The sequence below is a fragment of the Strix uralensis genome, chromosome Z (assembly GCF_047716275.1).
Source record: "Strix uralensis isolate ZFMK-TIS-50842 chromosome Z, bStrUra1, whole genome shotgun sequence".
In the NCBI taxonomy this organism is placed as follows: domain Eukaryota; kingdom Metazoa; phylum Chordata; class Aves; order Strigiformes; family Strigidae; genus Strix; species Strix uralensis.
The window spans coordinates 63,593,069-63,737,247 of NC_134012.1; the positions used below are offsets into that span (position 1 = coordinate 63,593,069).

General features: G+C 41.4%; 1 protein-coding gene and 1 long non-coding RNA gene across 9 annotated transcripts; both read left to right on the forward strand.

The window, feature by feature from the left end:
- The first annotated feature begins 16,412 nt into the window (after window positions 1-16,412).
- On the forward strand, window positions 16,413-98,191 carry LNPEP (leucyl and cystinyl aminopeptidase). 7 transcript variants are annotated; one of them, XM_074856114.1, is made up of 20 exons: window positions 16,413-16,894; window positions 51,753-51,884; window positions 55,701-55,807; window positions 58,630-59,489; window positions 63,244-63,382; window positions 69,057-69,188; window positions 71,697-71,817; window positions 72,494-72,648; window positions 72,970-73,083; window positions 75,131-75,262; window positions 79,150-79,281; window positions 83,864-84,024; window positions 87,617-87,705; window positions 89,556-89,736; window positions 90,452-90,608; window positions 92,019-92,203; window positions 92,864-93,025; window positions 93,846-93,986; window positions 94,976-95,057; window positions 96,022-98,191. In XM_074856114.1, the coding sequence occupies exons 4-20, from the start codon at window positions 58,630-58,632 to the stop codon at window positions 96,151-96,153; spliced, it is 3,075 nt and encodes a 1,024-aa protein (XP_074712215.1). In that variant the 5' UTR covers window positions 16,413-16,894; window positions 51,753-51,884; window positions 55,701-55,807; the 3' UTR covers window positions 96,154-98,191. The 7 variants fall into 7 exon arrangements, with proteins under 7 accessions (XP_074712215.1, XP_074712214.1, XP_074712219.1 ...); XM_074856115.1 differs by lacking the exon at window positions 16,413-16,894 and adding an exon at window positions 56,162-56,521 and having other exon boundaries at window positions 51,757-51,884; window positions 58,649-59,489; XM_074856116.1 differs by lacking the exon at window positions 16,413-16,894 and adding an exon at window positions 56,162-56,425 and having other exon boundaries at window positions 51,757-51,884; window positions 58,649-59,489.
- LOC141937863 (uncharacterized) lies at window positions 28,466-34,657 on the forward strand. 2 transcript variants are annotated; one of them, XR_012627100.1, is made up of 2 exons: window positions 28,466-29,531; window positions 31,213-34,657. It is a non-coding gene; the product is annotated as an uncharacterized LOC141937863 (long non-coding RNA). The 2 variants fall into 2 exon arrangements; XR_012627101.1 differs by having other exon boundaries at window positions 31,216-34,657.
- Window positions 98,192-144,179: the final 45,988 nt, after the last annotated feature.

Consider the following 144,179-nt stretch of genomic DNA (forward strand, 5'->3'; position numbering starts at 1 on the left):
CTCTCCCATTCTTCCCTTTACCATCCATCCCAATTATCCATTATTATCCATCCTAAGCCTCTACAGGATTTTGGTTTCATTCAGGCAGGATGATTTTAGAAACATTTGTGGTTTGGATCAAGATGTTTTAGAGGTCTTGAATGTTGCAGGATGAGAAACCCATTTCCATTCCAGTTTTACTCAGAAGTATTCCAGATGTAATTACAACCCAGTAAAGGATCTAGTTCAGAGTCCTTAGATGCAGCAAATTGTCTGAGAGTTGTCTAATAGTACCTGCTGACCCATTAAAATGCATCAACTACAGTTCAGTTGAAACAACTGATCATTTTGTGTATCTACTGTCAAATATCCATTGTGTTTCACAAAAAGTTCAAAATGATTAGAGGTGGTATTTAGCAGCAACATTTGCATTTACATAAAAATTACTACATTGGTAATTGCAATAATTTGGTTTAAGGACACTAGATATCTGTCCATAAACTAAAATCCTATTAAAGAGCTGTTCTGTTACACAGTAGCAGTCATTCATGTTTTTATCCATTTCCATAGAATCATAGTACAGCAGAAGTTGGGAAGGATCTCAAAAGCTCATCTAGTCCAACCTTTCATGGGAAAGGGAGCCTAAATGAGATTATATAGCACCCTCTCCAATCATTTCTTGAAAACCTCCAATGATGGGGATTCTACCATGTCCCTGAAGAGGTTGTTCTAGGAGTTTTCAGGGCTGTATAGTGGGGAAGCTTTAGCCAAGCCAGGAGGCAGACAGGTACCTCATTGCAGCAATATCAACTATAGCCTGCTGCTGCACCATGGTAACCAAGCAGCCAGAGGACTTCTATGGCAGCAGCAGCTGGAGAGCACATCCAGAATGGGACATGGGACCTGCCAGTGCCTAGTGTGCAGTTGGGTGGGTGGGCAGAGTCCAGGTGCCCCAATTCCAGCACTGGCTCCCAGAGTGGCTCCGTCTCTGCCTGGGTCCCAGTTCACAGGCTCTCAGTAGCTCCTGGAGCCTTGCAGAGGACAGGTGTGTGCCCATGAGGAGGTGCCTCCCCGTGCTTGGATACCTGAGTCCTGTGCATCATTAGTGTGCTCCACTTGTTTTTCCCCCTCTTTCAGGTCTTGTTGAGTGTTCCCTTGACTCAGACAACTCTGTCAGCTCCTATCTGCAGAATGAAAACTGCTCCTATATCAAGACATTAATGCTAGCAGTTTTGCAGACAGATGGAAGCAAGAAAACAATTTCTGAGCCTCTTTCTGACACCAGGAGGAGAGAGACAAAAACAGCCAAGGTGGGGTAGAGGCATAGCCTACTTCCTCTTTGAAAGTAGATGAGCTCTTGTTTGAAGCTGCTGAGGCCTTCGACCTGAATGGAAGAATCCCCCACCTCCAGCCTCACACCTGACTGGTTTAAAATAATACACTGGACAGTTTGGTTTTATCATCTAAATCAGTGAGATTGGCAAGCTGTAGCTTATCAGTTCAGAGGAATGGCCTGACCATGGAACTGCACCACTGTCACAGAATGAAGCAAGTATAATACAGTTTAATGTTTCTTTCCTTAGGTCTGGTATTTTCCTGTTGCTTATCAACTACCACAAGGTCAAGGCCCTGAGGGCACTAGTAAGCCTTAATTGTCCTAAGTGGCCTCCCATGGGAACCTCACTCATGCACCCTCTGTCCAGACACCCCCATTTAAGCTCAACCCTGAGCACCCTGTCCTGCCCTGAGTTATAGAGAAGGTATGCCTGTCTCGAGTCCTGTTGCCTGCTGTTCCTGATTGGATGTGCTGGATGGACCCTGAACTTGACCCCTTGGCTTGCTATGTCTGGGGCTGTCAATGCACCCACCAAAACTGCCCTTCTCAGGTGTTATGGAACTGCCCTTTGCAGAGGAGGGTGCTGTCTGTGCTGTGGTCATCCTTGGATTCCAGTTTGTTGCCCCTTGTAGAGCAGCCCTTGTTCTTGTTACTCCCTGATGCTCAACTGCTCCTTCCTTGCCATTTATACTTTATATTTTACATTTCTGTTGCTCTCTCTCTGTTATATCCCACTGTTGACCATAAGAGTCTAAGAATGTGGTGCTTTTCAGTGGCTGTTTTTCTAGCAAAGTCCTGGAGCAGAGTTTCACATGACTCTAAGCATTTTGGGAATGTGGATAAATAGCAAGGTAGAGTGTAGGATAAGATTTTTTTTAACAAGCCTTTCTGTCCATGCAGGATATTCAATGTGTTGCTGGATAGCCTTTTTTGGAGATAGGTATTTTGCAAAAAAGCTCAGGCTTTTACTACTTGTTAAAAGTATTAAAACGTGGGAAGGGGACAGCTCTGTTTTCCTTTCTCTTTTTCTTTCTCTGGGCTTGGGACTCTGGATAAAGGTGTAGAGCAGTCCAAACAATATATAGAAGGGGTACGTGCTAAAAGACAGTAGCCCTGTGTTGTGTACTGCAGTATTTTTACACACCAGCAAGTTTCTGGGGATCTTTCAGCTGCCCCAGTTCTTTAGCACTGAAAGAACTGTAGAATCAGTGAATGTTCTTTTTCATTACTTTTTTTTTTTCCCTTTTCTTGGCAAAGTCCATGCAAACCATCATGGGTGGTACTCCAAAGGCCTTTCTGTCCAACCAAGAGGTATTCATTAAATTGTCATTGTGTCCCAGAGCACTCTCAATGCCTTTATTTGTGGCCAAGGAGCATCTGAGTGCCTTTCTACTTGACCCAGATGTCTCAATGGCCTATCTTTGGAGCCAGTGTCCTTAAATGACCTTTCTGTGTGCCATGGGGAGCTCTGAGGGCTTTCCAGTGCATCCCAGAGACCCTGGAGTGCCTTTCTGTGCTCCAGGGTCCTCCTTGTGCTTTTCTGTGTGCACCAGGCAACACCAAGTGCTTCCAGGTGACCCCCGAGAGGGCTCTGAGTATTTCTGTATGGTCCAGGGGCCTCAGATATCATTTTGGCAAGGCCACAGAGTCTTCTGGCAAGCTTTCTGTGTGTGCCTGTGTGTCCCTAAGGGTGAAACCACAGCAGTAAGTTGGCTATTAGAGGGAACAGGGGAATCCCAGTCAGGGCTGTATGTGCATGCATGTGCATGTGTGTGTGTGCGTGGGAGAGGGTCTGTACCAGCAACTGGAGTGGCATAGCTGATTGGGGTTGGGGAGGGCTCATATGTCCATGTGCCAGCAACTGGGGTGACTGGGAACTGGAGGCCAGCTACTGAGCAGAGTGAGTGCAGCAAGAATCAACTAAAGAATAAAAAGGGTTGAGTACTTTCAAAAGAGGATGGAGTTGCTGGACACTGTGGTTTCCTTTCCACCAGGAATATCAAGGAATAAGAGCCTGGGGGTAGGGCATCCCAGACACTTGGGTTCCCTCCAGTGCTAGGTGGGCAGCAGGGTCTGGTGGTGGTGCCAATGTTTTGGCATTTAGATTTGAACTTTTCCAGCTGGTGGCAAAAGGAGGAGTAATGGGAAATTAAGATGAAGGAAGGAAAGGAGAAATGCAGCTGGAGAGACAAACTGAAGTGACCACAAGCAGGCTAAACACAGTTTCTGTTTTCCTTGTTGCTGTTGTTGAAATAACCAAAATGTTAGAATGCGGTAACAAGAAAACTCAATATGAAGAAAAATCTCGAATATGGTGAACATTAAGTTAACAAATAAAAATCGCAATAGTCCCCACTATAATTGCAGTGGGCTTGTTTAATGAGTCGTTCCCCTAACAGCAGAAAACTTTGTTTTGCACATGAACAGCCTCCTTCTTCAGCCGCTGGGTGGCACACGGCTGTAAATTGAAGAAACGCAGACTGTGAAGAAAGGACGCACACAGAAGCAGCCAACGGTTCCACGTTGAAAAAACGCAGTAGCTCTGCTGATCCAGAATAATATTACAACGTCCATTTTAGGAAGGCTTTGGGTTTTGGAGAATGTTGAGAAAATGAAGGTAACCAGAGCTATGTCTAAGAACTCCACAAACCAGTTTGGAGCTTGTCGGGGGGTGTGGCAAAGGGCTCTGTCCTGCCGGCAGTGGATGCTGTGTTCGCTGTTCTGTGTGTTCCAGCTCAGAGTAACTGAGCCACCCGGGCATCCACCAATTTGCTTCCAATGTCGCAAAATGCAACCCAATGGGGACTTTTTCAAGATTCCCCCTTTGGAGGCAGTGGTACCCATGATCTTGACCTCCATTCAAATACAATGTCCGGACAACCAAACAAACATCTATCCACTGCACAGGATGTCTCCTGTGACTAATGTGGATAGGCAAACAAGTTTAAAGAATGCCTTTCAAAAGAGAGAGAAAAAAAATCAGGGGTCTTACTGGTGTCCCAAGTCAGTCCAGGGATCTGTGGTTCCTTCTCAGGAAAAGTTCCCAACGCTGGCATGAAGGTCCCAGAGACTCCCTGGATCTGCGGCAAACACAGCAGAGGGTCCCTGTTCGGGCACCCAAATGTTACCATAAAAGCTGGCAGAGGAACTCTTTAAGACTTGTTTTGGAGTTTTAAAAAGCAGGCATTCTTTATTGCAGCTATGGGTGCACACACAAATAGTTTCGCAAAGGTGAGCGCACCCCAGATCTATAAGTGGCAGCTAATATACAGTGAGATTATATATATTTATAACTTTTCTGAGAAATAAATTACATATGCATTAGATTCCCTGGAACTAATTACAATATCTGCATCCTAATTACGCATGCACTTTCTTGCTGGGTGGTGGTCTTGAGGGGTCCCTGGTGGTCATTGGTAGCCTTCCTCACCATGTCTGCTGGTTGACCTCAGGTCTGTTTAGGAAGTGTTGTGCAGCTGTATTGTGTCTTGAGCTGGTTTGTATTAATTTGTCCTGACCTTGTTCCTGTTATGTTCAAGAATAGGCCCCAACTGTCTCATTTATTACTGTCTTATCTTCAAACCCTTTTCTTCTTCACAAAAGCACCAACCTTCAGCTGTGTCTGTACATTCCAGAAGCTACATGGACATTGACCTACTTTATTCCCTGTAAAAAAAAAATATTTAACAGGATGAAAAGCAAGATGAAGAGGGGAAAAAGAATTGTTAGCAAGATGTTTTGACTTACAGTCTCATTAAATTTTTGTCTTTCAATTTTGGGACATGAGTGGATGATAAAAGGAAAGAAGGTGAGGCAAAGTTTGGATATTTATCTAATAATTTGGTAACAATTTAGTCTAATTTCTGTGTTAGTCAGGTCTTTATCTATATAGTATGGTATAAGCTAGTGTCCTCCAGATGTATCACTGTAGACAATGTTTCCTACAATGTATGTGTAACCCTTTACAATTTACACAGAAGGAGATTTAATCTTCTGATAACTGTGTTTGTGTTCTGGCTTTGCTTTGGAAGACATATGCAGCTCACAAACCAGACATGCATCTGATCAAAAAATCACTGCGTCACACAAGTTTTATGGAAGATGAAAGGTATGTTTCTACACGTCTCTGTGTACATGTCTATATCTATTGCTCCTCCATTTGGCAATGGTATTCATTCAGAATCAGAGGGTTTCCTATTGGCAATGACCAGTCACTGCCATTGGATAATTTTTCTCCATTTTTTGTAGTTGCTTTGTTCCATGATATACTCCATGTTTTCCTCATGTTATGTAAATTTGCAGGAAATATCTGTAGAGTGATGTATTTGGAGATGGTGAACTCAATTTCAAAAGAAAATACTTTTACTGAAAATAATACACCTATACCCGTCTACATTGAAGTCTTACAGAGAACAGATCAAGCCAGAGATCAAGTTACAAGGATGTAATGAGCTACTGCTGAATCATCTGGTACAGAATAAATGATTATGTGCAGACACGTAGTCTGATAAATAAAATATATTAAGTGACTACACCTTAAATGTAGGTTGTTACACTGTGGTATCATTTCTGTTTGCCTGGTTTTACTACCGGTGACATTTTCCCATTCACCTTCTCCCCAGTAAACTAATCAGGATTTTTTGTTTAATGTGTCAGGACTGAAAGGAGAGAACTTTGAATGACAACTTATCTGAAAATTAGAAACAATACTGGAGCTTATGTAAGAACGAATTTAGGAATCTTACAAGTTATCTTCCCCCTGCAGAAAAAAACAAGAGCAAGTTTTATACTGTTCAGTTACTAGTAATCAGGGCACTTCCCTAGGGCCTGGTTACTCAGATTACAGTCCTTGTTTTACTTGACTCAGAGGTGACAAATGCAACTAGATGACACAACCTCAGGACTGCAGAATCACACCATTTGTCTCACTAGTGACCTTAGCAATTCATCTATGAGGGAGAGATTTTGACCTTAAAACAGTCTCAGCCACAATACATACTGCATATAAGACTGTGAGGATTAGTGTGTTAATTAAAACACAAAGGCCTAAAATCAAGTCTTTGCTATCTTCAAGTTCACACTAACATTTGAGGACAATCATATAGTTGACCTTTACTGTTGCTAAGTAAGATCTTGGCAGATCAGCCAATTGTTTAGATCTCTTTTCTGTGGATTTTACAGGCACACACCAAGCCAGAGGACATAGTCAATGCAAGTTATACAATTCTCAGTCTCCAGTCATCCTGCTCTCCATTTTCTGTCTGTAGTGATAAGACTGGAAAGAAGGACAGAGTAGACAGCCTGATGTGGACAGCACAAGAAATCATTAGGTCTTAGTAAAGATAGGTGAGGATTGCCTTCTTCAAGGCTGAGTTAAATATCAAATGCAAGCATATCCTAAGACACCTGCATTTTAGATGACTACTGTAACTGTCAAGTAATTGGTTAGATTAAGCTCCCTTTAGATTCAACTAGGAATTCCATGCCTGAAGTGAAAAATCTTTTCCAACTAACCTTTTATTGGCAACAGTACATTTCTGGGAGAAAAATGCAGTTTGGCAAGTAATATTTTTCCAAAAATGTATAGTTTACTGTAAAAACTCTCAACTGTTTCTAGTAATTGCATGTGTTTTCCTGTAAGTTTTTATTACTTATCACTATCAGCATTTCCAAGCATAAATGCACGCAAGACCTATGTCAAGGTGCCTCCAATTTCCTCATAACTGAAGTTTATATGTGTTCTGTAGCTTAAATGCATTGTCCATAAGATGACAAAATATACTAAACAATAACTAGATCTCAAAGGTAGTTAGGCAAGTAACAGAATTTCAATATTATCAGGTACATGACAGGTTAAGTTTGTTCTGAGAATATTATGTTTCTGGCCTGTGATTCATTGGTTGACATTTGAAGGGAGATTTAAAATAAACCTGATGTGATATCATCTCATCTTGCTGGTGTAAACACAGGTGTTAATGTTTTCTTAATCTTTTCTTTGCTAGCATCTTACCATAACTGAATGAACAGAAAAGTTCTTTTCATTAGTTTGGCAACTATTTTTTGTGAGATGGTATTTTCTGATGCTTATAGGAACAGCAATTGAAGCAAAGATAAATAAAGTGCATTCAAATCTCAAACTAATCTACATTTTGTAAAACCATCAAAACATACATAGATAGTTTAGACTTTCCTATGTGTCTAAGTACTTTTCATCTTTCTACCTGATTTCTTTTTCACTTGAATTTCTAAGAAACAATCCTCTTTTGAAGGGGAATCTGGATGCAAGAAGACTGCAGTGTCTTCTGAGTAATTTAGCCCAAGCACTTAATGCAGCTCAGGTGTCACATTAGTGCTATAGAGCTGATTGTCTTGAGGAGGCAGTATGCTCCCACTGCTTCCCAGCCCCAGCCTGACTTGGTTTTGATCAGCTCAGATTTCTCTGCATGTAAATGCTGTGTGGGCGTGCCCAGAAGCCTTTGCCATAGAAAGCCTGTGTGAGGCAATGCTGTTATTAGATACCAGTATCCTTTGGACACATGCTCATCTCACACAATTTTTTGTTAAAATACCGAAGTGACACCTTGTCTGCTGCCTATGGAGATTTTTTTCTTATAGTAGCCTTCTCATATTAATGTGACTGGTTTTATTTGTAGTTTGTCTTCTCATTTGGCAGTCTTAAAGCATTACCTATGCTTGAAACATACTGCTGTTATCAGTACTAAATGATCTGAGGCAGCTGTTGAATGCCAGCTGACTACCCCTGACATTGTTATGTGGTGATAATATTACATATTCTTAGTATTATGTCACCTCACAGCACACTGATGTTCAAAATACATACTCCACATTCAAGCCAGACACACTACCAAGCATTGCCCTGTTCCAATACTGTGTGCATCTAGTAGTATCCATTAAGTGTTTTCTAAGATTCCCTCCAGACATGAAAAGTACTTTGAAAGTTTCAGCTACAGTATAGTTTTATCAGCCTTCTTTTACCCTATACTCTGTTCTTTTTCTTCAAGACAGTGTCATTTTCAATGTGAGCCAAGGTAGCACTGGTGAGTACTAAAGTTCTCATGAGTACAAACAGGCTGCTGCACACGTAACCAAAGTCATGTGAATTCCTCGGAAACAGAACAACAAGACTCTTAGATGTTATTTACAACCTTAGATTTTATTTTCAATAGATACGCACTTCCTAAGACTGTTGACATAACTATAACATTCCTGGCATCACGCTATTTGGTCATTGTTGTTGCTGATGTGTCACTGAAGAAGACTAGAGATTAGTGTAGAAAGTTCAAAGCTGTATGCTTCAGGTGAGCTGTTTTCCATTCTCAGTTCTCAGGAGCTTGGTCCAAGGTTTCTGAACTATCCCTTAGGTTCTTTGCCTAGGTTTCTTACACTAATGAGGATAATGTGGGTGGAGAGAGTAGGATGGAAAGAATGGCATTTTAATTATTATGGGGACTGATAAGTGCCAGCCATGTTGTGGGTATTATGGGAAGCTAGCTAGGATGTTGCAACAGCAGGCTAGTAATTGCATATGCATACTTGCAGTTGGTATTCTGGAGAATGATAATTTTTTCCTTTTTTTTTTCTTTCTGGAAGCTGAGTTGGAAACGTACTGTTGCAGTGGGGTATCCTAGATCACCAAACCATGACAATTAAAATTACTGTGAAATGCAGAGCTCAGTCTGTCCTCTACCTAGCTGGCAACTGTCATATGTGCTGGAAAGATTTTATTGCATCATAATGGTGATGATTCTACACTTTGATAGAAATCACCAGTGCGATAACTGAACATATTCTTGCAATTAGTGTACAGGTATGTGTGTATAATTTCCATGGTTTCATTACCAGGGAAGATAGCAATTTTTTAATTTCTCCATATCAGTCTATAGGAAAACTAGTTTTCAGTCTAGAAATTACAGAGTTAAATCCTCAGACTTTGTAACTCATTGTAAAACTACTAAAGTCCAGTAGAGCTATGTCAGTCTACTCATTCATATCAGCAGTGTGGCCCATTAACACAATATATAGTATACAGAGAGTCTTGAAAATTGGAGGCTATCTAAAAAATTTTCAAAAACTCGTGCATTTAAAACACTGTGTAAAGGAATAAAATATACAGAACCAGTTAACTCTGAGCCCTTGGGACTGACATTTTATGTTATGTTACTGATTTTCAAATAAGTTATATACTTTATATATATACTTTCTTTTTGAGTCCTGTGACAATATCTTGTTTCACTGTATGACTCAGTCTTGAAGGAACTACTAGAGTGAAAGGTGCCAAGAAAAAAAAAAAAGGGAACACCAGCCATTTTATATGAGCATGAGATCTTCAGATAAATCCCTTCAGGAAAGCTGAACCACAAAATTACTTTTTTTTTAGTGCAAGGGCTTGTCAATTCTTGAAAGCTGTTCCAGATTAAATTTCATTTTTTTGGTGCTTTTTGTGCATTATTAGTGCTTTAATAACTGGTAATTATTCCCTGCCTTTGGAGCCAGAGGTGTGGGGATGACGAATTTCTAATCCACACCAACTTTTACTGTCTAACAGTGGTAGCCCTCCACACTAACTTTTGCTGTCTGACTGGTAAACCATGTTCACATCTATTTCATCCACTGGTTAAAAGTTATTCTGGCCAAGTGGCATGCTGATTTTTAAATCCATGTTTTTGTATATCACCCAGAACTATCTTTTCCAATTGCCACCAGCTTCAAAGTTCACTTGTATGTGTGAACATGTATCTTATTCATGACTATTTATGGCACTGTTTTGTGACTCAGACTGCATTTACTTTCTCTGCAGAAATTTTGTAATTATACCGCTACTCTAATAACAAGAATCACATGAAATCAGTGTTTCTTGAATGTGGCTGTGAAACAAATGTATGGACAGAGACTTTCCAATAGACAGGATAGAGACTGTAATTTTAGTACCAGTAACAAATCCATAACTAGTTTCTCACAATACAAGCATATCTAGCCTCAAGCAGCAGACCACAAGCCCCATTAAGTCAAATTTGTTGCTCAGATTGGATAACAGAAATAAAAAGGGGCTAAAAGCATTCCCAAATAGGGAAAATAAGAGGGGTTATATTAATCTCTGAAATTGTTTTCACTTTTTGTTTAAAAACATAGCACAATAACTATAGTGTTTGATTAGAAACAATGATATGTCTCTTCAACATATAATATTGTCAGGTTTTTTGTTACCTGTCTTTCTCAAAAATTTGTTTTTAAAGGAACACTGCCAACATGTGATGAATGGACACTCAGTGAAATAAATAAAACACCAGAAAATTCCACAGGCAAGTGGAAGGAACTCTAGCTGCTGAATATATACTTAAATTGGAGCTCAAAACATTGGCAAGACTTTATGCTTTCTTGTTGCCCTGAGAAGCTGCAAGTTTAAAAGATGTCACAGACATGTGCATGTTGTTTATCATATGCCATGACCTCTATCCTGTTACATATCTTAACTGATTGAAGGCTATATTTTCACAGCAAGTAAAAGCTCTACAGCCTTCTACATAATTTAAGACCGTGACAAAACATCACTAAAGAACCTTGTTTTGCTATGGAAGTATTATTCCCACTGTTCTCTTACAATTTTTTTTATAATCCTCTTCAGATGATTGCAAGGGGTTTTGCACTCATGAGAGCCTTGTGCAACTGAAATCAAACTAGGGATGTCACCACTAAACATTTCAGAGAAGTATGTGCAATAATATGCATGTGTTCTGTAGCAGCACCCTGACCATTCTACTATGCATTATGCTTGATCCTGTTGTACGAAAGATCAAGAACACATCAACCAGTATAGTACCCCATGGTAGCCTGTGCTCTGTGAACATGCCTACCAGAAGCCCACTTATTTTGGATGATTCAGCAGACTCCTATTTCTTAATTCAATACTTCCATGATTCACATCACTTAACTTTGTGATACTAGCACAAAAATGAATGAATACATGACATTAAGAGCCCTGGTGCCAGCTTTGCACTGCTTCTGATTAGTGGCTGATAATTTCAATTCATAGTTCTTTTGCAGTTTTCCAGTTTGCAAAAGGAGAAAATAATACTAATCAGTTGCCTAATGGGGTACACAGAGATGAGCTGTGAGCATGGATAGCTTCTTAAAATCCATAATGTTATTATGGCTATAAAAAATAGGATACTTAGGCATCCTTTTTATAACTTATACATTAAGCACAGTAGTTGACGTTCTCAAAATTCATGACCATTGCTGTGGCTTTACTGCTGTTCATGTCATTTAATGTTGACTTCAATATGAAAAAAGTCCTGCCAGCATTGAGTGTTTTTAAAATGCTCCGTGTGGATTTATTCTGACCAGATATCCTGCTTTATAAAACTTCTGCCTTAGTGCATCAGTTTACTGCCATTTTCCCCAATATTCAAGAACAGTTCTTTTCAGTGCTATCAAGCTTCAATTAGTGGTAGATAAGAGGAACTGACTGCTTTCTGAGCTGAGATGAGCTGAGAATGGAATCGCTGGAAAGAGAGAGCCAAATCCATACATGTAGTGATATAGGGGTATTTTGGAAAATGGACAATAATCATAACATAGAATAAAATGACTAACAAGGCTAAAAGCCAGGAGACTGTATGTTTAACTAAAGAATTACTGAGCTATGAAAATGGAGACTGAGGCCCAAGGACGGGAGGAACAAAAATCATGGCAACAAAAGATAAAGGACAATTTATTACCTAAATGACTGAGGCCAAAGGATGTGCAACATTTCTTAGATAAGGGGGCTAACAAGCAGGACAACCAGAAGCAACTGGTTTTATGGTCTGGCAATGTTGTAATCGGGGAAAGGTGAAAAGTTGACAGTGAGGAAGACTGCCAGCCTTCCTCCAGAAGACCCCCCGAAGATGACCACCAGGAGGCAATACGGAGGCGCAAAGATGACATAAATATTCCAGAACTGCTGACACAAGCCTTTTGAACTAAACCCCACCTTAGTTATGTATGTTTGTATTGTGTAACGCTATGAATATGTATAAGATACATGCATTTAAAATGTAACCTAAGAAGCTTGTGTGTGCACGATAGGTGGAGCAATCCCCCGTGCACCCAGCGCTGCAATAAAGAATGCCTCCTTTCTAAAACTTTAAACTAAGTCTTAGAGAATGTATTTCAACCGGCTTTTTCAGTATCAGTAGAAAGCTGAAGAACTGAGCTCTAAAGGAGAGATTGCTGTAGACAGCTCACCCCTGGAAAGCGAAGAGAATCTTCCATCTCTTCTTTGGCTCTCACTCTGAGCTGAGGTTGCTTAGCTGCATGTGCATGATCCCTCCTTTTACAGATGTTATCCAGATCCTTTGCAGATTCTGATAAAACTCTGTAACCCAGAATTAAATTATTCACTGCATTGCTGAATTACTTTTCTGCCAGATTAGGCAGTTGAAGAGTTGAATCTGCCTGCAGAGGAATTTAACAAGTATCAGAGTTGGTGCAAGGTAAGTAGTGAGAGGATGAGGCAAGTGTAGGCAGAGAGAAAGAGCTGAGCGGGGAAAAGGACGTTGCCATTTTGTCAAGTGGCAAGCTGTTAGACCTGCCTAAATCATCATGCTTAATTGTATTCTAATATGTCACCTAAGGAAAAAGCAACTTTGGAATCATGCCCTGTAGCATTCTGACCACAAAAGCTGGCAAGTTACTTCTGTGCTATCTGGGATATACATGATAATTTCTAGCTAGTACATGCTTTAAAAAAACCACAAACAAACAAACAAATACACCCAAACAAAAATTAGATGTGAGCTTTTACAGTCTAGAGGTGAGAAAAAAACATACTAGAAATATTCCAAGGAAAAGAGAAAATTAGATTAATTTAATTTCAGGATCTGAAAGTTTTTAGAGTAGTTAATTTATTTTTATGACTTAAACAAAAACAGCAAAGCAGGAAGAGCATTTACAGACAAAATGTCTATACTACAATAAAATGTTCTAATGTTCTAAGCCTGTCATGAGTCTTCCTCTATAGAATAAATCTGAGCCTATATTTTTATATGTAAGGTAGCACTGTAACCCATCTAGATGCTCATGTGCCACTGGTCATTTATTTCTATGTGGCTATTGAGAATGGGCCTGCAATTGGCATCCTGCCAAATCCTTGTTCTAGGCCATAGAGAATAAAAAAATTGCTGGATTCTAAGAAAATACACAGTTAAACTAAGTAAATAATTTAGTGAGCAATGGAGCTACATGAGACATGGTTGTCTCTGCATATCTTAAGTCTTTGCAAATTCTTGATAGAAACTTTTCTTGCATTAGCACCCCTAAATGCTCCCTCTCTTATGTACCTCTACATGCACAGTTATAAGTGTTCCTATGCAAAGATTCTCTGACATATAGTTTACATTGGAAATTTTTTCTTATTGAGGCACTTAGAGTACCTATCCTCTTGGATCTGTTCTCGTCTAACTGGTAGAAATTTTATTGCCATTGAGATGTTTTCCTTAAGATAAATGCAAGTAGTCTTGAAGCTTCTGAAAGAGACACAGGGAGAGGCAAGGTAACAGTGTAAACAATACTCTCTATTCAAAAAGGAATATAGATCTAGGAAATGTTGATGAAAGGTAGGTTATGTGACACTATAAAATACATAGCAATAACTCTTCTGTGGAAGCAGCTGCTTCTCCTAGGTATGGATACACCTGTAGAAATAGATAGATACATCAATTGACAGATAAGGATATTTATTTTGTTAACGCAGTGCTATGGATTGCTTGGGATAATAGTCTGAACAGACAGTGGTTACCAACAGCTGTAGTTCCTGCTGGCAGGGGATGAGGGTGTCAGATTTATGCAGAGTAATGTGCACAGAAATGAAACAATTTTACCTTTAAATACAAAACCTTACATTAAGGAGGAAATTAACACATTAATCAGTAGTATTCACTACTTCAGTCAAGGAATAAAAAGAACTTCCCCATTCCCTATCTCTGCTCAAGCTTTAGGCACAGGTATTTATTGGGGACATTTTTTCATCTCCTTTTAAGGTCATTGGCCAAATGGTTCACTAGTCCCACACCTGATTCTGAGCTACCTCTGACATGTTTTAGCAAGATTGATGGAGTACCGCCCTTGTTTTCAAACCCATGGAGTCCTGGCAATTTCTCAACTACAAAGCTCTACATCCTATTGCAGTGTAGCTTCTTATGTGCAGATCTGGCTGAAAACAATTGAAGACTTTCCACTGTGTGAAAGACACCCAAGTGTCTACCTGACATTTGTAAAATTCATGTGGCCAAATCTCTGTTCCTCTCAGCAGAAAAGTAAATAAGAACAAAGAAGGTCTGAGTCATGTTTCCTGCTATTTAAAAGCTTAAATACCTCAAGCATTCTTTAAGGAAAGCAGGTCTTGAAAGATGTGAAAGAGGCAGGGTCGCTAGCAATCATAGTTTACCCCATGGAAGAGACTCAGCTAAGATATTGCTGAAAGGAGGCTGCCAGACAAAGGTGAAATACAAGTCATTGCAGATGCTTTAAGGATATATTTAAGTCTTTGAGCAATTAAAGACATGTTTTATTCTGTATCTTAAAAAAAAAAAAAAAAAGACACTGTGGTAATAGTTGACTCAAGGCCTGAAAAAGGAACCATTTTAACATTCTTCACTTTTGTCAATCAAACGTAACACTAAACTATAACTAAAAACTGTATTTTATAGTGAAAAGGATCTGTACCCTTTGGACACTGATTTTTCTTATCATATTGTTGAAATTTTAGCTTTTTAACAACTCCAGCAAAGCTCGAGCTTCAATTCTGTTCAGCTGTATTCTAAATGATGTTATTCAAAATTACACTGAAACCCTTATTCTTCAGATATTGGACAGATGCAAATAGGTGCTACTGTGTAATGACCTCTATACATAACTTAATCTGTATGAACAGTTCCCATTTTATTCTCTTAAAAGTTGATTTAATAGGAAAATCCAGGTATGGAAATATATGCACATGTAATGGAGCATGCTCTTATTTTAGCTTTTCTGCTTCACAGAGATGTATCATGCTCATTAAAGATTGCGGATTGGTGAAAATGAAGAGTGGTGAAAACAAATGATGAGAAGCTCAAAAAAAGTTACTCAGGCCTCTGCAGTCACTGCATGACACTGTGTAGGATCTCTGCACTGCAGAGTCAGATACATGGTTATTAATGCTTTTTTAATGTAATTAAATATAGGCTAGGCAGGGTCAGTGCTTAGAAAAGAAAGCTCTCAGGACATACTGTGCTATTAAAATAAATGCTTTGCTGATTTAATAATATAATTCTTTTGAAGATGGGCTGTTGTCATATGTTGAAGACTGTCTAAGAACACATTGGTGAATAAATGATCATTAAAACTCATATAGTTTTATATGTGCCCAACATCAGGATTAGTATTAAACTCCAGGGACTTAGTGGGAAACATAAGTACCACCTAGTTTATGCTACAGAGTTGTCAGTGTAACTGTGTGAAACACACTAAGGTGTGGAAAAAGTGCACTTCCAGGTTTATGAAACAGTGAGAACAGGTACAGGACTGGGAATAGGGCCTGAGCTCTTGTGGATCTCAGGTCCTCATCCCCTCCGTTCCTTCTTCCCTCAAAGAACGGTTAAACTTAAGATTTCTTCCTTTTTTTGGCAAAGGAAATATAGGGCCTTTGGATTTTGAGTTCTTCAGGATTAATCAATGTCTATTTTCTTCTTTTCCAACAATCAGTGGTTAAAAAATGCCTTTATTAAAGAAAAAAAAAGTTAGTCACGTGATAGCAGAAGTGTAGTGGTCAGGGAGGAGGCGGCGGCAGGTAAGGCAGTAATAAGGCTAAAAATAAAAAGGTTAAGCGCGACGAACGTAGCACGGCTGTGAGTTGCAGGCAAAGCAGGCCTGGCCCGGCTCGGCTGCATTGCTATGGCCGTTAGGCGCCTGCGGAGCTTCTGTACAGCGGACCGGGGCGCCCCAGAGCCACAAGGAGGCCTGCGGGGCAGCGCCCGGATCCCACTACGGCCGGGTCAATTCCGACTCTGCAGCTACAGGGCGGCGGCCGGCATTCGTCTGACACGCCCAAAGTAACCCAGACGAGTAGAGTAGGCGACCGACATCCCGACACTATTTCCCCCCAGGGTTCGGAGAGCCGCGCAGGGTGCTGCGGCCGCTCGCGCATCTCCTCCGGCCTCCCTCGGCGGGGAGGCGGGTCTGTGTGAGGAGTAGGCGGTGCAGCGTGGCCCCGCCGGGGTTGAGAGGGAAGCAGGACAGAAGGTGGTTGGTGCGGGCTAGCTGCCCTCAAAAAGCTGCTAAGCAGAGACCCGCCGACTAAGCCTGCTGTGCCCCTGGCCGGTGGAGGAGTGGTGCAGGGTTCGTGGGCAGTGACAGCGGCGTGAGGGGCTGCAGTGGCCCGGCAGATCCCGAGGCAGCGCCCGTCCTGAGAGCATGCGGCGGCAGGAAGAGGAGTGAAGAGTCGTGGCTGCGCCCCTGCGTCGTCTTCTCCCCCCTCGCTAGGGCTTCGCTCTCGCGGGCTGAGCGCGGACTCCCGGAGGAAAATGGAGCCGTTTCCCGGTGGTGAGTACCGCGACAGGACCGTGCTACCGACGAGCACACCCCGAGCTGGCGGCGGAGCCCGGGATGGGACGTGCGGCCTCCCCGCGGCAGGCTTGGCCTGCCATGCCTCCTGGCAGAGGTGCTCCCGGGTCGGCCCCCACGCCACAGGGCCCAGACGCAGCTAGGGCTCCTAGCGGAAGCTACTTGCCCAGGGGAGGCTTCTTACCCGTGCCGCCCCCATGGTCCACAGCTTGGAAACTACCTCAGATCTTGTTTTATTTGGGTGAATTAAAACCGTAAGTCTTTAACTTGGAAGGTGAGAGGAGGCTCCGTCTCCTTTTTGGTACTGTTGTACTTTTTATTGCCCGGCCGTAATCTCACGGTGGCAGATCACGGACAATACGAAGCCGGGGCAACTTCTACACCAAGGTGTGCTCTCGCTCCGAGGAAGGAGCCTTATATGCGTCTGAAGTGCCAAAGCCATCATGACTCTGATGGGAAGGAGGAACCAGTTCCTCTGTTTATGCCATTTGCCTGTTCGAGCCACTCTCAACAGTGTCTCCTCCCAGCGAGGGAAAGGAGAAATAAAAATACAGGAGGATCTAGGGGTTTTGAAACAATGTTTCAGTGTGTTTCTGGAAGCCAGAAAGCTTTCAGAACTGTCCGTGCATTGTCAGAAATGCTTGAAATAACCGTGTGGTTGCAGCTGTGAGATAAGCATACAGGAGCGTTTGTTGACATTGTGATACAGCACTGTGTGTGAATCCCGTGCTTGTGACTGAAATGAAGCCATGTCAAGTCCGTGTTACTACTGCCTGCATCTGTATTAGTAAGACATTCTAACCGTCCAGGACAGAGGAGGAAATGAAGCTCTCAGATCAAACTGAGACTAAAGTATGTTTGGTTAGACTCAAGACCGTAGCCAAATAAGGAATTGGGACAAGACACTGTGTAAACAAACAGCCTTCCTGTTGAAAATGCAGAGCTTTTATTACAGGGGGGGATTTGGTCTGTTAAATGACAGTACTGGGTAGCCTAACTAAAGCAGGGGTAGAGCTTGCTGCATTATATTTTTAACTCCTCAGTGACCTGCCAAATCATAGTACAAAATTGCCAAGTTCAGAAAAACCTCATGCAGTAAAAAGTAAATTTTCTTTTTCACTTGAGAAATATATTGTCATTGCTTTGTGTCTCCCTTTTCTCAAATACATTAAAATTTCCCTATCCTTTATACGCTGCTGTTTAGAATCTCAAGATTATGAGCTCTGGGCATATTTTTTTGGTTTAAGTAGCAAGATGGACCTTTTCCTTCTTTGTTTTTTTTAAAAAGATTACAGTTCTATGGAGGGTTTTTTCTGTCATGTTAAAGTTAGTTTGTACAAACAGTAGAAGATCTTTCAACTACAACTTATTACAATCACAGGATTGATTCCTACATGCATGGTAAAAAGACCTTGTCTTTAATAGTAATGCAGTTTTGGGAAGAATTTTTTTTTAAAGTAATCTTGTTAAGTCCAGTCCCGTTGAGAGACAGCCATCATGTTGCTATCCCTTTAAAAGTCTGTTTGACATAATACTGTTACTGCATTGTGCAACAAAAATGAAAAAAAAAAAATCTCTTTATCTATACAACTGGAAGAAATGGCAGTGTGGGGCTGAGCTCAAAGGTACTATGTGCTACTACTGAGAAGCAATGTTCATGCATAGAGCTTCCTAATTTTGTTCCCTGAAGTGAAAAGCCTGGAGATGATGGTGAGACTGTTTGGAAGAAAATTTGGAGCTGAAGCTGATCAATAAATTCCCTCCATAAAGCTGGCTCTTCTTTAAGGGACACTAAAGAGAATGTGCAAATGTTAGAGCAGAGATGCTGCTCGTCATGTTGATGATGTTGGGGCATGTTTGGTTCTCAGTAGCAGCTGATAAAATCTGAAGTGAAGAGGATGCTTACTATTGGGTTTTTGAATAGAGTTTTCATTTCCATGGCTGGTGGTCTGGAAGTTTTTGTAGACATCAAATGTTTCAAATAAACTGTGCTTCCTGGCAATTGAAAGGTTTTTTTGTGTTGTCTTACACAGTAGTAATGAGTTCTTTTTGTGAGTCTCTATGTTGATTTCCTGTGCAAAGTGCTGTGTAAATTCAGAGGAAAAGATTGCTAATGCAGGAAGCTTACAATATTATATTTGTAGCTCTTCAGTTCTTTGGGGCTTTTACCCTTGTAAAACAGAGGGAACAGACTGAATCTTAAGATTTTTTCCAAAAGCATTTCAGTTGGATTCAGGATGCCAATGCTCATTTGTCAAACTGGTAAGAAGTCAATTTCTTGTTTTACTTTATGGATGTAGAGCTGTGTCAGAGTGGATATGTATTAAAATAGTCTTTAAGGCAACAAATGCACTGAAGTGGATACGGAAGATCGCTGTTTTTCTAATTCAATACTTGGTGTTTTTTTTTCTTTTCTTTAAATAAAAGCAAAAGCACAGCCATAATTCATTTCAGAAGTCAAAGAAACCCTTATCCTTTCCTTTAAATGCTTGTGGGTGTGCTGAACTTTTTAGTGTTTGAATAGTTTCTCCAGTGGAAATACTCAGATAACCTAAATAAAGGTATTTAAGATTTCTTTTTTTGACTTCACCCTCACTCCTGTACCAGAAACTTAGGTCCAGTCCTCTTTGGAGAGATCACTGCTATGCCTTCCCTTCTGCCCAGGAGTTTAGCGTGAGATCCATAGCTCCAGAAGAACAGTTAATTGCAGATCTATTTTTAGGATATGAGTTAATTATACAATCATAGAATATCTCGAGTTGGAAGGGACCTGTAAAGATCATCAAGTCGAACTCCCTGCTCCTTGCAGGACTACCTAAAACTAAACCTTGAACTCTTGACAAGCTTGATGCCATGACCGCTTCCCTGGGGAGCCTGTTTCAGTGACTGACCACCCTCTCAGTGAAGAACCTTTTCCTAATGTCTAATCTAACTTCCACTGAAATGTTATAAATGTAGTTAATTCATAAATGTTTTAGCAATGGTTACTGGTAAGATTTAATTTTTTGAGACAAATTCCTCTATTTTACATGACTATTCTTAATTTGAGACCTTTCCAGAAATATGAATAATCAAAGTGTTATTAAAAGTGCATGGAAGACTTCCTTGTTGTTGCACTTTTTTTTTTTTCCTAAGTTGGATGACCTCAAATTCCTCTGAATTGGGAATTGCAGATTAATGAGCAGAATTTATTAGTTCTGACTAGTCATTTGTTACCTAAACAGTTTCACTTAAACCAAAAGTAGTGAAATACTGACTAAAGGAGATATGTCATGTAATTTGCGACATCTCTTTTGGACAATATTACAAAATATTTTAGATTCTATGGGGTTTTTGAAAGATCATGTCACCATTTCCTGTTAATACATTAAACATGGAACTTTTCCATTTGAGATGAAAGGAAAAGGTAAAAGTAAGCTATTACAGTGTTTCTCACTTAAGAGAGGTGATGTGTAAAAACAACAGAAGGGATAACTTGTGATGATCTACTGAAATGCAAATAACTCACTTTCACTGACATTCTTGAATTATTTTTATCTTTTTTTACACATCAAATGGACACTTTGAAATTAATTACGTAACTAAACTGATGAACAAAATAAAAAGGCCCTCATAGGAAGGAGTAGGTTTTTTTGTAGAAAGTAGAAATAAACCAAGTTAGGTAATGTCATTTATAAAATGAAAAATGCCATTTGCAAAGTCTAGTTATTTCAGCTAGTTCCTGTCAATTCCAAAATGTTTTCTTTCTTTATGTTAGTTTTGTTCAGTATATAAATGTGTGGGAGGTTGCAGGAGCATATTCTGTGTGCATAGCCTAAGTCTATTGGGGGCAACAGGCATACCCTTAACTGTCAATACTGTTGTGTCATGGAGCAGAAGGGTTCCTGTTTGTTTAAACAGTAGTATTCAGTCCTAACCAACAGATTTGAGTAATCTGTTTTGGTGAGTTTAGATTAAAAAAAAATCTAAGAGGTCTGTTCTCAGTGTCTCTTCCCCCCTCCATGTTTTACATATCCCAGAATTTTACTTTGTCAAATATTACTGACAGGAAAAAAAATGCCAATTGCATCTGATTCTAAATGTGAGTTTTATGTTGCTCAACTGCATGTTCCTGGGTAGTATTTTTCCACCAAGCCATGCTGTAGCATCTGGATCTTGTGTTCCTGTGTCAACTAAGCTAACAGGACAGTGTTTTCTCAATGAGTTTGGTATGTGTTTTCTTACTGCATTTCTGTGAACTCCCTATATAGCAATAGATGTTGAGAAATTAATTCAGTAATTTGGATGCAGTCTGTGTAGCTGAGAGAGTGATCATCCCTCTCTGGGCTCGATTCATGTATATACACTTACATTCTTCCTTTTGCTGGCACTTCATTGTACAAGCTGGGATCTGATGTATTCTCATCAGATCTGGAACAGAGGTACTTGCATTTTGATGATCAGAATAATGAGGGAAATAGGTGAACATACAAAGAGAGAAAGAACTTAATCTGTTTGAAATGTTTTGTTTTGGCAAGACCAATCACTGTGCATTGGAAAATCTTTTTCTCTGTTAAAACAATGTCTGAAGAGCAGAGTATAGATGTTCACTGTGGGTTGTTTGCTAGTATTTTTCCGCTAAGGAGATGGTATTCCACTTACAGAATGAATGAAGACACTGAGTATCTGCATGATATCTCACGGGTCAAAAATGTTAAAACCTTATGTTGATCTCAGTATCCACCTGTAAAAGTATTCCAGGACTGTCTTGTCTTTTTTGGGAAGATGATGCAAAGCCCAGTCTGTGACACCTGTGAAGCTGTGTGCACATGTGCTAGATAAAGCTGCATAATGACTGCCATAGAAGATGTTGAAAACTGATAAAACCCTCTTCTGTTTGTTTAACTAATCAGAATGTTTTTTCATATTTGATTGGTATAATAATTACCTATGAAGAAGCTGAATTTACCTTTATTTCATGCATATGTCTGATTTCAGTAGTAAATTCTGCTGTATTCAGATAATTCAAGTTTTTCTTCTTTGCTCAGTGATTAGAGTAAAGGAAGTTCATTGAGTTTCCAGATCTGCTGGGCAATACTTTTTTTCACCAAGTACAAAAGCAAAGATTGTGTAGAAGAGCAAAAACTTTAAGGTTTTTCTATGAGTGAAAGCAGTATTATTCCTTTGTCTATCAGAAATTTGTATGCATGGCAGCTACTGCTTAGACTTCTGTCCAACGCCACCTTAAAATAACATCAAATTAACCTTTAAAACATACCAGCATTTTTTGTGAGCTGAGTTTTAATTGTCTGTGTTTTCAAGAGTACATATATACCTTCTAATAGTTGTGTTCTGACTATTTTTGATACTGCTTTAAATAGTGGAAGTATTAACCTTAAATTATAAGAATCACAAAAAGATTGTGTACCATCTAGCCAGGAAGAAAGGGAGAGAACAGATGGAGACTCTTGAAGGAAATGGGGAGGAAGGAGGGGAGGAAACAGCTCTACAAAACTCATCCAGTTGATCAAAGAGACAGGAATTTCAAGGTAATATGGTGTGTCGGGTTCTGCTCACTTTGCCTCCATGAGGCACAGCTGATGTTTTATTCCATCATGAGTGTTGTCTCCCAAAAGATGTTCAAACAAGATCTCAGTGCCCAGTTCTTCTATTGGATTATTCAGAGTGTATAGTAATGTGCTGCAGCAGTGATCTTCTTTACTACAGCTAGTGAAGAGTGAGAGGGAGGAATCCTGATTCCACTGAAATGTGAGACACTTTTGATGTTTTGCTTGTTCATGTGGAGATAAGGTGGTTTTTGGATTTGGGATAGGTTTTTTTTTTTCCCCACCAAAGCTGTTTGGAGGAGTCTTTTCACTGTGCTTTAATAAGCACAACTGAGTGCAGAGAGCTTTTCTTGTGTTGTAATCACTCTTTGACATTGAAGGAAGCAATTCTGCAAACAATGGAGTTCTTGTGTAAGAATACTTCTGTCAGTGCCATTGACCTCTATGGAGGACCAGCTGTTTTTAAAATTCTAACTTACCTACTCTTCAGGGCGTAAGACTTCTTTTTATTTAAGCCTGTCTTTTGTATAAAATCTGACATTTTCTTCTGCAGTAATAATGAATTGTTAACACATCAATAGAACCACTTGTAACTGTTTTTCATGCATGTAAATCAGTCTTTCTGGAAACACCCAAGCTTGTATTTGTGGGAGTCCAAAAAGTTCAGGATACTTCAGAAGCCTCATTCTTCTGAGCTGTAAACCATTATAAAAGAAAGACAAAGAACAGGTTTTCAGAAAAGGGAACTGTGAATACAGCATGTGTAAGCTGTCAGTTTTATTATCCAAATTCGTGCCTTTTATCATTGCAGGAGATACTAATGAGGCCTCAGTGTCTCTTTTGGCACAGCTTGGTATACGTAAGTGTGAATACTTGTATGTGAAGTATTATTTTACAAAACACTGAAAAATAATTAAAGGCACCATTGCACAATATGCACTTTATCAATTAAAACCATAAATGAGAAGAAAATAAGAACTAATAATATTTAAAAGCATGCAACCTGTTAAACTTTGAACAAATAAAAAACAGATTAAATCTTCCTTTATGTCTGTCTTCTGTGATTATAATACTGTGACAGTGGTCTGCGTGGCAGTAGTAGGAAGGCTGTTTTGTCCTGCATTATGTACACTGATTAGGCTAGCAAGCTCCATCACACCAACTGACTTGTTAGCAACTCTGTTGATTGATTTGGAAAAAGTTCAGGCTAGTGCTATGCTGAGGGCTGGCACCTGAAGTAGAAGAGGCTATAGTAAATGTTAAAATGTGGGAGGGTTAATATCCTTTATGCTTTCTTTGTGATTGTTCCTCCCTACCCCTCCATGTATACAGTGGAAAGCCCTTCATGTGGAGTATCTAAAAGAGCAACATATAGATTCTAAATCTTGTCTTTGCCAAACACTGGCACTTTTTGCAGAAAGAATAGGCCATACTGTGGTAACTTTTCATCTGTGAAAATTATGATTGTGGGATTAAGATCAACGAAGGCAAAAAAACCTCAGATGCGGAGCAGAATGGAACTGTTATTATGAGGGCCTGTATCATTGGCAGGGCTGTGATCTACCGAAATTCTTCTAAATAAAAATTGGTAATTGATATGCTTTGTCTAGAGAGGAACCAAAGGTTGTCTTTTTTTATATCTATTGTATCTTTTCCTGTCATTCTGCTATTTTCTTTCTTTTTCTGGTAGCAGCATATATGTTCTGAAATATATATATATTCTAATACCAGCGACATGGCCAAGGATATGCACATTGCTGGGCAAAGCAACCCAGCGTACTCACAAGATCAAAATAGCTGCCTGTATGCACAGCTTGTTGATTGAAGCTCCCTCTGGTATTTCTGCAGAAACCTTTCACAAACCCTGTGGGGGATGTTCATCTGCTGTGTAGATCAGTCTGGCCCTCTGAAGTCTGTAGCTCTCCCACCTGCTTTTTGCATGGTGAGAATGAGTGAAAGAGATAACCCCAGGGTACCTTCTGAAAAGTGTATGGTACACAGTGGTGGTGGTTGTAATGAATTCAAAGCTGATATATGATACCTGGTTAGGATTTGGGAGCAATTCAGATCTCAGTATTTCTTGCACTACCATCCTGGCACACTGCCACTTTTTTCTCTGTCAAAAGTCCTTTATATAATGAGACTCACGGAAATTTAGGGAGATGTGTTGTTGCTCTGTTAAGACCATATAAAATTTACTGCGTTGAGAGTCATAGGTGATAACTTTTAGCCGTTATTGCTTTTGTGAGCTGAAATACCAGTTATGAAGAAATGAACATGCAATACTTGGTTGTGACCTACAAATGGTTTTGTATAGTATCACTGGAGTTGTCAAGTGTGTATTAAGTAACAGTAGTAATGTGGAAGGGACATTGGCTTGTTTTTTTAGAAACTGCTCAAGATAAGAGTGTGTGGTAGTTCAAATTTATTGCTTTAAAAAGGACGAAGCAAGCACCAGGTTTTATGCAGTCTGTCAGATTGCATGCCTGACAGTCTGTTCTAGAGACTAGAACAGTCAGTTTTAGAGAACCTTGCAAAGTTATCTAAAAGTTTTTCCTCAGAACAACTGATACTGGCAGAGAAATCCTTTGTAACTTCAGCTGTGATGAGCCTAGAATTTACCAGCCATTAAATTGATGGACAGATATAGTGAAGAAGACAGTTAGCAGTCCTGAATATGGGAGTTCAGTAGCTCAAGAAATTTGAGGCAACTTCCTGTGTGCCTCCAAGACTCAGGGCCTTTTCATTAGACTCCCGTGGTTAAACATCTTCTGTCATTTTAATTGCAAAACATACCCTTGATCAAGTTGGAAACAGGAAACTAAAACCCTATATTCTAGAATTAAAAGTTCAGAGCCCTCTTTCCCATCCAGTGTTTTGTTCAACCAATGGCTGGAACACTAGCTTAATGTTGTTGGGACTTGTAGAAGGTTTTCTCTCTCAGTAGTGCCCAAAGAGCAAAGTGTCATTTAAAACAGCCGCCTCCTCTTCCCTTCCCTCTGCTTCCCCACCTTTTCACTGTGGAAACATAACTTGTACCAGATTGAAATCTGAAAATACTTGGTGAGATGTGAATGGACATGATATACCTGTGTTGGATATCAAAATCCAGACTAAGCTTGTGTTGGTTAGCCTTAAAGTCTCTAGTTATCTCCATTGAGCTCCAGAGAAATAGTAATTTAAAAAGTAATTTAAATTTTTTGCCAGTTGAGTAGGTGGAGTGTTCAGTAAATGAACCACACTCTTTTTTCTCCTTCCATGATGTTTTATTTTTGTTGATATGAAAGTAAAGATTTGAAAAGACATATCAGTAATAGTCTATCTACTTGTAAATTTAATTAGTAAATGTGGAAATGTTATTGATCCATGTGGCTCTTCAGCCTGAGGTCCTACCAAAGAAAATGCAGTTGTTCTTTCCTTAAAAATCAGGAAGAGACTTTCACAAAATCTTTTAGAAGGACTAATAAACTAATAAGCAGTGACTTATATGAGATTACACTCTTAGCTCCTGTTTCTTATGGCAACTTAAGAGACGATCTTAAAACACATAATCATGTATTGTTTTAATTATCATGATACAGCCCAATTGGCAGAATTTTACTCCAGTGTATGTGCAGAAGCTTGCTATTGCAATATTTGATCTCACATTCATTAAAAAAGCCCCCACAAACAAACAGCAAAAGTAGACCTTCCAGTACAGGCTGAAGGAGAGGAAGTAGAGTAGAGAGTGACCTTGGGAGGCTTGGAACTCATCTTCCCTTTCTTATTTTGGACTTGAAAGCAGCGCTTGTCCTCCTTTGCAATACAAGTAAAACTATTCATTTTCAAGTCAAGATGGTACAAAACCTGTGAAAATAGTGGGTTTTTTTTCCAAACCAACATCTGTTTTGTGCGTTTTGTGGCATTGGTCACTAGGATGTATGTCAAATCATGGACAGACTTCATGCCTGCCTTCCTGCCTTTTGATAAGAGCTTACAGTAAAATTTTGCAGAGTCATCATATATGTTTGCATGTAAGTAATGACACTGCAAAAAGCAACACAGCCTGTCTTGATTTTTACTCCAAACCAAATGGAAGTGCCATTATCTGTATCAGTGAAGGACAGTGATGTTCTAGCCAACACAGAAAAACTCTAGTTCAGTGAGGTGGTTGTTTTATGTAAGGCTTTTTTGGGATTGTTCTGTTTGGGGATTGTTCTGTCTGAGTCGGTGTGTGCCATTCTCTGGTTTTTTTGTACTTAAGTAGTAATAAGAGGACTAGAAGGTGCTGATGTAGGATCTTTATCAACAGGAAGCACAAGTGGGTTTATTGTTTGTTTCTTTTTTAAATGATTGCATTCAGTATATAAAAGTATATATGCATATATGCCCGTGTTTTTTATCTATTAAAAATGTAAATATGTAACCTTGCAGCATCATGGAAATTAGGGACATGCTGTTAACCTACCTATTGCTTCTCTTCTGTCTCTAAAAAGCAGGCAAGGCCATGAACGATACACAGATTTTCATAGCAATACTTCCTATTTCCAAATATATCTTGTCTGTGCTTTCTCCTATTGGATTATTTCCTTCTGTCTTCTGAATTCAATAATTTAAGAGAGAAAGTGGTGACATCTATGTGTCTTGTAGCAGCCTAACTTATTTTTTTCAGAAATGTTTTTCTCATGTAAATGTTCTAAAAATATGATTTAACACATTTATAATAACTGCAAGCATGAAATTCAGAGATTTGTTGTTTCCTAGAAGTGTCTCTATATTGCTCCTGTACACTGGCTATACCAGTAAATAAAAATTCTGCTCAAATTTTCTTGCTGTGGTTTAACCCAAGGGCGAAGGACCTGGAGAACAAATCCTATGAAGAGAGATTGAGGGAGCTAGGACTGTTCAGTTTGAGGAAGAGAAGGCTGAGGGGAGACCTCATCACTCTCTACAACTACCTGAAAGGACATTGTAGAGAGGTTGGTGCTGGTCTCTTCTCACAGGTAATTAGTGACAGAACAAGAGGGAGTGGCTTGAAACTGCCACAGGGGAGGTTTAGACTGGACATTAGGAAAAAATTTTTCACAGAAAGAGTGGTCAGACGGTGGAATAGGCTGCCCAGGGAGGTGGTGGAGTCACCATCCCTGGATATGTTTAAGGGTTGTTTAGATGGGATGCTGGGGGATATGGCGTAGGGGAGAACTTGTGGAATAGGTCTGATGGTTGGACTCGATGATCCCAAGGGTCTTTTCCAACCTGAATGATTCTATGATTCTGTGATTCTATGAACCCTGTTAGGCAGCGAAGCCCCATGAAGCCACTTGCTCACTCCCACCCAGTGAGATAGGTGAGAGAATTCAAAAAAGTAATTGAAAAAACCAATTGGAAAAATTGGTAAAAGTGAGAAAACTTGTGGATTGAGATAAAGACTGTTTAAGAGGTAAAACAAAAGCTGTGTGTACACAAGCAAGGCAAAACATATTGTCCTTAGGACTGCACTAGCCTGTTCTTTTGCAAAATTCTTAAAATGACAAAGGGTCATAATGACATGGTCATAATGATGGAGAGGTTTCCATTAGGTCTGAAGCTATGTAATGCCAGTAAAGAGGGACAGTTTCCTAGGACCACTAGGAAACATATTGAGGAATATATATAATCCTCAGACAGGTATGAATTTAACTGCACAGCTCTCAGGGGTCATCAGGAGAAGTAAACCAAAATCAGTGCATTGCTTTGGCAAGGTCTAAAACTCTGCAATTCTTTCCTTTCAAATTAAAACAATTCAAATCCCAAATGGTGAAAGCAGAAAAAAACATCAGTTGCAATTTTGAAAGATGGAAACTGAAGTTTGTACTTCATTTTTTTTTGGGGTGGTGGGCTGGGTGGAGTGGGAGGTGTTGTTTGTTTGTTTTTTTTTTTTTTTTAATTTCAGGGCTCTTTTGCAAAATGTTATGGTATAACTACTGGATGCTCATGGTCACGTTTCCCAACACAAGAGAAGCTTATACTAAATTGACTTGCAGGGCGACTTCATCAGATATTCACAAATCAAAGGTGACATTTGCAAACCAAGTCTGCTCATCTGATACTGGATTCCTGCGGGTCTGTCTCATATTACTGTTTTCAGGAGGTACTTGTGTATCTATTTCAATGTTAAGTTTGCACTATAACTAAACTAGTAATTTTTTGTTGTTTTATGAGCTGCTATAACAAGTGCTCTTGATTGTAGGTATTAATTCCTGTGGAGCCAACTAAAATACTTGTAACAGAGTATGGAATACATGTAAACCACTATTATGAGTGAGTAAAATCCCTAAGCTTTTCTGAAATTATTCAAGCTCACTCTAATGTTCAGTTCTCAATGATTCCTTTGTTTCCTGCTTCTCTGCATAGTGATTGAAAATCACATACAGCTTGAAAATTCAGAACAGTGCACCTAATGTTTCCCTAGATGTTTCCACTCAAAGCAAATATTTACATCTGTAAGTTGGCATACACTTCTAATGAACCCATGCAATCTCATACACAGGTCTAATTTTGATCATTTTCCTGTCTGGGTAAAAACCATAATTCTTAGAAAATTCTATTGGTTCATGATTTTCCTTCCACAAGTGGAAGATGTGGGCATGACCCTGCATTCAAATGAAGCAGTAATAGAAGAGCCACAGAGCTGGGAAATCTGTCAGGTTTTTGCTAGCCTTCTATAAGGGAAATGTGGGTTTGTTTGTTGGATCCTGCTTGTGTGGAGAGGGATGCTTGAGCTACAGCCACTGAACCATTAGTTGTACCTGTGGAAACGTCATAGAAACTGAGGACTTCAGCCACCTTGCTGTATGTGCGTATATTTGGAACCTCTAACTGCATCTTTTTGCATGTACAACTAAGAGTGCTGGGAACTGCAATTTGTTGGCAGATTGGATTTTCTAAGATTATGTGTAACTTTTGGAGTGGTGGATTCCAAGGTTTTTCTCAGGTGTTCGGTGCTTCACTTGATTTTTGTTATGGAGACTTCCGTTCCCTCTGCCATCCCTGTGCCCCAGCTCCAAGGTGATAGGTGAAATCATGGTGAAATGAAGGCAATATGCTGTCAGGTAGGACTTCTGATTTTCCTTGAGTTCCACTGCTTAGTTTTCTCCTTGTTTCTAAGCTGATTGAAGGTTACAAATGTTTGCTTTCTTACTGTGGATAAATGCTGATTTTAGATTACACAAATGCCTTTGTGTACTCTCCTTTAGTAATAACAAATAATTCTTCTGTATAGAATTGAATTATTTTCTTGCTCAGAAGGAATTTGAAATGCATAGAACAATTAGGGAGACATAGTAGAAAAGAAGGAAACCTTTAGTCGGAATCTTAGCATAACTAACATGTTTGCTGAACAAGCTTCTTAGAAAAGTTAAGATGAGCTTCTTTATTCCCTCCATGCCCACTCCCCCAACAGGTAATATATTTTTTATGGACAAGTTGGAGACATCCCAAAGCATAACAGTGCAGGAAGAATTCTGCATTATAGAAGAGCTAAATTGATATGAGAAGAAATAAAGATCATAAACCAAGCAGTACCTAGTTAGAACAAGCTGAAAAATTTTAAAATTAAAAGCCTGCCACTTTAAAAATCACTGCTTGTTGAAATCTGTAATTTTTACTGTATGATGTAACTGTTGATACTTATCCACAAGAAGAAATAGTGTAATGCAATATTGAGGATAGTGACCCTAATTACTGTTCCAGCAACATGCAATTTTGCAGCAAGAGTTCTGAAAATATGATTTTTAACTTATCCAGTGTTCCACTAATAAAGTGTAGTATCTTTCAAAAATCAGATTTCATAAGTAAGTTTTCAGTTTATTTTTTTTCCTGTAAATGTGTGCACTCAGAGATTTGAGCATGTCTTGAATTTAAGAAGTTATTCTTGTCTCCTATAGGATCTATGCAGCATGTCACTGCGTAGAGTTTTTCTATCTGCTTCAGGGCCAGAAATCCCTTAAGATGACTAATTTGCTTTCATGCAGACTCTGAATCAATGTAACTTTTTGTTTGAGGTTCCCCCTCTCACTCCCTTTCCTCTCTGTGTGTGTGGGAAACCAGAAATGTTGGTTGCTTGCCTGACCTACCAAAACATGAGGTTTTGGTTAGGATTTTGCACAGGTTTTCCAATATATTGAGGGGGTTTGCATGTGATCATCAAGAGTCTGTGCCAATGCCCTTACACTCTTTCTGAAAGTGACTTTCTATGTTCCAGAGAGCTCTGTCTATGTACCGTGCATGAAAATAGCAACTGGGATTATTTACTGACTATGCTGTAAATCAGTTGTAAATCCATGGGCGATATTTAAGAAATCCTATATAACTCTGTTGGGTGGTATTTTAGAAGAACAACAAAGCTATTTTTAAAACTAATGTTTGTTATTTAAGTACTTTTCTTCCACTTTAAAGTTTTTTATTGCTTCCTTCAAAGTTTTGAGGCATTTATTTCTAAGCTATGACAAGACAAGACATACTGTGACAGAGAGGGAGAGCTGGCAGTTAGAGGGGGGAGGAATTATAAGTTAAGTGAATCCTATGTATTTGCTTGGAAACTGAAGTAAGGCAAGAGCTAGTTAAGAGTTTGTGATCATCCCAGGCTCCAGAATAAGGAACCACAAGTTAATTCCTCTGTTAACTGCTCCTGGAAATAGGTGTACAGTCCTTGTAGTGAATCTGTGGACATAGCATTCAGAGAAGTAGCAAGAACCTGCTTACATTTTTAATCATTTCGTCTTTTGCTGGCAGCAGCAGGAAGTCCAAGGGATGCCACTCTGAAAGGAACAGAGGAACAAAGACAAGGATGGAAAACAGACTGTCTCTGCATTATCTTGGACATAGGTGTCTGGGAAAGGATGGTGGAATGTGGTGAGAGGATGATGTATCTTTCTGTTAGAGATGAAAGTGGTGAGTTAGGAGAGGGAATAGGCAAAATTATGTTCACTATGTGCTGTTCCACCAGTTTTAATAGCTGAGAATATAGTATACCATCAGCAAATACCTTGAGAAAGTCTGCAAATTGAGCAATTTTCTTGATTAGGTCAGATTTATAAGACTTACACCTAATGTTAAAAATCCCTATGGTAAGCAATTAATTTATAGAATCATAGAATCATTTAGGTTGGAAAAGATGCTTAAGATTATTGAGTCCAACCATTAACCTAACACTACCAAGGTCACCACTAAACCATGTACCTAAGTGCCACATCTACACATCTTTTAAGTACCTGCAGGGATCATGACTAAACCACTTCCCTGGGCAGCCTGTTCCAATACTTGACAACCCTTTCAGTGAAGAAATTTTTCCTAATATCTGATCTAAACCACCCCTGGTGCAACTTGAGGCTGTTTCCTCTCATCCTCTCACTGTTACTGGGGAAGAGACTGACACCCACGTTGTTACAACCTCCTTCCAGATAGTTGTAGAGAGCAATAAGGTCTCCCCTCAGCCTCCTTTTCTCCAGACTAAACAACCCCAGTTCCCTCAGCTGCTCCTCACAGGACTTGTTCTCTAGACCCTTCACCAGCTTGGTTGCTCTTCTTTGGACATTCTCCAGCACCTCAATATCTTTCTTGTAGTCACAGACCCACAACACAACACAGTATCATGGTGCAGTCTCACCAGTGCCACATACAGCGGGACAATCACTTTCCTGCTGGCCACACTATTTCTGATACAAGCCAGGGTGCTCTTGGCCTTCTTGGCCACTTGGGCACACTGCTGGCTGTCAACAAACACCCCCAGGTCCTTTTCTGCTGGGCAGCTTTCCAGCTACTCTTCCCCAGGCCTATAGCATTGCATGGGGGTTGTTATGACCCATGTGCAGGACCCAGCACTTAGCCCTGTTGAAGCTCATACAATTGGCCTTGGTCTATCAGTCCAGCCTGTCCAGATCCCTCTGTAGAGCCTTCCTACCCTCAAGCAGATCAACACTCCCACTCAGCTTGGTGTTGTCTGCAAACTTACCGAGGGTGCGCTCTATCCCTACATCCAGATCATTAATAAAGATATTAAACAGAACTGGCCACAGTACTGAGCCCTGGGGAACACCACTTGTGACTGGCCGCCAACTGGATTTAACTTCATTCACCACAACTCTTTGAGGCCAGCCATCCAGCCGTTTTTTTTTTAACCAGCAAACAGTATACTCGTCCAAGCCATGAGCAGCCACTTTCTCCAGGAGAATGCTGTGCAAAATGGTGTCAAAGGCTTTACTGTAGTCCAGGTAAACAACATCCACAGCTTTTTCCTCATCTACTAAGCTGGTCACTTTGTCATAGAAGGAGATCAGGTTAGTCAGGCAGGACCTGCCTTTCATAAACCCATGTTGACTGGGCCTGATCACCTGGTTGTCCTGTACATGCCATTTGATGGGACCCAAGATGATCTGCTCCATAACCTTCCCCTGCACCGAGTGTTACATCCCACTCAGAGGAGGGACACAAGTGACTCAGATTCGCAAATTCCCAACAGAGCAGACAACAAATTTCCAAGTCCAAACATTTATTAACTACCCACAATGAACTAACTGAACACACAATAATTGGCTAAGTATATAGCAAGTTGTAGCAAGCAATACAATATGCTTTGCATTTCTTAATGGAAAAAGGAAAAGAGGGAGATAGAGGGAATGGGGAAATACAGATCACTGGTCTGGGTTTCTGCGTTGATCCCGCCAGCGAGGGTTCCAGGAGGCATCCATCTTTTTCACTTGCATCCGTCGTCTTCGCTTCACTGCACTCTCCAGGCCCCCCCTCCTTTCTTTCCCCCACCTTGATTTATACACACTTTCTTTGGGTCTGTCCCCTAGGTCGACCCACATACCTACGTATCCCATGTACAGGGAGGGGTAAGGTGTTTCGTGAGATGATGTAATTAGCATGATCATGTTAGCCTTCATTAGCATATTGAGGGGTGTTAACTTTAATATGCATTTCGTGGATAATGAACCAAAGGTCATTCACCGGACAGATGGCCCTTGAACTTTGGCCAGGAGCACCAGAGCAGAGCTGTCCTGTCTCCACAGGGCTTCCTCCTCCAGCTGCATCTTGTGTTATTCAGGCAGCATTATCAGCTTCAACTTCCAAACTATCCATCCTGTGATTCATAGTTTTGCCTTGCCAGTGTTTGAGGCATTCCTTCAATCAGCCTCAACTTTTGCTTTCTCAGGCTGTTTTTCTTAGTTTCTCACAGGCCTGGTTTCTCATCTCTCACACCAAGTCCCTCTTGTAGATGAGCATCACAATTGCTAACCTCCAGTCAGCTGGCACTTCCCCGGTTAGCCAGGACTGCTGATAGGTGATTAAAAGTGGCTTGGTGGGCACTTCCTCCAGCTCCCTCAGTAACTTCTGTGTGGATCTGACCACATAGGCTTGTGTGTGTCTAAGTAGTGTAGCAGATCGCTAACCCTTTCACCCTGGATTATGAAACCAGCAGAAGTTATGAAGCTCAGCTGAAGCCAGACCATACTTCACATGTCCATTATTGCCCATCAGCTGCCCCTGGACAATGCCTTTGTGCAGGGAGAAGGCTTTATTACACTGTATCCTCTGAAGACACAGTGCTGTGCAGTTTGCAACTACTTTATAGAAGTAATTGAGAAGAATTAACCTTCTTGTCATCTTTGTCACCCCTACCAGATCCTGGTAGTTAGCAGGACATGCTTCCCGTATCTTATATTTTGATAGTTTTCATTTTGTAACAAACCAGTAGAGAGAAAATTCAAATATAATTCTGTACTTAAAATGAGACTTTGTTTTAAAACTTTCTAACTTTTTTGACTCACTCTAGCATGAGAGCAAATTGTAATTAATTTAACGTGATATTTTTATAATTATATTTACATAACTTCAAAATATCTTTTATTTACAGAAGAATCTATCTTTATTTAATAATCATATAATTAGAAAACAGTTAAACACAGTCTTTTGTTCAGAAGACATTGTACTGATTTCTGTCCCTCACTGAAAAAAGGAGAATTCATTATTTCCAGGTGTCATCAGCTCCAACTTCACTGCACCTCCCAGTCTTCTCTAACTAACTTGGAAAATTCTTTCTTACTTAACTGTTTGTTTAGTTTTGTGGTGGGTTTTTCTGTTGTTCTCTAGAATGTGTAAATGAAATTTGTTCTAAAACTGGAAAGTCTTTGTCTTGATTGTGAACTGTCATACAATTAAATAACTTAACTCAGCATTTTGGCTCTGAATTTGTCCCTGTTACTTTAACTCCCTTAGATTTAGGCTAATTTACCTGTTGATAGATCACAAGGAAAAGAAATACCTCAAACCAGATTTAACCAAATAAGACTTTAATTTCTAGAAAGAACAACTGGAAAAAAAACATTAAATCTATATACTGACTTGAGTTTCATCATCTTGAACATACAGTAGTGGTTTTGTGAGTTGATGAGGTAGTAGCTCGAACCAAAGTGACTCTTTGTTGTAATTCCTATGAAAAGAAGGTGCTCTCTGATAAAATTTTTCCAGAAAAAGTTTTGTGACAATAGCTGAACGTGTAAGTTACACTTGTTTGGATGTTTTGGCCCTACGCCCATAGAGTAACTCAGACTCTCTGAGAGCTAGGTATTGGCATACAAATGACAAAGTTGTCTGTCAAGCCTCCAAATTGTGGCTTTTGTTTTTCAGCAACAAAGTAATTTCAGACTTCTGTTTGTTTGGGGGTTTTTTGGGTGTGTTTTTTGTTGTTTTTTTTTTTTTTTAATGACCCACTCTTTTCCCACATTTGATGTATTTGAACTGATAAATGCAGAAATTTTTATGAATGAGCCCTGGGTATTTTCTTGCAAGTTTTAAATTGAACAGCTACAAAAGCTGAAAAATAGGAAAGTCAGTAACAAGTAGTCTTCTGAGTATTTTTGTTGGTCTGCCTTAGGTGGAATTCACATGTCATGAAATTAGAAAAATGGCACTATGGAACAGGGAAAAAAGGTCAATGAACACAAGACACTGCATTACTGTTTCAGTAGAAATTACAAGGGCATTAAAAATATCTGCTGCACAGAGGAGTGTGTGTAAATGAGATGCTGTTTTTACTTGGGCTTCTGAGATTTAAAATAATTCATGTCAGAAAATATCATTGCTGAGCTATCAAATAACACTCATAACTTTTTTAAACCTCTCTTTTACAGAAGAGGAGGGGGAGCTATATCTTTATCAGAGCTGGTAACATATACCTGCTAGCTGATGCCTGCAAGCAGTTGATGATAATTGCTGTAAGGAGCCTCAGTCAAGAATGTACCAAAGGACGTAATTTTTGCAACTTGATGGGTACATCCTAGACAGGGCAGATAAACCAGCAGACACCTGTGGAAGCCCCTCAGAGACGCTTCCCCAAATTTTAGTACTCTTGTGCAATGTATTAACATATGCATTCGATTCTCTGGAAATATGTGTGTACTTCTCGGAAGTTACATGAATATTCATTTCTTTTATTGTATATATAAGTGTGGCCTTGTCTTTCAGCATGCACATTAGGTGGAATGATCAATCCCCCATGCATCCAATGCTGCAATAAAGAATACCTGCCTTCTAAAACTTCAGATTAAGTCTTGGAGGGTTCTTTTGAGTCTGAATTTACGGTAACATTTTGTTGACCCATATGGGACACTGCTTCTGAATCTCAACGGATCTGTGGGATCACAGGACCTCCAGCTGGCACCGAGGGATTCTGAGGGGAACCTCTGATCCCTGTACCGAAGAGCTCAGAGCAAATCCCCTGGTAAAATTAAAGGCATTCTTTCAGGATTTCTGGTTGCCTGCCTGTAAAATGTGGTGAAAGCCTCACAAGGTTGGGCCAGAGGGTACCCAAGGGGTTTGAGTCCCCTCCTGTATAAGTTCCACCAGATGAAACATTGGAGGACGCCTGATCTGAAATGTTGTGGGTTTGCGCCCCACCTGGTCTGAAATGTTGTGGGTATGAGCCCCACCTGGTCTGAAACTGGTGTAGGGGTTTAAGTCCCCTTTGGGAGAATTGTGGGTTTGAGTCCCACCCATTGGTTTTGGTAATTTTGAATTACATGCTTTGTTTATTGGATTACAATTTTTGGATTACATCCTTTGTTAACTAGATCATGGTTTCTGACTTTGTGCATTGAATTACAGGTTTTGGCTTTGTATATTAATAAGGTCTAACTAAGATGGTTGCAAAACACTCTAAAACTTAAAAAATAATTTTTAAAAAGTCTCCATTAGGGTGTATTTTAAGGAACTGGAAACAAATAGCAGGGTTCCCTTTGGATTAATATGCTAAACTGTGTATTGTAGTTCTGTGTTAGGTTGTTTCGTGTGTTGTTATTGTAGTATTTTGTTTCATGTGTTATTTTTGTGATGAGTTCTGTCCAATCACAGAATGGAGGAATTCTAAAGGCTGGTCCTTTAGACTGCTTGTTGAAACACTGGGAAGATCTGGGGGCAGAATCATTGACCCGAAAGAAACTGACTGAATATTGTAATCATTGATAGCCCTTATATACTTTAGATTATCAGGAGAAATGGCCTAAGAATGGAAGTATAAACTATAGTACTGTGTACAACTGTTGTTGTTTTGTAGACATGAAGGGAAAGCGAATGAGATGCCATGTGTGAATTTGTTCTTTGTATTATGGTCCAGATCGTTTTATACCAGCAAAAGAGCAAGACTGAAATCTAAATATAGGGGCAGGCAGATTGATGAATAAACACTGTCAACACTTGACTACTTCGTTCGTAGGTCAGTCAGCACCTGTTGAGGTTTGAACTCAGCTGGCAGCCAGACGCCACGAGGCCAGCCATTCACCTCCCTCCTCCCTGGTGAAATAGGGCAAGGACAAAAAGAAGAAAATTCGTAGGTTGAATAAAAAGAAAGAATTTACTAAATATAACAAGAGAACAAGAGTAACAACAGTGAGTCCAAAAGAAACGGGTAAAATGCAGCAGTGGCTACCGAGCGCGGTGACCGCCCCCCACAGCAACACGTGACCATACCAAAAAACCGAAAACGGCGTGTGCAAGAGAGAGCCTGCACCCACCTGTATACACTCGGCATGACGTCACATGATATGAAATACTCCAATGACTGATTGGGACCCGGCTCTCTAGCTGTGCTCCCTCTCAACCCAGGGAAAGTTAATTCTATCCTGGTCAAAACCAGGACAGCACCGGATATAAGAAGAAAGTCACAAAAGTAGAAGGCATGTCTGGAATGTCAACATATCAGCTAACAGAAAATGCTGCAGTCTTAGCAACCACATTTGCTTAAGCATAAACCTCCTCTGGGGGAAGAGGTTTCCTGAGAGGATGAAGAACAGGAGGAAATATGAGAAATAGAATCCCTCTGGGAAGGGATCAGTGTGTGATCTGCAAGAGAAAGGGACACTGGAAAAATGAATGCCCAAAGAGACAATTGGTTAATTGGATATCCCTATCTGCACCTGTTCCGGAGCCAGACTTGTTTATGATTGGTACGGAAGACTTGGATTGACAGGGACTGGGGATTAAGGAGTTAAAACTCTCCAGCCAAACCCCTGGTTTCAGTTAAACTGGGGCGTGAGACAGTTAAATTCCTAGTTGATACAGGGGCAACATATTCTGTACTAAATAGTTGTAAAAGGCCCATGAGCAAATTCACACACAGAATCACACACAGAATTGTCTAGGTTGGAAAAGACCTAGAAGATCATCCAGTCCAACCATTGACCTAACACTGACAGTTCCCAACTACAGCATATCTCTAAGCGCTAAGTCAACTTTACTCTTAAACACTTCCAGGGATGGGTACTCCACCACCTCCCTGGGCAGCCCATTCCAACGCCTAACAAGCCATTCTGTAAAGAAATGCTTCCTAATATCCAGTCTAAACTTTCCCTGGTGCAATTTGAGGCCATTACCTCTTGTCCTATCACTTGTTACTTGGTTAAGTAGGTTACTTGGTTAAGTAAGCTCTCTGCAACCTCCTTTCAGGTAGCTGTAGAGGGCAATGTCTCCCCTCAGCCTCCGCTTCTCTAGACTAAACAACCCCAGTTCCCTCGGCCGCTCCTCGTACGACATGTGCTCCAGACCGTTCACCAGCTTCGTTGCCCTTCTTTGGACACGCTCAAGTGATTCAATGTCCTTTTTGTAGTGAGGGGCCCAAAACTGAACACGGTAATCAAGGTGTGGGCTCACCAGTGCCGAGCACAGGGGCAGGATCACTTCCCTGTCCCTGCTGGCCACGCTATTTCTGATGCAAGCCAGGATGCCATTGGCCTTCTTGGCCACCTGGGCACACTGCTGGCTCATGTTCAGCCAGCTATCAATCAACACCCCCAGGTCCCTCTCTGACTGGCAGCTCTCCAGCCACTCCTCCCCAAGCCTGTAGTGCTGCTGGGGGTTGTTGTGGCCAAAGTGCAGTACTCAGCATTTGGCGTTATTGAAGCTCATACAGTTGGCCTTAGCCCATTGCTCCAGCCTGTCCAAATCCCTCTGCAGAGCCTCCCTACCCTCGAGCAGATCAACACTCCCACCCAACTTGGTGTCATCTGCAAACTTACTGACAGTGCATTCGATCCCCTCATCTAGATCATCAATAAAGATATTAAAGAGGAGTGGCCCCAAAACCGAGCCCTGGGAAACACCACTCGTGACAGGCCACCAACCGGATTTAACTCCATTCACCACAATTCTTTGGACCCGGCCATCCAGCCAGTTTTTTACCCAGCAAAAGGTGTGCCCATCCAAGACATGAGCAGCCAGTTTCAGCAGGAGAATGCTGTGGGAAACGGTGTCAAAGGCCTTACTGAAGTCAAGGTAGACAACATCCACAGCCTTTCCCTCATCCAATAAGCAGGTCACTCTGTCGTAGAAAGAGATCAGGTTTGTCAAGCAGGAACTGCCTTTTCATAAACCCATGCTGACTGAGCCTGATCCCCTGGTTGTCCATTATATGACTTTTAATGACACTCAACATGACCTGCTCCATGACCTTCCCTGGCACCAAGGTCAGACTGACAGGTCTGTAGTTTCCTGGATCCTCCTTCCTGCCTCTCTTGTAGATGGGTGTCACATTTGCCACCCTTCAGTCCAATGGGACCTCCCCAGTTAGGCATGATTTCAGGTAAATCATGGAAACCGGTTCGGTGAGCACATCTGCCAACTCTTTCAGCACCTTTGGGTGTAACCCATGTGGTCCCACAGACTTGTGTGCATCCGAGTGGTGTTAACAGGTCTCTGACCACTTCCTCTTTAATTGTGATGACCTCATTCTGCTTCCCCTCCCCATCTCCTAGCTCATGAGGCTGGGTGTCCAGGGAACAGCCAGTTCCACTGCTAAAGACTGAGGCAAAGTAGATGTTGAGCACCTCAGCCTTTTCCTCATCCTTAGTTACTATGTTTCCCTCTGCATCTAGTAGGGGAGGGAGATTTTCTCTAATCCTCCTCTTGCTGTTGATGAATTTATAGAAGGATTTTTTGTATCCTTAACAGCTGCAGCCAAGATGAGGTCTAGCTGCGCTTTGGCTCTCTTATGCCAGTGATTGGTGCCACAGGGCGGAAAGCAAATCAGCTGTTTTTTCAACCTTTGAAGTTTGGAATTGTGAACAGGGTGTTAACTCATCAATTTCTTTATATACCAGATTGCCCTATGCTGCTAGTAGGACAGGACATATTAAATAAACTGAATGCATAAATCACTTTTGAAAAAGGGAAAATCCAAATCCATATTTCTGAAAATAAAGCTTTGGATGCCCAAGTCTTTATGTTACAGAGGGAAGCTGTGTTATAGGAGGTACCTTTGGAAGCAGAATTCGCTGTGATTCCTATTGTATGGGCCGGAGAAGTCTCAGGAAAATCCAAAAGAGCAGAAACAGTAAGAATTGACCTTAAACCCCAGTAAGAATTAAACAGTATCCTCTGAAGCTGAAAGCTAGAAATGGATTGGTGCCAATAATTGAGAAATTCTTAAAGTACAATCTGTTAGTAGATTGTGAAACAAAATACAACACCCCCATTTTGCTGGTTAAAAAGGCCAATGGTAAGGAATACCAGTTGGTCCAGGACCTGAGAGCAATAAATCAGATAACCCAGGATATTCATCCTGTAGTGGCAAAACCATATACATTGTTATGAACCCTCACTGAGGAAAAGGATTGGTTCAGTCTCAGACTTGAAAGATGCCTTTTTCTGCATTCCCCTCGATACTAAAAGTCAGGAGCTCTTTGCTTTCAAGTGGAAAATCCAGAAACAGGGAGAAAACCACAATATACATGGACAGTTTTACCTCAAGGCTTTAAGAATAGCCCAACGGTCTTTGGAAATCAATCAGAAAAGGAATTAGAAATTTGGAGAGAAGAGAATCACCAAAGACCTGTATTACAGTATGTGGATGACATTTTGATTGCAGCAGAGACTGAGGAACAATATCTTGCTCTGACCTAAGCCTTTTGAATTTCCTGGGCATCAGCAGATACCAGGTATCAAAAGACAAGTCCCAAATTGCCCAAGAATTGGTTACATATTTGAGATTTGAAATCCTGAAACACCAGAGACAGCTAGGATCCAGCACAATTAAGCCATCTGCCACCTCCCTGAGCCCAAAACTGAGAGAATTACGGACAGTCTTGGGAATGGTGGGATGGTGCTGCCTATGGATCGTTAACTACGGATTACTGGTGAAACCTCTATATGAGATGTTAAAAGATTCCCACAATGAGTATCTTGATTAAACTGATAATGGCAGAACTACATTTAAGCAATTAAAGTGCTAGCAGTGACAGTGTTGCTAATCCAGGAAGCCCGCAAATTTACTCTGGGACAAAAGATTACTGTATGTGTTCCACACATGGTGGTTAATGTGTTAGAACAAAAAGGGGGGCATTGGCTGGCTCGCAGCCACGTGTTAAAATACCAAGTGAAGTGGTGTTGCTAGAACAGGACAATGTTCATCTTAAAACCACCTCAGTTGTTAACCCAGCTGTGTTTCTCTCGACTGACCAATTAGAAGGAGTGCCAGAGCACAATTGTTTGCAGACTATTGAAGAAGTCTACTCCAGTCAACCAGACCTCAAGGACACCCCATTAGCGAACCTGCATTGGAAGCTGTACACCAACGGAATCAGCTTTGTTCAAGATGGAAAGCGAATGTCTGGGTATGCCATAACCACCATTGACAAGGTAATGGATTCATTAGTTTTGTCTTCAAAGTGTCTGCCCAGAAAGCCAAATTAATAGCCCTGAAGAGAGCACTAGACCTGAGTGAAAGAAAAGGACCCAACATATGGACAGATTCCAAGTATGTCTTCGGGGGTAGTCCACACCCACAGGGCTATTTGAAAAGAAAGGAGGGTTGTTATTGGCACAAGGAACTGTGATTAAACATGCCCCCCAGCTCAAGAACTACTGGAAAGCATTCAAAAACCAAAGACAGTTATGCATTATAAAGCCCATCAGACGGGTAAAACCACACCAGAATTGGGTAATCAGTTGACAGATAAAGCTGCAAAGGAGGCTGCAGAAAAAGGCATCAGAGCCCTGGTAACTGAAAAGGAAATAATTTTGCCAGGCACACCACCCAAGTATAATAAAATGGGTGGTAAGCTGATAACTAAATTACAGGCCGAGGAGCAGGTGAATGGGTGGGCCATTATGCCCACCAGACAGATAGTTATTTCACCCTCATTGATGAGAGAAATTGCTAGGAAAGAACATAATAAAGTACATTGGGGAACAGAGAATTTGGTGAAACACCTTTAGAAAACAGTCAGGAGCAGAACTGTGACAGACATTGTTTGGTCCGTTACAGAGAAGTGTAAAATTTGTCTTAGAAATAACCTGAACACTAGTAATAAAGTAGTATTTGGTGTTACCAAAGGAAAAAATTCTCCTGGAGTTTATTGGCAAATAGATATTACTGAACTACCTAGACAAGGTGGGGTATATATATATTTTGGGTTTAGTTGATACCTTTACTAGGTGATCCAAGACTTTCCCCTGTCACACCAACAAAGAAAAAGAGGTAATTAAAGCTATTCTAAAAGAAATCCCACGATTTGGTACACCTTTGAGGATGTCATCAGATAATGGGCCTTGTTTTATTGCTGGAATTGTGAAACAGTTGAGCAAAGCTTTGTCTATAACTTAGCATTACCACACTACTTATAGACCACAATCCAGCAGTAGAGTGGAGCAAATGAATTATACTCTCAAACAGCAGCTTGGGAAAATTTGTCAGGAAACACCTATGACTTGGGTACAGGCTCTACCCTTAGTGTTGCTGAGAGTTAGAATCTGGCCCTGTGGAAAGGGTAATTGGAGTCCATACCAGGCTCCTCATGTGTCATGTGCCACTCATACCACAGAATCATCTAGGTTGGAAAAGACCTTGAAGATCATCCAGTCCAACCATTAACCTAACATAGACAGTTCCCAACTACACCATATCCCTAAGCGCTATGTCGACCCTACTCTTAAACACCTCCAGGGATGGGGACACCTCCCTGGGCAGCCAATTCCAACGCCTAACAAGCCATTCTGTAAAGAAATGCTTCATAATATCTAGTCTAAACCTTCCCTGGAGCAACGTGAGGCCATTTCCTCTTGTCCTATCACTTATTACTTCGTTAAAGAGACTCATCCCCAGCTCTCTGCAACATCCTGTCAGGTAGTTGTAGAGGGCGATGAGGTCTCCCCTCAGCCTCCTCTTCTCCAGACTAAACAACTCCAGTTCCCAGCCGTTCCTCGTACGATGTGCTCCAGACCGTTCACCAGCTTCATTGCCCTTCTCTGAACACAGTCCAGTAATTCAATGTCCTTTTTGTAGTGAGGGGCCCAAAACTGAACACAGTAATCGAGGTGGGCTCACCAGTGCCAAGTACACGGGTAAGATCACTTCCCTGTCCCTGCTGGCCACGCTATTTCTGATGCAAGCCAGTATGCCATTGGCCTTCTTGGCCACCTGGGCACACTGCTGGCTCATGTTCAGCCGGCTGTCAGTCAACACCCCTACGTCTCTCTCCGATTGACAGCTCTCCAGCCACTCCTCCCCAAGCCTGTAGTGCTGCTGGGGGTTGTTGTGGCCAAAGTGCAGCACCTGGCATTTGGCCTTATTGAAGCTCATACAGTTGGCCTTAGCCCATCACTCCAGCCTGTCCAGATCTCTCTGCAGAGCCTCCCTACCCTCGAGCAGATCAACACTCCCACCCAACTTGGTGTCATCTGCAAACTTACTGAGGGTGCACTCAATCCCCTCATCTAGATCATCGATAAAGATGTTAAACAGGAGTGGCCCCAAAACCGAGCCCTGGGGAACACCACTCGTGACTGGCCGCCAGCCGGATTTAACTCCATTCACCACAATTCTTTGGACCCGGCCATCCAGCCAGTTTTTTACCCAGCAAAAGGTGTGCCCATCCAAGACACGAGCAGCCAGTTTCAGCAGGAGAATGCTGTGGGAAACGGTGTCAAAGGCCTTACTGAAGTCAAGGTAGACAACATCCACAGCCTTTCCCTCATCCAATAAGCAGGTCACTCTGTCGTAGAAAGAGATCAGGTTTGTCAAGCAGGAACTGCCTTTTCATAAACCCATGCTGACTGAGCCTGATCCCCTGGTTGTCCATTATATGACTTTTAATGACACTCAAGATGACCTGCTCCATGACCTTCCCTGGCACCAAGGTCAGACTGACAGGTCTGTAGTTTCCTGGATCCTCCTTCCTGCCTCTCTTGTAGATGGGTGTCACATTTGCCACCCTTCAGTCCAATGGGACCTCCCCAGTTAGGCATGATTTCAGGTAAATCATGGAAACCGGTTCGGTGAGCACATCTGCCAACTCTTTCAGCACCCTTGGGTGTAACCCGTCTGGTCCCACAGACTTGTGTGCATCCGAGTGGTGTTAACAGGTCTCTGACCACTTCCTCTTTAATTGTGATGACCTCATTCTGCTTCCCCTCCCCATCTCCTAGCTCATGAGGCTGGGTGTCCAGGGAATAGCCAGTTCCACTGCTAAAGACTGAGGCAAAGTAGGCGTTAAGCACCTCAGCCTTTTCCTCATCCTTTGTTACTATGTTTCCCTCTGCATCCAGTAAAGGAGGGAGATTTTCCCTAATCCTCCTTTTGCTGTTGATGAATTTATAGAAACAGTTTTTATTATCTTTAACAGCTGTAGCCAGGTTGAGCTCTAGCTGCGCTTTGGCTCTCCTAATGTTCTCCCTGCATAACTTCACTACATCTTTATAGTCTTCATGAGAGACCTGCCCCCTCTTCCAAAGGTCATAGATTCGCCTTTTGTTCTTGAGATCCTACCAAAGGTCCCTGTTTAGCCAGGCTGGTCTCCTTCCCCGCCTGCTTGTTTTTCGTCACACAGGAACAGCCTGCTCCTGTGCCTTTAAGGCTTCTCTCTTGAAGTATGTCCAGCCTTCTTGGACTCCCATATCCTTCAGGGCAGCCTCCCAAGGGATTTTTTTAATCAGTCTTCTGAACAGGTGAAAGTTTGCCCTGTGGAAGTCTAAGGTGGCAGTTTCACTAACCCCTCTCTTTGTTTCTCCAAGGATCAATCATTCAATCATCTCATGATCACTGCACCCTAGACAGCCTCCAACCTTTACTTTCCCCACAAGCTCTTCCCCGTTCACAAGAAGTAGGTCCAGGAGGGCACCTTCCCTGGTCGGCTCACTCACCGCCTGTGTTGAGGAAGTTATCCTCCACACATTCCAGGAACCTCCTGGATTGTTCCCTCTCTGCTGTGTTGTGATCCCAGCAGATACCCGGGAGGTTAAAGTTCCCAAGAACAACAGCAAGTGACCATAAGATTTCTCCCAGCTGTTTATATAAGGCTTCATCCACCTCACTGCTTTGGTTGGGAGGTCTATAGCAGACTCCCACAGCAAGATCTGCTTTAATGGCCCTTAACCTAATCCAAACACTCAACCCCGTTATCACTATACTTGATTTCTGAGCTGTCATAGCATTCTCTAACATACAGGGCCACTCCACCGCCTCTCCTTCCCTGTCTATCCCTCCTGAAGAGCTTGTAGCCATCAATTGCAGCACTCCAGTTGTGTGAGGCATCCCACCATGTTTCTGTTATAGCTACTATGTCATAGTTCTCATGCTGCATCATGGCTTCAAGCTCCTCCTGTTTGTTGCTCTTGCTCGTACTGTGTGCATTGGTATGGATGCACTTGAGATGAGCTAATGAATCCAACACCTTTTTGTGAGTGTGGGCCCCATTCCCTACCAGATCCCATATCATGGGAAAACTAAATTTTAAAACTTATTTGACATATTTAGGGAATACCTTATAGAAGCTCCAGAAATATGTCACAATGAATAGACCTTTGGAACTTGACACACCAGCACATATTTTCCAGCCTGGAGATGGGGCCTACGTCCAGTCATGGAACACTAAACGTCTGACAGAAGAGTGTAAAGGACCGTTTCAGGTTTTGTTAACTACCTATACGGCAGTCAAGGTTTGGGGCAAAGGCCCTTGGATTCATTATTCAAGAATCAAGAAGGCTCCCACCCCATGGGTAGTGGAGTAGCAGTCTCCTCTTAAATTGAAATTAAGGAGATCATGATTGAGTTTTATGTTTGGTCTGTGACAATTACAATAGCCATGGATCAAGTCTGGCCAGAACCAAAATGGAATCAGAATCTTCATTTAATTTTAACACAACAAATTACTAGATACTACATAGAAGTGATTGTTGGGTCTGTACACATTTACCAGAACACTCTTTAGGAACACCAAAGTACATAGGGATTCTAATGTCTGATGATACCCCCTCACACAATAATATTACCATTACTCAAGGCCAGAGCTATAGACAGATTACAACAAGCGCAGACTTTCAGTGGGGCAGTGCTAAGATGACTACTCAACAAGAAATCCAAATAGAAGAACCACAAGTATCCTATAACTATACTTTCATACAGCGATGCCATCTAAATGATGTAACTCTATACTGTAAAAACAACAGTACTATAGATGTAGAACTAAACAACACGTGTAACAGTTATACGAAATATATAGATGGGAAATTTGATCTAGCCTTCTTAGACAGATTTAAACGAAACAAAACTAAACCCTCAATTGGATGGCCTGTACCCCGAACAGAAGGAGTAGGATGGTATTGGCTATATTGTAATTGAGCTCGGAAAATATTACCCCTAAGATGGAAAGGAATGTGCACCCTAGGAGCCCTAGTTGCAAATATGACAATAGTTAATAAGCTGCAGGAACAGAGTGGACGGGTGAGGACATTCATTAAACAAACCAGAAGGATTCACAATGCTATAGCAGACCACCCTTATGCATTACACAGTTTCGTTAGAAGGTTTCTCCCTTGGCTCGGAGTAAGTGAATTGGAAAAGACAATTGTAAATATATCCGCTATAATTGAGAACATAAAAACCAAAACTATGGCCACGATACAAGCATTGCAAATTGAAGTGTCCAGTTTATCTCAGGTACTACTACAAAATCAAATGGTCCTTGATTTACTGTTGCCTTCACAAGGGGGTGTCTGCACTGTGATTAACACAAGCTGTTGTCTATATGTAGATCAGAATGGTAGAATTCCCATGGATTTGGCAGCAATTTGGGAACAGACAAAGGTCCTGCATCAGGCTACCAAGGATGATACATCCTGGGGCTTTGAAGAATTGTGGCACAAACTTACCTTATGGCTACCAAATTGGGTATGGTTAAGAAATCTGTTTGTGGTGATAATAGTAGTGGTGTGCCTTTGTATCTTAGATTGCATTATGATTCAGTGTTGTAGTTGTTGTAGGCAAATCTGTATGAAAATAAGGTATGGGTATTGAGTACTGAGACCTTGGATTTGTGAGTCCAAAGTCTCAATAAAAGGGGGGAGTTGATACCCGCTAGCTGATGCCTGCAAGCAGTTGATGATAATTGCTGTAAGGAGCCTCAGTCAAGAATGCACCCAACGACATAATTTTTGCAACTGTGATGGGTACATCCTGGACAGGGCAGAGAAACCAGCAGACACCTGTGGAAACCCCTCAGAGACCCTTCCCCAAATTTTAGTACTCTTGTGCAATGTATTAACATATGCATTCGATTCTCTGGAAATATGTGTGTACTTCTCGGAAGTTACATGAATATTCATTTCTTTTATTGTATATATAAGTGTGGCCTTGTCTTTCAGCATGCACATTAGATGGAATAATCCCCGGTGCATCCAATGCTGCAATAAAGAATGCCTGCCTTCTAAAACTTCAGACTAAGTCTTAGAGGGTTCTTCTGAGACCGAATTTATGGTAACACATAAGACAGCTGTTGCTAATCACTTTTGCTGAAAAGTTTTGCTAAAAAGCTCCTTCTGACTCTACAGCTGGGACTGAAGGGATCTACTCTCTCTGCAGTCTAACCTACAGGTCATAATAAACCTTTAGGCCAAGGATTCCCTTGGAGAAATTTATATTTCTAAATTGAGTTAAAATAATAGCAAATGTCTTAAAAGGAATGATCTCATTCCTAAATAGATTAGAAAGTCTGTAAACCATGTGAAATAATCTTTTTTTAAAACTGGTCAGAATTTTTTGGGAAAATTTTGTACTCTTGGACACAAATTTACAGAATGCTGTTCACTGCGACCTGTCCAGAAGAGCTTATCAGCAAACAATGAATGAAGAATTTAAAATAATGTTCTTTCAAATATAAATACCTCTCAGATGGAACCATATAGCACTTAAACTGTTTATAAGCACAGGTCTAAGGAACTGCTCTTATTACCATTTTCTGCTAAATATATAAAATTGCCATCTTTTTTGCCCAATCTCTACTTTTTTTGGTTACTTATAAAGCAATCTGCAGCAACCACTGTGTACTGACTTTGGCTATCCTAATGCATACAGTTCATCAAGAAAAGATAAGACACTGGACCATAGCAATCAACAGTTTGATACAAATAGTAAATATAATCCTTAAAGGATGGTTGCTAGGTAGTGACAGGAAGCCTGCAGTTCTGGGAATAATTCCATGCTGAGCACAGAATATTGCTAGCAAATCAACTACGGAAACTTTCCAAGAGTGTATTTTGCATTACCGAATAAGTATTTCATTTCCGCTGCACTGATTTTTTTTTTCTTTTTTGAATGCTGAATGCTTTTTTCTTGAAGTAGTGTGAGTAATCAGCAAAATAGGCAGAAGGTATACTAAAGTAAGTTAGAGAGTTGTAGGACTTGGCTTCAGGTTCTCTGCATTTTTTTTTTTTTTTTGAGAATAGAATTGCATGTAAAGTCTCTCTGGATTGACCATCAGTTTTGGTTGTCTGTGACAGCAAGAAATGGACTGTGCAGCTGCACTGGCTCCAATCAGTACTGTATTCCTGCTGTTTAGTTCTCTGATTCAGCAGAGATGAAAGGAAATTCTGTTTCACAAGTAACTTTAGAGGTGGTCTCCTTTCAAGTGTGTCAAAAGGTGATGAAGCTACTATGTGCTCAAATGTTCAGGTGGATTGAGAGGCTCTATCCCATTCTTCTGGACCAGCTGTAAACGTTAGGATGATGGGCAGTTCTGCAGATGACTGGGTCCATTTATCTGTTTGCTCTGACTAACTGTTTAAAAGTTGGATCCTACTTCATATGTATGCTCCATGCTTAGAAAGCATGGCTTTCCTTTCATAGCTGCTGATGCTGCAGGAACAGGGAATTACAGTTTAAATCAAAGTAAAGGTTAGCTACCAGCACAGTTGCTTTTAGCCAGTTGATTTAAGTGTCTCTTCTATAATCCTTGGTTCAGATCATGAAGTGAAGATGGTTTGCCTAAGCAAGCAATCAGTCCTAAGGCTGGAGATGTGTGGAGACTTAATAGAACTACTGCTGGTTTGTCTAATGAGTTTTTTGCTACAGACTAATACACAGCTGAGTATTTGAGTGCACTTTACATGTACATACTTGCTAAGATCAATAATTTTATCTATGGGTTTCTTACAGAACTGAGGTTATTTCTGATTTGACCAGCAGGTTTTGAAATTGCAGTATCACAGAAAGCAACTCTGAAGCAGCATCCAAACATTCAGAAAGAGCCTGAAGAAGGCTTTAGGTAGGAGGAGCTTTGTTATTCTTAAGCACTTGTAGACTGAGCAGTTACTGACATATGCAGCCAGGAAGTATTCAATGGTAATTATTATTTGTATTCTTTGAGAATTTTGTGGGGAGAAACTTGGATGTCATCTAGTCATGAGATAATGCCATCTATGTATTCAAATCCTGTACCAAAGATCTTAAGATAACAGCGTATAAATAGGACATAATAGATAGATGGGGATTTGAATGATGACTAAATAAAAAGGGAAGGGGGAACATGAAAAACAAAAACCCCTTTGCCTTAGTATTAATGTATTTTGAGGACTTTATTCTTAAAATTTTGATATAAAATTGATATAAAATATTGTAGATTTTCTAAGTTCGCACTTCTGTTTCTTGATCTTTTTTGTCGTATTTGCAGAAGTGGTTAAGTGGGGTGGAGTGTAACAGCATTTGAGTCACTTATTTCTCTGCTGGATTTTTGAAACTCCTTTCTGATTTATTACATTATGCAGTTCATAACATAAACTAAGGTTTCTAGCCTTATTTTGTCTTTAAATTTACAAAAATATCAAGTTTCTTTCTAAGAAGATGTTAACAAAGTTTTAAGTGCATTTTCGAAGGCTACTAATTCAGATGTTTAGTTGTCATATAAATCTGTCCTTCTTTGCAAGCCAAGGCCATTTTATTCCTCATCTTTAAAAAAAAAAAAAAGGATAACAAGTTGTATTTATCTGTACAGGATATTCTTATTTCTGTTGATTTAAATTCAAATGTTTATTAGCAGTGGTAAAAATTGTAACTATTGTTGTTCAGAAATAGTGATTTTTAATTGGCAGTCTCCACCAAGGAAGTGATTACACTTTCTGAAATACTTCTCACTTTCTGGATTTCCAGTGTAGTATTTAGAATCTCAGTTTTCTTCAAAATGCCTCTGTATGCCAGTTTTAGCATCTGTGAAAATGAATCTGTGTTTTGGAACTCCCTTTGGGCTGCCTGTCTTCCTTCTTTCCTCACAGCCAAGGCAGAAACAATAATGGCAACAATAGTTTTGGCTGAGAATAAGATCAAGATTTGGAGCAAGACTCAAGCAATTAGTCCAACATGGGATCCACAGATAAGAGTGAAAATTCACCTCACTCTTCTGTGAAAACTTCTAATGTTTTGCAGTTTGGAGTTGTGGGGATTGATTCATTCCCTGTTAAGCAGAACTGGTAAACTGACATTAGTAGGAGAACCTGGGTGTATAGTTTTAATTTTTACACTTCCTTATACACATTTTAGATTTTTTAATGTGTAAAATTACATTTGTGTTTCTAGTCAAGTCTAGCTTTTGTCCCTGCCATGCATTAAGAATTTTTTTTTCTAATGATGGGCTTAGCGGTTTGTACATTTAAAATGTAGGCTTACTTTAAATTTAAAATAAAAACTAGTATTTGTTTATAGATTGGTTTAATCTTAACAAACCCATAAAATTTCTGAAAGCTTGCTGAATATTACTTATGCTATTTTCCTATAGCTTGTTTTCCTCCTTCTTGCATTCAGACTATACAATGCAAGTTCATTTGCCTTTTATTGGCTCTCACATTTCATGTTGTTCTTGTCTCTAGCTTGGAAGGACTGATGACATGAGATATGTGTGAGAAATTTCACTATGTAAACCTGAAATAGGTATATTTTTGATTTTGTCTCTCATAAATACAGATGAATGCTGTACTGTGAGTAACATGTTGATCCTTTTCTTAAAACAGCAGATTCTATAACAAGTACACCTATTACTCACAAAATTTCTAGTGCCATGTCTGCATTGGCAACTGCATAGATCATACTACCTCTTAAAGACACTGCAAGTGTAGCAGAAAAAGTTTATGCATTTATCTTGGCTATAATACGTTCTTTTAAATTGTGGCATGCTTCCATTTCTTTTTTTTTCAGATACGATGAGAAACTTATTTCACTAAGAAGAATATGAATTTTCAGTGTTAATGCAAACATTCTTCCCATCTAATGTTCAACTTTTTTTTTTTTTTCTTCTGCTAGGAACATGGTTATGCTGAATATACTGCTTTTGATATAAGACAGTGCAGTGACTTCATGTGTTGTTATTTCTGCAAGGTTTCTTCATTGGCTCTTCCATTTGACATAATGTTAATTACTGGCAAGGACTAAATAACATAGAGCAGTAGCATTTGTACAGTCTTTGTATCCATGTCTGTATGTCAGTGACCTCCTTTAACTCTCCTTTCCTTTCCTTTGTTACTAGTCCCAAAGTCCAAATAAAGGAGAGAAGATCAAATTCCATGTACTGTAACCAGTCTTGCTATTTTTTTAAGACAATACATCTGACCACTTGAAGTGTCCTTACCTGCCATACACAGTGTATTTGCAAGTGCTTGTAAGTGCTTCAAATATTTTCTTGGAGTTCTGTAAACAAATAGCTTTATGCTGTTTGCTAAACTTAAGAGTGTAAAACTAATTTTCCAATGCTTAAGGAACGGTGGAGCCTTTGCTTTTTTGACGTTAGACTGTGTGGCACAGTATTTGTTCCTGCTGGCATCTTTTCCTCAAACTCACTTTATTGTTGTGGTAGTGGTTCATTCATCTATTAGGAATCACATAATCTAAGTTTACTAACTGTGCCAAAATCTTACAAGTGTTTCACCACTACTTCTAGAAGAGGTGGCATATAGACAGGTACATGAACATAATATAGATCTTTAAAAGGAAAAAAACACCTTAGAGTTGAGTAAATGCAACCAGTCTTTAGTAGGAACAAAATCCATGTGGTTTGTCTATGGCATTTGCTGTTTGGTCAGCAGCTGCCTCTACTAAGAAAAGGCCAATCCTTTCAAAGTTGGACATACAAGTTAGGTATGTACAACAATATTATGGCCCTGAATAATTAACCCCATTGTTAAACACCTGTACTGTTCCTGAAATCATTGGACAGAATTATTCTTTGACATAATATCAATGAGTTACTTGGTAGCAAGTCAGGTAGCAAAAAGATACTTTGTTCATAGTTTTTGTGTGTTCTTGCCTGTTAGACCAGGTACAGAACACATCAACATATTAGTAGATGTCTATTTTGGGGCAGCAGTAACTCTGCACCCTCATGTTACTTAAGTGCAACTGAAATAGTTTCCATTCTGTGGGAATCAGTTTTCACTCCAACTCGTAGGCACACTTTATATAGGGCCATTTGGTCTGGCCTTGGGTTTTGCTACATGTGCTGGTCTATGACAACATACTACCCAATAGTTGTTTGGCTTCTAGGTTATTCCAGGATAACAGAAAGTGTCCTATGCTTATCTCTGCAGTAGGGGTTCAGTTGCTATAAAATGCCAGGTGTTACTGTAATTATTTTAACATTTCTTTCAGTTAAAATACTACTCATTTTTTAAAGATGGGAATGTGCTGAAGTTCAGTCTTAGAAAGTGATAACAGTCTGTCTGACATTACCAATAGGATTTGTTGAGTGGAAATTGTGCTGTTTTTTTAATTTTAACCTCTTAATTAGAATATGGAAAGTTGGAAAAAGAACAATTGCCTGCATATATTATAAAAAGGAATGAACTTGAGGAAAGGGTCACTTAGATTCACATAAGAATTTTGAGTGCTGAGATTTCAGTTCTGAGACCGAATATCCAGACATGAATCCTGATAGCAAAGACATTACTGATTTTGTTTTGCAAGGGGTATCAGTAGCGTTATGGGAAGATGCTGACTCTGAAAGAGAAAGAAAGAATGACTTTTTGTATTCTACAGAATATTTGTGATAGATTCCAAAACCAAAACATCCTAAGATATTTCATTGTCGCACCTACTAAGATTCATTACATGGTGTTACTTGAGGCTTTTAGTCTCCTTGTTAATGGGAACAGAGCTCTTCAGACAAAATAAATACTTGGAGCAAATGCTAGACAGTTTTACTGCAGCCCCTTATTGTTCCTGAATGAACTTGAGTATTGTAATAAAGTTGCTTTGTAAGCTGAAAGACTAATTTGTGAAAGGGTGTAGGGAGTGAAAGATATATGTCTTGTAGGAACCAGATAAGGGACCTCCTGTTTAGCTTGACCTGATTAATTACTCACCTTCGTGTACTTAAGTGATGCCACTTTTTACCACCTAGGTATGCTGTTCACATTAGCAAAGGATGCAGTATATACATGTCCTGGTTTAGCTAGGATAGGGTTAAGTTTCCCCAGCAGTGGGGGGGAAGCTCTAGCCGGGTTATTCAATACCATGCTGACGTCACATCCTGGTGCCCAAGCGCAGGAGCGCGGGAGAATCGGTGAACGCGGGTGTTATGCGATCTCTCTGCTCTCACTGCTGTATCAGTACATATTTTGCTCTGTTCATTGTTATTACTGTTATTGTTGTTGTTTGTTTTGTCGCTGTTGCACTGTTGTATTAAACCTCTCCTTAGCTCAGCCCCGGGGCTTTGTATTTCACTGCCTTTGTGGGGAGGGGCAGTGGCCGCGTGGTCTCAGACCCCAGCAGAGCCTAAACCACCACAATACATCAAGCTTATTGTACTGTTGGCTTGTCCTGTTTTAAACTGCATTTGAATTTCATGTCTACACATTCTGTCCTCTTTACAGAAAACAACAGAACAGGCTTGTTATCATTCCCTGAATATTATAATGGGGAGATATGTGGCAATAGGTTTTTGGGCATCTGTGTTGCAGGAGGCAGCTCTAAAGAAACTTTTTCAAAACAATTTTGAGAAAAAGTCTGCCTTGCTTCAGCTTTGCAATATTAGGAGGATTGGCTGTCTGGCTTGGTCTATCACATTTAGTTTTCAACCTCACATCTCTTCTTAGTTTCTAAGCTGTGAGTATTCACATCATTTGCTAGATGTGATAATAGATCACGTATTGAGGAAGATACTGAAAATCTCTGATTTTCAGATTACAAATTTGTAGAAGAATTGTGTAAAATCACTTTTACTTGGGTGTGTTTAAGATTTTAGCTGCTTAAACTTTAAGTTTTAGCGTCATTTCATCAGTGCTAATTAGGGAGCAACAAGTCTCAGCCCCATTACTTTTTTTCACCATCTTGTTCACTCTCACACTAAGCTTATGTTTAGTAAAGATTTAGATTTAAATTGCCATGCCAGATAACAGATAATTTTTGTAGTGCATTTTAGCAAGTCAGATCAGTACTTTCTTAATTGTGGACTAGTGTGACCACAAATGCCTCTAGTGCACCTGCAGCCACTGGCATGGCAGCGGTAATTCACCGGAACCATGCAGCTTCTTTACAGGTTAAAGTTCTCTAGTCTTGCAGTTATACTATTTTTCCTGCATCATATTTGAAATTTGAATTAATGTGCTTGAATATCTGAATGAATGTGCTTTTAGCATGTTTCATAATGGGAATGTTTGCCTCTTGACCATACTTGGTGTGAAAGATGTCTGAAATGTGATGGTTGCAGTCATGTTCCTCAGTCTGCTGCTTGTTCCTTATGGCTTGTTTCAGTTTAAGAATACCTTTTTTTTGCCCTTCCTATGGGCTTTTTAGCTCATATTGTAGCAGCCCATGGGTTAAAACTGAAAGGTCATAAGAGTTCACATGATTGATGACTTACTCTATCATGTTACAAATACCAGTGAACTAGCAGGAATCAAACAGTCCAGAGTTTATCTGAGTGTAAAAGCTTTAAACATGTTTGCCATAGTTCCTCTACAAAAAGTAGCCTGACTTCTACGCTTCTGTGAATGCGTAAGTGCAGTAACCTTTTGATACTTTGTCCATATGCTTTCCATTGGAGAATAGTAGTCTGGTGTTGCCCTTGATCTTCAGTAAAGTTCCGATCTGACAGATTTTCAACACTACAAAACAACCAAGACTTTGCTTTTGATTTTTTCAAATACTTCCATAGAAATTAGTTTTAACTGTTGTTTTCCTAGAAATTAATGTCTCTTAGGTATTAAAACTGTGAATTGCTTGAAACTAAGATCCTTTTTAGCTTTTCTATCTTAGTTTCAGTTTGAGACTTTTTGTATCATTTAATTCCTTTTGACTAAAAGTGTTATTAATGCCTGCATGCAACTTTGAAAATATTAAGATAGTTGGCTTTAGAAGAATTAGGTCTTTATTAGAGTAAGCTCTTCAGACAACAAACTGTTCTATGAGCAGCAGAGCTGATGAAGCCTACATTGTGCCAGATTTATGCTCTTTATCTTTCTCCTCCTTCCCTCTGCAGTGCCTCCCCTGTCTTCTACCTCTTTTGCTGGCCATGCAGCAGCACATGCCATGGCTGGGGTTGGAGCTGTGTGCTGATTGGCTGCTACCTTTTGGAGTGGTTAAGATGTGAGTCTTAATACCTGCCTTTTCTACATAGTTGATATTGATTTGGGTGTCTTCCAGCAGCAGCTGGTTGTTTTGGGGTGGGATTGCATTGGGATTTTAAGAAATTTGGTCTTCAGTCTGTTTTCAAATTTGATAGAAGCCAGCCAGCAGATTTGAAGAGCTGGTTACCTGAGGGAGTAATCAGCAAGAATCTCTGGTAAAAGTAGTTTAGTGAATTCTTGATAAACTATTCCTGGGTAGATGAATTGTAAAAGAACTTTTGTTGCACAATACTTCGTCTTTCCACTTTTTTTTCTCCACTAGTTTGTCTGTGTGTTTTCACATGTAACTTAGCTTTCTATCCTCTTTCTTTAGTCTGTGAGGCCTCCAATCAGATATGTGAGTACACCTGTAGAGACCATAGTGCTGGACTACTGAACTGCAACCACAGCCTGAAGGCCAGACCATGAGCAGTGTACTTGGAAATGCCATAAGGACAGAAACTTTTAGAAGCTGCTTTTTACAGGAGGTTGGATTATTTGACCTTGCTGAAGTCACTTCCAACCTCAGCAGCCTGTGACCCTATGATCCTATTCCTAGTCAGAGCAGCATGTTTACAGTGGGACAAAGGGTGAGCAGGTAGATCCAAATTCCAGCAAACTCCCTGCTTTCATCCATCTCCATATTGATTGTTCGGACTGACGAGTGTACCTTCCTCTTACTGACTTTTGTGGGGTAGGATTTTTTATTTTCTTTTTTCTTATTTTAAGGCCTTTGCAGAGACATGTTCAAGGTTGATCTTTTTAAAGTAATGCAGTAGTTTTTAGTTGGAGATGCAAGGTGCTGATTTATGAAGCTATTATTTGTTTTGAAGGTATCTGAATAGTCTAAGTCTGAAATAAATGGTAGGCAAGTATTGTTAGAGGTTTAATACATAGATATCACACAAAGAGAAAGGCATGGTAGAATGTGGGCTAGAATAAGAATTCTTGCTCTGTCCTTTTCAGTGGTAGGGCTACTGACACTGTAGTTTTCGGAGTTTGTGTCCTTGAAACAGAAAGTCTTAAATGTATCAATACATCTTAGAGTAAGTGTTAAGGAGTTTTGTATAGCTGGTTTTGAAAAGATTCTTGCCATCTTTTCTTTAAGATGTTTTATTTTCACCTTTGAGAATTTCAGCCGTATAGAAACCTGACTTTAGGAAAAAAAAAAAAGGAAAAAAAGGCTATAAACCATAAATCTTTATCCTCCCAATATCTTCCATTAGTCTGTTTCAACATTTTAATTCCTATTAAGCAGCAATATGTAGTTGTATTCCTGAAATTATTAATGTAATTTACTTCTGTATAATATTATCCTCAATTATTGGATGGGAGCTTTGCAATATAGATAAAATCAGTAATGTATTATAGGAGCGCTGATATTCTAGGCTGTATATAGATTGGCAAAATGTACATTCTTGTTGGAAATTAATAAAAGTCAACCCGCTTTTCAGTATGTTTAGATCAAAAGAAAAATTTTATCTTTCTCATTCTGAAAATATAGAACGTGGAGGATAGAGGCGTGATGTGATTATTGTCCTAAAGTTAGCAGCAGACCTTCATGTCTGAAAGAGGTTAGTTTAATTTCTGAAGCCTTGCAGTTGGACAAAAGTTTTGTCTAGCGCCTTAGAAGCTGTGACAGGGGACTAATTCAAATTAACTGTAATTTCAAGGCCCTAAAAAGTTGGTAATGGGATTTCTTGGGCTTTTTGGGAGACAAATCTCTGTATAGATGGCTTTTCCATTTGAGTTGTTTTGTTCTCTAGATAACTCTGTGGTGTCCTAACAAAAGCCAACCAACATCCGTTGTATGTTGTTTATAGTGCTTTGGTTTAAATACAGTATGGAAAAAAAATTCCTTACTCCTAGGTTAACTACTTTTGGGTGTCCATATCCCATTCCCTCTATATACTTCTTTCCAACAGTGGTTTTAATTTTCTCCACTTTCCACTGAGCAGGTTAGCTGAAAGATAACCTTTTACATAAACAGTTACAGACATGACCAGAAGTTTGATTAAAATACAACTGCATGTAGAATATGAAAGTATCTTTTAAAATGCTTTTAAAATATGGTATGAATTTCAATTCTTCTTTTATGTTCAGTTATCTGCTATCTATTACAGACAAATTTTATGGAAACAGTCTGCTTGGCACTGATTTAACTTCTTACCTGCATGGATTGTTTCAAGGGTTGTATGAGCTAACTTAAATGAAGATGTCAATTGGAGCTATAATTTTTATCCTGTCATTTTTGTGTGAGAAATATTTTGTATCTTTTTTGGAGGGTGTTTGAAAAATAAAGTTAAAAAATTTCAAATAGATATTTTATTTGTGTAGCTGCCAGCACCTTGGCAGATTTTCTCCCCTATTAAAGAATTTAGTACCTAGCATATTCAGAAATACCTCTTGAACTGCACTGGCTGCCTGTGCTTTACCCTTCAACATAAAGAACGTTCCATCTTAACCAATCTAGTTGAATACAGATATAATTTACTGGGTTAGAGGAAGTGTAGCCAAGACACTAACATCAATTAACTGGGAATGCTATGCAGTGATATAACTGATCCCCAGTTATGGTGCAAGACATGTGACTGAGTATGCTCAATGGAAACATCATTTTGAAGATACTGAATGAAAAATTACAGTAGGCAGAAAAGCACAGAAATATTTTCTAGAAACAAACCTGAGAGAGAAATTTGAAGAGCTGTTGATTGTATGTGCTGTAAAAGTGTTTCCCATTCTGTAATTTAGTAAACTATTTTTGAGGTATTATAATCATGCATTTTGTTTATCATATAACAGATGGTCTTTACTTTTTCAGATCGAATTCAGTTACCCAGGAATATGATTGAAAACAGCATGTTTGAAGAAGAGCCTGACGTGGTTGACTTGGCAAAAGAGCCTTGTTTACATCCTCTGGACCCTGATGAAGTGGAATATGAACCAAGGAGCTCCCGGCTTTTGGTGCGTGGCCTTGGAGAACATGAAATGGATGATGACGAAGAGGATTACGAGTCATCAGCAAAATTGCTGGGGATGTCCTTCATGAACAGAAGCTCGAGTCTCCGGAATAACATGTCTGTCTATAGACAAAATCCAAATGAATCATGTTCGGTGCCCTCTACAAGGACCATGGTGGTTTGCACAGTTGTTCTTGTGATTGCAGTTTCATTAATAATGGCGATTTATCTTCTTCCCAAATGTACCTTTACCAAAGAAGGCTGCTATAAAAAAAATCATACAATGGAACTAATATACCCTCTGGCAACCAATGGAAAACTATTTCCATGGGCAAAAATTAGGCTTCCTCCTGATGTTGTACCACTGCATTATGATCTTGTTTTGCAGCCAAACCTAACTACTCTGACATTTGCAGGCTCTGTAAACATAGTGGTTAATGTCATCCAGGTAACTTGGAAAATTGTACTTCACAGCTCGGGACTTAATATCACGAAGGCAACTATTACTTCAGCAGGAGGGCATCAAGCAAAGCCAGCTGAATTCCTGGAATATCCATTGCATGACCAGATTGCAGTCATGGCTCCTGAAGCTCTCCTTGTAGGACAGAATTACACTGTCAACATAGAATATTCATCTAATTTATCAGATACCTATTATGGCTTTTACAAAATTTCTTACAAGGAGGAGAATTCTGAGCAAAGGTATGCGCACAAATGCAGCTTCTCTTTTCTGTCACTTCTAGATTGTGCTTTGATAATAGAAATAACAAGGGTTGATTTTTCTATTGGATATTTTGTACAACTGATTCCTATTGAGAAAAATCGATCTTTAATCTCCTGATTAATCTACCTGAAAAATGTCTTTCATGGATGAGTTCATGAAGTCAGGGCAGCCTCTCCATCAGTTAAATGTAGTGTGGTATAATGGTTATGGGTAGCTATAGTGTGGCTTTTTGTTTGTTTAATTTTTAGTTTCTCTCTTTGGAAATTCTTCCCACATCTCTCCAGTCCCAGAGTCTCAAGGCAGGGACTGTGAAAACAAAGTCCCACTATCATAAGAGAAGATCAGATTCGAGATCATCTGAGGAACCTGAACATACACAAGTCCATGGGACCCAATGAAATGCATCCCACAGTCTGAAGGGAACTGGCTGATGTAGTTACCAAGTTGCTCTCAATCATAGTTGGAAAGTCTTGGCATTCAGCCAAAGTCCTTTAGTGGCTGGAGAAAAGGGAAGCATCACACTAATTTTTAAAAAGGGTAAATCAATGCTTTTTACCAAGAAGCTTAATGAAATTACCACCCACTTCAAATGGGCCTTACACTGGTCATGTGCTTTAGAGCGTTCATGCCTTTATTGGCACATCATTGTCCATGCAGGTTTTCTAAAAACAGAGCACTGCAATAAATGAAAGATGGAAAAAGCAGCATGGGTCAGTCCAGGACCGGCTGACAGCAGAGTAGTTTTGAAGGACCCACAAAACTACTGCTAAATAGAGTAAAGACATGAAACACTTAACAGCTTGTGCTAGGAAGTGCTAAGATCTAAAGCTTAGAAAAAAGAAAAGTTAAATGGGATATAAAGTAAAAAGCAAGAAAAATCAATCCTATCAGTGTTACAAATCTTTGCAACAACAGGGAGTTTGTATGGAAATTCCCAAAATGCTAATAAGTAGATTTTGTTTCCTGAAGGGGGAAGGTGGAACTTAGATTAGCACCATCAACCCAACCTTTTACACATTGAGAGTTACTCTCTGGAAAGAGGATCATGCTGAGATTGTATTTGTTTTCAGTTACTTAAAACAAGACCCTTCACTGAGCTGTTGCAAACTTTTTCAGCAAGACTCCTTTATGAATAAAGCAGAAGTGTGGCAAACTTGGTCATAATTCTTCTCTGTGCAGTGAGAAATGATAACTGTATGCTGCTAATGTTTGAATTATTTAAGTCCTTCAATGATAGCTCATCTTTAAAAAAATAAACAAAACAAGTTACTCAGGGTAAAGATGATTTCCAGACTGTTAGAAAGCTGCATAACATAAGAAAGATGTATTTCTATTCTATTCTCTAAGCAAAAACCCAGGATATTTTATTTCAGATTCAGCAGGTCTCTCTAAGCATTAACAACAGATATTTAAACCAAAACACATTTATTTTTCTAAAGTTTACTCATAGTTTGCCTTTAAAACTCCCTTTATCTAGATCTTAGTGGGTCTATGACGTATTGCTGAAGCGTACAAGAAAACAAGTTAGCTGCAACAGTTGTTTTCAAATATATGCAAAACCTGGTGCATTCAAATGAACTGTGGAACATTAAGTAGGTTCTTGAATTAGTCAGCAACTGAGAAAGGCAGGAATTCCCCTCTTTATTCCCATGTGTTCCTGTTGGTCCTCATGTGAGGTAGTCTAACAGGCTTTCTTTAAGAGATTAAGAATTTTAAGAAAAATAATTTGGGATTAAAGGATTGCTGATCTGTTTCAGTTTGGTTGCATCTCCGATGAAAGTGCGTGTGTTTTACTGAAGTGCAAATACCGATGACAGTTCAGATCCCTCAGGTAAAGTGCTGTTGATAAGCCTCTTATGAAGGGGCTGTTCCTGAGCATACTAAAATCTTACAACGTATGCATGATCATTAGAGAGAATCTGTTGTGAAACTTGTGAAACTGCTGATAGGCTTCAGAATTCCATGATTATAACAAAAATGCCACAAGTTGTCTCTGTTGTGAAATGTGTTGGATAATAAAGAATCACAAAAGGTGTAGATTGCATCAGAAGAGCATAACCACAAAGTGAAATTAAATAGTTAAGTAGCTTATCACAAGGACATGCATTACCGTGAATAAGAATACGTGTCAAAGGCAAAAATGACTTGAATAATTAGCCTCTTTTTGAATTTCCATGGTTTTTTCCTATTCTGATGTAGCTGAAGCTTTGTTTTCTTCTTGTATTTGCTGTACTAGAAAGAGAATGTGTAAGTGTTCACAGAGGAAAAAGGTGATCTGTCAGTAAGTTCCTGAGTTATTGTGTCCCTTTAGTCTAGTGCTAGCTGCTTTTGTTCAGGAATAAGCTATAGCACATGCTTTAACCTGTGTACTTTCCAGCAAATCCTTTTCAGATAACTCTTTGCTGATACCATCATTTCCATTGCCTTGCTTGCCTGTTCTATTTCCAGGGGCTTTGTCTCTGTATACTTAATGTCAGTGGTTTTACAAATGCAGGTTGCTTTGACAGCCTCTGTTGTTATTGCATTTTCTGTATAAAACTGAAGCTATCAAGCTGCTTTTGCAAGAAAATGTCTTCTAGTTTAGTTTAATTTTCTTTTGAAGATTTTTCATATTGCCGCAAAGACATTAAAATTATCAAATGGCAAAATAACTCACTGTTGCCAGATGCAAATGGAAAAAAAAAAAAGCTTGGACCTTATATTTTTATGCAGAATAGTTCTTTATTATTATTCTTCTGTAAAATCTTGGGGTGAAGGAAAAAAAGAGAAGAAAGTTACTGCACCAACTTCTAGATTATTGGTGAAGGGGAGGAGAAGCGTTAGAAGTTGAAAGTAGGCATGGAGATTAATCTTATGAATTGTCAGCAGTGTGTCTCCTCAGAAAAGTTGTAGGTCCAAAAATGTTGGAGTCATGGTGCAGAAGAAAAGAAAAACGCCCAAAACTTGTGGGTAGCTTGGCAGTAGGTTTAAAAAACCACCACCACCAACGACCACAAAGTGATGTGAACCACAGTTGTCTCCACTGTTTAGCTCCAGTAAATACAAGACTTAAATTCGCAAACTTCTTGTTGCGCTCCCAGGATTGTCTTGCAGGAGCACAATACATAGTATCAAAATACTGGAGAAGGAACATAGACTTCTGAGAAGTTCTTTTGTAATATGACTACTAGCTGTTGGATTAGAGACAAGACAGTGTCTCTAATCTAGTGGCAAGACATGAATTTACATGGATTCCATCTGCTTGACAGCAAAGGGAGCAGGCACACAGATGAACTTTGAGAACATCTGCAGAAGGGGGCATGACAATTATACGAAAGAGCTTCCTTGTAGTCCCATCTGCTGCTGAGGATTCAAGACTCTCATTTAGAGGGCATGCTCACTGTTTTAATTTTTCAATCTATTTTTTGTTCCCTCTCACTGGAAGATGGCTGGCTTATTATTTTGGTGACTGTTCTCTAATTGCGTTATTCCAGGTGTGTACTTCTTTGTTAAGAAAGCAAAAAACAGCCAAGCAGATTAGTCCTCAAATAAATACATTTGGGTGGGGTTAAAACAAACTGTTGTTAATGAAACATTTATTCTGACTGAACAAACCCTGTCATTTACTATTCAGAAAGCTACTCCCATAACAAGCTGTTACAAAGTTTGGGGAAATGTCTGTTCTATTGTAATTAAACTGACATTTATCCTTTTCATAATTCTTAATTTGCTCTTCTCTACTCTTCCCATTAGGTGGTTTGCAGCAACTCAGTTTGAACCTCTGGCAGCAAGGTCTGCTTTTCCATGCTTTGATGAACCAGCATTTAAAGCTACTTTTTTAATCAAGATCAAAAGAGATGAGAAACTTTTAACTCTGTCAAATATGCCAAAGGTACCTGCTTTTGTAGAGGAATTTTAGTAGAGCTGCTGCCTAGGTAATCTGTTTAAGTGCTTTGCATTGTGGTTTTGTTGCATTAACATCCAGGGGAGTGACTTGAGCAGATAAGCTATAAACTGTATGACTTTATAGTAAAACAACCATCTTTTCCTCAAAGACTTAAACTAAGTAACTTCACAGAGAAAACAACTGTTGAATGCACTGTGCAGTGTAGGATGTTACTGTAGGGACAGTTGAATGGCTATGGGAGGGATCCCTGCTGAATTTAAATGAATCATTGTTTTGCAGGAGTTTTGTTGTTAGCTACATCAGTCTCAACAGCCCTTAAGATTCACGTTTGAGTTTTCTGTGTTTGCTGATACTGCACATGTGCAGAATACTGGAATATCTTTATCAGTAGTTTGTGTAACTAACAACAGTCTCTGTGAAAGAGATGCCTGATCTTTTGAGCCTAAATGAGGGGAAGTAGGGTGTGAATGTAGAGTCAACCCCAAGATATGAATGAGGGATCTGAAGTTCATTCAGCTAGATCTTCTCAGGCAAAATCTTGTAAGAGCATATCTGAATTTTATAGTGATACTTTATGTCATTCAGCCTTTGGAGAAACCTTGATAGAAGCTTAATTCATTTAGACAGAGCAGCAAGACTAACTTATTACTTAGTTTGTGTCTGAACTAGGTAATAAGTTCAGACTTATCAGGTGAACATTGCCACCATTTATTACCCAACAAAAGCTCATTAATATTGGCATTGATCTAGCAGTAATGAAAAAAATTACACCCTTGGTGTTGGTGGGACACACAGATACACTGTGCAGTTTGGATTCCAGAAGGTTGTCAAGAGCTCAGGTGCTGGAGTAGCTACCATGTTTTTGCAGACCAAGCTAATAACTGCAACCTTGTGAAATAATATCTTTTTCACAGTGCATGAATGTTTATATTCCTGAATTTGTGGTGATTCTTAACCATTACTTTAACAGGATTGCAGCACTTTAGTTTATGTCCAGGCCTAAGAGCCCTTCATTTGCTGCTTTTTTCTTCACTGAAAGAAGAAACAGACTCTGCTGTACAACTCTCCTCTTTTCTGTGAACAAGAAAGGGTCCTTGCTTGCTTTCCTCTGTTAGGGATTGGACAAGTGGCTAAGCTTCCATAGTTCTTCATGTACAAAAAGTAAACTATAGTTTGCCATTGCTGCATGTGTGCATCAGACATTGCTGAGCTAATTGCCCATAGTTGCTAAAAGTCTATCTTGTTCTTCAGTGTACCTTCCACAGATGATGAGTACTCTGAAAGATCAAGAGTATTTTTGTTTTCAGCTCTTCTGCTGCACCACACTACCATAGAATGTTTACTGCCACCCTAATCCTGGTATATGATGACATCATTATAAAGAAGATGAGAGCATATTCAGTGACATTTTCACCTCTATTAGTTAAGACAGAATTATCTGGTATGTGTCTGGCATCTATTGCCTTGGTTGCCAGTTTGACTGATAATGTTTGGCAGGTGGAGTGCAGTCAAAATAACCATCAGCTCTTCTTCACTGTCATTTGTGGTTGGCTATCAAAGGAGAATGGTTGGTGACAATTCAAGAGCAAGAAGGGTGTTTCCTGAGGTTCCTAGTTTCTACTATTTCGGTAACAATTACCTGCCTACAGTCCTTTGGTATGTCTGCTAATTCCCATTGTGGTAATTGACTTCTCCAGAAGAATAAGTAAGAGCCCTCACAGTAGCAAGCAGGCATATCTACTTTGTTTTTTTCCCCACCGTATGTAGTTGTGCAGCACCTCCAAGCTGCCTTCTTCAGTAAGTGCTTTGCTTAACCATTTAATCTAATCCCTCCATCACTTTCCTTACTTTCTTCTGTGATTTCACTCAGATTTTATATCTTTTGTGCAAGGTATTTATGCAACTTTACATGGACAGGAACAAGTCATCTGGAAAACTGCTGCATGTGTTTGTGGCATTGGGCAAGACTGAGATTTCAGATTGTGTCTTCCTGCAAACTGTGCAAGTGGGTCACTTGATGCAGTGAACAGTGAGTGTCAGGAGATATGAGCAGGCTTTTCAGCCTTCCTGAGAGAATCTGCAGAGAAGCTACTTAGAGCTCAAGCTCTGTGTTGACAAGAATTATGACTTATCTGGTCTGACCAACATGCCTTAAACATCAACTCTGTGTGTTTAGTGTGTTTTTGTTGCCAGAGAATCTTCCTCTAGTCTGGAAATGGCTGACTCTCACACCTCAGGACAATGTGAATTAAATCTGGAAAAGACAGATTGTTACTTGCCTTAGTCTTGCATCCTCCCATAACTTCTGCCTTGCATTGACAGTCCTGCAAAGCCTGTGCCTGTGGGGTTCTGTGCTTAGGAAGGAGCTGCTCCCCATCCCATCTGTCCCTGCTCAACTCTGAGTGCTGTTACAAAGCGTGCGGTAGCTCTTTTGGTGATGTCTGTGGATACTAATGTTGTGTACTTGACATGTGTGCACAAGGAGGAATCATCTACACGGAGAAAACATGCTGATGAGCTGCCTTTAGTAAAGTCATCAGTACTGCATCTCGTTTCTTCCTCCAGGATGCATTTACATTTAAGTTTCTAGCCTTTCTTGCTGCAGAGTAACATTCATTACATTGCACATTTTTCATGGAGATAGGAAGCCATTTGAAAAATGAACATTTGGGAGATGTGACCTTGTACACATTCTACTTGCAGTGAAAAATGCATTGGTATTGCACATTTGTATGATCTTAAACATGTATTTTCCCTATTGGTCACAATTAGATACATACTGTTTGGCTGTTTCTGCGCTGCATAGAAAAGGTGTCTTTTTTCCTATCCATCTTTCTCTACATAGCATTGTTCTTCCCATGACTTGTGCCACTCCTGCATGATTAATTCCCTTTTAAATTACATGATGCCTCTCTTGCATATCTTTTTGGTGTTTTGATTTCCCCTACTGTTTGTCATATCGCTTGAATTACCTTCAGATTTATTTCTTCCTATTCTGCCTTGCATACTACATGTCCTCTGTTCAGCTACCTATATATGCCATAGGCAGAAGGTCCCATGCTTCCTTCAAGATGAGAATTCTCCTTCCTTCCCATCTTGTCAGACTTTTCCATCATCTGGTTCTCTGCTTTTTAACTCACCTTCTCTGTCTTGCTACCTTTGTTCTTGGAGCCTTTTCACTGAACTTCCTGTTTGTCCACTCTTTTTTTCTTTGTAACGTTTACTGAGCTTGTTATAGTGAGAATGTCTCTAAGAGCGTATTAAAAATTTCATCTGCATCTTCTTCTGTTATTTCCATCTCTGTTTTAAAACTTGGCTGTTACATCATCTGTATGATTGCTAAAAATTTGAGAAAGCTTCCACATGTGGAACAAAGATATATTAAAAAAAGACATTAAAAGGGATGAAGTTGTATGTTTAGTGCTGGGGATCAAATGCGAGTTCTTGTGTTAAAAGAGCAGGTCAGGTTTAATTAGAATTTATCAAGAAGATATAAGAACATACAGAGCAAGTAAATTGATAGTTTTGCTGATGGACATTATCTCTAAGATAATTTGTGTTTATACTGCAAACAATATTCTTCTCTTTTGTTTTGTCCCCCAACTTTATGCCCTGATAATTTGATACTGTGTAATTCCTCTTTTGTTATATGACATCCAAACACGCAGTCTGTTAATGGGTTCAGAAGTGGTTCCTTTGGGATTTGTAATTTGTCAAGATAACTTGCACATGTGAATTACAATAAAGTCCTTATTTTTGTGACTGTACAAATAAAAAAATTAGACACAGGAGTTTCTGTGAAATAGTATGCTACCTCAACAGCATTTCTTGTATCAGTGAGTCCTCTTGGACTCATTTTTATACGCAAAGCTTCATTTAATTGGCATGTTTTTATGATTTATTTCATGTTTTTTGTCCCTGATCTCACAAGTGCTCTAGCACATGCTGAATTCTTACATTTTAGCTTACTTAGCCTGGATTAGATATTCTGTTAGGTAGTGTGGGCTCCCAATGCAGTAAGTACAGGCTAGTGAGTTGATTCTTGTGCACATAAAGAAAGAAATATGAAAATTGAAGAGGATCATGTTGTATAGGAGTATATTGCACTCGTGAGATCATTACTACAATAGGCTCCCTTCTGAAAATAAACACTTAAACAAATCCCTCAGAAAAAAAGTGGCACCGATTCTTCTGTATAACTACAGGTCTTAGAAACAATCTGTGCTGAATGGAGAGACTTTTTAGTTTATCCATGAGAAGATTAAATGTGAACTTCATAATTTTCTGTAAATACCTACATGAGCAAGCGATCTCAGAAGCAGGTCTTCTCAACTAGCATGTACATTGCTAATATGACAATAATAGTGGCTGGCACACATTAAGGCTTGAAAGAAACTGTGTGTGTTTTGGGCTTGTGGTGTTTTCTTTGTTGCTTTGTTTGTTTTGGTTTTTAAATGAGGATAACTGATTTCTGAACCAGTTTATCTACAGCCACAGATTTTCTTAAATAGGGTGTCACCTCTTTATGAAGATGAAGCTGTAGTAAAGGCCAGAAATTTATGAATTTACTGAAGGAATTCAACAATGGCATTCTATTCATATGCAGTGGTCAGACTACATTATTATACTGATTTCTATGTTCAGGCTTAAAAATCTATTCCTCTTTAAATCTGACAGTTAAATTTTCAGTGGCAGTTAAATGTTAAATCATTGTTTGGTTTGAAATTATCTTGTCTAAAACTAAGGTTATCATTGTTTTTTAAATGTTTGTAGTTTCTAGAAACAAACTTATTTATGAAGTTTCAGAAGGCACATGAACTGTCATCGCTGTCTCCAGACCTTTACTAGTCTGCACTACAGTGATTTTCAACATTTCGCTTTATTCTTCATGTAATTTATGTATGTGAAGAACTATACAAAAAAGTACTTCTAGGCATAGAGCATGCCTTTCCAGGACTAATATTAAAGAAAAACTGCACTGAAAGTAATTTAAGAGACACCATAGTATCTTACTTCAGAAGACTGAGCAGACAGTTTTGACAGTGTATAAGATGGGCATGGTTTTACTTTGAACTAACTGAAACCTTAGGTTTTCTTCACTTTTTAAAACACAGTCTCATTTGATTTGTATGTGTGTGTGTGAGGGGTTTTTCGTTCTGTTGTTTGAAAATAATGAGTATATCCACCTGGTTTTGAAGAGGATTCTGAGAAGAAACAAATGTTTAACGCATGTAGTACCAGTGTTCTTTAGTAGGATATGCTGAGCTGTGTCTCAGATGTAGCCTAAAGCTCTCTTGAATTAATGTTAATCTTTATGTTGATTTTGGATTATACTGGGGGTTTAAGTGTGAACTGAATTAGATTGATGGCTTCTCCAACAATGCAGTTGTCTGGTAATGCTGCATAATAAAAGTTTAACAAATAATTTTTGAGTATATAGGCTTAAATGTTCCATGTCTCCTTAAGTTTTGTTACACCATGAGTAGGTTGTGAGTGTCATCTATCCCACTGAAACATAACCACAATATAAACATGTTCTGCAAGTTTGCTTGTAAACTTTCCCTAGTGTGCAGTAATTATTTGATTTTAACATCGATTCCTTGCATGTCTTAGTATTCTTTTGTCTGCATTAATAACAGTGTTTTCCTTTCACCTGCAGAAAGCCACTACTCCTGTAACACATGGAATTGTTCAAGATGAGTTTTTTGTGAGTTTGAAGATGAGCACCTACCTAGTAGCCTTTGTTGTTGCAGACTTGAAAAACATCAGTAGGGAAACTAATGGGAGTCTGGTATGTTTGTTCCACTTTAAGTTCTCCTCACCCCTCCCAAGCCAACCAGACAACCAAAACAAAACAAAAAAAATCACCAAACCAACATGCAAACTCTGTCTCTTTTAAATGTATTTATTTTGTTGGTTTTATTATACTCATCACACTTAGGGAACAAAAGCTTTATGCTATAGGTTGGACTGACTTCAGGGCTTATACCATATTGAGAAGACTTTTACAGCAAGGGACTCAGCATTAAGTCTTGTTAACAGTGGAAATTTACAAAATCTATAATTCCTAAGAGCTTTCAGAGCTGGAAGCTTTAACCTTTCAGCTTTAATGCTTCATTTGTGAGGAATAAATGTCATGCAAACCAGGAGTTGTTCTGATGATGTATAAAAACATTACAGCTCCCAAGACAGTCTGTTGAAATACTATTTCAAGCAGTGCTGCAAGTATCTTCTGTATCTGCAAATATAACCTACCATGCCCTGAAGTAAAGCAAATTTGGACTAACTTGAAGTTAGTCTAAATTTAGTCACTTGAATACAATTATTTCATTGTGGGGTTTTTGTTTTTCCAAAGGTTCCAAGAATCAAACAGTTGGTCCTGTTTGATCTTTGTCATTTGCAGGGATATGGCCTGCAGGGTCAGTGCGCATTTCCTACAATGTGTGCAATTAAAGTAACTAAAGAAAAAGCATGTTAATATTAGGACATTCTCCTTAATTGTATTTTAGGAGGTGCAAGAATTTCATGTGAGCAATGATTTTCATGACTATGCCCCTTTGTGGTGAAATGTCAGAAGTACCAGTACCTGCCTAGAAAGAGGCAGAGGGAATAGTGGTAGTAACACTGCAGGAGATGCAGCCCTCTTTAATCCAGTGTACCCAAGTAAAGATACTGGTCAATAGGCTTTGATACTGATTTGGACAAGTATTCCTAATTATAGCTGAATAGGAGAGACTGTTAGGTGTAACCTGAAAAGTTAAATCATACTTTTTTTTTTTTTAGTCCTTGTGGCTACTATTCAGACCTGTATTTGAACCTGTGTTCTGTTAAAACCATGTAGCCACTTCTTTACCAGGCAGAAAACTGATCTGTATACTAAATGTTTTGTGTTTGCAAAGAGCCGAAACAACTATCTATGTGGTGTGCTTTGCTTATTTCATAATAGTGAGATTAACTTGTATGGATTGTCAGTACTTCAAAAGTATTTTATGGCAGAGGCCTGTAGGAGAGGAAAAAAAGACTGAGTGATGTATTCTAAGTAAGGAAGGTGGTTCTTAACTGTGCTTCTCCTTCATTCTGACCACCAAGCAAGATCTGGCCAAGCTAGGGAAGTCCAGCAGACCTCCAGAAGACACCAAACACAAGGGATCTAACATTGTATAAACGTACTTGCCATCTTAAAGGGAGAAAGCATAAGAAGGGTCATACCAAGTAAGGCCAGAGTCTAGCTCATGGGTTGTCTAGTACGCCAAGGGAGGGTTTAAGAAGGAAGCATATAATGATGTTTTCCGTGAAATAGGCTTTCAAAATGCTTCCAGCAGTTTGTGGTTAGGAGATTCAAAGAATTTGAACTAACCAGTTCATGCAGGATAAGTTTGTTGTCCTGAATGTTATAAGCTAGCTTAGAGTTGAAGTAAAGTTACTTTGTGTTCATAATGCAATGACATTTTTCTCAACTCCAGAAGATTCTGGGGGATCTTTATGTTTTGTTTTTGAGCTTAAAATTGGCAGCAAATAATACTTTTCTACTTCCAGGAACACTAGATTAGACCCTTACTGGTATGTGCTTGATTCAAACTCAAAGGGTCACCCTATCCATCTATTTGAAATGTCATTTGTTTACTGATTTGTAGCATAGTTAAGAGGGACTTTTTTTTTTTAAATAGAACAAGAAAATTAATCTCAACATATTTTGTGTTTGTGTGTGAAGGGGTGTCCTAAACTGGATCAACCTGCTCAAAGTTATGTTCTTGATATAGCCACTTCAACATGAGTAGAAGGAGACTGTAACCTCTCAATTTTTATGAATGCTTCTTACATCATGTCTAATGTGGCCCTACCTTAGATAGGGGAATGCATGAACTTTGTGCCAATTATTATTTCTTGAGAGAATTTCTTGCAGATGATACTAGTATTATCATACTGATAGCCTAAACTTATAGATTAATTGAGGTATGCAGGGAGGGTCACTTAATAACTCATGAGGGAGTAGAAAAGGAAATTAATCAATTTCTGTTCATGTTGACCCTTCCTGAACACCTTCCTTAAAGGTGTGAACCTTGAGTTGTTCTTGCATACACATTGTTCAATTGGATAGTCTCTCTGTATTTTGGTTAGTGAATAAGCTCTAGCAAAAAAAATATTTATTGACAGCTTCATAACTAGTGTTTTTAACTTGTGTGTGTACTCTCAAAACCATGTCCTACCTGTTTCAGGAACTTCTGCCAGCTTCTCTTTTACTTCTAAAGCTTTTGTAGTTATACATTTCAAAATGTTTTCCCTTCTCTGTTTGGGCTAGGTATCTATCTATGCCATACCACAGCATCTAAATCAAGTTGGATATGCCTTAAACACAGCAGTGAAACTTCTGGACTTTTATCAAGAATACTTTCTAATAAACTACCCTCTTGAAAAATTAGGTAAGTTCTTTCGAACTTTTTTAAAACAGAAGAAGAAGCCCTAATCATTCTGAGAAATGTGGGAGAACTTTTGTTCTGAAAAGGTGTTCTTAAAAAAAAAAAAATAGCATCAAACATCTGTGAAATAAGGTTGCCCCAAAATTATTTTAAAAATTCATGAAATGTTTGACTGAATACAAGTATTGATTCCCAAGATAGAAAATTTTTATGGTCTTTTGACAATGGATTGCTTATATTTGTAGATAACATTAAAAAAAAAATTCAGTGTACTTTAACATCATGTGCCTTGGTAGGGAGATACACAATTCTCAGTTTGTGAACCATGTTCACCAGTGCAAAATCTGTGGCCATACTTTGCATGTATTAATTTGACTGTAAAAATAATGAAATGCAGTCTTCTAAGACATTACTTTCAGTAGGGGCAGCCACATTTCCTTGTTAATTGTGTGCATGCAAGATCTGTAGGCAGTGTCTGTGCTTTAAGTTGTTTAAGAGTACTGCTAGAGAAACATGGCTATAAATCTGTGGGGTTTCTATGCTTGAGATGTGAGCACATGTCCACACCACAGGATTTAAATAATGAGGTTTTTAGGGGTTATGTAATAGAATAGGTAGACCTGAAATACAGAATTGCTCTAAGTAGTCGTTTCAAAAGCTTCTTTCAAATCTTTTCCAGATCTGGTAGCAATTCCTGATTTTCAGTCTGGTGCAATGGAAAACTGGGGCTTGATCACCTTCCGAGAAACAGCACTCTTGTTTGACAGTAATACTTCTTCAGCAAGGGATAAAAAGTTAATAACTGCAGTGATTGCACATGAGCTTGCCCATCAGGTACTAGATTGGGGAGGTCATTGTTTAAATGTGGTGGGTTCTTTTTTAAAAAAATAAATGCAATTCTATCCTTAAATTCACCTCTGCCCTCACTGTGACTGGGCTGTACATTGTATCTGTTCAGAATACCTGCAGGTGTATTTTCTCCAGTACAACAGGCGGAGTGCAAACTCTCACTTAGGGAGTCGTTCGTGCAAAAGCACTACCATGGTTTTGACTGAACTTGATTTTGCCATGAGCTAAAGCTGAGGATGGATAGAGCGTTACTGTACTAATTTGATTTTATTTCTGAAAAAGAATGACATTTTTGGTCTTTCATAGTGGTTTGGCAATCTAGTAACTATGGAATGGTGGAACGATCTCTGGCTGAATGAGGGATTTGCCACTTTCATGGAGTACGTTGCCATGGAGGAAATTTTTCCAGAATTACATTCAGTAAGTACTTTCTGTAACTACACTTTCTGTACCTTCACTAAGATCCATCTTTTAATGCTATCCATAAAGGACTGATACTTATAAACTTATACTGAAATTCACTTTGGGCACCATTGAGATTATACTATATCTCTTCTGCTTTGGCACTTTAATTATATTGGATGTGGTTTTGGGGAGCTTTGGGGAGGGTACATTGTTTTTGTGGGGTTTTAATTTTTTTTATTTTGGTAGTCTACATGCTGTCTTTGTGTTTTGTGTAGGTTAAAGCATTCTGTGCAAAATAGCAGGTATTGAAAAGTGTAAGTGTCTATATATCAAATCATAACTTAAAATTTTTATGCAGGAAGTTCAGGCACGTTGTTGACCAAGTTTGTCTGCCTCTTCTTTTCCTAGTAGATTTAGGAAGCTCCAGAGCTTTAGGTTACTAAATACGCCTAGAGTAACTCCTGTCTTTCCGTCGTTGTGGTGCTTGCTTGTGTCTGGATTAGGGGACCTGGTATCAGAGTATCTTACTGTCCCATCCCATGGATTCTGATAGCATTGAGTCATACTAATAGCACAAAGCACTACTCCCACAAGCACTTCTGTTTACACATATGGCTGAAGGATAGAATCTTTTTGATATAATAACCTAGCGATCATTTAAAAACTCACTCAAGTACTAAGTGAGCTAACTTTTCAGACTCTGGAAAACATGCAGGATTCAAACTTGATCTTTCCTCTCCAAGGAAGGGATACCAGCTACTGCTGTAACGTGTCCCTGTCACTGAATGCAGGCAGAGACACAAAGATTAGTGGAACTAAATGGAGGGAGCAGTGGAGAGACTAATTTTGTATCTGGTGTAAAGGTGTCTCCTAGGAGAAGAGATACCTGGGTTCTGGAACCAGCTTCCAGGAGTGCTTATGTGATTTGCTTTAGTCACGGGAATAAAAACCTGACATACTGACTGTTTCCTGCTTGCTGGATTGTGTTCTTCTTGGCATTCTGACTGAGTGTGTTTTGAGTTCTTAATTCACCCTTGTTACTGCTTTAAGAAACTTGGGTTACTAACTTGGTTCAGTAGAATTCTTTCTTGGACCTGGATGTTTAAGAAGTTTTTCATTTGGCCTAGCTTGGTTGTTGGGTTTGATTGCCACAGAAAGTATGTTTGTATACCCATTCTGCTTGTTGCTGTGTAGCCGTTCTGCATATGTGGTGAGAGGACACAAAAATAATCTGTTTTCATGAGGACACAACTAACGCTTGTATACTTTATTCTGAAAGGTGCTTGACAAGGTGCCTTCACCAACATGTCACTTCACCACTTGGTGGTGCCAAAATGTTTTTTGGTAAAAATAAAAAAAATCACTCAGAACTACATTCAATAAGAATAGCTTTAAAATTTTGAACTTCAAAGGTTATCTTTATTGTATTGTACACAGGTCTTACCTTTTTTTTTTTTTTTGGTAACTCTCTACTGCATAGAGGAAACTGTATAGAGAATTGTTTATTCAAGTCTCAATGAAATTAATGAAATGGTCATTCAGCTTCTTTTCAGTGTTTGGGATTGTCTTGTTCTGGTAACAGTGTATTAAATTCAAATATTCTAGAAGAAAAGAAGAGATTTGGTACTAGGATCACTAGATAATGTGGTGTTTACATTCACACAAACATCACTGTAGTGAGTAATTTCCCTAGACTTCATGCTTTAATATTAACGCATACTAAAGAAGTCGTGCTTTTGTTTTCCCTGGTTCCTGTAAATTAACTGAAAGCATTGATGAGCCAAATCTGAAATTTGGCACATACTTGCTTAGAAGGTACGTTTATTTTCTCTAGTGCCAATGATGGTTTTACCTGAGACAGTAGCTTAAGGGTCTGGATAATGTGTCAGGGAAAGAGAAGATTTTACGAATGTTACCCTGACAGTTCTTTTGCTGCCTCCACTGGCAGAAAGGTGAGCAATGGCATGTTTGACCAATGGAAGAGCAAAACAGACAACTTTTACTGTTCTGCTTACCATGCATCTTCTAACTTCTCAGACACTCATAAATATTTCTTTACTAGGATGAAGATCTCCTTAACTTAATTTTCAAGGCTATGATGAAGGATTCTTTGAATTCTTCACATCCAGTCTCTTCTGCTGTTCAGTCTTCAGAGCAAATTGAAGAAATGTTTGATGCACTTTCTTATATCAAGGTAACTTTAAAAATATTTGAAAATATTTGGAAAGTGATATATTAGCTATTGAAAACATGAATGTGGAATCATGAGTAAGTAGGCATGTACTGACAATTGTTTGGTGGTAATTTACACCTAGCACAAACAACGCAGATCTCTCAATACTGTCTCTGAGTGTCTACATAGCTTTTAATTAGGAAAAAATTATGTATGTGTATTTGTGTCCTTACTTAATATCCTTCTGCTTGGCGCATGCTTCAGCACAAATGAAATACTCATGAAGATATACAGGGGACACAGTAGGTGAAATAAAATGTCTAGTTAGACATACAATCTTTTTCTGATAGTAGATTGTAACAAGTACGTAAGAAAAGATTAACAACAAGGCACTTACTGAAGCAATCACTCCTTTCTATTCTCCTTCTGCTTTTAAAAAACAGTATTGTAGAGACTTCCTGAGATGGAGCCTTGCATCTAGGATGTAAAATTATTTCACTGCATATCCTGGTTGTCTGCAAGTTGATTATTTCTCATATCTAGTGAGGGTTGTGTGTGAAGTTTATGTTTTAAAAAGTGCACAGTGCCTCACTTGAAAATGCTTGAGAGAGCAAATATCTGTATTTGCCTAATTTTTACTCACATTGTCTCAGGTTTTAAATACTGTGTCCATGATTTTGGTAGTATTAAAAGAAAGCCTTTTATATCTTGTTGTGGTCTGAGCCCAGAGGGCAACTGAACGCCACAAAGATGCTCACTCATTTCTTCCCCCTCAGGGATGGGGAGGAGAAAATACAACTTGAGAATCTGGGAATCTGACTTGGGAGATAAGGACAGAGAGGGATGACTCACCGATTATGGTCACTGGAAAAAGACAGACTATTTAGGGGAAGAAAACATAATTTAATTTAAACACAACAACTTAATTTTACAATCAAACAGAGTAGGACAGTGAGAAATAGAACCACATTTTAAAAACACCTTCTTCCCACCTCTCCCTTCTTTCCAGGCTCAGCTTTGCTTCCAATTCTCTCTACCTCCTCTCCTCCAGCAGTGCAGGGGGGCAGGGAATGGGGGTTGCAGTCAGTTCACCACCCATTGTCTCTGCTGCTTCTTCCTCCTCAGGGGGAGGACTCCTCACACTCTTCCTCTACTCCACTGTGGGGTCCCTCTCATGTGAGACAAGTTCCATGAACTTTCTCTGACATGAGTCCTTCCCATGGGCTGCAGCTCTTCATGAACTGCTCTGGCATGGGTCCCTCCCACAGGTCACCATCCTCCCAGAGATGAACTGCAACAGCGGGGGCTTCCCTCAGAGTCCCAGCCTTCTTCAGGCTCAGGTACCTGCTCTGACATGGGGTCCTCCACAGGCTGCAGGTGGACATCTGCTCCACTGTGGACCTCCATGGGCTGCAGGGGGACAGCCTGTCCTCTCACCACAGGCTTCAGGGGATTCTCTGCTCTGGTGCACCGCCCCCCTTCCTCCTCCTCCTTTCTTCAGTTGACTTTGGTGTTTGCATACATGTCCTCCTCACAACTCCAACTCCTTCTCTCAAGTTCCCCCTCTTAAATATGTTACCACAGAGGCACATCCATCGTCGCTAATTGGCTCAGCCTTGGCCAGAGGCGCATCCGACTTGAAGCTGGGGAACTTTGAGAAGCTTCTCACAGGGGCCACCACTGTAGACCCTTCACCCGCTACCAAAACCCCCGCCAAACACAAACTCAACACGTATCTTTTGTATTAGCTGTAATTTTTTCCCCTCACTATCTTTGTATGCTTGTACTTTCATCTAATAAGAAACCATGAGGACAGCTAGTGCTTACTGGAAAATAGTCAAATACTATATCTTCCTCTGCTCAGTGGAATACAGTTCCCACAGCTGTCTTGGTTTGTCTCGTCTGATTTCTTTTTTGCAAGTCTCAGTGGGTTAACACATTTTGTCTGGCATCCTTGAGTAGTCTGAGATGCCAAATGGACCTACAATAGTGATGTGCTTCTCTTTATTTTGGTCTCTGTTTCCTGAACTACAAGAACAAAGATGTGTGATTTTCAGCTTCCCTTGGTTGTGAAATGGATTTGATTTCTCTCCCTAATCTGTATATCAAAAGGCATGGCTGTTGCTTCATGTTTCAGAGTTGCTGTCTCAAGTAATTCCCTTTTTGGTGAGTTTCTGGAAGCTATGCACCATGTACAATCATGTGTGTAACCAACTAACATCAGAGATAACAATTCTGTCACTCTTTGCCCTATCAAAACTCCCCTATATAGTTTTAATGGAAATATTCCATAAGTGATTGGGCTGGACTTTCAGTCAATTAGTAAAGCATTATATCTGGAGAACTACTTTACTGCTACTGATGAGTATGTGCATCTTCTGAATAGAAATGTAGCAATCTACACCTCTGAGTTTAGGAGCTAACCAGAAGAACTTTTGCCCTAGCATTGTCAGAAACGGGTTTCTCATGGCTGCTTTCTATGTTTCAGAGGCCTTAATTGGATAGCTCTTCATTCATGCATGCCATCTTTGTATTCCACTACTCCTAGCCCTATATCTTAGCTAGCGCTTTTGGCAATTTGGGTGGGAAGACACTTTTGCAACATGGTCCCAAATCAGCTAAGGGTGGTCTGTTATGAATTGTAAAACTTGCTTTGTTTTACTATACTACCAACTGACATAGATTAGTAGGTGGCCTCTACATTTTATTGTCTGGAATAGAAATTATTGTACAAAATTTTTTTTAACCTTGTTGTTTTGCAGACTATCAGTAAACCTGATACTCAGGGGTGTGACAACAATCCACCTGCAACAACAGAGTGTTTGGGAGGAGATGACAGTGTGTAAAACAAAGTAATAGAGATATAGGTCAAGTATGGATGCATGCAAGAAAGGAAATTATGACCATATTATAAAAAACTATAGTAAGGGGTATTCATTGCAGTTTCATGAATAATTAGAATAACCAGGCAGCCTTCAGTTTCAGGCAAGATGTTAGTTAAATTCCAAAACTTGAATTTGGAATGTGCAAGAACCATACATGCTTTCATTAAAATCTTCCTTTTAATTTTTTCTCGATTCTTTCTCAGAAATAATACCAAAAATATAAAGTGCATCTTTACAGTCTTCATGATCTATGGCTGCTCATCCACATTCAGTTGTACAGTGTGCAAGTCCTCAGGCAATTTATTCATTAGTGGCTGTGACATAGAAGCATTTCTATGGAAAGAAAACGACTTTCAGCTATGGTTGAAAAAAGCAGAAACCACCTTTCTGTCTGCACATTTGTGGCCACTTTGATACTAAAACAACTCAGTTACTACTTTTTTTTAACAAAACATAGCTGTATTTAAACACTGTCAAAATGCATTTGTCCTTCTACACTCAATTCCAGGCTACTAAGTGTATGTCATATTTCTCCTGTATTTTTAGATTTTTGATATAACTGGTAATCATATGACTGTTAAACACTGTCTCACAAGTGCAGTTCTGTACCATGCAGAAGAGTATCACTAATGAAATATGGCAGCCAGCAGAGACTTACCAGTAAGAAGGCAATATTTTTGAGATTATGTTAATTGGAAAAAATGTTAAGCTTTATTAGCCTGTTTTGTAATTGTATTTTGAGCCTTTGAAATACTAAAAAATATTTTTTTTCCAAAGCAGCTGGTAAAAAATTTCAAGCTGTAATAGCTTTTTTTTGTAACTATATTTGAAGTTTATGAAATACTAAAAAAATATTTTTCCAAGGCAAGTAACTTAAAGGTAATTATTCAAATTATATCATTGGGATAAAATCTGACAGCTTCTGAGTTATTCTTGTACTGTGAAAGAGCTATAATATGCATATGCTTCATCAAGTTCTATAACTTTTATTTCGCATTTCTTTTCTTTTTTTTCTCCCTAAAGGGGGCTTCACTTCTTTTGATGCTGAAGCACTATCTCACTAAGGACGTTTTCCAAGCTGGCATTGAGGTATACTTGCATAATCATAACTATGGATCTGCCCAGAGTGATGACTTGTGGGACAGCATGAATGAGGTATCCATTTTTGATACGCTGTTCTTGTTTTTTCACTTCTCTAAGTGTATTGTAAATTTTTATTTATTTCCTTGTTTATGAACAAAATAAGATAATAGACTGCAGGTGAAGAGTTCTTACTTATCATAGTACAAAGTTCTGTCATATGGATATGGAGATTCCTGTAGCTTCTAGGACTCCATTGAGTATCATCCCAAAAAAGCACTGGAGGTGGGTGTGCACTACCATGCATATCCACATGTGTGGACATGTCAGTATGTACATATCCTCTCTAGAGTTGCATTGTTAGTGTGTTAAGACCGGAATAAAAATAGTCATATTAAATGCAGGACAAAATGTTACTTTCAAGGAATAGCTGTAGACCTCTGTAGAGGTCTTGGGATACTCTCTACCTGTGCAACTTGTTTCACTGATGGCTTCTGTTTCAGCAAATGGTGCTGGAATTGTAGGAAAATAAATTTTAGGGGACAATTTAGTTCAGCAGCTCTCAAATTGTAAGTCAGGCATAAGGCTGTGTCTGATTGGGTGTGGGGGGAGAGAGTGAGGGCATGAGAAAGCAGGGACACAGGCAGGAGAGAGCAAGGGTGAGAGTCAGCAGACATGTGGGAGCTGGAGAGGGCAGGGGTGAGAGGGTGCATGTGAAGGAGTGGGGAGAGCAGAAGGGAGAGAGAGAGCAAGAAAGGATGAGGGTAGAAGAGTACAAGGGAGAGAGCAAATGAGGGGGAGAGAGTGAGAGGGAGAGTGCAAAGCGGGGAGTGTGCAAGAGGGAGAGAGTATGTGTGAGACAGTGAGAGTGCAAGATTGAGAGTGATCCCAACAAGAAAGAGCTGCTGAGTATCCTCAGGGAGTGTCAAGGTAGTTGTATAAGGGAAGGGAACAGATTTCCCTGTGAGTGTGTGCACTGCATAGTATGTATTAAAGTATCTGACATACATGTGAGGTTCCCTCAGAGAAGCTGAGTGCTAGACAGGGTACTAACTTAATGTTTAGTTTTGGTTCTTGGCACCTACCTTATGAAATTTGAACTTCTGCAGAACTGGAGCCACTGTTAGTTATTGTCAGCTGTCACAGGTGGCTGTAAATTTGTGTGTTTAGTCACATACAGTCACTAGTTTGCCAGCTAGTGATGGATTATTACTAATATCAGACTGTGACTCTCTTATGACAGAGAACTCTTCTGGTTTGTATAATGATTTTTATAGTGCAAACTAGACTTTCCTCTTCTCAACCTCTGCAAAATGGAGCCTCCTGACCAACCATCTTCAGTCATGCACACGTAGAGAACATACCACACAGAGATGTTAGTACCACATAAAGTGGCTAGCAAGACCACACAGATGCCTCACATTTAATTAATGTGAGGGTTGTACTGTTGCTAGATGCAGAGTTTAACTGTTACTAGGGCATGGGACAAGAGTTGTTCTCAAAACTAGGTTATTTGCTTAGTCTGTCTCCCTAGCTCAGAAAATAACTTTTTTTTTATTTCATTATAAACCTACTGTTTGACCATGGGGAAGGTTTGGCTTTTTTGCAGACTTAGCAAGCCTCTTTCTCCAGTCTCTTGGAACCTCAGTCATCATCTTTTAAGAGTCAAAAGTAATTGTTACCGACTCTGGGATTGCTTCACCCACCTTTATTAGTATTGTTAAGTGAATTGCATCCAACCAACCTAGTAACATCTAATGTTAGAACTCAGTGTGTATTTCCTGTTTTAATGAGAAACAACCCTTTGTATTTGGTGCTAATTTAATAGTTACCAAATTCCCACTGACACCAGGTATTTAACAGCATTATCTGCTAGAAGTTGCCCTTCTGTGTGGAGGAGCTCACCAACTGATTCTTTAGATATTTTCTGATGCTGCTTACAGTGTTTGCCTTTTCCTCTGTGTCCATTTCTGACTGCACCTCATTTTGTGCCTGAGTCTTTGATTTGTTTTGTGAGGTTTTTTTCCATGTAAGTGTTAATGCTTAAATGCTAAATGTTAATGAAAACACAGTTTTGTGTTTTCACTTTTGTATACTTTCGTATTCCCTTTTTCCAAAGACTCTTGGTTTAACTGGACTGGTCTGGTATTGCAATGAGTTAGTTTACATCTGGGCTTTTATTATTTTGCTCCCCTGGGAAGGTACATTTTCTGAACTACCTTCTTTTTGATTTTCACCTATTGCCTCTCTCAATTTACTGAAATATAGGTACTGTCCCTGTGTCCATTTTCCTTTGTTTTGGTATTCTTTCTGTCTTAATATTTTTCTTTTTGTATCTTGAATGCTTAGTTTCACTTGCTTTCTGATGGGCTTTCACCTTCAGATTCTCAGCCAGACTCTGTTGATTAACAGTCAAATCTAGACAGGCTGCATCTCTGATTACTTGCTCTGCCCTTGGTATCAAAAGTTCATCCATTCTAGGAACCTGATGGAAAGTCTTTGCTCAATAATATTTTCCCCCAATAGGTGTCTGAATAATTAAAACCTTATGAACTAGATGGATGTGAGTAGCTCACACAAAATATTGTGTACCTATCTGATCTTTGAACTGACTGATACCATTATTAGTACCCTTGGACTCTAGCCAGTGCCCAGATCTGCTAATTCTTTCAAAGTTTTATCTTCATAATACAAGAGGCCATATCTGTTTCTGAACTTGTTGATTCTTCTCCATTTTAGATGTGAACTATTGTCTCCCTTATGACAATTAAACCGTTAGTATTATTATGTAGTGAGATCTTTGTTACTGTTTTTGGTGGTTTCCCATATTTACGGTAATAATAAAACCAAATCTATGAAATTCAGCACACAGATTGGCTCCTTTCCTTTTATTCCCATTAATTATGCCTAGGCTGAATGTGTTTGAAAATTCCAGCTGCAGAAGTGGCTTTTTCTTTGATCATAAACTTTTCTGTCCACACAGCAAAATGCACAATCATTTCTTAAGTCTTAACTTTCTCTGTGGAAATTGACAATCATAGTTGGAGTGAAGATGAGAAAATTGCACATGAATTAAAAGAAAAACCTGTAACACAGTGAGCAAATTTTTTGTATACCTTACATAGAAGGAAGAAGGTTGAATTAATTTTCATGCATTGCTTTCATTGGAGCTGTTCAAAGAAGATACGTCAATAAAATCAATTAAAGTCAATAAAAGTTTTGCTAGGATGAAATAATAAACTTATAATTTCTAACAAATTGGTTTAATTTCAGATGATTGCGAAGGGTTCTATTTTGGAATAGAATTATTTCAGTGGATCAAATTTCAAATTTATAGGTGGCTCACAATGTTAACACAGAAAGACTTGAGATGTGAAACAGGCAAGTTGTCAAGGTGCAAGTACTAGACTTAATTAGTTTCCGGATCTCTTAATATTCCTCTCATCTTGGGTTTGGCGTTTTCTAGTTGGTTTTTTTTTTTCTTTGGCTGGGTAGCAATGACCGTATAAATTTCTGGTGGTTTCAAAGTGGAAAAGAAGGAAAGGAAAAGATAACGGCAAAAGAAAGTGAGAGCATGCATTCAGCACATCTTGGGCAATTTATGAAGGGATTGCATAATGTAACATTGTAGTAGCAATGATAGCTTGTGATAACAAGATGGAGGAAGAGATTTAGCCAAGTGTGGGGTTTGGAAGTATGTAAAAAGTATGTTTTTTCATGTAGACTTCTCATTCTATAAATTTTAAGCTTTTGATAGGGAATTGCTTCCCTGGAATTGAAACCCCTATTTAAATTTTGTGGTTGTTCTCTACATAAATAATACAGTATTTTCCCATGAGTGTAAACTGTACATGTTATTGTGGGCTTGAACAGACAACAATGGGCAGTAAGAAGTTGATGAGATAAACTAGTGGAAGACCCAGTATAGGTTAGTAAAAGTTAAATGTAACTTGAATAATGACATTTTAATTTCCTTATGTTCCTGATAGCTCAACCTAAAACATATTTTCATAACTTAGGCATATTGTCTTTTTCATGTTGGATGATCATCTCTGCTAATAAAGAGGCTGTGATATGTAGACATTATAAAGTACTTGTCCCTCAGTGGGGATGTTGTAGTACAAAAATTCCTGAAAGATTAGAAGAGGTTGGAGCTTAAGCTGTGCAAAGGCTGGTAAGTGGGAGGGGAAAAAAAAAAAAAAAAGATATGTTGTTTTTTATTTGCGTTGTACAAACACTGTCATTTTAATTCAATTTCCAATATTCATTTCAGAATTAAAAGAAGATCTTTAACCTGAAACACCCACATAATATCAGAATACCAAGAAGGAGAGAGAAATGCTAAGGGGGAGCTTGGGAGCTTCCTATAACTTTCTTTTCTGTAACATTACCTTCTCCACTTTCATGACATACCAGTTCAACCTACCTGATATTTCCAATTTGTCTTTCCACTGTTCGGCTAGGATTCCCTCAACTTAAGAAAATAAAAACCACTTGCTCCACTAAATTGTTGCTTACAAAATTTACAAGCTCAGTGTCAAAGTAATTGTTTACATATGCAGAATCATGCCACTACTTACTTGGCAAGTTAAGGAGGAAGGTTTAAAAATGTTCTCCATTTGCTGTTTTCTTGTTATGTTATGATTGTATTTTGCAGATTACCAATGGAACACTAGATGTAAAAAAGCTGATGAAAACTTGGATTCTGCATAAAGGATTTCCTTTAGTCACTGTTGTTCGAAAGAGAAATGTTATTTCTATACAACAAGAGAAATTTTTGTATCACATGGAACCAGAAAATTGGACATCAGATACAAGGTTATTACCTTCTTAATACCTTTTATCCATTAAAATCTACCTGCAGATATCTTTTTTGTATCTTGTACATTTTTCTTACTTGTATTCAGGGGTTTTTAGTATTTTCTTTGAAGTCAGGTAGTAATACAGAATTTGGCACAGAAATTCATACATCTAGTATCTGCCTGAAGATCCCTGTCTATTTCCACCCAAACAACTGGTAAAAATCTGTAGCATCCTTTGTAAGCTGAGTTTCTTATTTGCATCCTTTCCTGAAACTTTTAAGCTTGAGATGATAAGTTGTGGTAAAGAGCAGAATGAATTCTTAAGGCTTTTTAATAACAAAAGGCAGATCTCACAGGTGAAGTTTTCTTTTAATTTCAGAAAGTTTTGTGTGGTTAATGAGAAGCTGAAGAAAGACAGGTTGCAGAAGTTTGCAGAACTTACAGAGCATATATCTGACTTTAGAGCCTCTGCTCCTTCCTGCCAAAATTCATTGTATATCTTGGGCTTTGTCAGAAGAAGGTAGAAATGCTAGAATCAAAGTTTACTTGGCTTAGAAATTTTAAGATGGCACTGATGCATGACACCAAATGGTGGAATATATCAGAGAGGAAGTATATACAAAAATGTTGAAGAAGCAAAGATGTGGCAGTTGATAACTGTAAAGATGAATGTACTGTAAATGTTTTATGTGATGAAGCTTAGTGTATTTTGTATCAAAACAAAATATATAAGCTTTAATCATTTTGAGATTTTGTTGGTTTTAATCAGTTGTTTGAAGTCTTAACAGGAACTGAGTCCTTTGCATCATCTTGTAGAATCAGGCATGTGAAAGGAATTTGTCTCTTGGAATGTTGGAAGTTACAGGGCTTTGTTTTATTTTTGTTATGTGGAGAGAGGAAAGCAATGCGTGGTTGAAAGGTAAGGGAAGAAAAGAAGGATTGTTAGGCTTAATTATTCTTCTGTTTCTAGTTGATGTCAATTTGGGGAGTGCAGGAAAAGCTTTTGAAGAAGAGCGCTCTGTGTGAGTCATACACAGAAGGGGTCCCTGTCAAAATTGGAATGCATATGTAAAACTTGTTTCATCTCACTTGAAGTTCTGTTTTCTCTAGTCAAGTCCTTATCATCGTTAATGAGCCACCTTAGCATTTATTCTTCCAGCTTGCAGTTCACTTGAGACAGTTTTTGTAGTATGCAATCAATTATGGTTTCTATTATCACATGTTGTGGTTTGATCCCAAAAGGCAACTGAGCACCATGCAGCCACTCACTCACCCCTTCTCCCTCAGGAAGGGGGAGGAAAAAAGCAAAAGGTTTGGGAATCAAGATGAGGACAAGGAGGGATTACTTACCTGTGATGGTCATGGGCAAAAGACAGACTCCTTAGGGGAATAAAAAAAGAACATCAATTTAATTCAGACACTGAGAACACCACCACTTAACAGACAGAGTGGGACAGTGAGAAACATTACCACATCTTAAAAACACCTTCCACCACCCCTCCCTTCTTCCCAGGCTCAGCTTTGCTCCTGATTTCTTGACCTCCTCCCACCTTGAGGTGCGGGGGGCAGGGAATGGGGGGGTGTGGTCAGTCCTGTACTTCTTCCTCCTCAGGGGGAGGACTCCTCGCATTCTTCCCCTCCTCCAGCGTGGTGTCACTCTCATGGGAGACAGTCCTCCATGAACTTTCTCCGACATGAGTCCTTCCCACGGGCTGCAACTCTTCCTGACCTGCTCCAGTGTGGATACCTCCTGCATGTTGCAGTCTTCCCAGGGCCAAACTACAATAGCAGATGCTTCTTCCCACAGAGTCATGGCCTTCTTTGGGCACAGTCACCTGCTCTGGAGTGGAGTCCTTCATGGGCTACAGGTTGACATCTGCTCCACCGGTGACCTCACCACGGGCTGGGGGGAGTCTCTGCACTGGTGCACCTTCCCCGCCTTACTCCTCCTTTCTTTCACTGATCTCAGTGTTCACATAGATGTTCTCCTCGCAACTCCTTTTCATAACTCCAACTCCTCCTCCCAGATTCCCCTTCTTAAGTACATTATCTCAGAGGCACAGCCTTCGTCCACTAATGAGCTGGGCCTTGGTGCAGAGGCGGGTCCAACTTGGAACTGGGGGAGCTTTGAGAAGCTTCTTACAGGAGCCACCACTGTAGCCCCCTCCCCCGCTACCCAAAGGCCCTGCCACACACACAAACCCAGCACACCATGATTTGAAGTTTGAGTCTTGTACTTGAATCAACATAATTTTTTTTTTTAAATAAATCTTACAAAATTTCAGGAAGATAACATTGGACTGAGAAGAAAGTGATATTGGCTGAATTTCTGATACAGCCAGAGATTTCCTGTCCATATGACTTTGGACAAGCTACTTAGCATGCTGGAACTGAGGAAGAAGTACTAGGAAAAGCAGTATCCTTCAGGCATCTGTACTGCGACCAGTACTGTTTAATGGCTTCATCAATGACATACACAGTGGAATCAAGTGCACACTCATCAGATTTTCAGATGACACCAAGCTGAGTGGTGCAGTTGAGGGACCTGGACAAGCTGGAGAAGTAGACCCATGTGAACCTCATGAGGTTCAACAGTGCAAATGCAATGTCCTGCACCTGGGTTGGGGCAACCCCCAGTATCAATACAGGCTGAGGGGTGAGGGGATGGACAGCAACCCTGTGGAGAAGGACTGGGGGATATTGGTGGATTAAAAACTGGATGAGAGCTGGAAATGTGCACTTGCAGCCCAGTAAGCCAACCATATCCTGGGCTGCATCAAAGAAGCATGGCCAGCAGGTTGAGGGAGGTGATTCTGGTCCTCTACTCCACTCTGGTGAGACCCCACCTGGAGTACTGCATCCAGCTCTGGAGTCTTCAATACAAGAACGACACGGACCTGTTGGAGTATGTCCAGAGGAGAGTCACAGAAGTTGTCAGAGTAATGGAAAACCTCTCCTATGAGGACAGGCTGAGAGAGTTGGAATTGCTTAGCCTGGAGAATAGAAGTCTCTCAGTGGACCTTATTACAGTTTTTCAGTACTTAAAGGAAAGATGGGGACAGACTTTTCAGTAGAGTCTGTAGGATGGGAGGTAATGGTTTTCAACTAAAGGAGACTAGATATACGGAATAATTCAGGCTAGATATAAGGAATAATTTTTTTGTGATGAGGGTGATGAAATACTAGAACAGGTTGCCCAGAGAAGTTGTGGATTACCTATCCCTATTCAAGGTCAGGTTGGATGGGGGTCTGAGCAACCTGATCTAGTTGAAGATGTCACTGCTTATGACAGGAGCTTGGACTAGATTACCTTTAAAGGTCCCTTCCAACCCAAACCATTCTATGATTCAATGACATTTTCCCACTTCTCAACATGGTGGGAATAAAATAATTGTTGTATATGCTGTACATGTATTCTTTTATCATATTCTGATTATATGAATGATATATTTATTATATGAATGATCTATTCTTTATTATTTTACATAACATGCAGTGATTCTAATACTACTGATATATTAAAGTACTTAAATGAAAAAAAGTCTAAACAAACCCTTCAAGTCAAAGAATATGTGCATATGTCAGTAAACACTTGCTTTCCTTTGCAGTTATCTGTGGCATATTCCTCTCACCTACATAACTAGTAGCTGCAACTTTACCCATTGTACTAATGCATATTTACTGGACCAGAAGTCAGGTATGTGACTCAAAATTTCGGTAGCAAGTTACGTAAATGTTATAGATTACGGACCTTTCTGAGTGCACCCTTGTGTAAGATGTACTGATGAGGGCATACGTAGTACAAAATAATCACAGAGATCTGGAGCCAAGCACTGCTGGTGGTCATCTTTAGAAAGTTGGTTTATGTCATTCTGACATTGGTTTTACAAAGCCTACAGGTTATTCCTGGCCTTTTTCATTTGAGATGGAGTTTTAGAAAAAAATACTGTGAATTATCAGAATGGATACATACAAGTAAATGGCAGCAAGTGGGGCAAAACACAGGTTTGGAATTTGTACTCTGTTCATGCCAGTGTATGCACAAAATCTCTCAAACTGCATGTCCTTTAGAGAGTGAGTAATGGGAAGGTTGCTCTGCCAGTGTACTGAAATGTGAGGAAGTCACTTTCCACTGAAACATTATTTAATTTCTTATAACATTAAAGCAAATACTGCATCCAGAACAGATTCAGTTTTTGAGAATGCTGTAGAACTTGAAACAGTTAGATCTTTTCACATGAACTCTCTGCTTTTGCTGCAGCGGCTAGTTTGGATCCTAAATTGCTAGTCTGTGAGTGTTTTTCATTCAGCCCTGTTTTTCCTTACCAAGTGAATAGTTACTATACACTTTTATGTAGTATTGTGCTAAAATCACTTTGTCTATCTTTTTCCACTGACTTGAATAGGTTTTTGCATTTTATTGAGGCTGGTCTGACTCATTGTCTCACTTCTGCTGATGTATTTTCTTCTCCCCCATTAAAGTTACTATTCATTGCATTTAACTGGCAATTATTCTTAATTCATAAGCCTATCTTGCACCTCTACTTCTTGACATAAAACTATACAAATTTAAAACCAAATTCTCAGAGTTGATCTTGACATTTTTACTGTTTACTGATTCTTACAAACTGCCACCCTTCTAAAATTACTTTAGAAGTACTATAAATAGAGTAAATAATTTTAGTTTATGTCGTTCTGACATTGCTTTTACAAAACCGACAAGTTATTCCTGGCCTTTTCCATTTGAGATGGAGTTTTAGTAAAAAATACTATGAATTATCAGAATGGAAAAACAAAGCTGTTTAATTGAATGTGTTCTTGATCTTACTAGAACTAATAGGTAAGTAGCCTCATTTCATCTTTTATTTTTCACCTTAAATGGCCCTGTTGGTGGTTTCATGTTCATCATACTAATTCCTTACTCGCTGTAGAAACTTGGATGTGGAGGATATGAGAATAGAAGAGATGTCCAAAGCAGTTTGGAGTAGAATACTTACATTTCAAAGGCATTGACATTTTTGGCAGTACTTATAGAATCAACTGAAATGAAGAGCTTTTTCCCAAAGCCTCTCTCTTTGTATCTAGTTGACTTTGAAACTAGAGTGTGGCCTTTCGTCTACTTAATGCCATCTTCATTTCTCTATTTCTTTATATGGTGTGTATAACTACTCTTTTATATATGTATATATATATATATTTAAAATATGAAAGTGGTCAGAGAGGACATGGGGTTGTTTCAAAGAAGAACTGGACAGAAGGAGAAAAATTACTGCACTAAGTAATTAACTGCATAAATACAACTCGGGGCAGATTGTGATACTGTTTATTCAATCAGATGTAGGAAGAAGGAGGAAGAAGTACAATGAGGAATTTTGGAGCCTTCTCGTAGAAGCTTTGTACTGGGTATTCCTTCTTCATAGTAGGGGGAACTAGTGGGTGGAAAAGAATTTATTGATTCTCTGGAACCAGTCTGCTTCACAGATTTGGATTTGAACGAACAGTTGCTAAATGTTTGTTTCAGCTGCTAACTGATTGTCTGTCCATTAGCTGTCATTGAACTTCCAGAAGAGGTGGAATGGATAAAATTCAATGTGGACATGAACGGCTATTACATAGTACACTATACTGAAGACTGGAAAACACTAATTGATCTGTTGAAAAAAAACCACACTGCTTTGAGTCCTAAAGACAGAGCCAATTTGATCAACAATATCTTCAACCTTGCAGGGTAAGACTTTTATTTTGGAAAACATAGTTAGTATGTGTTTAATGTTTTCCCATGTTAAAGAAGATCAGACTTAGATTCTAGAGAAGACTGCTTCAAATAAGTTTTAATTCAGTCTTTATTAGCCTATTGAAACTGTTCACCATTCACTAATATTTTCTTTAAAAGTTATTTCGCTGATGCTTCCATATTGCTAATTTATTTGATTCACGAAGAGACACATGATAGCTTCCATTTCTGAAAGACACTGTTTTCTTTAGTGTCTGACAATGTGCCTTGACGATTGTTTTCCTCTACTCTGTCAAGGAGTGCTCCACTTTAGAGTAATAAGCTATTTTCCTCTCAAATTTTTACTGGCTCCCTCTCTTGTCTTTCACCACTGCCATCAGAGCACGTGAGGTTGAGCATTCTGGGTGGCCTCTTTGACAGCTACCTCCTGTATCTGAGTACCCTCATTTATAATAAATATTTTCAGAAATCATCGTCACACTTCCTTACCTATTTTCATTTTTGTTAATTGAAGGCATGTTAGTGGCCACTGTTTTGTTGATCTCCTACTAATGTTATAATATAAAAATATGTACATTTGAAGTGTTTCTTATATTACTCCCTCTATTCACCTATCGCTCTGTTAATGCAATGGAGAACATCACTTCTGGATTCAGGGAGTGCTTTTGCTTTGGAAACCATTTTAATGTTTGTATTCATTGACCTATAGTCTAGGAAAAGAGTCTCTGGAAAAGGCCTTTGAGCTGATTGATTACCTTAACAAAGAGAGCAGCACTGCACCACTCACTCAAGCTTTGTTTCAGCTGAGTCATATATACAGCCTTTTGGAGAAAAAGGGCGAACAACAGCTGGCAGTACGAGTCATGGTATGTCTTGGTTTTCTGTAAATTATGATTTGAAATAATTAGCTGTAATTAGCTGTAATGTTCTTTATAGTTACATTATCTTTTTAGGTGTTGAGTGTTGAACATACTCAGTAATCTTACTGAGTTCGCTTGTATTCTAGATACTTGCCAGTCTTGTCTGCTTTTGTTAAGTAGTAATGACATCTTACTGAAATGCTAATTTTTTTGGATCGACTTCCTCCACCTACCCCCTCCCTCCCAACCCCCCCACAATGTTTTGTAAGGAGTGTAATGCAGTGGGAACATAGTAGTGTCTGGATATTTGCTGTAGTGGCTCTGAAGGTCAATGTAGTTAAGATATGTAATTAAACAGAGTCCATGACAATATGGACAGAAAAGTTATTTCCAAAATCATTAAAGTGGTTGGAGATCATAGATCTAATTGCTTTATTATAGAGGCAGGGAAAAAAATTATTTACTGTAAAAATAGGAACACGAATGGTTGTCACTGTCGCACTCCAGCTGTGCGATAAGATTAACATGATACAGTGCTACAGACTTAGCAATGAAACCAGCATCATAGCCTCAGTTCTTGCTGAGGAAATGTCTTTCATTTCTCTGTTTACCTTCTTAGTATGAAGCCTCCTGTCTGTACTCATCTACAGATATAAAATGATCCTTGCTGCTTTACACTGTAGAACATCAGCAAAGGGGTTTAGTCTAGAAGGAAAATTACTAAATGATTAGATAAAATAGCAGGTGTTTTTCTTTATACTATGTAAGGTTAATTAGTGAGTGCTTAAGGAAACTTACAAGAAACAAAAAACCCCTACTATAATAATTTTCTTTATTTAGTATTTATTCAAAGGTGTTACAGATCTGTTATGATAAACAGCCCAAGCTATTGTTTGAAATTCAGTGTCTGTGAGGTTATATTTATGTTCAAGTGTTTCAGCTGAGATGTGGTAGCTGGTCAGGCACATAGTTGTGTTTTTGGCAAGCTACAAAACTACAGATGTGAAAGGTGTTCAACCTCTAGATGAAGGTTTGTTTATTTGCTTGTGCTAAACTAAGATGTATTAACTGTCCCTTGATGGAGTTAAAAGCAGTTAAACTTACAGGAGTTGTAGTTAGTTGAGCTAGTAAGCTGACTACATACAAGTCTGAACCATAGCTCGAAGAGTAGTCTTTAGTTTCCATGTGCAATTTAAGATGTAGATCTGGCCTATCTTTCAAATCAATGTGGTATCTGATATTTATTCATACAGGTAAGAAATGGTATATGTAAGTTGGAATAGGTAGATGAAAAGCTACTATGTTTAACTTCCACAGTTCTAAAATTTAACTTTTTTCCTTTTCTGAAACTAATTTTTAATATAGAAAATCCTCTTGGGAAGAATTAGCTATTGATAGTAATTTTTCCTCCTTTAGCGTAGAATAGAGCACCTTCTTGGAGATAAAATTGATCAACAGCGTTGGACAGATGATGGGACCCTGTCTGAACGAGAGCTCCGGTCAATGCTGCTAGCTTTTGCCTGCACCCATGATATGAGAAACTGTAGAACAACTGCCACTGAGATGTTTAAGAAGTGGATGAAGTCTAATGGAACAATGAGGTACCACAAAAACTGGGCTTCCACTTCTTTTATCTACCTGTTTTCCTGTTACCTTGCCACCATTTTGGGGAAAAAAACAACAAACAAAACAAAAAAACCCCACACGCCACCACCAACAGCATTGATAAAGCACTTCATTCTGTCTTTGAGTTGCTCGTCATGTAGAAGTAATTGCTGTTTCAAGATGAGAGGGGGAAGTGTGCTAGAATTTAAGTCTTTGTCTGCAGTCTTATTAAGTGTGACTGCAAAACCAGTCACAAATTGCTTCCATCTGCATTTCCTAAGCTGTATGCTCAAGGAGGATTACTTAGTAGTAATGTCAAAGCATGCCTTTTTATCTGGCAGAATTCATTCTGCTCTGGATTCATGTGCATTTTTAGCCACAGAAAATTACTCAGATTTTTGTACAGTTTACTGTGCTTTCATGTGACTAATACAATTTGCTTTTTCTCAGTGATTTAAAGTCTTAGACTGGCATGAATTCAATCCAGCAAATTTACAATTTCTACCGAATTAAACTGCTCAAAAGAGAGGAATTTCTTTCAAGCTAATATTTTCATTTTGTAACTTTTCTTCCTTCTTTTGCCAAATAGGCATTTATATGTCCCTCTTTTGTTTGTTTTGTTGTTGTTTTTTTGTTGGTTTTGTTTTTCCCTGTAGTCTGCCTAGTGATGTTATGAAAGCCATATTTATAGCTGGAGCCAAATCTAGTGATGGCTGGGAATTCCTCCTAAAGATGTACTCCTCTTCAGTTTCTGAAGCAGAGAAAAGCAAGATGATTGAAGCCTTGGCCACCACAGAAGATGTCAGAAAGCTGATCTGGTATGAAGGAGCCAAAAAGTTGTATGTTATGAAAATTAAAGGTGCTAAAATCTTCTTTGAAAAAATGTACTGCCTTTTTTGAATTGTTGAAAAAATTTGTGATTGCTGATCTATCTGCATGTTTTGTACAGGCTTCCATAAACATGAGGAACCTGATATTTTTAACTGAAAAATAATTTATGTAACAGAGTAGCTCAAAAGGCCAAATTCTGAATATGCATAAAGAGAAAACAATTGCACGTAAAGGCTTTGCACTACTGGTAACACAAAATCGCAGACTTTGTGGTAAAGGTAACAAAATTGCACATTGTTCTATGGAGTCTTAAAAGATTGCTTTATAACCAAGATAATAACTAGTTGGGTTTTTTTTGTTGTTTGGGTTTTTTTTTTTCTTTTTTTTTTCTTTCTTTCTTTGGGTAAAATTTTGACCTTACATTATGCTCCAGCAACTCTCTATAGACCAACTCTCAGTACTGCATGGAGGACCAAGGTTGTGCTGCTAGGTGATTCTTGTTACAGCTTTTTTCTCTTAACTTTTCAATGTATTATGTTTTCTTTTACATTTACTTCATCTTTTTCAAAAGCAATGAAAATTCAGGTACTTGGTTTAGAGCTAAGGTCACTCTGACACTTGGAAACTAAAGCTAAATAAGTACAGTAGTTATAAAGTGGAGGATCGGTGTGTTCCAGATGCCAGAAGTCTGTTACATAATCTTTATATTATATAACCTTTTCCATCTAATTCAGGAGTATCAGGAGATCATGTGAAGATAAGAATAGTTGTTTTTTCCTGTCCCTTTTCATATACTTTGTCTTTTAGGTTAATGCAGAACAGCCTTGAAGGAGAAGTCATTAGGGCACAGGAGCTTTCACATATCATATCAACTGTTAGCCAGAGTTTGACTGGATATTTGCTGGCCTGGGACTTTGTCAAAGAGAACTGGGAAAAGCTTACACGAAAGTAAGGCTTCTGATGTAGCTGAAATTTCATACTCAGTGTATAAAAAGCATCTTTTTGTTTCTTTCAAGTGCAAAATAATAAGTAGTTGGTTTCATATAAGAAGATTTCTATTAAAATTGTAAAGCCTGTTTTGAAATCTTATTTTACAAAAATAACTTGGAACATAAACTTTGAAATCTCAGCAATAGTTGATAGGACTTTGGAACCTCCTAGAGCCTTACAGTAATTTTTTAAAAATCTTGATTTGAATTTCTATTAAAAGGATGCCCTCTCTAAGGTGATTGCTGCACATACAGGATATTTATGTGGATCAAATGCATTAAAAAGCACACCCAGGGAATTCATTCAGAATTTTTTTTTCTGCCTTTTTACAGCAATCCCAAAACCTAATAAACAAAAATCCCACTTGCTTTAGAAATACATGTTCTCCTTAACTGGCCTAGAAGGGTACCCAGCAGGAGAGCTGTCCTGCAAGTCTTCCAAAAGCTAACAGGACGTGGAAAACTATTTCTAAATCCTCGTTTTGATCTGGAACATTTTCACATTGCTAAAAAAGCTTCTCCTGGATGAAAATTTCTGCTCTAGCAAGCTCTTATTAAGCAATATTACAAAATTACTTTGCTTGAAGTGAAATCTGGTTGCAAATTCAATTACTGTAGAGTTTTGGAATACATACCACAAATGCAGGTCTTGGTATTCAGTGTGTGGTGTCCTCAGTTCTTTACTACTTGAGCTGTGATAGAAGTTTGAAAATTTTCAATGTCTTTTGCTCTGAAGTTCAATTTTTAGAGGGATTAGGGAACTAGAGGCTTGGACTTCTAAGACCTTGTATCTCTTTTGAAAAATGACATATGTAAACTTGAATTTAAGTTCTTATAATGATTTCCAACTACTAAAACAAAAAAGTAGAAATAAGAATGTGTACATGTACTGAACCTGCATCTTAAAGTGGCTTCTGGTTAAAAATAACTTATTTGTTTCTGTTTCAGGTTTCACCTAGGCTCATATACTATCCAGAATATCATTAGTTTATCAACTTCCCAATTTGCAACAAAAGCACATTTACTTGAGGTTGGTGGTTTAATCTACTAGAAAGGAATATTTTCTAGTGCCAATGCTGTTTTCATTTAATTGAAGGATGAGGAAAACACATGTTATTTCTGTCCTTGAGGCCCTTTTGCAAGGATATACACCTATTGCTTTCCTTATTTCACACACAGCAAATATATACATAAACATGTTAAAGATTAAATACTGAGTCTGTGATAGAGTTGAACCCAGTTATCTGTTTATGCTGTTTTGTTTTCTTGTTCACTGGAACACGCTGTCTCCCAAAATCATGATTTCGTCTAGATAGAATTTTAGTCTAGATTTTGTAAACAGGCTATGCTTTCTGCCTCTCTGGAATGCGATGGAGTGCCATAAAAATTGCTTTATGTTATTTTTGCTGTCAACAGTCCCAAGGAGCTGTTGTGGAGGTTGAATATCAGCTAAGAGCCAGTTAATAGCCATTAGAAATCTCTGCTGTCTTCTCTAACAAGGTCTTGAATTTATGTATCAAGAATGGTTTATGGTTTAGTCTAATGTTTTCATTCAGATTAATTGGTAGAGATAGTTATTCATGGTTTGTTCTGTAGTATTTTAAGTGTCAGCATTGACAGTTATGAGTGAGTGTGGGGGTCATTCCAGAATGCTGAAGAGGATTGCTTGCAACAATCAGTTGTCACAGAACAAGACTCGTCACACAGAACTTTGCTTTGTGGTTGCTCTGTGATCAATATCATAAGTGAATGTCTGTTTATTGGTGAAATCATTTATTGAACCCAGATGAGTTATTGCTGCAGTTAGCATGAAAAATATTTTCCTTGCATTTTGGGAACTCCTTTGAGAGGTTTTATTTCTGCATATATATAAATAATTCTGAATAATAGATTTCCTGCAACATACATTTAGCCTTTGCTTCTGAACCTATTTGTGTGACCAGTGTTGATTTTAATGAAAATTTTCTTTTTCTTTCTTTTCTCTTGCTATGCAGGTGAAGTCATTTTTTGAGTCAAAATCAGAGGAGAGTTCTCAGCTGCGCTGTGTAAAAGAGGCAATTGACACAATTCAGCTTAATATCCAGTGGATGGAGAGGAACTTAGCAAAACTACAAGAACTGCTGTAGTGAGCATAATGCTGTGGTGTGTCAGCCATTTAGGAGCTCTGTGGGCAGTTGCTGTGTTTCTTTTGCAAAAGCCAGGATGAAACCAGGCATCACTGCAACATTGTTTGCACTATTAAGGAGTTTAGATAGCTCAGGGCATGTCTCAGATAAAATGTTATTTTCCTTGGAGCATTTATGAGTAAGATGTAAGTATTTATTCTGAAATTGTTTTCAACTATAGACCAAACATCTCCACGAATTATTAAATATAATTTTATATTTGAAACATATGCCCTTTCATTTGGAGTTGTGTTGTAGTTTCTTAGCAGTGGGTTAATATTGACAGTTAGGGTCAGAAGGAAAGAGTTACCATGAACTGTTACTTCTTTGCAGGCTGTCCACTGAGCAGTAGATTTTTTTAATGCAGAACTGTAGGTGGTTTCCACATTTGTAAATACAGAAGCTGTTGTGAAACAAAATCATATTTGGGATACATAGCAGTAGTGGATCTTAAAGTACAGCAGTTTGAGGCAAAATAAATAAGGTTCCAATTTGATTTAAGTTTGGATTTATTATTTTCACAGTATTGTTTAGGAATTACAGAAAAAAATAAGAGTAATATGTCATGCTAATAGTATACACTTTGATGTATAAAGTGGCTGGGTAGTAGTATTGAAAAGAAAATCCAGATAGCAAAACTAAGTGTTTTAGAGACGGGATTTCCAGAAACACTGATGTGACCTTAGAACTTCTACTCTGAATTTATTAGGCATTTTTGAGAATCTCATCGTTAATCACTGACTTTTAACTGGTTTTGCTGTATTGATCTCCGAGCAACTCCACAAAATTGCATTTTTCCAGGTTGGTTCATCGGTTAGACTGACTACTGATTTGTGCCCTTTTGACTACTGATTTTTAATTTCACCACTTGTTGCAGATGGTCTGCAATTAATAGATATGGCAGCCACTTCATTTGGGTAAACTTCTGTTTCTTCCTTGCCTGATAACTCACATATCACAGTATAATTTGTGAACATTGCTCACTCTTTATGACATTAGCTTTAGGAAAGCTTCTCATTTACATTTTAATGATTTGTTCTTCTACTGTTGTGAAAAACCTTGTGAGACAACTCTTCAGTCTTTTAAAGAAGAGGCTCTAAACCCCTAATGCACTATATTAGAAAGGCAAAATACCTACTGTGCAATCTCCATCTCTTTCATAAACAGTGAAAAAGGCCATTTTTGAGGTATATCATATATAAACACATGCATGAGTAAACATACCTTTTTATCTGAAGATCTGTTCTATTCATTTCGCTACCAATGCACCTTTTGTGGATACATGCAAGCAGATTCAGACCCGTTGTCTTATCCATCCAATTATGTGATCAGTTATAAACTATGATGAAAGCACTAACAACTAAAAGTTGTGCTATTTTAGTTAAACTAATTTAATTTCAGCTACAGTAAATTCTGAAGAAGATAAGGTCTTAAATTAGAGTAAAATTAATGGACTTACAGGGTAGTTCAAACTGAATGCTTTAATTTATGAAACTGCAGCACTGGCTGTATATTTGGTTAGCAAAAATTGTAAGCTATGATTGCTTAAGCCATACCATACTTTTCCCATCTTTTCAGAGTATCTGTCAAAACTCCTGGAAAAGAAAGTCCTCATTTTCTCATCAGCTCACATCAGAATCACAGATGTCGTTTTTAACCTTAAAATTACCAGAAAGAATGTTAGACGTTAAGATCGTGCAAATACTTGTTTGCCCAAAAGGCTCAGAAATGAGTGATTTTTGCATACACTGAAGAATAAACTGGCAGTATGATAATTGAAAGTAAATCATACTTCTTTATAAGTTATGGAATTAGAATTGTAATTAAGTATGTTCTTGGAAATTTTGTACTGCCGTGTGTTATGGCTTCATTTCTTCCTTTAATCTTTGGATTCTCTACAGAAGTATTAGTTCCATCTTTGCATATTTGTGTCTATATATATATCATCTCTTTTTCTTTCTAGTCACTTCTTCATATTAAATGAGAAGTTAGTAGTAAACTTCCACTTTTCTATCCCTTCTATCCCCTCACATATGTTCTACCTCATCACTCACTGCAGTATTGAGGCATATAAAATTTAAAATGGAAACTGTGGAAGAAGATCTCATCTTCCTCCTGATTTCTGCTGTGGAATTTTAAAAAATTACGATTTTATCCATATGCTTTAATGACAATTATGAGGAAATAGCATGGAGCTGAGTTTTAGACAGCAAACTATACCAAGAAAATCTCAGAAGTTGGGGGGGTTGTGGAGGAATTATTGAGTAATTTTTCATTTTACTTTTTGTTTCATATGCATACTTTCTGTATGTCAGTTATAGAGACTTCTTAATTATTTTTCTGTCATGGAGTCTCCAACCCTATTAAAAATTGTGCTGGAGTCCTTCCGTGAGAAATGCTTAAATGTACTTCTTCCTTTCTGAGTATATTTGGAACTGATGAAGATTGAAATGGTTAAGATCTGGTGCAGGACAGACAGCCGTTGCTGACAAGGTTCCGTTTTGGACATGGGCTTAGGGTAGGGTGAGGGTCAGGAAAAAGGTTAAGTTTTGCTGAAAGACAAAGTGTATAGCCACATGATAGGTGATCCATGAAAAGGCTGCCAAGGGAAGGTGAGGGCTACCAAAAGCTTTCTGTCCTGGCCATTTCTCTGTGAGACCCTAGCTGGCAGTTGTCCGTTTTGAGACTGAGCTGTGGCTAGGTTTATGGTCATGGTGTGGGATAATATTAAGTGCTAGAACAAGCACAGAGCCAAAGTGTTGGTGGGACTGTAAAAGGGCTGCCAGTGGAAGCTGAGAGATGCCAGAATATTTCGTTATTGGCCACTGCTGTACCCAACTCTACCCTAAGCCCATGTCCAAAATGGAGCCTTGCCAGCAATGAATCACATAAAAAAGTCCCCAGGAATGAGCATTTGGCAGCCCTCACCATCTATTGGCAGTCCCTTCAAATCATCTCAAACAGTGGGTCTCTATTATTTGTCCTCCACCTAACATTAATTCTCCTGATCCTCGCCCTTGCCAGAGCACAGATCAAACATGCAGTTCTAATAGCTGTGGCTCCCAGGCAAAACTGAGCATTTTTGAATCCATCACCTTCCCGTGGCCTTCCTCTCGCAGCCCCAAAATACTTGGACTCTGCACCATCCCAGGGACCAGACCCCTCACCCTAGCCAGAGCTCAAGTCCAAAACAGACACCCATCTGCTAGGGCTCCCACACAGAAGTGGCCAGGATTGAAAACTTTTGGCAGCTCTCACCTTATCTTAGCAGCCTTTTCACATTCCCTGCTAACCATCAGCTTCTGCACTTTGTCTTGCACTTAACCCTAACACTAACCCTTTTCCTCATCCTCTTTAAGTTCACCTCCAAACAGATTTGCTAGCAATGGTTCCCAGGCAAAAAGGGGAAATGACCGAAAATTGTTGTAGCCCTCACCTTCCCTTGGAAGCCCCTTTGCAGTCTCATGAACAATGGGTCTTTACACTTCCTCTGCAACCCAAACCCTCACCTAAACTCTCACAATAGCCATAGGACAAATTCAAAACAGACACACGCCAGCTATGACTCCCACACAGAAGTGGCCAGGGCTGAAAACTTTTGACAGCCCTCACCTTCCCTTGGCAGCCTGTTCAAAGCCCCAGAAACATGGCTCTGTGCTTGCTCTAGCACCTCAAACTCACCTACACATTCTACTCCAGCCTGAGCCCAGGTCCCAAACACACACCCAGCAGTCAGACAGCTAGGACCCCTAGCACCCAGACAGATGTGGCCCAGATATAAAGCTGTTTGCAGCCCTCACATTCATGTGACAGCCCCTTTGCATGCCACAAACACTGCAGCTCTGAACATGCTGTACCACCTTATCCTCACCCTCTCCTCACCCTCACTTTAGCAAGAACTGAGGAAAACTGATGGCTGCCAGAGATGTCTCCCATACAGAAAAGGCCAGACTGAAAGCTTTTGGCAGCCTTCACCTTCCCTGCCCCAGCCCCACAACCAGAGCCCAGGTTCCAAACACACACTTTCTGGGTATGGATCTAACACAGAAGTGGCCAGGACTGAAAGCTGTTAGCAGCCCTCACCTTCCCTTGGCAGCCGCTTCCCAGCCCCACTAACACTATGGCTCTGCACTTGCTCTACCACATAACACTCATCCACCCCCTACCGCCAAAGCCCAGCTCCAAAACAGACATCCACCGCATAAGGTTCCCACACAGGTGTGGCCAGGTGTCATGGTTTAACCCCGGCCAGCAACTAAACACTACACAGCTGCTTGCTCACTCCCCCTCAGTTGGGTGGAGGGAGAATAGGAAAGGTAAAAGTGAGAAAGAAACTCATGGGTTGAGATAAAAACAATTTAATAATTAAAAAGAAATACTAATTTTAAAAAAAAGAATTGCAAGGAGAAGATTAAAAAAAAGTAATAGGAAAATTAAAACCCAAGAAAGACAAGTGACGCAAATGAAAAAAATTACTCACCACCAACTGATACCCAGCCAGTCTCTGAACAGCAGCTCCCTCTGCCAACCCACCCCCCCATTTTTATTACCGTGATGGTATGGAATATCCATCCCTTTGGCCAGTTGGGGTCAGCTGTCCCAACAGTGTTCCCTCCCAACTTTTTTTGCACCTCCAATGTACTTGGCAAGGAAGTGTGAGGAGTAGAAAAGGCCTTGACACTGCATAAGCACTGCTCAGCAGAAACTGAAACATCAGATTATCAACACTATTTTCAGCACAAATCTAAAATATAGCCCTGTGCAAGCTACTGTGAAGAAATTTAACTCTATCCCAGCCAAAGCCTGTGCATTCCCCACCCATTATTCCATACCATTTATGTCATGTTGAGGTCCCACACTCACAATACATCCTCATTAACCACCCCTTCCTCTGTAAAATGTTTGTAAAATTTCCATACATATTCATAAAATATTCATTGAGTTCATTTGATCTATGACTTCAGGCTTCATCTGTTAAAGTATTCACTCAGGACAGGAGAGGGCACCAAAAGCAGTTCAAGTTGGGTCACGGCTGCACTTGCACTGCTTCTTGTGATGTTTGTTCTTCATTGGTTCAGGTGTTTCTGCTGTGGTACTTCCTATAACATGCAACTCAAATCGTGGGTTACAACAATTTAAAGTCTCCACCCCTGGTCCCTTTGGACTAGGCCATAACATTTAACTTTGCAATGAATTCCTCCTCTTGCCTCCAGCCTGGCTAGCAGTAAGAGGTACCTGCTGTAATACCTTTGACATAAGGTGGCCACAGCAGTAGTGACATAAAGCATCATGTAACACTGCCATCATACAACTCAAATCATGGATTATTTTCACCCAGAATTGAAGCACCTTAAGGTACACATTGGTCTTGCCCATCCTTCTACATTACCCACCAAGTGCACCCATGTCCTTGAGCAAAAACAATCCCATGAGTAGGTTTGCCCTTTCCTGAGGAAGGAATAACCCAGACTGTTTTTATGTACTGTGGGGACCTTGTCTCCTTCCACAGTGCCCAGGGGCTTTGATTGAGCAGGGCCAGGTCAACTGTCAGATCTTCTAGTGTAAACTAGCCAAGTGGCTTCTGCTAAATTTGTATCCAATGCTTGAATGTCCAAGCACTCATTGGTCTTGGTGTAGTTTTTAACTACATTGTATCATTCAATTTTCCCAGAGGCTGGTGCATGATAGGGGATGGGATACATCTCATCAATGTCATGCTTCTTGACCCAGGTGTTTATGAGGTTGTTTGGAAATGTGTCTCGTTGACTGACTGAATTCTTTCGGGGATGTCCTGTCACTATAAAACTTGCTTTCCAAGGCCCAACATAGTATTTTGGGCAGTGGGTCACATGGTTTCCACCATGTCAGTTCCAGGTGTACTGGAAAGCCCTCTACATGAAAGCAAGCTGTGACCTGCACTCTGCTGCCAAAGGGATTGAGAAAAACATATTAGCAATATCAGTTGTCTTACACCGTTTGGCTACCTTTGACTCCAGCTCATACTGGAATTCTAGCATGTCAGGTATGGCAGTAGTCCAGCTGCATGATCATTCAGGCCACAGTAGTCCACTGTTAGCTTCCACTGTTAGACTTTTGCACTGGCCATATGGGGACTATGTTGTGACTTAACCCCAGACGACAACACAGCCGCTTGCTCTGCCCCCTGCAGTGGGATGGGGGAAGGAATCAGAAAAAAAAAAGTAAAACTCGTGGGTTGGGGTAAACATAGTTTAATAGGACAGAAAAGGAAGGGAAAATAATAATAGAATATGCAAAACAAGTGATGCACAATACAATTGCTCAACACCCGCCAACGATGCCCAGCCAATCCGCAAGCTGCAGTGCTCCCAGCCAACTCCTCTTGGTTTATATACTGAGAATGATGTCATATGGTATGGAATCCCCCTTTGGCTCATTTGGGTCAGTTGTCCTTGCTGGTCCCCTCCCAGCTTCTTGTGCACTTCCAGCCTCTGCTGTCAGGGCAGTATGAAAAGCTGATAAGTCTTTGACTTAGTATAAACACTGCTTAGCAACAACTAAAACATCACCGTGTTGTCAACATAATTCTCATTCTAAATCCAAAACACAGCACTATACCAGCTACTAGGAAGAAAATTAACTTTATTCCAGCCAAAAACAGAACAATATCCACTCCTTATTCTATACCATCTATGTCATGGCCAGGTCCCACACTCTCTGATATGTTTTTCAAATAATTTCCTTTCTTAGTTTATGGGCCTTTAAAATGTTCATTTAAATGTCCCTTTATGTTCATTAAAATGTCCCTTTAAAATGTCTGACGAGTTCATGTAGTTCATGACTTCGGGCTCCATCTGTCATAACAATCTTTCTGGGAGGGAGGAATGGTGCGAAGTCAGCTCAGCAGAGCAGAATCAGGCTTCAGTGCAGTGGGGCGAGTGCGTGACATTGGGCACAGCAAGAGAATCATGTGTAGTGTTGGATGATTGCATGCTGAAGTCAGCTCTAATTCCATCACTACTGTGCTTCTCTTGGTTTTATCAAAGTTCATTCTTCATTAATCTGAGTCTTACTATAATACCATTGATATAGCATATAACAATTATAGTAATGATGACATACAGTGGCAGAGTTATAATTAACATAATTTAATTTAATTCATTGGCTATTCTCACATAAAGGCTCTTGAGTCACACATTGGATTTTTCCATCCTTCTGCATCATACACCAAGTGTACCCAGGTCCTTGAATAGGTTTGCCTTTGCCTAAGGCAGGAGTAACCCAGGCTGTCTTCCCTACCATGTTCTTTATGTGCACTACAGGGACTTTATCCCCTTTTACAGTATGTAAAAGTTTTAATTGAGCAGGGCCAGCCCAATTTGCAGATGCTCTAGTGTTGACTAACCAGGTGGCTTTTGCGAAATGTGTATCCCAATGTTTGAAGGTTCCACCCCCCACTACATTTAGTGTAGTCTTTAACAGTCCCTTATATTGTTTGATTTTCCTGGAGGCTGGTGCATGATAGGGAGTGTGATATATCCACCCAATGCCATGCTCTTTGACCCAGGTGTCTATGAGGTTGTTTTAGAAATTAGTCCCATTGTCTGCCTCAATTCTTTCTGGGGTACTGTGTTGCTATAAACCTTGGTTTTCAAGGCCCGGGATAGTGTTCCAGGTGGTGGCATGGGGCTTGGGATATGTTTCCAGCCATCTGGTGATTTCTTCCACCATTATAAGCGCATGGCACTTGCCTTGGTTGGTTTGTGGGAGTGTGATATAATCGATCCATGCTTCCCTATATTGATATTTCAGCCATCATCCTCCATACCAAAGAGGCTTTAACCGCTTGGCTTGCTTAATTGAAGCACATGTTTCACATTCATGGATTACCTGTGCAATAACATCCATGGTCAAGTCCACCCCTCAGTCACGAGCCCATCTTTATGTTGCATCTCTTTCCTTATGGCCTGAGGTATCATGGGCCCAGCAAGCCACAAATAATTCACCCTTATGTTTCTAGTCCAGATATACCTAAGCCACTTCAATCTTTGCAGCCTGATCCACCTGCTGGTTGTTTTGATCTTCTTCAGTGGCCCGACCCTTGGGTATATGAGCATCCATGTGATGTACTTCACAATCAGCTGGGCAGCAATATCTTGCCACAATGCAGCAGCCTAGGTAGGTTTACCTCTGCACTGCCAGTTGCTCTGGTTCCATTGCTGCACCCACCCCCACAGAGCATTTGCCACCATCCATGAGTCAGTATAAAGTACTGGCCGTTTTTCTCATTCAGCAATGGCTAAAGCCAGCTGGATAGTTTTCACCTCTGCAAACTGACTCAATTCACCTTCTCCTTCAGCAGTTTCTGCAACTTGTAGGGGACTCCACCTTCCATCTCCTATGCTTTCCTACAGTGTGACAGGACCCATCAGTAAATGGGGCATATTGCCTCTCCTTATACAGTGGGGCCTCATGTCACCTCCTCCTCTGGTGATATTCCAAAATCTTTGTCTTCTGACCAGTCCATAATCACTTCTAAAATTTCTGGGTGACTGGTGTTTCCTATTCGAGTCTGTTGTGTGATCAGTGCAACTCACTCCATATAGCATCAGTTGCATGAAGTGTAGAGGGGACCTGAGGCAGCTCTAACTCCTTCATATGCTGCCAATATGTCTTTTTCAGCTTGCGTATAGTGGGTCTTGGATCCTCAGTATCCTTGACTTCAAAACCCTGGGCATTAACATTGTGTCTCCCCTGGTGCTTTCTGCCAGAGGCTCCAGGTAGGGCCATTCTCCCTGGCAACAGTATAGAACACATTTTTAACATCTTGTCCTGCCCGGACCAGCCCAAGGGCTACTGCATGAACAATCTCCTGTTTAACTTGTTCAAAGGCTTGCTGCTTGATCAGTGCCCCATTTAAAATCATTCTTCTTCTGAGTCATTTGATAGAGAAGGCTTACAATCAGACTATAATTTGGAATATGCGTTCTCCAAAAACCCACAACACCTAAGAAAGCTTGTATTTCCTTTTTCCTTTTATGTGGAGACATAGCTGCTATTTTGTTGATCACACCCATTGGGATTTGACAACACCCATCTTGCCACTTTATTCCTAAAAAGTGGATGTCTTGTGCAGATCCCTTAACCCTACTTTGTTTCATGGCAAAAGCAGCTTTCAGAAGGGTTTGGATTTTCTTCCCTTTCTCAAAAGTTTCTGCTGTGTTGCCCCATACAATGATGTCATCAATGTATTGCAGGTGTTCTGGAGCTTAACCCTCTTCCAGTGCAGTCTGGATTAGTCCATGGCAAATGGTGGGGCTGTGTTTCCACCCCTGGGGCAGTCGATTCCAGGTGTACTGGACACCATTCCAAGTGAAAGCAAGCTGTGGCTGGCACTCTGCTTCCAAAGAGATTGAGAAAAATGCATTGGCAATGTAAATTGTAGTGTACCACTTCGCTGCCTTTGACTCCAATTTGTACTGAAGCATGGATGTCCAGCATGGCAGCACTCAGCAGTGGCATGACTTCATTAAAGCCATGATAGTCTACTCCTAATCTCCATTCTCTGTTAGACTTTTGCACTAGCCATATGGGACTATTAAAGGGTGAGTGAATCCTGCTGATCACCCCTTGACTCTCCAGTTGACAAATCAGCTTATGGGTGGGAATCAGGGAGTCTTAGTTGGTGTGATAGTGGCACTGGTGCACTGTTGTGGTAGCAATCGGCACCCATTGTTCTTTGACCCTCAGCAGCTCCACAACCAAAGGATCCTCAGAGAGACCAGGCAAGGTAAACAGCTGTTTAATTTCCTCCATCTCCAAGGCAGCTATACCAAAGGTCCACTGACACCCTTTTGGGTCCTTAAAATACCCTCTCCTGAGATAGTCTATGGCAAGAATACACGAAGCCTCTGAGCCAGTCACAATGGAGTACTTTTGCCACTCATTCCCCATTAGACTCACTTCAGCTTCCAATACAGTTAGCTGTTGGGATCCTTCTGTCAGTCCAGAAGTACAGATGGGTTCTGCCCCTTTATAACTTGATGGCATTAGAGTACACTGTACACCAATGACTACTAGAGCCTTATATTCCTGTGTACCTTCTATATTCTCTCTCCTGAGCAGGGGAACACTTACTCCTAATAGCCAAGATACTGGTCCATACAGGTGAGGAGTAGGATTTCCTTTTTGATTTGCTGGAACTTTCAAGACAGCTTCTTGCCTAGTATGTCTGGAAGTTTCTCCACAGCTGAAACAAGGGAGGAAGAGAGACTCTGTATTGCCAGAGTCAGCCAGGCAATTCATCCACTATTGGTCCCTCTTCATCTTCCCAGTCCATTACAGCCAATGTATTGGCATGCAATGATGGTGCACTCAATACAGACTTCTGCCACATGGGCTGGGTGTATTGGACGTCATCTGGATCTGTGAGTAACTGTACATTGTCTGGGTCATAATAAACCATCTCCTACATGGCTAATTCCCTCAAGTACTGGATACTTCTCCATGGTGATCCACTTGCCTGGATGATATACATATCTTCCTTGAAGGGATACCTTTCCCTCATGCCTAACAGAAGTCTCCTTCAGAGGCTGAGGACTTGTGTCTTTTTTTCTAACTGCTTTGTTGGTGCCCCCTTCCCTAGACAGGGATACAATCTGCTTGGTTTCCCTACCCTCTAATTGCAAGCTACTGGCCTCATATCCCAGCCTGAAAGCAGCCAGGTAACAATGTGCTCGCCTGGACAATGGCTGAAATATTTTTCATATCTTGCAGCTTACTCAGAGATATGGATCAGGTGATTACCATTGGTTCTGCCTCTTTCTCCTGTTCTTGTGATGACCCTGGTTCAGCTTCATCCCTTACTAAGTGAACTGATTTTTTTGTATATTTCTTCTTCTGTATAGGGGCAACTGATACCAGCATGGGTTGGTTCTCTGGTGCAGTGCCTGTCACGGTGGTTGAAGTAACTGTAGTACCTGTCATGGGGGTTGGAGCAGCTGTAATGCCTATCTCCCTGAGGTGCTGCGTAATATCGAGCAGTGTTTGGTAGATACTGGCCAGGGCTCAGCACAGTGCAGTAAGTTGTGCCTCTTTGGAACAGCCACAGCATTTTCCTTTGAAATATTCTATCACTTTATCAGTGTCCTCTAGTTGTTCAGGAGTGAAGTTCCAAACCACTGGAGGTGAGAAGTTCTCTAGATACCTGCCGATGTTCTCCCACATGCCATGCCACCCATGATTATCCAGCCTTGGGGCAGATCTCTGTATGATATTCTAAAACAGTTGTTTAACCTTAAACAAGACCTGGAACATATTCAGATGACATAGCAATAGGAACATTCTGGTTTGAACATCCCAAGGATATTCAAAATTCTCAAGAGCTATTGTAATTTGCCTGGAGGAGAATGGGAAGATGAAGGAAAGTGTCTCACCGATGGACTGGCTTTCCAAGGAGAAAAGGTAAAAGGTGTCATTATTAATAGTTTCTAATAGATGTCTCCCAAAGCACAGGGATGATGGCAATGCTGAGTACAAATACCAGATTAGTTTCATGACCAGCAATTCTGTCATATCATAAACTGGTCTTACAAAGCACAACATGATGGCTTTAACCCAGTTCCCATGGATGATAAACAGCACAACAGGGAGAATATACTGCAAGTAAGGTATCACATAGCACAACTTTACTGCATATATATTATTTACTTTATTCCAGCCGACAACAGGACAGACTATTAAAGGGTGAATGAGTCTTACTGATCACTCTCCAGTCGCTGAATCAGCTTATGGATGAGAACCAGGGAGTCTTGATGGGTGGGATATTGTCTCCAGTGCCACTGTCATGGCAGGAACAGGCACCTGCTGTCCTTTGATGTGCAACAACTCTACAACAGAAGGATTGTCTGAGAGATCAGGAAAGCTAGACAGCTGTTTACACTTCTCCGTACTCAAGGCAGCTATACCAAAAGCCCACCAACCCCCTTTTGGGTCTTCAAAGTACCCTCTTCTGAAGTAGTCTCTGCCAAGGGTACCTGAAGCATTCTGGACCAGACACAATAGGATGCTTTTGCCACTCGTTTGTAATCCAATGATATTTATTAGAATACACTGTGCACCAGTGTCCACTAAAGCTCAAACACAAAAAGGAAGCCTATAGAGAGTGGAAGCAAGGACAGATAGCCTGGGAGGGATACAGAGAGACTGTCTGAGCAGCCAGGAAACAGGTTAGAAAGGCCAAAGACCTGATAGAATTAAATCTGGCTAGGGATGTCAAGAGCAACAAGAAAAGCTTCTTTATGTATATTGGTGATAAAAGGAAGATGAGGGAAAATGTGGGCCCTCTCCAGAAGGAAATAGAAGACCTGATTACCAAGGATATGAAGAAGACTGAGTGACTGCAAGTGCAGAACCAGTTTTGACACTGCTGTGAAGGGGCTGCAAAAGGATCTTGAAGGGCATCAACAACATTCCCTCCTGGTACCTTCTCTGTGGGACACCTAGGCAGTGCATTTAAATGTTGCTGGTTCTAATGCAAGTACGTGTTCGGAGCCTAAACAAGCAGAGACCCCCCGATTTTGACACTGCCATGAAAAGGCTGCAAATGGATGTTGAAGGCCATCAACAACATTCCCTCCTGGTACCTTCTCTGCGGGATTCCTAGCTACTGCATTTAGATGTTGTTGCTGGTTCTAACACGAGTGTCTGTTCGGAGGATAAAAAAACAAAGCCTAAGTCCTTCTAGGCCTGTGAACATGCTGCAAAGGGATAGTGAAGACCATCAACAATATTCCCTCCTGGTACCTGCTCTGTGGGATACTTAGATAGTGTGTTTAAATGTAGCTGGTTCTAATGTGAGTGCGTCTTCATGGGCTAAGCAGGCAGAGACCCCCAGTTTGACACTGCTGTGCACAGGCAACGATTGGATGGTGAAGTACAGGAATAACATTGCCTTGTGGCACGTTCTCTGGGATTCTGAGATGCTGCATTGTGATATTGTTGCTGATTTTGGCACGAGTGTGTAGTCGGGGGTAATCAAGCTCCAGACATGGTAGGACTTTGGATGTGCTGCAAAGGGATGGTGAAGGCCAGCAACATTCCCTCCTGGCACCTTCTGTGTGGGATTCTTAGATGGTGCATTTAGATGTTGTTGTGGCTTTGGCATGGGTGCATAGTCAGGGGCTAAGCATGTGTAAAGGCCCACTTTTTGTAGGACTGTGAATGGATTCCAATGGGAGGGTGAACGCCAGCAACCACATTCTTTCATGGTGTGTTCTGTGCGGATCCCCGGTGGTGCCTTTAGATGTTGTTGCGGGGTCTAACATGAGTGTGTCCTTGGGCTCTAAACAAGCACAGAGCCCCAAGTATGTTAGGGCTTTGAACAGGCTGCAAAAGGATGGTGAAGGTCAGCAATAACATTCCCTCCCAGTACATTCTCTGTGGGATTCCTAGATGGTGCATTTACATGTTTTTGCTGGACCAGCCTCATGTACATAGTTGGGGGCAAACACAGACCAGCTGTATTGGTAGGGCTGTGAAGGGGCTTCAGATGGATCGTGAAGACCAACAACAACATTCTCTCCTGGCACATACTTGTGGAATTTCTAGATGGTACTTTTAGATATATTTGCTGTTTCTAACACAAGTGCGTGCTTGAGGGCTAAACAAGCACAGAGACCTAGTTCTCCTAGGGTTTTGAACAGGCTGGAAAGGGATGTTGAAGGCCAGCAACAACATTGTCTCCTGGTACATTCTGTGTGGGATTCCTAGACTGGACTTTTAGATGCTGGTGTTGGCTCTGGTGTGAGCACATGTTCAAGGTTTAAGAGAGCGCAACACCACAGTTATGGTAGGGCTGTGAAAGTGCTGCAAAGGGATGGTGAAGGCCAGCAACAACATTCCCTCCCAGTACCTTCACTGTGGCCTTCCCAGCTGGTGCATTTAATTGTTGGTGGTGGCTGTGTCACAAGTGTTTATTCAGGAGCTAAGCAAGTGCAGAGCTGCAGTTCTGCAAAGGTGTGTTGAAGCCCAGCTACCACATTCCATCCTGGTACCTTCTCTGTGGCATTCCCAGCTTGTGTGTTTAGAGGCTGATGCATGTCTGGCACAAGTATGTGTTCGGGGGCTAAGCAAGCATAGAGCCACAGTTATGGAAGGGCTGTGAATGGGCAGCAAAGGGATGGTAAAGGCCAGCAACAACATTCCCACCTCCTACGTTCTCTGTTGCATTCCCAGCTGGTGCATTTAGATGTTGTTGCTGGCACTGGCATGAGTACTTGTTCAAGTGCTAAGCAAGCACAGAGCACCATTTCTGGTGGAGCTGTGAGAGGGCTGCAGGTGCATGGGGAAGGCCAGCAAAAGCATTCCTTCCTGGCACTTTTTGTGCAGGATTACTAGATGGTGTGTTTAGGCGTTGTTTCTAGCTCAAGCTCGAGAATGGTGTCAGGGTAAGCAAGTGCAGAGCCTCAGTTATTTTAGGGCTGTGAATGGACTGCATATGAATGGAGAAGAGCAGCAATAACATTCTCTCCTGGCACATTCTGTGTGGTCTTCTTACGTGGTGCATTTATATCTTGTGGCTGCTTCTAACACAATTCCATGTTCTGGGCCTAAAAAGAGCAGACTGTCAGTTCTGCTAGGGCTGTGAATGGGCTGCAAAGGGATGGTGAAAGGTGGCAACAACATTCCCACCTCGTACGTCTCTGTTGTATTACCAACTAGTGTGTTTAGGTGTTGTTGCTGTCTCTGGCACCAGTGCATGTTAGCGGGCTATGCAAGCACAGAACACCATTTGTTATAGGGCTGTGAACAGAATGCAAAGTGCTGGTGAAGAACAGCCACAATATTCCATCCTGGCACCTCCTCTGTAGGATTACTTGACAGTGTGCTTAGATGTTGTTACTGGATCTAATGTGAGTGTGTGTTCGGGGCTTAAGGAAGCACGGAACCCCAGTTTTGACACTGCTGTGAACACGCAAAGGGGTGGTGAAGGCCAGCAACAACATTTCCTCCTGTTACGTTCCCTGTGGGATTCCTAGCGGGTGCGTTTAGATGTTGATGGCTCTGCAATGAGTGCATGTCTGGGGGCTAAGCAAGTGCAGAACCCCAGTTTTGGCACTGCTGTGAATTGCCTGCAGTTGGATGGTGAAGGCCAGGAATAGCATTGCCTCCTGGCACCTTCTCTGTGGGAGACCTAGAAGGTACATTTAGATGTGGCTGCTGGCTGTGCACCAAGTGCATGTTCAGGGCCTAAGCAAGCACAGAACGCCAGTTTTGACACTGCTGTGAATGGGATGCAAAGGGATGTTGAAGGTCATCAACAACATTCCTTCCTGGTATGTGCTCTGTGGAATACTTCGATGGTGCGCTTAGATCTTGTTGTTGGGCCTAACGTGCGTGTCTCATGGGGGATAAAAAAGTGAAGCCTCAGTTCTTATATGGCTGTGAAGGTGCTGCAAAGGGATGGTGAAGGCCAGCAACAACATCTCCTCCTTGTACCTTTCCTGAGGGTGTGTTCAGATGTTGCTGCTGGCTCTGCAGTGAGTGCATGTTTGGGAGCTAAGCAGTCCGCAAAACCCCAGATTTGACACTGCTGTGAACAGGATGCAAACGGATGTTGAAGGCCAACAACAACATTTCTTCTTGGTGCCTTCTCTGTGAGATACCTAGATAGTTGTGAGAGACGAGAAACCAGGCCTGCGAGAAACTAAGAAAAGCAGCCTGAGAAAGCAAAAGTTGAGGCTGATCAAAGAAATGCTTCAAACACTCGCAAGACAAAACTGTGAGTCACAGCGTGGATAGTGTGGAGGTCGAAGCTGATAAGGCTGCCCGAATAACACAAGATGCAGCTGGAGGAGGGAGCCTTGTGGAGACAGGACGGCTCTGCTCTGGTGCACCTGGCCAAATTTCAAGGGTCATCTGTCCGGTGCATGATCTTTGCTTTATTATCCACGAAATGCATATTAAAGTTAATACCCCTCAATATGCTAACAAAGGCTAACATGATCAAGCTAATTACATCATCCCGTGAAACACCTTACCCCTCAGTGTACATGGGATACGTAGGTATGTGGGTCGACCTAGGGGACGGACCCAAGGAAAGTGTGTATAAATCAAGGTGGGGGAAAGAAATGGGGGTGGGGGGGCCTGGAGAGTGCAGTGAAGCGAAGAAGATGGATACAAGCGAAAAAGATGGATGCCTCCTGGAACCCTCGCTGGCAGGATCAGCACAGAAACCAGTGATCTGTATTTCCCCATTCCCTCTATCTCCCTCTTTTCCCTTTCCCATTAAGAAATGCAAGGCATATTGTATTACTTGCCACAACTTGCTATATACTTAGCCAATTATCGTGTGTTCAATTAGTACATTGTGGGTAGTTAATAAATGTTTGGACTTTGAGACTTGTCTCACCGTTGTCCACTCCACTGGGGATTTGTGAATCTGAGTCACTTGTCTCCCTCGTCTGAACGGGATGTGACAATAGTGCATTTAGATGATGCTGGTTCTAATGCATGTGTTCGGAGGATAAAAAAACAAAGCCTAAGTTCTAGGGCTGTGAACGTGCTGCAAAGGGATGGTGGAGGCCATCAGCAACATTCCCTTCTGGTACCTTCTCTGTGGGATACCTAGATAGCGCATTTAAATGTTGCTGGTTCTGACACGAGTGCGTGTTTGCAGACTAAGTTACAAGAGACCCTCAGGTTTGACACCGCTGTTAACCGGCTGCATTTGGATGTAGAAGGCCAGGAATAACATTCCCTCCTGGCACGTTCTCTGTGAGATTCCTAGATGCTGCATTTAGACGTTGTTGCTGGCTTTGGCGTGCATGCGTAGTCAGGGGTTAATCAAACACATAGCTCCAGATTTGGTAGGACTTTGAATGCGCGTCAAAGGGATGGCGAAGTCCAGCAACAACATTCCCTCCTGGCGGCTTCTGTGAGGGATTCCTAGATAGTGCGTTTAGATGTTGTTGCTGGCTCTGGTGCGAGTTCGTTGTCAGGGGCTATCATGTGTAATGCCCCACTTTTTGTAGGACTGTGAATGCATTGCAAAGGGGTGATTAAGGCTGGAAGCACCCTGTCCTGATACATTCTGTGGGGTTCCCCTATGCTGCCTTTACATGTTGTTCCTGGGTATAATGTGAGTGCATCATTGGGGTAAAGGTTAGCGCAGAGCCCCACTTTTTGTAGGGCTTTGAACAGGCTGCAAAGGGATGGTAGAGACCTGTAATAACCTTCCCTCCTGGCACCTTCTATGTGGGATTTCTAGATTATACGTTTAGATGTTGCTACTGTCTAAGGCGTAAGTGTGTGTTCAAGGGCTAAGACAGCACAGAACTCCAGTTTTGACACTGCTGTGAAGGGCCTACATACAGATGTTGAAGGCCAGCAAAAACATTCCCTCCTTGTGCCTTCTCTGCAGGATTCCTAGATACTGCATTTAGATGTTGTTGCTGGATCTAACACGACTGTCTGTTCAGAGGCTAAAAAAATGAAGCCTGAGTTCTTCTAGGCCTGTGAACATGCTACAAAGGGATGGTAAAGGCCAACAAAAACATTCCTTCCTGTTATGTGCTCTTTGGGATTCTTAGACCATGTGTTTACATGTTGTTGCTTGGTCTAACATGAGTGAGTGTTCGGGGTCTGAGCAAGCACAGAGCCTCAGTTTCAGTAGGGTTTGAAGGTGCTACAAAGGGATGGTGAAGGCCTGCAACAATATTCCCTCCTGGTACCTACTCTGTGGGATTCCTAGATTGTGCGTTTAGATGTTGTTGCTGACTCTAACGTGAGTGCGAGGTTGGGGGGCAGGGAAGTGCAAGCCTCAGTTCTGCTAGGGCTGTGAACAGGCTGCAAAAGTATGATGGCCATAGAGTTTTCCTTCCTGGTACGTTATCTGTGGGATTCCTAGAGGATGCATTTAGGTGTTATTGTTGGCTCTGGTGCGAGTGTGTTTTCAGCACATAAGCAAGCTTAGATCCCCCATTTTAGTAGGACTATGAACAGGGTGCAAAGGGATGATGAAGACCAGCAACAACATTCCGTCCTGGCACCTTCCATGTGGCCTGCGCAGATGGCGTATTTTGATTGTGTGGATAAGTCTGGCGCGAGTGCATGTAGAGGGGCTTAGAAAGTGAGGAGCCCCAGTTTGGCTCTTGGACTTTACAGGCTGCAAAGAGTTGCTGAAGGCCCGGGAAATCATTGTCTCCTAGCATGCTCTGTGTGGCATGTGCAGACAGTGTATTTGGATGGTGTGGCTGGCTCTGACGTAACTGTTTGTTCAGTGGCTTAGCAAGGGCAGAATCCCAGTTCGGTTCGTGTGCTGAACAGGCTGCAAAGGGTTGGGAAAGGCCAGGGACAGCATTACCTCCTAGAAAATTCTGTGTGGTCTGTGCTGATAGTGTCTTTCAATGGTATGGCTGGCTGTGACATGAGTGCTTCTTCAGGGCAAAGGACGCACAGAGTCCCAGATTTGCTCTTGGTCTGAACAGGCTGCAAAGGGCTGATGAAGGCCATGGACAGCATTCCGTCACCGGATCTTCTGTGTGGTCTGTGCAGATGCTATGTTTTACATTGTGGCTGGATCAGGCATGAGTGCTTGTTCAGGGGCAAAGCAAGAGCAGGGCACCAGATTTGCTGTTGGGCTGGACAGGCTGCAAAGAACTGGTGAAGTCCAGGGACAGAATTCCCAGCTAGCACCTTCTGTATACTGGGCAGATGCTGGGTTTGGAAGTGCACATTCAGGGTCAAAGAAAATGCAGACCCCCAGATCTGCTGTACAGCTGGACAGTCAGCAGAGCACTGGTGAAGGCCAGGGAGAGAATTTCCTGCCAGAGCCTTCTATGTGCTTGGGCAGATGGCATAATATGGTAAGACAGCTTGTTGAGGGCCAAAGCAAGGGCAGAGCCCCAGATTTGCTATTGGGCCCGACAGGCTGCAAAGCATTGCTGAAGGACAGGGAGAGAATTTGCTGCTAGCACCTACTCTGTGGTTGGACAGATGGTGTATTTGGATGGTGTGGCTACATCAGACGTGAATGCTTGTTCGGGGCAAAGAAAGTGCAGACCTTCCAGATTTACTGTTGGGCAGACCAGTCTGCAAAGCAGTGGTGAAAACCAGGGAGAGAATTCCCTGCCAGCAGCTTTGGTGCGGTTGGATAGAAGGCGTGTCTGGATGACGTGGCTGGGTCAGTCATCAGTGCTTCTTCAGGGGCAAAGCAAGGGCAGAACCCCAGATTTACTGTTGGCTGAAAGGGTGACAAAGCTCTGGTGAAGGCGGATGTTGTGGTTTGAACTCAGCTGGCAGCCAGTTGGCACATGGCCAGCCATTCATCTCCCCCCTCCTCAGTGAAATAGGGGAGGGACAAAAAGAAGAAAATTTGTAGGTTGAAAAAAAAAAAAAAATTTACTAATAGTAACAAGAAACAACAGTGACAAAATGTAAGTCCAAAACGGGTAAAATGCAGCAGTGGCTTACCGAGCACGGCAACAGGTACACAGCCCACCCCCCCCAAAGCAGCAATCTGACTGCACCAGAAAATCCCGCCATGCGTGAGGGAGAGCCCCGGGTCCGCCTATATACACTGAGCATGACATCACATGATATAAAATATTCCAATAATCGATTGGAACACGGCCCTCTAGCTGTGCTCCCTCTCAGCCCAAGGAAAGTTAACTCTATCCTGGCTGAAACCAGGACAGCAGAGGGAGAGAATTTCTTGTTAGCACCTTCTGTATGGTTGGCAGATGGTGTGTTATAAGGTGTTGCTGGGACTGGCAGCACAGCTTTTTCAATAGCAATGGAAGTGAAGAGCCCCAGATTTGCTATTTGGATGGACAGGCTGCAAAGCACTGGTGAAGGCCAGGGAGAAACTTCCCTGGTAGTACATTCTGTGTGGTTGGCAGCATCATGTGCTTGGTTTGTGTGGCAGGGTCAGGTGTGAGTACTTCTTCAGGGGCAAAGCAAACACAGAGTGCCAGATTTGCTATTGCACTGGACAGGCTGCAAAACACTGGTGAAGGCCAGGGAGAAAAAAATACTGGTAGCATATTCTCTGTAGATCAGCACACAGTACGTTTGGCTGGTGTGGCTTAGTCAGGCATGAGTACTTATTCAGGGGCAAAGGAAATGCAGAATCCTCTATATTGTGTTGGACTAGACAGGCTGCCAATCACTGTTCAAGGACAAGGAGAGAATGTTCAGCTACCACATACTGTATGCTTGGGCACATGATTGGTTTGAAAGGTGTGGGTTGATCAGTTCTGAGTGATTCTTCATGGACAAAACCAGGGCAGAGGCCCCGATGTGCTGCTGGACTGGACAGGCTGCAAAGCTCTGATGAAGGCCAGGGAGAGAATTTCCCGCCAGGACTTTCTATGTGCTTGGGCAGATGGTGTGGTCACAAGATCTGTCTGGATATGGCAAGACACCTTGTAGAGGGCAAAAGCAAGGGCACAGCCCCAGATTTACTATTGGGCCCGACAGACTACAAAGCTCTAGTGAAGGCCAGGGAGAGATTTTGCTGCTAGCACCTGCTGTATGCTTGGGCACATGGTTGCTTTGGAAGGTGTGGGTTAATCAGTTGTGAGTGCTTCTTTATGGGCAAAGCAAGGGCAGAGCCCCAGATGTGCTCTTGGGCTGGACAAGCTGCAAAGCTCTGATTAAGGCCAGGGAGAGGATTTCCTGGCAGGACCTTCTGTGTGTTTGGACAGACTGTGTGTTTGAAAGATGTAGGTACGTCAGGCACGAGTTTTTGTTCAGGCGCAAAGCAGGCACAGAGCCCCAGATATGCCATTGAGCTGGACAGCCTGCAAAACACTGCTGAAGGCCATGGAGAGAATTTCCTGCCAGCACCTTCTATGTGCTCAAGGAGATAGAGTGTTATAGATGATGTGGCTGGATAAGGCAAGAGAGCTCTTTGAGGGCCAAAGCAAGGGAAAAGACCCCGATTTACTGTTTGGCACAACAGGTTGCAAAGCACTGTTCAAGGAGAAGGAGACAATTTGCTGCTGGCACCTGCTATGCTTGGGCAGGATTGTTTTGAAAGGTGTGTGTTGATCAGTTGTGAGTGCTTCTCCATGGGCAAAGAAAGGGCAGAGCCCCAGATGAGCTCTTGGGCTGGGCAGGCTGCAAAGCTCTGATGAAGGCCAGGGAGAGGATTTCCTGGCAGGACCTTCTGTGTGGTTGGACAGATTGTGCGTTTGGAAGATGGAGCTAGGTCAGGCTTGAGGACTGCTTCTTGGGCAAAACAAGGGCAGAGCCCCAGATGTGCTGCTGGGCTGGACAGGTTGCAAAGCTCTGGTAAAGGTCAGGGAGAGAATTTCCTGCCAGCACCTTCTATGTGCTTGGCAGATGGTGTGTTCACAAGGTCTGTCTGGATATGGCAAGACACCTTGTTTAGGGCCAAAGCAAGGGCAGAGCCCCAGATTTGCTGTTAGTCCTGAAAGTCTGCAAAGCACTGCTGAAGGACAGGAGGAGAATTTGCCGCTAGCACCTGCTGTATGCTTGGGCACATGCTTGGTTTGGAAGGTGTGGGTTAATCAGTTGTGAGAGCTTCTTTATTGGAAAAGCAAGGGCAGAGACCCAGATGTGCTGCTGTGCTGGAGAGGCTGCAAACTTTTGCTGAAGGCCAGGGAGAGAATTTTCTGCTAATACCTTCTGTGTAGTTGGACAGACTGTGTATTTGGAAGGTGTAGCTAGGGCAGGCATGAGTTTTTGTTCAGGCACAAATCAAGCACAGAGCCCCACATGTGCCGCTGGGCTGGACAGCCTGCAAAACACTGCTGAAGGCCTGTAAGGGGCTGTGTTGGACTGTGTTTGTCTCAACATTGTTGCTGCACCACTACCACTTCCTGGCCTCAGCATCCTGTCGCCGTGGAGGAGTACGCTCTGAAGGAGACGAATGGTCCCCGACAAAACCACAACATCCGCCCGAAGCTGACACTACAACATCCTTGGCAGTGCCTACCAAGCTGCACCTGCGCGCGAGCCGGGTGGAGAGGAAATCGGGGTGAGGAAGCTGTGCAGAGGCTGGAGACGCCTCAGGTCGACCCCCCGCTGGCACGATCACGGTGAACACCTGGGCATGCGCGCATGGATGACCATGGGGCAGCACGTGTTACAATGAGCTCCGTGGAAATGGGCAGACTTTTCGGAGAAATCGTGGGGACTGGTGCAATAAAAGTACTGCGTACTCCTCTCTCGGGATCACTCTTGTTCTCCATCTTGTAGCTTGGAGCACCATCACCTGCACCGAGACCAAGCCAATGGTACATCGCTGGATTCGTGGTGGTAATTATTCTTGCCCCATCCCTACTATTTTCTTGCTTAGAGATTCTGACTTTCCTTTTCTTTTTCTCTCTGTCCTATTGCTGTTATCAGTTCTTACAGAAAATAAAGTTTACAAGGTTGTACGGCATCTGACCTCGTTTGTGTTTAAATATCACTCCTGGGATCGTTTAAGAACCCTCCCCGATATCGGATCGGGACATTTTTAAATTGGTGTCACAGACAGGATCCCTCGAAGTGAAAGTACCACACAGCCTTGCTGAAATTGAGAACCTCTTAGTGTTGCAAAAAGACGAGCCCTGACGGGTTGTATCCCTAAGACGACTACTCCACCTGTTAGTGACTGTAAAAGTGTCTACTTCTCGGAGATGTAAGGAGTGGAACCCTGTGTTGCGTAACTTTACATGCTGCCTCTCTGAGACGACCACTCTGATCTTTTTGACTCAGTAACATTGTGTACCTCTTAGGGACATAAGGAGTAGGATACTGTGTAACTGAGGGGCTGCTGTTTTTCTTGGAAGAAAAATGAGTATTGCTTTAGAAAAATCCTCGAAAGATGAAAGACCCTGTAAGGAACTGTGTTAGACTTTGCTTGTCTCAACATTGCTGTTGCACCACCACCACTTCCTGGCCTCGGCACCCTGTTGCCATGGAGGAGTACGTTCTAAAGGAGACAAAGGGTCCCTGATGAAACCACGACATTCACCCGAAGCTAAATCGGGGTGCGGAAGACGCGCGGACCAGCATGACCAGCGCGAGCACCTGGGCATCCGCGCGTGGAAGACCACGGGACCAGGAGCCCCATGATCAGGGTAAGACGTGCAGGCTGGCACGAAATGGGCGGACTCTTTGGAAAAGGTCGAGGGGACTGAGACAATAAAAGGACTGTGTACTCCTCCCTCGGGGCGCACCTTCTTCGACACCTGTTACTTGGAGCTGGGACCTCGGCAGAGCTTGGAGCTTGGAGTCCCCATCACCTGCACCGAGCCCGAGCCAACGGAACATCGCTGGATCCCTGGTAGTGGTGGTAATTAGCTGCATATCTACCGTTTTTCTTGCTTAGCGATTCTGACTTTCCCCTTCTTTTCCTCTCTGTCCTATCACTATTACTAATTGTTACAGCAAATAAAGTTCACATGGTTATACAGCATCTGACCTTGTTTGTGTCTTAATCTCACTCTTGGGATCGTTTAAGAACCCTCCCCGATATTGGATCGGGACAGACCCAAAATAGGGAAGGATACCTTGTTTAAATTGTTAGAGAAACATAAATCAAGATCTTCAGTGCCTGGAATAGATTGGACCCGAGGGAATTGGCACAACTTACAGGCTGTCACTGATAGGATTGTTGCTCTGCTGAAAGATGCAAAAGTCAGGTCTGGCAAGGGCAAAGCTTTTATATGTGCAGTCCTGGGTGCCAGTCTGGCAGCCACAGTAGAGGAAAAGGAAAACCACCGCACCTCTGAACTGCAAATGATAGAGTCCCTCCAGAATCTGGTTCAGTCTCTCCAGAGACAAGTAGAGGATTTAAAAGGGAGATTGAGGAAGAAAAAGAACATGGGGAAACAGCAAATAGAGTTTTAAAAGAGTATCTTTTGTCAGATAAAAATGAGGAAGAACGGGGAGAAAAATGTACTCTTTACCCTACCAGTGAGTTGCAAAACCTCAAAATGAGCTTAAATATTAGAAGTCCCTCTCCATCCCTTGATTAAAACAGAGTATCAGTACGATGGGGACAATGATGATGCCAGCCCGCAGATAATCAGCAAAGAAGTTCCTTTTACCTCAACAGAGCTGGCCAAGTTAAGAAAAGAATATGCTCGGACTTGAGTGGAGTCTGAAACTGACTATGTGTGGAGAGTGTCATTAACTGGAGGAGATCAGATTATGTTATCAGAAAAGGAGCTGGGGGCTATTGGGGTCCCAATGTTTTCTTAACAACTGGAGACAGAAGGGCTCCATGGTCCCTAACCCAAAGAGCTGCCTACTAGGCAGGGGGAATAGATCCCCGAGAAAGAGGAGAACCTGTAATCATACAGGGAACAGTAGACCAACTCATGGACAGTGTGCAAAAGGCTGCATGTTTGCAGATGATGTACGACCGAGACTTAAAGCCTCATTGTGAATCGCCCATGACATTGCAAGTAGATCTTGTTCGAATGACCCCTCTGGTAAAAGGGTACTCCCCAATTCGTTAAAGACTATGGGGATTCAATTGCAAAAGGAGATAGCTAAAACCCCTTCACATCAGAGAACATTGGCATCATTGCGAGGAACTGCCTGGATGCAGCAGAGAGGAGCACAAGGCATGGACATGGGAAGAAGTAGCTAGGGAATTAATTAATTATGCCCGACAATATGGACCTACTCCAACCCCAAGTGCCAAAGTAGATACCCAGGGTGTGAGACGAGCAGAGTTAAAAGTGGTCCCACAGGCTGAAAGTAACAAGAAGACCCCTCCACTGAGAACTGTGGGAGGGAGAGAGATTCCAAATAAGCGTAACACTCTGTGGGTAGAAGGCTGTTGGAAAGGAGTCTCGTGTGACCTAATGGACAGATTGCCAACTGATAGATTAGAGAAGTTAATATCAACTTGGCCTGACTAGCCAGGAGACAAGACCGCAAGCCACAAAGAAACCTCCCCTAGTACACCACCCCAAGGTCAGAATTATAGGAGAGAGAGGCCCCTAACTCAACAAGGACTGTGGCACTTAGGGCTTCAGAAAGGCATTCCCTGGGACTTGATGGATGGACTCCCGACTCAAAAATTAGAACCACTTGTGCAGAACTGGCGGATGTCACTGCACAAGGTCTCCAGGTCTTTGAGGAGGATGGCGAGGTTGGTCGCCTCCTGCCCAGCCTGGAGGACAACTCGCAGGTGGCACACCTCCACCCCCATGCAGTCTGTCTCATTTTCCAGGACAACCTCATCTTGGTAGAACTCCCCACGATGGGAGCAGTACCATTGGTATTGGATACCCCAATGAACAAATATACTTGGAAAGACAAAGATGCTCATGGAAAGGAGCACAAAATTAATACAAGATGGATTATTCCATCTTTCTGATTATAACTCACTTCCGGTTCTCAAAACGAACCGAGATTTTTTTTTTTTTTCTCTTGCAGGTAAAACATCCCCTGGAGAACAATATCCTGAGTCATGACGGGGGATCCTTATGTGGATTTTGATTCTTTCTATAGTATTGATGTCTATTGCCTTATTAATATTTGTAGGATGTGTTGTGTACCATCATCAAAACTGTTTTGGGCGACCATTCTCCTCTCCCTTGGTTCCAGAGCAAGCTCCGGCTCTCTAAGTGTTAACCGAAAATGGGAAGAAAGCAAATTACTCAATTTTGTGGCGGTTGCTCTGTTAGCTCTTGCTATATTTTCCCTTGTGCTATGTAAGTGTTTGTCCTGTAAGTGTCCATGTAAACCATCTTGTAGCTGTACCTGTTCATGTCCACCATCTACCACCTCCTGCTCCTCCCTGTCTCCAAAGACCAGGAGCACATCCCTCAGCCCAGCCTGGGACACATCTTGTTTAAGTATGTTTGGTTAAAAACTGTTGATTGGTAGTGTTATTGTTATTGTTAACATTGTTATTGTTTATTTACATTTGTTTAAATTTGGGATAGAAGTTTCTACACACAAATGATGCACGCGCTTTAGGATAAGGGGACATGGAAAGCGATTTTCCTGTCACGCATGCTGACCCCAACACCAGCAGACCAGAGCAGCAGAACGCGTGGACTGCCAGGGCCTCGGACACTTTGTGGTATTTTGTTAAGAACCGCGGTAATATGTTAGAATAATCTCAATTCACTTCATAGCCTTAGCCTTCATAACCATTATCTTAATTGTTATTGTAATACTTCTTTTTTGTCCCTGTAAATGTCAATCATGTAAACTGCCATCATGTTTTTCTGCTGATTTGTTGGAGCCTTAAAATTGGTTTATAAGATGTTTTGGTTCTGTAAAGTTAGTTAGTTTTAATCATGACATATTTCTTAAAGATGTTATTGGTTATATGTTTGTTAACTAAGAACGTTCATTAAGGACATGTTTGTTGATGGAAAACTTGCCAGAAATTTTGTTTGATGTTGTATTGCTTGCTGTTTCTGGCCTTTCTCTCTCTCTCTCTCTGTACCGTTATCTTTTACGCCACCACAAAGACAGCAATGTTGAGCCACGGGGTGGTGTAAGGGACTGTGTTGGACTGTGTTTGTCTCAATATTGTTGCTGCACCACTACCACTTCCTGGCCTCAGCATCCTGTCGCTGTGGAGGAGTACGCTCTGAAGGAGACGAATGGTCCCCGACAAAACCACAACATCCGCCCGAAGCTGACACTACAACATCCTTGGCAGTGCCTACCAAGCTGCACCTGCGCGCGAGCCGGGTGGAGAGGAAATCGGGGTGAGGAAGCTGTGCAGAGGCTGGAGACGCCTCAGGTCGACCCGCCGCTGGCACGATCACGGTGAACACCTGGGCATGCGCGCATGGATGACCATGGGGCAGCACGTGTTACAATGAGCTCCGTGGAAATGGGCAGACTTTTCGGAGAAATCGTGGGGACTGGTGCAATAAAAGTACTGCGTACTCCTCTCTCAGGATCACTCTTGTTCTCCATCTTGTAGCTTGGAGCACCATCACCATCACCTGCACCGAGACCAAGCCAATGGTACATCGCTGGATTCGTGGTGGTGGTAATTATTCTTGCCCCATCCCTACTATTTTCTTGCTTAGAGATTCTGACTTTCCCTTTCTTTTTCTCTCTGTCCTATTGCTGTTATCAGTTCTTACAGAAAATAAAGTTTACAAGGTTGTACGGCATCTGACCTCGTTTGTGTTTAAATATCACTCCTGGGATCGTTTAAGAACCCTCCCCGATATCGAATTGGGACAAGGCCATGGAGAGAATTTCCTGCCAACGCCTTCTATGTGCTCAAGGAGATGGTATGTTATAGATGATGTGGCTGGATAAGGCAAGAAAGCCTGTTGAGGGGCAAAGCAAGGGCACAGCCCCAGATTTCCTGTTAGGCCCAACAGGCTGCAAAGAACTGTTCAAGGATTGGGAGAGAATTTGCTGCTAGCACCTGCTATATGCTTGGGCAATGTTTTGCTAATTAAGGATACCAATTAAACTCGGACACCAGAGTGAAAAGAGTAGGCGTACTTTACTAGTGAGAACCAAGCAATGTAACAGCGTAATACAGAAAACATGCAGTAAGAAGAAGCAGAGCAGTGCACATAAAGCAACAAACAGGAAAATACAGGGTAATGCATCAAATCATTACTACACGAGAGAGAGAGAGAATAGTGATTAAGAGAAATGCATCACCACTTACATATATTATCATCATCATCCAGATCCGCAGATGCTGGGAAGCCCCAGTTACAGCAAGGATTTGGAGAGCCAGTCCCAGCAAGTGGGAAATCCTATGCGGTGCATCGACCAATAGGTGACGCATCCAAAGTCTCTGCAAACGGGCCCAGCCTCATGTACCAGAGATCAACATGCCAGAATAACTGGCACCTTTGTCTTGAGCGGAAAATATCTGGTTTCATTCTCGTGTTGGATTCCACCCAAATCTTGGCCAGGGCTCGGGGGGGGACCAAGGGAGTTTGTAACAAAGCCAAATACTTGGGTTCTCAGCCTTGAAGAAGGCTACGAAAGGAAAGTTGAATACATTCTCTCCTCACTACTGATTATATTTTTGTCTTTCACTAGCGAGTTTACATATTTTATTAATGACTACATGCTAAGTTAGCAGCTTCAGCTTGGGGCCTGTTGTTCAGGCTGCGGTATTTCAATGCTTTAGCACTTTTTTACACCAGCATAAATAGGTTGTTATAACTTAATACAATACCTACTAGCACAATGAGTATCAGTTATAAAATAAAATATACAGGATTCAACTATAGGTCAATTCTGTATGGTTGGACAAGCTTTGTTTGGAAGATGTAGGTAGGTCAGGCACGAGTTTTTACTCAGGCACAAATCAAGCACAGAGCCCCACATATGCCCTTGAGATGGACAACCTGCATAACAGTACTGAACGCCACGGAGAGTATTTCCTGCCAGCAACTTCTCTGTGCTCGAGGAGATGACGTCTTATAGATGATGTGGCTGGATAAGGCAAGAGAGCTCTCTGAGGGCCAAAGCAAGGGAAAAGACCCCGATTTACTGTTTGGCACAACAGGTTGCAAAGCACTGTTCAAGGAGAAGGAGACAATTTGCTGCTGGCATCTGCTATGCTTGGGCAGGATTGTTTTGAAAGGTGTGTGTTGATCAGTTGTGAGTGCTTCTCCATGGGCAAAGAAAGGGCAGAGCCCCAGATGTGCTGTTGGACTGGACAGGCTGCAAAGCTCTGGAGAAGGACAGGGAGAGAATTTCCTACAAGCACCTTTTCTGTGCTTGAGGAGATAACATATTATAGATGATGTGACTGTATAAGGTAAGAGAGCTTGTAGAGGGCAATGCAAGGGCTGGGACGCAGTTTTACTCTTAGGCCAACAGGCTGCAAATCACTGTTAATGGACAGGGAGAGAATTTGTGGCTGACACCTGCTGTATGCTTGGGCACGTGGTTGGTTTGGAAGGTGTAGGCTGATCAGTGGTAAGTGCTTCTTCATGGGCAAAGCAAGGGCAGAGGCCCGATGTGCTGCTGGGTTGGACAGGCTGCAAAGCTCTGATGAAGGCCAGGGAGAGAATTTCCCGCCAGGACTTTCTATGTGCTTGGGCAGATGGTGTGTTCACACTGTCTGTGTGGATATGACAAGACACCTTGTTTAGTGCCAAAGCAAGGGCAGAAACGCAGATTTACTGCCAATGCTGACAGTCCGCACACCACAGCTGAAAGACAGGAGGATAATTTGCTGCTACACCTGCTGCACGCTAGAGCACATGGTTGGTTGTGAGTCTTTCTCTATGGAAAAAACAAGGGCATACCACAAATGTGCTGCTGTGCTGGACAGCCAGCAAACATGTTGTGAAGTTCAGGGAGAGCATTTTCTGCTAGTACCTCCAGTGTGAATAGACATACTGTGTTTTTGGAAGATGTAGCTAGGTCAGACATCAGTTTTTGTTCAGGAAACAATCAAGCACAGAGCCCCACATGTGCCGCTGAGCTGGACAGCCTGCAAAACACCGCTGAATGTATGATGTGCTGAACACATCATAACTTTCGCAGGATTTACTTTTACATCGCTGGACAAGACACCACCATTACTTCAGGGCCAAACCACACACATACACCAGATGCGCTATTGCCCTGGAGAGGTTGCAGAGCCCTGGGGAAAGGCAGGGAGAGAATTCCCTGCTAGCACCTTCTTTGTGCCTGAGAAGCAGAAGTATTCACAGTATCTCGCAGAACTGTGTTTGCATTGTTGGAAATGACACCCACCCTTGTTCCAGGCTGTAAGCAAGTAGAGAGCCCCAGATGCATTGTTTCCCCGAAGACGTTGCAACACACTGCGGAAAGGCAGAGAGAGAATTTGCTGCTGGCACCTTCTGTGTGCCTGGGAAGGCGAAGTGTTCATATTGTTTCACAGAATTGCATTTGCATCGCAGGCGTTGACACCAACTCTTGTTCAGCGCCAAAGCAAGCTCAGAGCCCCAGATTCGCTGTTGCCCTGGAGAGCTTGCAGAACCCTGGGGAAAGTCAGGGAGAGATTTCCCTGCTAGCACCTTCTCTGTGTCTGGGAAGGAGAAGTGTTCACATTGTTGCGCAGAATTGCTTTTGTGCAGAAATCACTAAGACTTGTTCAGGACAAAAGAAAGCACAGAGCCCCAGATTCGCTGTTGCCATGGAGAGCTTGCAGAGCACTGGGGAAAGGCAGGCAGAGAATTCCCTACTAGCACCTTCTTTGGGCGTGGGTATTACAAATGTTCATATTGTTTTGCAGTGTTTTGATTGTTTCGCTGCAGATTACACCAAGTCGTGTTCAGGGCCAAAGCAAGCAGAGAGCCCCAAATTTGCTGTGAGCTGGACAGGTTCTAACTATCTAGTGAAGGCGAGGGAGGGAATTTCCTGCCAGCACCTTCTAAGTGCTTGGCCATATGGTGTGTTTACATGGTCTTGCTGGGTATGGTAACACACCTTGTGGAGTGCTAAAGGAACGGCAGAGCCCCATGCTTAGTATTGGGGCCAACAGGCTGCAAACACTGTAAAAGGACAGAGAGAGAATTTAGTGCTAGCAGCTGCTGTATGGTTTGGCACATGATTGGTTTGGAAGGTGTGGGTTGATCAGTTGGTAGTGTTTCTTCATGGGCAAAGCAAGGGCAGAGTCCCAGATGTGCTCTTGGGCTGGACAGGCTGCAAAGCAGTGGTGAAGGCCAGGGAGACAATTTCCTGCGAGCTCCTTCTATGTCCTTGGTCAGATGGTGTGTTTAGAAGGTGTGGCTGGGTATGGCAAGACAGCTTGTTGAGGGCCAAAGGAAGTGCAAAGCCCCACATTTGCTGTTGGCTGGAGAGGCTGCAAAGCAGTGGTGAAGGAGAGGGAGAGAATTTCCTGGTAGCACCTCTGTGTGGTTAGGCACATCGTGTGTTTCGATAGTGTACCTAGGTTTTGTGTGACTGCTTGTTCAGGGGCAAAATAAGCACAGAGCTCCAGATTTGCTCTTGGGCTGGACAGGCTGCTGGGCACTCAGGAAATCTTGTGATAGAATTCCCTGCTATTACCTTCTCTATGGCTGGACAGATGGTGTGCTTGGATGGTGTGGCAAGACTCACTGTTGCGAGCCAAAACAAGAGCAGAGGTCCAGATTTGCCTGCAGAGATGATGTTCTGGCTGTATCTGCAATAAAGGTTTCTACTATGGCTAAACACATGCAGGGAAACACTTTGGCTCTTGCATTGAACAGGCTGCTACATGCTGGTTAGGGACAGATATCATTTTGTCATGGCCCCTACTGTATGGTTTATGCATATTGTGTGTTGTAGTCTGGGCTGAGTTCTTCTTCAGAGGCAAAACAATCGGCAAACCTCTTGTAGGGTCTTCATCTGATAGGGCTGCAAACGGCTTGTGAAAGCTAGAGACATCATTCCCTCCTTGACCATTCTTTATGGCCTGCACATATTGGGCGGCTTGGTCTGACTTGTCTGCTTCTTCAGAGGCAAAACAATTGCTGATTCCCACGTTGGCTCTAGCACTGAACAGGCTGAAAAAGGCTGGTGTAGGCCAGAGACAGCTTTCCCTCCTGGCCCCTTCTGTGTGGTGTGCACAGATATGGCATTTCCATGCTCTAGCTGGGCCTGGAACAAGTGATTCTTCCAGGTCTAAGCAAGTGCAGAGCACCATTTTGGCTCTTGCACTGAACAAGATGCTAGAGGCTTGTGAAGGACAGAGACAGTATTTTGTCCTGGCTCCTTTTGTATGGCTTATGCATATTGTGTGGCTCGGTCTGGCTCGAGTGCTTCTTCAGAGGAAAACCTGTCACTGAGGCCCACATTGGTTCAAGCACTGAATGGGCTGCAAAGGGCTGGTGCAGGCCAGAGACAGCTTTCCCACCTGACCCCTTCTGTGTGGCTTGTGCAGATAGCAGGTTTTGATTCTTCAGCTGAGTCTTGTGCAAATCCTTGTTCATGGGGCTAAACAACCCTAGAGACCCAGTTTTGCAGTTGACATGAACAGTCTTCAGGGGGCTGGTTAAGCCCAGGGCCAGAATTCCCTCTTGGCCCCTTTTGTATGGCCTGTGCAGATATTGCGTTTCAATGCTCTGGAACCAGATCTTCTTCAAGGTCTAAGCAAGCGCAGCGCAACACTTTGGCTCTTGCACTGACCAGGCTTCTATGGAATGGTGAAGGCCAGAGACATCATTCCCTTTGGCCTTGTGCAGATGTTGAGGCTTGGTCTGGCACAGGTGCTTGTTCAGGGGCTGAGCAAGCATAGAGCCCTATGCTGTCTCTTGCACGGAACGGGCTTCCATGGGCTGGTGAAGGCCAGGGACAGCATTCCCTCCTGGTCCCTTCTGTGTGTTCTGCAGAGATTGTGTGGCTAGGTCTTGCTTGAATGCTTGTTCAGGGACTAAGCAAGCTCAGAGCCCCAGTTTGTCTCTTGTGCTGAATGGGCTGCAGAAGACTGGTGAAGGCCACAAATACCATTCCTCCTTACCCCTGAACAAACAGCATTCTGAATGTAGATTTTGCCTGTTGATGCTGTTTCTAGGTCTTGTTTTGAATCTGCACTCCCCTGCACTAGTCTCTGAAGTGATGGAGGCAAGAGGACAGAAAGGGCCCCAGTGCTTGCTTAGATCTCTGCACTTTTCTCCCAAATAGTGAGGCAGGATATGGTGAGGTCATTTGATCAGGACTCCCTCAGTCCATCCGGTGGTCAGCTTCCCAATGGTCTTGTCCTCAGGCACAAACACACACACAGAGACATACATCTGGCACTTAGTTACACCTCCAGTCCCACCATCTCTGTAGAAGCTGGCTGGGACTCCCCTCATTGTTCAGGACTCCCAGTAACCAAGTCCTGATGCTGACCTATCTGTATATACACACCCCTAGCTCCCAGGCCACTTAATTTCTGCCTGTCTTGACATTCACTAGCAATCACACATTCCTAGTGTCACTCGCTTTTTTTGTTGGCACGTTGGACAAATAAATCCTCTGCCCCCTGGTCCCTCTCAATTGCTGGCACCCAGGCACTTGAGCCCTCTTGTCCACCATCCCAGCCCAATTGCTGGTACCCAGACTCACATTCACTTGTCGACAAAGAACTATACGTCACTTAGATGAATCCTGTCTCTTCTAGGTAGCTGTCAGTGTTTAAAGACTGTTCCACAGTCACAGAAACCAAAACCCTGTGGCCAACACCAGCTGCACAAACAACAGTTGACCCACAAGCTCTATGCAGGAAGAGCAAGATCAAGCTCTTCCTCCTCACTAGCAAGATCAAGTAGAATATTGTTTAGGCTCCCACACCCTTCATTACTGGAAGAGTCATGTAGTCTTGGTACTTTCCAGGTCAACCCTGGCAGTATCACTGGTGCCTACATGGAAGGGTGTTTTGCTGATCAGGGATATCAATTAAACTCAGACACCAGGGTGAAAAGAGTAGGTGTATTTTACTAGAAATAACTAAATAATGTAACAGAATAATACAGAAAACATACAGTAAGAAAAGACAGAATAGTGTACTTAAACAAATAGGAAAATACAGGGCAATGCATCAAATCATTACTACTTGAGAGAGAGAATAGTGATTAAGAAAGATCCATCACCACTTGCATACTTTACCATCATCCAGATCTGCAGTCACTGGGGACCCCCGGTTACAGTGGGGATTTGGAGAACCTTTCCCTGCAAGTGGGAAATCCTACGCGGTGCGTCCACCCGTAGGTGAGGCTTCCAAAGTCGCTGTGAGCGGGTCCAGCCTTATATACCTAAAAATCAGTAAGCCAGAATAGCTGGCACCTTTGTTTTAAGCGGAAATATCTGGTTTTCATCTCACGTTAGGTTCCCCCCAGAGCCTGGCCAGGGCTTAAGGGAGAAGCTAAGGGAGTTTCTCTGCTTATCTAGTTAATTTATGAGCAAGGTCACAAGGCCAGACAACTGTTTCTGTGGCCCTGTTATCTTGCTCACACATAAAGAAATATAAGGATACATTCAAGATAGACATGTTTTATGATGTTTAAGCTACATCTTCTATGCATATTTCACTAATGACTACATACAGAGCTAGCAGTTTCAGTTCAGGGCCTGTTGCTCAGGCTTCAGTATTCCCACCTTTTACATCAGAATAGTTGGTTTGCTATAACTTAATATAATACCTATTAGCACAATGGTTATCAGTTATAAAATGTACAGGATTCATCTATATGTCAACTCTGGCTTGGGCTTATTGTCCAAGCCTTAGCACTTCAAAGGGCAGCAACAGGTTGTAATCAGAGTGCTGGATGAATCTCAGTAGTACACAACCTTGCAAATGTGAGGCCCCCACAAAGCAGAAAACTTCACTAGATGACAGGCCAGGTCAGCAGATGAGCTTCTCCATCCCCTGAAGCAAGGAGTCTTTCACCACTAATACTCACCCTTGGTTTCTTTGTGTGGCTCCCTCTCACCTGCTGGACATGATATATTTGACAGCACTCGTAGCTCCTTGTCAATGACAAAGACAAGGCACCTGTTCCAGGGTTGGAGACTTCCTCCTGGTTTGAGAAATCACCAGATTCCAATCATAGCCATGACAGGAGTTTTTGGTTTTTGACTTCATAGACACAGTCTCTGCCTGCCTCTCCACCACAGATACAGGTTCAGCACTTGAAGCTGCAGGGTCTCAGAGAAGATGTGGTCGATCTTTCTTAGCCTCTCTGACGTTCCACAGCCTGCTGACCTCTTTCCACAGCTCCTGCGCTTAGCACAGATCCTCAGGAGCTATGCACTTCCTGTAGGCTAGAAGATCACATGCCCCAGCCTCAGTATGAGACCCCAGACACACTCTTCAGCCTCAGACATGTAGCGTTGTATCTCCTTCTGAAACTGTGTCTGAGTCAAAGCCTCCAATAATAAAGGGACAGGTATTCCAGCATCTCCTGAAGGGCATGCCCTGTGGCATGTCATCACCATAGCTGAATACATTTATGCTAGACAGAGCAATTTTGCTAAAACCTTTGTTGCTTAGAATGGTGTACAAGCTGCTGCTTTCAAGAGGTGTGCCCTGACCCTGGGTCTTACATAGGCCTCTCCCTAGCACCAGCTAAAAGGAGACTTGATCCTCCCTAATTAAGAGTCATCTGAAACAAAGGGTCCAAGTACAGTTTGATCAAGGGCACCTAACAGAGTTTGCTAGAAACTGCTAGAGCTACCATCACCTTATCCTTACATGGCAGCAACAGGAATATTCCGGTTCCTCAGGGGGTTCCCAGGAGTCTCGCAAATCCCAAAGTGCCCAGAAGATTCAAGTCTACTCACCAATTTGACCGTATGCTTACTGCTAATGTGCAACTACACCCCTCTGGACAAGGTGCTTACCCCACAGGCCCCAGTAGCAAACAAGTTTCCTTGGGTCCCTACATTTGGTTTTAATTACCACACAAAATTCATGCCAAATGTTAAGGTCTTCTCTCCCCTGCACATTAGGTAAAGCAGACACTGTCTACAAGAGCACAAGAACTCACAGTCAATTTCTCTAGCCTGGCCTAAACTGACATTAACATGCTTATTTGTCTCACATTCCTACAACACGTGTGTGTTTCATTTCACTCTCCACCACAAATTCAGTCCTGCAGCTGAGCTCTCTACTGTGCAATAAGGTCTGTCATGCACCCACTGTGCACACCAACAGGTGGCAGCCAGCATTTCTAGCCTGCCTGTGCTCCCTTTGCTGCACTTACTCCTCTCATATTCCCACAATTCTGTCCTTCATGTCACTCTCCATACAAAATATAGCCTTATCACTCAGCTTCCATTCCAGTGCACATTCAGCAACATATACCTACAGTGCACACCAACATAAGACCTTGCAGGCAACTTATTTAGTCTGCCTAGGTATGTGCTACAAACATCCATTCTTCTCATGCTCCTACTGCAGCTCTGTGCTTCCTTTCACTTGTCACCAAAACTCAGCCTTAGCAGTGAACTCTCCACTATACAGGAGGCTCAGACACAGCCCTACTGCCATAGCAACACAGCTTGCAGCAAATTCTCTAGCCTATCTAACATTGCCTTTACAAGCCCATTATTCTAGCACTCTGAAAGTAACTCTGCTCTTCGTTTCACTCACAATCTAAAACTGATCTAAATTGAGTTGTTAGAGTGTCCTCTACTGTTCATAAGGACTGAGTGTCCTCTACTGTTCATAAGGTCCAGGACACACCTGCTGTACACTTCAACAGAAGAGCTCTCAGCCAGCATCTGTAGCCTGCCTATGCTTTCCTTCCCATGTCCATGCCTCATGTGTTCTGAATGCAACTCCGCATTTCATTTCACTTGCTACCTAAAATGTGGTCATGCCACTCAACTATCCATTGAATAAAAAATTCAGACAGACACCCACTGTGTGGCTTTTCTTAAATAAAGAAATAATTTATTTCAGTATCTTTGTCTTTAGTATTTAATTTTCTAGTATCTATTATATTGGTAAAATTGAACAGGGTACAGAACACTGGAAGAACTTCCAGGAGATATTTCTTAACTATCTTTGATAAAAGAAACAGATATTTGGGAGTGGGCATCTCAGCTGAACCAAAGTAAGTGGGAAGACATTCAGCTGCCCACAGATGCTGTGACAACTGACAGTTACCATTTCTTTACTGTCATATAAAACCAAGTTATAGGACCCCTTTCTCTGATATGATCAAGCTTCATTTAAAGAAAAATGTTTGGTTTTTTTGCTCTGATGTTTTGATTCTAGTATTTTGTTAGCTTAGCAGCTAGAAACATGATTCCCAGTCTATCTTTATTCAGGGATGTACTTGTATCCATCTTTTCTTGTGATTATATTATTTTTCAATGTTAACAGTATTTCTCCTCCTTGATTCTTTGATCGATTCTTTTTTTTCTGGTGGATCAAATTTAATAGTGTTGCCATGCTGGAGAAATCCTCCATCAAAACATATTGTTTACAATCAGTCTTGCAAATGCTGACATCACATTTAATCTCATGCACTTGCTTAAAAGTTCCTTGATTCCTTGCTGTAAATTAAATCTAAAGCAATCCTGCATAGTTGCCAGTATCTTGGCATTCAGCCCATGAATGCCTTTCATTTGCAATTAATATTAGCATAATACCAGCAAGAAGGAAAAAAATATTAAGTGTTTTGTAAGGAAGTGATCTTTTTATATTTCTTTTGGAGGACAAGGCTATTATTAAGTACCTCATACATGGATGTTGTACCTGTGGCGGTTTAGGCTTGGCTAACAGTCAAATGTCCACGGAGTTGCTGACTCCCCTTCTTTTAATGATCTGGATGGGAAGAGCATTGTACATTGAGAATCTAGTGATCCACACAACAGTTAACCTGAGCACACTCAGGTCTGCGCTGTGTTGTGCCAAGCTGTGCATACAGGGTGGCCTTGAGGACTATGTGGTTCTGCACAAATCCCTTGGATAAACTCAGCCAAGTCACTGGAACAGAGGAGCCTGAAGATAGCTCCTGCTGGGTACCAACTATTTACACCTCCAGTGTGACCTTGTCTTTATCTAACAGTGCAGCAAGAAGTTCTCATGTCACCATCCTATTTGTCTCACAGTAGAACAATTCCTAGAGTTGTTTCCTCATAAGAAAAATCCCATAATAGCTCAAATTACCAAAATGGGACAATCTCTTCTATGGACAGTGTCTGGTCAGCATGGATCAGAGGACCATGTGATGGTATAGCACCCGGGGGTTTCAGCATCTAAGGGGCTGTAAGGTTTTCTATAGTATCTTGTCCTTATGGTGTTAGGTCCAATCATACTTTACAAAGTCTGAGTATGTTTCTTACTGGGATCATTAACAGACCAGCAGACTCTGGTGCAAAACACCTTCTCAGTAGGGCAGGGGGAGAACATAGGATGAGAAAGCTCATAGGTTGAGATAAAGATGGGGAGATTACTTACCAATTAGTGTCAGAGGCAAAACAGACTTGACTTTGGGAAAATTGATTTTGTTTATTGCCAATTAAAATAGATTCAGGTAGTGAGAAACAAAGACAAGCATTAAAAAAACCACCTTTCCTCTCTCTCTCCCAAGCTAAACTTCACTTGTCCAGTCCCAACTCCTCTACCTACCCAGTGGTGCAAGGGGAGGGAATGGGGCAGGAGGAATATGGCCAGTGCTAGTGGTTCCTCTTTGTTGTTCCTTCCCTCTCACACTTTTTCCCTGCTCCAGTGTGGGTCCTTCCATGGCTGCAGTCCTTCAGGAAAAAAACCTGCTCCTGTGTGGGTCCTCTCCATGGGTCACAGTTCCCTTGGGAATAATCACCTGCTCTGGCACAGGGTCCTCCACAGACAGGAAGATATCTGCTTCACCATGGAGAACCTCTACCTCCTCATTCTCTGACCTTGAGGCTCATACTGCCATTTCTTACTCTTTTATTTCCCTCTTCATCTGACTGTTCAGCTTATTTTTCCTTTTCTTAAATACACTTTCCCAGAGGCACCATCAACTTGGCTGAGGGGCTGAGCTGTGCCCTGCTGTGGGTTCTTTGGAGCCAGCTGGAACTATCCGTATCTGGCACAGGACAGCAATGGCCTCTTCTCACAGAGGCCACCCCTGCAGCTCCCCGCTGATGGCACCTGAGCATCAATACCCGGTACAAGTATCTTTTAGTTCAGGTGCTGTATCAACCTCCTAACTTGCTACCTAAAGGAATACACTATTTTCATTTTTAAAAAAAGGTGTTTGTCTGCTATTGTTCATCCCTTAGAATTATTTTCTTAGGGTGAGTTTGTCATAAGATAGGTAATAAATCAGCTTTTTTACTGTTACACTGAAGATATTAGGGATTTTCATAAATCATCTTGCTGCCTTTCAGACTCGGGTTAAAGCCAAGGGCAACTAATTAACAACCAATGCTGCTAAGAATGGATAATCAAATATATTCCATCATGCTCTGATTTATCTCTGGTGGACATTCCTGAAGACTAAGATAGATCATTTTGTCTTGGTATTATGACTTGGGTGTTGGAGGTCATGACATATGAACTGAGCTGAGAGAATCAGGTTTGTTCAGCCTTAAAAAAGAAAGCTCAAAGGGTGAGATCATTGCTGTTTTCAGCTACCTAATATGAGGGCAGAGAAGGTGGAACCAGATTATTAACAGGGGTGCATAGTGAAACAAGGGCAACAGACAGAAGCTGCAACATGAAAAACTCTCATTAGGTATTAGGGAAAAATTTTACCATGAGAGTAGACAAACACAGGTTGCCCTGAAAGGTTGAAGCTTGTATTTTCATCCTGAAGATATGAAAAACTAAACTGGACAAGTTCCTCAGCACCTTATCTGTGTTTTACATTCTCTCAGGTGAAGATTGGAGTAGATTACCTCCAGAGATCCATTACAGTTTAAATTATCATATGGTTCTGTGATGACAGTGAGTTGATACCGATCAGATGACAGCTTAAAGTTCTGCCAAGACATTCAAACAAGATTTCTGATATGATATATGCTTCCTCTAGTAAACTATTTTACATTCCTTGTCTAATAAAGACATGTTTGTATATGATAGTAATCATGTTTCTTTTACAGGACTGTTTACCTACGGTTTACGATTGCTGCTTATATGTGTATCTAGAAAGTAACATAGTGGAATTAAATATGTAGGTATTTATGACCTTCCTGCTTCTTCAGTCCCTATAGATATGATAGGTATTACACTTTCCATTTCACTAATTGTTTCACTGAACAAAAAAGTTCCAAATAATGAGGGTCTTTGTAGGCAGGCAGTTTTTTTAAAAAGACAGCTTAACTTGGCACATGACCTTGATATTTCCTGTGGAGGTCACTATTGTATGTGTTTGAAAAACAATTGCTATACCTTCCTATTTTGATACAGGAAGTGAATAGAGGTATTAATGTTTCTTGAACAGATGAGACTTTATGTATTTTCCAAAGTAGGTATCTTGGAAAAATATAATGGAGGCCATTTTAACAGCTAGCTGTTCTAGATTCTTTTAGTGGTATAAGACCAGTGATTTTGTATCAGGAAAAAGTGTACAGAATAATCTGCTTGCAGTCTTGGAGTGAAAACTGAGTGATAATTATTACTGCTTTCTCTGTTACTAAAGTATAGAAAACTGTAAAGGATGACCTAGAGTTTTTTCCGCATCTAAGAGAATGCAACATATCTTCTGTTTGATGAGATACATTCTAAATGAAATAGCAGAGATTCCTTTCTGCAAGAATGAGGGTTTTAGTGAAGAGGCACCACTTTCCTATAAAATTAAATCATCTGGGATCATGGAATGGAATCATCATCATTTCTTTTAAAAACACATCATCTGAATCTATCTGTTGTAGATTAATTCTTCATGAACACAGTCTTCATTGAGACAGTGGATGTAGAGGTCCAGTGCTGCCAATTCAATTAGTCCTTTGTTAGGCCGTAGCTCAGCATGAGGCACACTCACTAATCAGTCCTGCAACTTATTAATGTGAGATAAGAGAAGACAACTGTATTCTGCGCTGCGATCAACTGGATGACTTTCTCAGCCTGGTGGCGGAACTCAAAGAAGAGGTTGAGAGATTAAGAAGTATTAGGGAGTGTGAAAGGGAAATTGATCGGTGGAGTAACACCCTAGCACCCCTAAAACAACAGGAGCAAATGGAGGCTCCAAACGAGGCAGGTAATCCCTCATCCTCTTGCTATCAGGCAGAAGGAGGGGACCTAAGAGATGGGGGAGGCTGGAAACAGATGTCTGCTCAGGGAGGCAGGAAAATCCTCTCCTGACCTCCCTCACCCTCCATGGTGTCCCTTCACAATAGATTCGGGGCCCTGGAACTTTTGAATGAAGAAGAGAAGGAGGAAGAAAATGAGACAAACAAGGAGGAAGACCAAGGTCCACCAAAACCTGGTCATTCTAGACCAGGTATTAAAACCAGTTCTAAAAAGAACCCCAGAAGAGTCATTGTAGTGGGTGACTCCATTCTGAGGGGTATCGAAGGCCCCATAAGCAGACCGGACCCCCTTCATAGGGAAGACTGCTGCCTCCCTGGTGCCCGCATCAAGTACCTCAAAGCAAAACTCCCTGCTCTAGTGAGACCCGAGGACTACTACCCATTCCTGGTTTTTCAGATAGGTAGTGACGACATTACCAGGAGAAGGCCTAAAGCAATGAAGAGAGATTTCAGGGCCTTGGGGAAAGTGATTAAGGGGACGGGGACACAAACTGTGTTCTCCTCCATCCCTTCAGTTGGGGGGATGGATGAAGAAGAATACCGGAGAACTCAACAGATGAACTTGTGGATCCAAGGCTGGTGTTACAGTCAGGGCTTTGGATTTTTCAATCATGGGTTGGTATAGAGGGCACCAGACCTTTTGGCATTAGATAGAATGTACCTGTCCCAGAGGGGGAAGAGGATCTTGGGGAATGAGTTAGCTGGGCTCATTGACAGAGCTTTAAACTAGATTTGAAGGGGCAAGGGGGCAAAACATCAGCCCATCTGAAGTGCATGTATACCAATGCACACAGCATGAGTAACAAACAGGAGGAGCTTGAAGCCATGCTGAGACAGGAAAATTATGATGTCATGGCTATTACAAAGACATGGTGGGATGTCTCCCATGACTGGAGTGCGCCAGTTGATGGCTACAAGCTCTTTAGGAGGGACAGGCAAGGAAGAAGAGGTGGTGGGGTGGCGCTGTATGTTAGGGACTGTTATGATTGCTTTGAGTACAAGTGTAGTGAAGACAGGGTGGAGTGTCTTTGCGTTAGAATCAGGGGGAAGGCCAACAGGGCAGATGTTGTAGTAGGAGTCTACTATAGGCCACCCACCCAGGACAGAGAGGTGGATGAAATATTCTATAGGCACTTAGGAGAAATCTCACGATCGCTTGCCCTTGTTCTTGTGGGAGACTTTAACTTCCCAGACATCTGCTGGAAATACAACACAGCAGAGTGGGACCAGTCTCGGGGATTCCTGGAATGTGTGGAAGATAACTTCCTGGTGCAGCTGGTGAGAGAACTGACCAGAGAAGGTGCCCTGCTGGATCTCCTCTTTGTGAACAGAGAAGGACTGGTGCATGATGTGGTGGTCAGATGACGACTAGGGCACAACGATCATGAAATAATAGAGTTCTCTATTCTTAGAGAGACCAGGAGAGGGCTAAGTAGAACTGACATCCTGGACTTCCAAAGGGCTGACTTTGTCTTGTTTAGGCACCTGCTGTCACGGTCCACTCGGTGGACTCGTGATGGTTCCTTTGCTACGATCTCGAAAGTGCAAAATTAAGGTGACCAACACCAAAGGGGAGAGCAGTAATCAGTGAAACTTTATTGTGTTGCCTGTGAAGAGGCATGCGATAGTTAGAGATGGGTGAAAGAAAGGAGAAAAGTAAAGTTAAGTTTAGAGAGAGGAGGGAGAGAGGTTATAGCTACCACCACTGATCTCACGACATCCTAACGGTCCCGGGTCCAGCTGCGTCGTCGATCGTCGTGGTCCTTGGTGGGGAAGCTTCCTATTTTCGTTGTCCAGAAGTCATCTTTTATGCTCAGTAACACACCTTGCTCCACCTCTGCCTCAGGGGTCTCCACGCTTCTTGAGCAAGGCTACCGCGCATGCACGGGGAGGAGTGTCTGAGGCGTGGTCAGTCTTGGAGGCGGGTAACCTTCAACCAGGAGGTGTGTTTTGGTATTATAATGAAACAAAGTTCGTCTAAGGTTCACTATTTCTTCATCGATGTTATGGCAACAGTCGTGATCCATCTTTTTTGACAATGGCTATGCAATTATCTCTAACAGGTCTGGCTAGGCCCAGGTACCAAACAATAGCACAGCGCTCTTTGTACTACACGGCTCAGGCACCGAAGAACAGCACTGCACTGCCTGCACCACACGGTTCAGTACTCAGGAGAACAGCACAGCACTGGCTGTGCCGCACAGTTCTGCATTGAGGAGCCTTTGCACCACATTCCACTCCAGGGATCAGCAACTGTGCTCCAAACAGGCCGTTGTTGGGATCCTCACTGTCCATGTCCCTGATGACAATGTTGAGACAATGCTGATCTTCTGACCGACTCTTACACCTGCTTGAAAGGATCCCTTGGGAGACGATCCTGAAGGGTATAGGGGTCCAGGAAGGCTGGGCGCTCTTTAAGAAGGAAGTCTTAATGGCTCAGGAGCAGGCAGTCCCCAGGTGCTGTAAGAGAAGCCGGCACCAGAGAAGACCACCCTGGCTGAACAGGGAGTTTTGGCTGCAACTCAGGGAGAAAAGGAAAGTTTACAGCCTTTGGAAGAAGGGGCTAGCCACACAGTGATTACAAAGAGGCTGTGAGGCTATGCAGGGCAGAAATCAGGAGGTCTAAAGCCCAGCTGGAAATTACTCTGGCTTCAGCAATCAAGGATGACAAGAAATGTTTCTATAAGTACGTCAGTAGCAAAAGAAAGACCAGGGAGAGTATCCATCACCTGCTAGATGTAGGAGGAAACATGGTAACAAGTGATGAGGAGAAGGCTGAGGTCCTTAATGCCTTCTTTGCCTCAGTCTTTAATAACAAGATTAGTTGTATTGAGGAAATCCAGCCTCCTCAGCCAGAGGACAGAGACTGGGAGAACGACCCCCCCCACAATCCAGGAGGAGACAGTCAGGGACCTACTTCATCACATAGACACACAGAAGTCTATGGGACCAGATGGGATACACCCGAGGGTGCTGAAGGAGCTGGCTGGGGTGCTCGCCAAGCCGCTTTCCATCATTTACCAGCAGTCCTGGCTGACTGGGGGGGTCCCGACAGATTGGAAACTGGCCAATGTGATGCCCATCTATAAGAAGGGTGGGAAGGATGATCCAGGAAATTACAGGCCTGTCAGCTTGACATCGGTGCCTGGGAAGCTGATGGAGCAGCTCATCCTGAATACCATCATACGACACAGGCTGACTGGTTGGTAGTCCTCACGTTCCTCCTCATTACCCTTTTTAAAAATGGGCATGATATTCCCTTTTTTCCAGTCACTGGGTCTTCACCTGGAAACCATGACTTTTCAAGTATGATGGCCAGTGGCTTAGTAGACAACATCTGCCAATTCTCCCAGGACCATAGAATGCATCTCATAGAGTCCTATGGACTTCTGTATGTTCAGGTTACTCAGGTGGTCGCAAACATGATCTTCTCAAATAATGCAAGGGACTTTGTTCCCCCTGTTATGCAGGCTCTCAAATAAACAACGAACCACCAAAAATTTAAAAAAAAAAAAAAAATTATTATTCTAGCTCTCCGTAAATTACAGGTTTGAATGTCTGTGAGAGGAAAACAGAACAACTTTCTAGGGTTTAACGGCAACCCAAAACGCTTCACAAAGAACTCTATGGGGTTTAACGACAACCCAAAATGCAGATCAAAGCCCCACTCCCTAGGGTTTAATGGCAATCCAAAATGCAGAACAAAGCCTCACTCCCTAGGGTTTAACGGCAACGCAAAACTCTTTATCACTCACCTGATAAGTGAGAGCTCTCAACCTTGAGGGCCTCCTCAGGGCAGCATCCTGACCCAAGGCACCTCAAGGAGTTTCCTTGGGCAGCGTCCTGGCCCAAGGGGAGAGTCCTCAACAGCAACGTGCTGCTCCAGGGGACAAGCTCAAAATGGCTCCCCCAGGGGACTCCATTTATACCCAGGCCGAATCTGACCTGTAGTCAATAGCGGCTCCCATTGGCCAAAGGTCCCAACTACCGCGAGATCTTGAGAACAAAGATAACCAACCAGAAGCTGCCACACTTCAGCAGCCAAGAAGCTCTGCTTTCATTAGGCGGATGCACCTGCCACACCCCCAGTCCCTGGCTTGAGGTTTGAGAGCTTGAGAGATTTGAGAAGAGAGATTGCCAGTGAAAGCTGAAGTAAAAAATTTTTGAGTACCTCAGACTTCTCCATGTCAGCTGTCACTAGTTCTCCTGTCTTATTTATCAAGAGGGTTACATTTTCTTTAATCTTATCTTTCTGTCCAATGTGCCTGTAGAAGCCCTTGTTACTATTCTTCACTTTCCTTGCCAAATTCAGCTCAAACGATGCTTACTTTTCTTGATCCCACCCCTACACATATGGGCAGCATCCCTGTATTTTTCCCAGGATATATGTTCCTAGTTCCATTGCCTGTGCATCTCCTTCCTACACTGTAGTTTGACCAGGATGTCCTTACTCAGCCATGCAGGTATTCTGCCTTCTCTGTCTCATTTCTTACATATGGGAATTGTAAGCTCTTGTGCTCTAAGAATAATACCCTTAAAGAACTGTCAGCTCTGTTCAGCTCCTTTACCTGTGAGGGCAGTTTCCTAGGGGAAACTAATTCCTTAAACAACTGAAAATTTGCTTTCCTAAAATTCAGTGCCGTGACTCTTCACCTGGCCCAAATCCCTCAAGATTTTGAGTTCCACCAGGGTATGATCACTGCTGCAGCCCAGGCTGGTACCAATGTTGTCCTCTCTAATTAGTTAATCTGTATTGGTAAGCAAAAGGTCTATTAATGCTTCTCCTTTGGTTGGGCTATCTGTCACCTGGATTAAGAAATCATCCTCAATGCACTCCAAGAGTCTCCTGGACTGGTTATAGCTTGCTCTGCTACCTTTCCAGAAGATGTCAGAGTGGTTGAATCCTGATCAGAGCCTCTGAGTGTGATGCTTCCCATAGCTGAGGTAAGAACATGTGAGAGTCTGGAATGTTAAGTGATTGTCTCAAAGCTTGCTTGTGTGTGTGCTTACCTGATTAGACACAGTGGAGTTGCGAGGCCTGGTGGCACCTCAGCTTGCAAGGAAACGTGCAGCTTGCTGGAGCAGCAGACCTTCCCTCTGCCTATCCAGCACCACCAGAACTGAGTGCTAACTGTTGCCAGGAGCTACACCGGTTGCACACCAGGAGGCTGCGCTGTTTTCCGACGATAGTCATGCAAAAGCTGCGTGATAGACAAGACCTGAGGTGCGTGGACAGCGCATGAGGCATCTGTGCATGTGCTGGCTTTCCCGCTGGCTGGACTATAACCTATAAAAGACCCTGGAAACTAGCCAGCATGTGCACCCACTACCGCAGACCTGAAGATTGAGGACCAATGGGATGCCACTGGATCCATGGTGGTGACTATTCTTGCAACTCTGGATGCTTTCTTGATTTCTGTCTTTTCCTTCTATTCTGTCCTATTGCTACTACTCTTCACTGTTGATAATAAAAGTTATTGTGGGTATAAGGCATTTGACCTTGTTTGTGTCTTAATCTCACTCTTGGGATCATATCAAAACCTCTCCGACATTGGATCAGGACAGAAAGTTTCATTGACATTCTCCCCTTGATTGGGTGGCCCATAGTAAACACTAACTCTGAGGTTGCCTTTGTTGGCTTGGCCCCTAATTTTTACCTATAGGCTCCCAACCTGTTCATTACTGTTTTTCAAGGCAGCTCTATGCAACCAATCATTTTTTTACACAGAGACCAAACCCCCACCCCTCCTTCCTTGCCTGTCCCTTCTGAACAGTTTATAGCTATCAATTGCAGCACTCTAGCCATTTCAGTGATAGAGATTAAACCATAGCATTCTAGCTGCAGTGGCTTCCAGCTCTTCCTCTTTGTTACCTGTGCTGCATGCATTGGTACAGAGGCACTTCACCTTGCTTATGAAGTGTTTAACCTTTTTAAATGAACATGCCCTAATTCCTTTGAGGCATTTCAAAGGTGTTTCCATGTTGGTTCCTAACACATCAGCAGCCCCTTGCTCTTCTCTGTTGCTCAAAACTCCTTTGCCTTCCTCCGCTAAATCTAGTCGAGCTCTGGCCAGCTTGTTTGTGAAGACCCTCTAGCCCCACTTGGTCAGATGCATCTGGCCACAACAACCCCCAGCAGTGCTACAGGGTTGGGGAGGAGTGGCTGGAGAGCTGCCAGTCAGAGAGAGACCTGGGGGTGTTGATTGATAGCTGGATGAACATGAGCCAGCAGTGTGTCTAGGTGGCCAAGAAAGCCAATGGCATCCTGGCTTGCATCAGAAATAGTGTGGCCAGCCGTGACAGGGAAGTGATCTTGCCGCTGTACTCGGCACTGGTGAGGCCGCACCTCGATTCCTGTGTTCAGTTTTGGGCCCCTCACTACAAAAAGAACATTGAATTACTCAAGTGTGTCCAAAGAAGGGCAACAAAGCTGGTGCAGGGTCTGGAGCACATGTCGTTTGAGGAGCGGCTGAGGGAACTGGGGTTGTTTAGTTTGGAGAAGAGGAGGCTGAGGGGAGGACTCATCGCCCTCTACAACTACCTGAAAGAAGGTTGCAGAGAACTGGGGATGAGTCTCTTTAACCAAGTAATAAGTGATAGGACAAGAGGTAATGGCCTCAAGTTGCACCAGGGAAGGTTTACACTAGATATAAGGAAGCATTTCTTTACAGAATGGGTTGTTAGGTGTTGGAATGGGCTGCCCAGGGAGGTGGTGGAGTCCCCATCCCTGGAGGTGTTTAAGAGTAGAGTCGACATAACGCTTAGGGATATGGTGTAGTTGGGAACTGTCAATGTTGGGTTAATGGTTGGACTGGATGACCTTCAAGGTCTTTTCCAACCTAGACGATTCTGTGATTCTGTGACTCTGTGATCCCTTCAGCTCACAACAGACCCAGTTTCCCAAAGGTGGATGCATGATCATAGAAGCCGAAACATTGAGTATAGCATCATTCTCACAGCCAGACATTCAGCAGTTCAATTAATCTCTTCCTTCCTAAACTCCTTCATCTGACCAGGACAAAGAACACCACCTGTGCTCCAGATCTTTTAACTTTTCTCTGAGGGACATATAGTCTCTTGTGACCATTTTAGGTATCATCAAGTATCATTTTACACTATGTAAAATAGTAGGTGCAGATAATAATCTGTAGGGTTCACCAGACTTGATAGCCTCTGAGTGACGTTGGGAATGTGAGCTCCTTGTAGGCAGTAAACTTCTCTAGAGAAATTGTCTGGATGGCAAATGGGAGCTTTGATGCCTCTCAGTAAGTAATCTCTAATTTTTTATACTTTACATGCTTTTCTGGTGGCACTGGTTCTAATGTGGGTGGTCAGATTAGATTTGAATGTTTGTTTTCTCCTGGATCCTGTCAATTACTCATGTGCTCTTCATT

Coding starts and splice junctions, on each gene's coding strand:
- LNPEP (XM_074856112.1), top strand. CDS start 58,037: ATGAAGATGTCAATTGGAGCTATAATTTTTATCCTGTCATTTTTGT. Junction 71,818..72,493: donor CTACCCTCTTGAAAAATTAG/GTAAGTTCTTTC, acceptor AATCTTTTCCAG/ATCTGGTAGCAATTCCTGAT. Junction 93,987..94,975: donor TGGGAAAAGCTTACACGAAA/GTAAGGCTTCTG, acceptor TTTCTGTTTCAG/GTTTCACCTAGGCTCATATA.